The sequence below is a fragment of the Leopardus geoffroyi genome, chromosome A3 (genome assembly GCF_018350155.1).
Source record: "Leopardus geoffroyi isolate Oge1 chromosome A3, O.geoffroyi_Oge1_pat1.0, whole genome shotgun sequence".
NCBI classification, from domain to species: Eukaryota; Metazoa; Chordata; class Mammalia; order Carnivora; family Felidae; genus Leopardus; species Leopardus geoffroyi.
Window position 1 is genome coordinate 109327526 of NC_059336.1, and position 136907 is coordinate 109464432.

General features: G+C 43.1%; 1 long non-coding RNA gene and 1 pseudogene across 2 annotated transcripts; one reads left to right on the top strand and one right to left on the bottom strand.

Moving 5' to 3' along the window:
- Positions 1–31377: 31377 nt before the first annotated feature.
- On the bottom strand, positions 31378–65823 carry LOC123581427 (annotated as a pseudogene).
- Positions 65824–69988: 4165 nt separating this feature from the next.
- Positions 69989–121666, top strand: LOC123581225. 2 transcript variants are annotated; one of them, XR_006703680.1, is made up of 4 exons: positions 69989–70561; positions 98883–99123; positions 120034–120309; positions 120667–121666. It is a non-coding gene; the product is annotated as an uncharacterized LOC123581225 (long non-coding RNA). The 2 variants fall into 2 exon arrangements; XR_006703679.1 differs by lacking the exons at positions 69989–70561; positions 98883–99123 and adding an exon at positions 111626–114883.
- Positions 121667–136907: the final 15241 nt, after the last annotated feature.

Below are 136907 nucleotides of genomic sequence, written 5' to 3' on the forward strand. Positions count from 1 at the left end.
GTGTTGAGACTTCTTATTTGCTCATCCACTGGGTGAAAAGTAATGGTGTCTGAATGTCTCCTTGATTACTGATGAGGTTGAGTGTCCCTTCATGTGTTTGGGGGCCTGTCATGTTTCCTGCTTTGTCCTAGTTCTATCTTTTGCTCATTTTTCTATTGGGATTTATTCATTTATTTATTGGACTTAGAAGATAAAAAAAGTAAACCGTCTTTATATACATTTTATTGGTCATACATGTTGCAAATTATCTTCTCCTGATTTGTGGGGTTTCTGACCACTTTCATCATCATGGGATGTATTGTTAAACAGATGTTCTTAATTTGAATGCAGCTGAATTTATTATTTTTTCTTTTGTAGTTTGTACTGTTTATTATTTTTTAAATATTTATTTATTTTTGAGAGAGAGAGTGAGAGCAAGAGATTGCAGGAGAGGGGCAGAGAGAGAGAGAGAGAGAGAGAGACAGTGACAGAGACAGAGGTTCCAAAGTGGGCTCTGTGCTGACAGCAGTGAGCCCGATGTGGGGCTCGAACTCACAAACCATGAGATCGTGACCTGAGCTGAAGTTGGACTTTTAACCAACTTAACACTTAACTGAGCCACCCAGGTGTCCTGCAGTTTGTACTATTTATTTATTCATTCATTCATTCATTCATTCATTCATTTAATGTTTATTTATTTTTGACAGAGAGAGAGAGAGAGAGACAGAGCATGAGCGGGGGAGGGGCAGAGAGAGAGGGAGACACAGAATCTGAAACAGGCTCCAGGCTCTGAGCTCCGAGCATCAACACAGAGCCTGACGCGGGGCTCAAACTCACAGACCGTGAGATTATGACATGAGCCGAAGTCGGATGTTCGACCGACTGAGCCACCCAGGCGCCCCATGCAGTTTGTACTTTTTAAAGTAACCTTCACTACTTTCAGGTTCTAGAGATATTCTCCTGCATTGTCTTCCAAATTTTAAGTGTTTTGCCTTTTACATCTAAGTCTTAAATCCTCTAGGATTTGACATTTCTGCATGGTGTGAAGCAAGATCTAATTACAGGGTTTCTTTTCCATATAGAAAACCAATTGGTCTTGCACTGTTTATTAATGAATTTGCTGTTTCCTTGCCGATTTGCAATGCCTTCTCTGCCGTATGTCAAGGATCCACCCTCCTCTCCTCTCTCTCTCTCTATGTTTCTGGGCCTTTTCATCTATTTCATTGGGCAATTTGTATATAACTGTGCCACTACACTACTGTCTTTATTATATAGACAACTTTATACAACTTTGTAATGAATCTTGATAGTCCCCTTCAGGAATGCCTTGTTTGTTCTTAGGTCTTTGCTCCTGCATATAAATTTGAGAATTATCAGTCAAGTTCTTCAACAATTCTATTTGGCTTTACTGGAATTGCATCCAGTCTTTAGATCAGTTTGGGAAGAAGTGACATATATATGATATTTCCAAAAGATTATATTATGGCCCTTGAGTAGCAGAAGCTCTAGTGGGGAAGACAGACATAGATTCACCATTATAATACCATGTGGTAAATATTACATAAACATGAAATACCAGGGAGGAGTTAGGGAAAATGTTACAGAGAAGGTAACGTGTATAGATTCTCAGTGAACAAAGATTTTGTGTTCTGGCTTCAGATATAAAATGTCTATTCCATTTTGTCAGACTCCTTCAAGAAATAACCACCAAGGCTACCCTTATTGAAACCCAAGGGTTGGGCTAAAATTGCTGGGATGGTTGCACAGCTAGCTCAGTTTGCCCTGGGCCTAAATCCAAACCAGTGTGCCTCATTCATTCTTTCTTTGTATCCAAACTTGGACATCAGCACATGGCATCTCTTCTTGGATTCTTTACCCCATATCCTAAGTGTTTTGGTTACTTTAGTATGTCTTACTTGTCTTTCCCAGACACATCTGCTTAGGATCTACTCATATTCTTTATGAAGCCAATTTGTACCAGCTTTACAAGTTCAGCTTGCAATAGCTTAGCCTCTAAGGTTTTATTCAATTCTGGACCAAGTTTTCCTAGTCATATTTCAACAATCAATTAGTACAAACCATGGAGTTTGGTTTGTACTAAACCTAAAAGGTTTTTAGGAGCTACAGAGTCAAGGGATTTGGAATCAGGTAGACTGAGTCTCAACTCTACCTTATTAGCTGGGTGGCATTGGGCCAACCATTTAACATTTCTGATTATGTGGTTCTTCATGTATAACATGGGATGATAATTCCGGGTTGCAGATAATATATATAAAAGGTCTTGCACATTTAATCCTTTAATCAAAGGAGGAACAAAAAAAAAGTTAGTTTCAAAAATTAGAACATCAAAGGTAACTAGATACAAGAAGACAACTAGGACAGGAAGATAACTTGATTCTGACATCAGTTTTTCCTTGGCAAAGTATGTGAAATGGTGGGAGCTTAGGCACTCACGGAGGATGTGCTGAGAGAACAATGCATGCTAATATAGTCCACAGATTCACATGGACACTCCACTTTAGTCCAGAGATGATTTAAGATATCATGTGAAAATAGAGAAGCTAGAATAAGGTAACACTTTAGAAGGGATGAAAAAGGCAAATCCAATCAAGGGTGGGGACACACAGCATAAAGTGAAGGAAGGAAAGAGGAAGTATAGAAAATACACACGAGGGAGTCTATTCTACACTCTTGCTTTAAGGGGGCCATGGATGTGATGCCAGACTTTCCAGTGGCCGCTACCAATAGTCACGATGACAAGTATAGATAACTACAGGGAATGACAAATACAGGGGAATGATGAGCCTGGAGAGGGACTGGAGACGGGAGGCTTCTTGACCGTGATGAGGTTTGAGCCAGGTTCTGAAGGATGTTAGAGCCGTGGGTTCCAGACAGAGACAGCCACCCAAGCAAAAATACATAGGAAGAGAGTAAAGAGGTTGTCCTGGGGGTATGGCGCACCCTTCGGATAGCCTAAAGGTAGGGCAGGCTGATGACTGAGGTCTTTGATACTGTTCTTCAGATTTCACACAAAAGGGAGCCTCTACTGTCCCTGAGGAGAAAATACCCTGAGAAGAGTAGTATTTGGAAGAAGTGATCCTGGCACCACACAGCTGCAATTTTCCCCTTTGCAAATTATAATTCATCATGAGCATTTAGGAAAACGCTGTCACGCATGTCTCTCCTGATGTGGTTCACATCTGGCTCTGCCATTGGCAATCCAGAATATTTAGAAAATCTGTGCAGCATTAGTGTCTAATAACCTTTGCTTTAAACACAGTGAAGCAAACCACAAACTTAGAAATGGCACATATCCCTCTGCAGTAATTGAGTCCAGGTTTCCTGTGTAACTTAGGAAATCCCTCATTGTTGCCGCATCTAGTAGTCTGAACCATGGCAGGAGTGCAGAAAACTGGGGAGGTTGAAATTAATCTCAGAAATAAGAGGAAACTTACTGACTTTCGCTTTCAGTTTGCTTTCCTTGCATATGTAAAGTTTTGAGAATTTAAAATGGCTCTAGACTTGAAAGGCATTCTGCTTAGAATACTTACAGTACAATCAGCAGGGTTTTAAAAAGAGGAAGTTATAATTTTGTAGCATGTGGACATCAGTGATCAGTTCAAATATTTAGATTTAAAATTTAGGCTTGAACTTTTGGCCGAATGGAGTTTTCCTTTGTTGTATTTAGAGGGGCTAACGAGTTTCTTCAGCCCTTAAAAATAAAAAAATGAGGGCAATAGCTCCTTTGTTGTTCAAGGACAGAAGCCTGCAGAAGACAGAAGCATCAAGTACCACAACGGCTGAGCATTTGGGGTCAGTGAAATATCTGGAGCAACACACACATTTTCAGCTCTTTTTTAAAAATTCTTTTTAATGTTAATCTATTTTTGAGAGAGAGAGACAAAGCGCAAGCAGGGAAGGGGCAGAGAGAGAGAGGGAGACACAGAATCCGAAGCAGGGTCCAAGCTCCGAGCTGTCAGTACAGAGCCAGATATGGGGCTCGAACTCATGAACCATGAGACCATGACCTGAGCTGAAGTTGGATGCTTAACCAACTGAGCCACCCAGGCGCCCCGGGGGAACTCTTTTTTATGAGACTGTGGGTGACCTCTTCTTGACTCCAGTTGGTTGTAATCCATGTATAAGTCATCCTCCAGCACAGCTGTTATCAGGCTACATGGGGAAAGCATGTCCCCCCCCCGCCCCCAGTCTCTTGATGGAGAAGTGGAAAAGACAAGTCTTCATTGCTTCGACAGTCATGCATTCACCTCATATAATCCAAGTGGCTGTTTTGTTTAGAGGTCTTTCCCAATTGACTCTTATGAAGTAAGTTGAATTTGTTGAAAGTGTTTGGTAAGATGAACCACAGACCTGTCTGCGTTGGTTTGTCCCTAACTCTCGGCTAGGGAGAGCATTTCGTTCACAAGTGGCAGAACCTTTGGGAGAAAGACAGTCCCGGTGAGCAGATCTGATTTTGACTACTTCCATGCCTACATGGACTGTCCAGATTGGGCAGTTCATTGTGATCCTGGGTGATTTATTTTCTTTGTAGGGAAGTGAAAGTACAAGCCAGAAGAAATACAGCAAGTGTAGAGCTTTGTGGGAAGTCAGTTTTTCTTTCCCCCCATGCCTCCAACCCTTTTATAAAAAAAGTAAGCTCTATGCCTAACATGGGGCTTGAGCTCATGAACCTGAGGTCAGGATTTGCCTGCCCAGCTGACTGAACCAACCAGGCGCCCCAAGTCAGTTTTTCATAATGAAATTCATTTATTCACATATTTACCAATTCTTACGTAGAGCCCTCTATGTGTTAGCTGCTGGAGATATGTGGGAATACTGATGAACGAGATAAATTGTGGTCCATGAACCATTAATGTGACATATGGCAGAATGACAGTTTTCAAAATGTGTACCAAATGATGTTATCTAGTCCATGAAATTATCTTGCCTCTGCTGAAACAAATAAAGTAGAAAGTGGGTGGTGGTAGTGAATTCTTTTCTCAAACAAATTTGGGAAACACCATTTCTGTTCTGGAGACACACATTGTACCATCAAGTAATAAAGGCTTTGATATATTCTGCTGTATTTGTGCTATTCATTAATTCAATCCAGTATTTATCAAAAGCATTTAACCACAGAAGCCCACCTACTAATATCTTGGGGACTAGTTTTCTATAAAGCACCCTTTGGAGAACACTGTGGTGGAGACAGCTTAGTGGAAATGAACGAGTGTCAAAAACGATCAGGATCGCAGATTTCGCTGTGGTTACTGGTGGTCAAATGTTGCTGCCACTGAATGAAATGCACCTTGGAAGCCACCGGGATCTGTCCTCTGGGCGACCAAAAACACTTCCGTTCAGGACATGGGGTTCTCTTGCTGTGTACTTCTCCTGTGAGACAGGCCCTTGTCCCAGCCACCCTGCCCCATTTCATTTGCTTTCACACTCCTGGCCCCAACTTCACCTTCACCTGGGAGCACTCTCCAAGGGGGCCTCCTTAGAATAAAAGGAAAATGACTTTTATTATTTTATTTTCTTGTGACAGCAGCAAAGCAAGCTTGAAATAAACACTATGAAATAATGTGAACCAGTGAGAGGAAACACAAGCCCATCAAGAAATAACTACTGTTAATACCTTAGTGACCGTCCTCTCAGAGTTCTGTACCCCACCCCCACCCCCAGACACACATACTTATCAAAAAATGGGATCGTTTGGCATTTTTCACTTATTGTGCGGGGCTGTCTTGTTTTCATCATCCACGGGGTGCCTCACACAGAGAGTGATACTTTGTAAGTGGTCAGCAAATACTGGAGGAACAAATGACCAGTTCTAAGGTCTCTTCTGGCTTTAAACTTATTTGATCTTTTTCATTCTTCTACCCTGCGAATGTTCCATGTGGCCTCAATTTACCTGTATTGGTTATTTAAAAAACACAGTAGGCTTTATTTTTTAGAACAGTTTTAGATTTACAGAAAAATTGAGCAAATACTTGACAGTTCTCATACATGATTCCTCCCCACAATCAGGTTCCCTGTTAGAAACATCTTGCATTCATGTGGAGCATTTGGTACTGTCAGGTCCCCCCCCCCCATTTTATTTTATTTAAAGTTTACTTATTTATTTGAAGAGAAAGAGAGAACGAGCGAGCAAGCAAGTGGGGAAGGAGCAGAGCAGGAGAGCGATCACTCCAAGAAGGCTCCATGCCTAGCACAGAGCCCAACCCAGGGCTCGATCTCACAATTGTGAGATCATGACCTGATCCAAAATCAAGAGTCGGACTCTTAACTGACTGAGCCACCCAGGCGCCCTTTCCCCCTATATTTTAATCATTCTAATAGGGGTACAGTGGTATCTTACTGTTGTTTTTAAAATTTTTTAATTTAAATTGAAGTTAGGTAACAATTAGTGTAATAATGATTTCAGGGATAGAATTTGGTGATTCATCACTTACATAGAACACCCAGTGCTCATCCCAACAAGTTCCCTCCTTAATACCTATTGCCCATTTAGTCCATTCCCCTCACCCAGCACCCCACCAGCAACCCTCAGTTTGTTTTCTGTATTTAAGAGTCTCTATGGTTTGTCTCCCTCTCTGTTCTTATCTTATTTTTTGCTTCCCTTCCCCTAAGTTCATCTGTTTTGTTTCTTAAATTCCACATATGAGTTTCACTGTTGTTTTAATTTGCCATTCCCTAGTGACAGTTCTCAAAGTGTGTACCAAATGATGGTATCTAGTCCATGAAATTCTCTTTTCTACACCAAAATGGATAAATAGAGCAGGAGGTGGGTGGTGGGAGTGAATATTTTTCTCAAACAAATTTGGGAAACACTATACTCTGTTCGGGAGATATACATTGTACCGTCAAGTAATAAAGGCTTTGTTGTGTTCAATAAATATCTGTATATTACTTATATATTTATTTAAAGTTTGTTTATCTTATTTAGTGAGGTGTCTGTTCAGATCTTTTGCCTATTTGTTAACTGGGTTGTTCATTCCTTATTGCTGAGTTTTGGGAGGTTTTGTTGTTTTTTTTTATATCTGGTGACAGTTTTATTGGGTACAGAATTCTAGGTTGATGGTTTTTCCTTCAACACCGAATATTTCACTTCACTGTCTTCTTGCTTGCGTGGTTTGTGAAGAGAAGCCCAGTGTAATTCTTCTACAGTCAAGTGTTCTGTTCTTTTGTAATTTTCCCTGGGTGTTTGATTTACTGTGGTTTGATACGTCTGGGTATAGATTTTTACATATTTATCTTGTTTGGTATTCACTAAGCTTTCTGGCTCTGTGGTTTGGTGTCTGTCATTAATTTTGAGAATTTCTCAGCCATTATTACTTCAAATATATCTTCAGTTCCTTTCTTTGTTCTCCTTCTCGTATTTCTGTTTCACATATATTCTACCTTATGTGGTTGTTCTGCAGTACTTTGATATTCTGTTCCATTTTAAAAAATCATTCTTTCTCTTTTCATGTCTGTTTGGGAGGTTTCTATAGACATATTTTCAAGCTCACTGATTTTTTAGAGTTTGCATCTCTCTGTTTACATTATCCATCGGTTCTTGCATATTGTCTAATTTTCTGTTAGAGCCCTTAACATACATATATATATATATATATATATATATATATTTTTTTTTTTTTTTTTACATTTTATTTTTGAGAGAGAGAGAGAGAGACAGAGCACAGTGGGGGAGGGGCAGACAGAGAGAGAAAGAGGGAGACACAGAATCTGAAGCAGGCTCCAGGCTCCGAGCCATCAGTACAAAGCCCAATGCGGGGCTCAAACTCACAAACCATGAGATCATGACCTGAGCCGGAGTCAGACGCTCAACCAACTGAGCCACCCAGGTGTCCCATAGAGCCCTTAACATATTAATCATAGTTATTTTAAACTCCTTATATGATAATTCTAAAATCGATGTCCTACCTGAGTCTGGTTGTTATATATTCTGTGTGTCTTCAGACTATGTTTTTTCTTGCTTTTTAGTATGTTTTTGAATTTTTTGTTGAAAGCTGGACACGATGTATTGGGTAAAGATCGAGGCTTTTAGTGTGAGGTTTTATGGTAATCTGGCTTGAAGCTGTGCTATGTTTAGTGTCTTCTGTAGCTGTAGGTGCCAGAGGCTTCATTTTCCCCTATTTTTTCGTATATCCCTCCCTCTCCTGTTGCCTTCATGTCTCCCTAAGAACTCCTTCTTAAATAGGTCTTTGTTTTACAGTTCTTTCATTTGTATGCCCCAGTCACTACCAGAGTCCTAGTGATGTGGCAGTTGGGTGTGGGAGAGGGGAGGTGTTCTACCATCTTATGATTAAAAAACTTCAGTGTTTTAGTGGGGCCTGTGTCCCTAGACTGTGACCTTTAAGAGCATTTCTTGGCCTTTTTCCTCCTCTTATGTGGGACAAGGCTAGAGGGAGTTGGAATTGGCTATTTTCTCTTCCCCTAAGTCAGATAAGTTTCCAGTGATTTCCCTTTGAGCACAGGCCTTTGTTACAGGGAATACTCTCAGCATATTTCAAAATGGTATTTTCCTCTTAGTCTATTTTGAAATGGTTACTTTTCCTTTGGTGTGTTTTAAAAAATGGTTATTTTCCCCCCTCCCTCTGCTGGAAACAGGTGTTTTCACACTATAGTCTTCACTGTGAGAACATGGTAGGAATTCTTGAGATAAAAACCATGAAAGTGTAGGGTTATCCCCTAAACACAAAAACTAGATTCCCAAGTGTTTTTAAATATCAAGAAGTGCATACTCAGTTTCCATCAAGTCTTTAAAATCACCATTTAGGTTACTGGTTTTGGTGGCTTCTGCTTCAGGTGAACTGATCTCAGCTTTGATTTTCCATATTCACCCATCTCCTCAAATTTCAGGATGGTGGTTTGCCCTGCGATTTCAACTCTCTGATGTTTCCAAGAAAAGTTGTTGGTTTTCAATTTGTTCAGCTACGTTTTCTTTTTCTTTTCAATTTTATTTATGTATTTTGAGAGAGAGAGAGAGAGAGTGCAAGAGAACACATAGGAGGGGCAGAGAGAATCCCAAGCAGACCCTGCACTGTCAGCATGGAGCCAGATGCGGGGCTTGAACTCACAAACTGTGAGATCATGACCTGAGCCAAAGTCGGCTGCCTAACCGATTGAACCACCCAGGCCCCCCTCGGCTGCTTTTTCTTATTTTGAGGACAGTGGTGATGACGTCCAAGCACTTCCGATGTCCGTGCTTAAACCAGAAATCCTCTATTGATTTTGACTTGATTCATGAAATGGTCACGTATTGAGCATTATCCTTTGCTAAGATTTTACTAGACCTAATAGAGAACATGGTAGTCAGTCCAAGCCTCTATTCTCAGAGACCAGCTGAGGTCATTTTTATGGTGTATACATTGTCTTTCAAACGGGGCCATGGTTCTGCACTCCTGGTCTGTGTGCTTATATTCTGGCTTCCTTAGGCAAGCTTTTCTCAAACAAGTCCATAGACTTCTCAAGAGTCCAAGAGTTCTGTAAGATGATTTTTAAACCGTATGTTTGCATTTTAATTATAACATAAAATTTAGCAGAATTTGGGGAAGGAAAAGAAAAAAGAAAAAGGTTAGAGAGGGAGGGAGCCAAAACATAAGAGACTCTTAAAAACTGAGAACAAACTGAGGGCTGATGGGGGGTGGGAGGGAGGGGAGGGTGGGTGATGGGTATTGAGGAGGGCACCTTTTGGGATGAGCACTGGGTGTTGTATGGAAACCAATTTGACAATAAATTTCATATTAAAAAAATAGTGTTTAAAAAAAGTTTAGCAGAATTTAAGGATATTCTAGAACAGGTGTTGGCAAATGATGGCCCATGGACTAAATCTGGGCTGACACCTGTTTATTTATAAAACAAGTTTTACTGGAACACAGCTATGATTAATGTTATAGCTCCTCCACCACATGGCCTTCCCCCTGCACTGTTTAGAGAACACAGACCATAACTTAATTCCAATTTTCACTTCCACTTTGCACAGAGGAGGTGCTCAGTATGGATTTGTTGAATAAATAAACTAAGGAGCAAAGAATTCCTCATTTTGCTTCCTGTGCCATTGCAAGAGGAACAGCAGTAACATCCTTTTCAATGTTTATTTATTTTTGACAGAGTGAGAGACCAAGCATGAGCAGGGGAGGGGCAGAGAGAGAGAGGGAGACACAGAATCCGAAGCAGGCTCCAGGCTCTGAGCTGTCAGCACAGAGCCGGACGTGGGGCTTGAACTCACGGACCGTGAGATCATGACCAGAGCCGAAGTCGGACGCTCAACCGACTGAGCCACCCAGACGCCCCAGCAGCATCCTTTTCGGTTTATGAACAACCAAGTTGCACAAAGCAGGTGCTGGCTCATGGCAGCCGTGCTGCTAAAACATGTGCTACTTCTGGAGTTGCTCATTTTGACACAAACGTGAGTCCAGGAATGACCCGGGCAGTGTATGCAACGGTGTTCTGGACAGAGGAGACGGTCAAGGTAAAGAGCCAGAAGCAAGAAACCTCTGCACGTTAATGGGCTATTGGTTAAAGAAATAACTGTAATGACAGCTTTGGTTGTGGACATACTATGTCCTGAGCACTCTGTGAAATGTGGATTAAACGGTATTTTGTTCGTTGCCACAACTCTTTGAACAAGTTATTGACGGTTGTACAGGTGAGGAAACAGACTCAGAGTGGTGAAGAGGTCTTTGTAACATGACAGTGCTGGCAGGTGGTGGGAGATATTTGGATGAAGACTCCTGGGGTACCAGAGGCAGCTCTTACTCCTACCTGCTGTTCGGGGCTGCCTTTACCAATCAGCTGTGACTGAGGAAGAGCTTTCCGTAGATGTTGGGGTGACCATTGCTCTAGGCAAGCCCGTGAAATCAACATTTAGCTGGACAGAACAGATCCAGATGGCTACTCTCACTCTGTTCTTCACCTGACTCAGCCACCTTGCAGATGCCCCTTAGGTCAGTGCAAATCACTGCCATGATTGGCTAAACAACAACTCTCAAAGACACTTCCCATTAAAGGTGTGTTGCAGGGTGGGGTGGGTGAGGGAAGGGAGAGCTGCCTCACAGGGTGACAGCACTGTACAGCTCCAGGGGGCTCCAGGCACACGGAGGACTGCGTGAATGGCGCCTGCCAGGGTTGGACTGAGTGGCAGCCTGGTCAAATTCAGATGACCTGGTATGCTGGGATTTTTTGAAAAAGTGAGTTATTGGCTTGATTTTAGAGCTCATCTGTTTTTCAGAGAATTTTGTAGAGAAACTTTCTTGTAAGAGTTTGGTCAATTTAAGGCATAGTAATGGCGTAAGAGGAATATGGGGTAAGAAGGATGCTGGGAGAGATAGGTCGATGTCATAATTTAAGTAAAAATATTTCAAGTCTTCAAATAAAAAGTACACTTGACAGACATAGAAAACAACTGACGCTTGCAGAGTTCCATCTGTCCGGACATCTTCCATTGTTAGATTGCCTGCCATTATCCTGGGCGGTGTATAGGATGGCATTCTACAGAGGAAACAATAAATGTAAAGACCCATTATGAGCACACAAAAAGATACCCAGCATCACTAGTCATTAGGGAAATGCAGATCAAAATCACAATGAGATACTACTTTATCTAATCTTTACAGGATGGCTATAATCAGAAAGGCAAGTACATACTAACAGGTGTAGCAGAGATATGGGGAGACTGAACCCTCACACGCTGCTGGGGGGAATGTGAGATGGTACGCTATTTTGGAAGACAGTCTGGCAGCTCCTCAAAAGGTTAAACATGGACTTACCATGTAACCCTGCAGGTCTACTCCTAGGGATACAGTCAGAGAAATGAAAAACTAAATGCAAAAATGCAAAAACCAAAACCTTGTTGATGTTTTTAATGTTCACAGCAGCATTATTCATCATAGCTCAAACATGGAAACCATTCAGACGTCCTTCAGCGAAACAGCGTACATCCACACAACAGACTATCCGGCAATAAAAAGACATGAAGTAGTGATGAACCTTGAAAGTAACCCTAAATGATAAAAGTTAGTTGCTAAGGATCATATAGTGTATGATTCCATTTATAGGAAATCTCCAAATTGGCAGATCTCTGCAGACAGAAAGTCTGAGGCACCGTGGGGGAGTGGGGAGAAATGAGGAGTGACGCCAGTGAGTGCAGGGTTTCTTTCTGGAGTGAGGAAGACGTTCTGATGGGGACTGTGGTGACGGTGAGAACACTGTGAATGTACTGACGCCATTGAGTTGTTCACTTTCAGCGGGAGAGTTATGTGTGCATTATGTCTCAAGTTAGTCTATAAAACAACCATTAGGAGCAGCAACCCCCACACCTTAGGGGGAGGGTGCCAGGGATTTAGGAGCACATTGTCCTTTCTGTTCAACACTGATCACAGTCCCATTAGACAGTGGAATAAGGAAGCCATGTTTACTGGATGAGAAAGCGAAGACACAGTGAGACCATGGGGCTTCTCCCAGCTCGAGAAACTTCGTGGAAGATCCATTAGGCACCCAGGTCTTCTGACAACTAGTTCCAGACATGGTTGGTAGAGCTGTGGTTGTTCAGCTGTGTTCCGCAGAGCCTCTTTAGGGGATACCGTGGGTGGGGGCAGTGGAGTTGGGGTGGCACCAGAAGTAGGGTTGCAGGTCAGGGGAGCTCTGGTCTCCTACTTGGTGTAAATCAAAGCACTTCTTGGGGGGCGCCTGGGTGGCTCAGTAAGTTAAGCATCTGACTTCAGCTCAGGTCATGATCTTGCGGTTCATGAGTTCAAGCCCTGCGTCGGGCTCTGTGCTGACGGCTCAGAGCTTGGAGCCTGCTTTGGATTCTGTGTCTCCCCTTCTCTCTGCCCCTCCCCCACTTGTGCTCTGTGTCTCTCTCTCTCAAACATAAATGAAAACATTAAAAAAACTTTTTTTTAAAAAAGTACTTTTGGGTTTAAATTGACATACTGGGTTTGTGCATCTGCTTTTTCCGGAAAAATAAAAAGTGTTTCTCTGCCAAAATGTATTGTCCCTAGATCTATGGTTCTCAAATTGCAAAGACAGTGAATGGAACCCTTCCCTCGACCTCAGCACCCAAAGCCCCGACGGATCTTTAGAAAAATGTCTACGTTTCAAACAAAAAGTGATAACTCGGGCTGCCAAGATCATGTTGCTGTGGTGTTGATTCTTTGCTGAGGAATGTGCCCACGAGGTATCTGTTTACAACACTAATTGCCAATGAACAAGTGAGAAATAGTGCTCTTGGCCAAAATATATTCTGTTGCTAGAAAACAATACAGTAAAGTATTTATGAAATTATCAGAACACAGTCACTTATTCATAATATTGTACAAGATGTCCTTGTCCCCAGAAATGCTCCTATCCTCATCCAAGACTGTCTTTAGAAGCAAACGTTTCCCAACAAAATCGAGTTTTGTTCTCAATTTGTCTTAACAAGGAATGACATAAGTTTACCAGACAAAGGAGTTCCATTTTTTGTTCCCTGTGTTTAATCTGTGCAGACAGAAGGCTGTAAATATCATAAGTGGTTGTTGCCGGCTGGCCGTGGAGGGGCCCAGTTCGTTAAGGACCATGGTTCGCTGGTTTCTTGTATGGCCTCCAAGGGCCAAGAGAGTGCTTCCCCATCATCACTATGAGGCCTGGTGAACAAAAGCTGGGGCCCAGGAGCCTGTGTGGATGGATGGTGTGACCTCTGACCTCCACTAGCGGGGCCTGGAGGGAAAGAGGCAAAGTCAGGCTCCAGTAACGTTTAATGACAGATCTTGTTAGGGTTAAAAAAACAGCTCCGGCATCCAGCTGGGACTTCATCGGGGGAGGTGCTCAGAGGGCCTTCAGCCGCTGACAGGCACGGGGCCCCATGCACAGTTGCAACAGGTGCTGGCTAAGCAGTCTTTTTGATCCTGCCCTTGTCAAGGACCCCCACCTCGTCAGTCTGACTCCACAGGAAGATTCGTTCTTTTTTTCCCCCTATTGTCTCCAGAGTCTCTCACCCCTCTGGGTGCTACCGTGAGGTTCTGACAGTGGCGAGGCTCTGATCCTGGTTTTTCTTTTATAAAAATAATGATCAGGATTTTTATTAAGGAGACCCAAGAGAGTGTTCCAGTCCCTTCCGCCACTTGAAGTTACAGGGAGAGGGCAGCTGTCTATAACCCAGGAAGTGAGCCCTCACTGGAACTCGGCCACGTGGGCACTTCAGTCTCCAGAACTGTGAGAAATTCACGTCTGCTGTGTATAAGCCACCCTGCGTCTGGTATTTTTGTTTCAGCAGCCTGGGCTAAGAGGACACGTTAGGTAGATGTAAGGAGCTGGTAGTGAGGTGTGACTGGTGTTTACCTTGTAAGTCAGATGGAATCAGATGAAGGTCTTGGCTGTAACTCTCCACTGAAAGATTCAATCAAACTTCAGATTGAGAGTACACCACAAATGGAAGACCTTCATTTGCTTCACTTCTGAATAATTTCTACCTGGTGTCATTTCTACCTGGTTGGCACATCTGAACAGACACCAATGATCCATTTCATTCACACACACACACAAAAACCAAAACCAACCAACCAAACAAAAAACAATGAGGACGTGGCGTGCCCTTGGTTCCTCTGCATTTAGCACCACGGTGCTCACTAATCTTTCCAGCGATTTGGCGTTTTACTGAGGTATGGAGTTGAGCAGCCCAGGACCGGGCATCTGTTGCTTCCTGAAGCAGCACCAGGGCTCCCAATTTGTTCGTGGGTGCAATGACTCGGGTCACAAGGATCGTGCTGTGGAAATGGACGTAAAGGGAGGGGTGAGCTCCAGCACAAGTTGAGTGGGGAGGATCGAGGATGCGTGGGGATGGGTGATTCTGTGGGAAAGGTGATGCGGGAGAAAGCCTGCACAAGCATGTCCGTTTCCTGGTATTTGGGGATTTCTGAAGGTTTGGATCTGTTATTCTGAAATACCAAGGGTCTCCTATAAAAAAGAGTGTGACACGTAAAAAAACACTTTTTATGTTGAGACCATTAGAGATTCACATGCACTTGTAAGAAATAATACCGAGAGATCCTGTGTGCTGCTTACTTAGTTTCTCGCAAAGGAAACATCTGGAGCACTTACAAGGCAATCCTACAACCAGGATACAGACAGAAATACAGTCAAGATCCAGAACATTCCATCAGTACAAAGGTCTCTCCTGATGCCCTTTTAGGGCCATGCCCACCTCTTCCTCACCCTCATCCCCTCTTTAAATCCTTGGTAACCACTCATTTGTTTTCCAGTTCTGTCATTTTGTCATTTTGGAATGGCATATAGATGGAATCATACAGTATGTGGCCTTTTGGGACTGACTCCTCCCTTTTAGCATAATTCAGAGATTCATCCAGGCTGTTGTATGTACCAATGGTTTGTTTCTTTTTATTGCTGAGTAATATTCCACGGTATGGGTTTACCACAGTTTGTTCTTCTTTTTTCTTTTTTCTTTTCTTTTCTTTTCTTTCCTTTCCTTTTCTTTTCTTCTTCTTTTTTTAACCAGTTATCCATTGAAAGACATCTGAGTTTTTCCCAGTTTTGGAGCTATTATGAATGAAGCTGTTATAAACAGTTATATGCAGGTTTTTGTATAAATGTAAGTCTTTGATTCTCTGGGATAAATGCCCAAGAGTACAATTGCTAAGTTTTGCGATAGTTTAGTTTTAAAAGAAAACTAAGTGCTTAGTTTTATAAGAAAATTAAATGCTTAGTTTCCTCAGAAACTGTCAAATTGTCTCCAAACTGGCTGTAGCATTTTACACTCCCACCAGTAATGGCTGAGTGACTCAGTTTCTCCACATGTGTGTCAGCATTTGGCATCATTGCTGTTTTTTTATTTAGCTCTTCTGATAGGTATTTAGTGACATCTCATATGTCGTTTACTTTCAACTTGCCAATGTAATGTTTGAAATGAGTTTCTTGTTTACAGAACATAGTTGGATCATGCTTGGAAATCTCCTCTGCTAGTCTCTGTCTTTTCATTGGTATAGTTAGACCTTGTACATTTCACGTAATTATTGATATATTAGGGCTTAAGTCTGCCATTTTATTTTCTGGTTTCTCTTTGTTCTGTTTTTCATTTTTCTGCCCTCCTATGGGTTACTCAAACATTTTAAAGAATTCTGTAGTGATTTATCTATAGTGTTTGAAAGTGTATCTCTTGTATAGCTTTTCAGTGGCTGCTCTGGGCATTACATATGGCTGCTTTTAAATCTTTGTCCAATAATTTTAATAGTTTTCTCATCATGGTGGCATCCTTGATGGTTTTTTTTCATCTAGTCAGAGACATTCCTGGTACTTGGTAGTATGGGTGATTATAATTAAAATGTGGACTTTTTTTTAAAGTTTATTTATTTATTTTTGAGAGAGAGAGAGAGAGAGAGAGAGAGAGAGACAGAAAACACACAAGTGGGGAGGGGCAGAGAGCTAGGACAGAAGTGAGAATCCCAAGCAGGCTCTGCACTGGCAGCTCAGAGCTTGATTCGGGACTCGAATTCATGAACCATGAGATCATGACCTGAGCTGAAGTCGGATGCTTAACCGACTGAGCCACACAGGTGCCCCCAGACGTGGACATTTCCTAATTATGAGACCCTGGATTTTATTGAAATGATCCGTTGTAGCTGGCTTTTTCTGACATCACTCTGGCACAGGAAGGTAGGGGAGAGTACTGCTTTGTTACTTCCAATGGAGGTAGAAGTCCAGAGTCCCCACTTAGCCTTCATTGACACTTGCCAGGGTGGCTCCTCATGGCTGCTGGGCAGGAGAGGGAGCTCCAGCTCTCCCTTTCACTAAAGGTAGTCTTTAGTGATGCTACAGTAAGGGTGCGGCCCTCCCCCATTACCCCTGGGGGATAAATAAGGTCCTGACTGTCCACCTGACTCTGACACTACCCTGTGGGGTAGACGGTGCGGCCATGTTATTGCCAGGTGGGAGTGGAAAACCAGGCTTCCCACAATGGTTGGGGGGGGGGGGAGGGGATGTATACTATTGGCCAGTAGGAATGAAAGTAGTGGTTTCCTAAAGTACTGGTCTTCTCTAATACCACCCTGTCAGGAGTTTGGGGAGCCTCGATACAACCTGGCAAGAGTGGATAACCCAGCTCTCATTCAGCCTTTGCACGTGTGGGTGAGGGTGGGCCCATAGGTCTTTCTGTGGTGTTTGGCTGGAGTAGAGTGATAATTATCTAAATTGTCTAAAGCTTTTCTGGCTTTCTAGGCCACCCTTTCTTAGCCCTTTGGCTTAAGACAGCAGTCTTTGGTTGTTTTTTTGTTTTGTTTTTGTCTGCGCTTGTTGCTGTTTCTGGGCTGCCGGCTTCTTCAGTTCCAAGTCTGGGGTGTATGGAGAAGAGAAAGCCCATGGAACTCACCATCATGTTGTTCTGTGGGTCTTAACATCCCTAGCTGGCCTGCCTTCTTCTCTCCTCCTTTCAGAGTTTTCTTATGTTTGCTTTATATACAATGTGCAGGATTTTTAGTTGTAGCTCGTGGGAAGAACGGAAAATTACACGTATTCTATCTTCCTGGAAGCAGAAGTCGACACATCTTTGAGACAAGAAAAAAATCTATTCATAATCTCATCTTAACATAACTTTTCATTTTTACATATTACTTTCCACTTCTTGCCGACATTCATATAATCTTTTATGGATTAGTAATCAGTGTATGCACATTTTTATGTCCTGGTTTTTTTTTTCCTTATCATATTTTAAAATATGGAAAATATTTCCCTGTGTGTTTGTAGACTTCATAATTACCATTTGAAAAGTCACTAATACTTGTTCTGTTAACATCCTATTTTACAAAACTTTGTCCATTGTCTGTTACTCTCACTTTTTTTTTTCCTATTAGAAATAGCACTACAAAATTATCTTACCATATATAGCTTTCTGTTTGGCCTCTCTTGAACTTCTTCCTTAAAATAAATTCTTAGGAGGGAGATTTTTAGGTTAAAGGGTATTTTAAAATAAGTTTTATGATTTGTGGCCCTGACACTTTCTGGAAAAAATATAGGAATTTATACTCCGTGTTCAGAGTTGCAATTTCTTCATAACATCATCTCTTCTGGCTTCTACTTTAGTTCTCTGTGGTCCAGTCTTATTCTTACTTGAAACCCTGATGAACTTAACTTGTCCAAAGTCACGGGGATAACCTGCTTACCCTAACTCTTGCAACAGCAAGATATCTAAAGATACAACAGTACCTTTCAGAGAAGGCAAATATCTATTATTCAGTATGTGTTTTTGGATTCTTTGGATCCCTCTGTGAGCATACAGGATGAAGATACTCATTCTAAATTTCACATATTTTTTCTGTCACTATCAGCATTGAAACAAAAGCCCCCTGAATGATGTAGGGATTTCAATGAATCTAATAAATTCTAAAGAATTCAGTGCCATAAAAAAGACATTTTTGATTGCTCACAGAAAACGTAGAAGCACAGAGAAATTCAGTGTATCTCATTCAAAGATGTATTTTTGAAGGGCGTGATGTAAGTGGTTGAGATGTCCCTTGGATATAGCAGGAAAGTTAGGACAAGAGCAATACTTAGTTACGTCAATACTTAACATCAGTACCTCAATATGTTAATACAGCTAAACTTAGGTCGCCATGGGGGCTGCCCATCAAGGGCACCATTGGAAAAGAAGCTTTGGAGAGAACCGTTAAGTCAGTCTTTATGAACAATTGTCTAGGATTTCTCCTCTTCTCTCCTTCCTGGGATGGGTTTCTAATGGGGAAGCTTCTTAATCTGAGAAACAGAAACTATACCCTGGCATTATTTCTAGAAGACAAGTATAGCTGCATTCAGACTCCTCAGCCAACTGAGAAAACCACTGTTTCTTCCTGGGCCACTTGCTTGGAGGTCCCTGTCAAATGGGGACCCTGGCTGACCTATAGCCTCACTCTCATATCTGGAATACAAGGGAGTACTTAGGAACTGGAGAGGTTGAAGGTGACCAGACCCTTTTGTCATGTTAGAAAGATTCACCTGTGGTCTTAGGGATACTGGCTGTTCATCACTGGTTCACTCTCTTAGTATTTATTTTCTTACCAAACTTCTGCCCCCTTCCCCCAGTGCTCTCCAAAAATGGCTCCAGTTCAAGTCCTAACTACTGAATCCATCAGTCTTCCTTACACTTCTCATCTTCTTGGGGCTGTCTATATAAGCAGGTGTTAGCAGTGCTCAGATGAACTAACCTAATGTGGTAGTGTCCATTTGTAGCCCCATTTGGCAGATGAGGAAATGGAGATTCGAACCCAGAAGCTCTGGCTCCAAAGTCCATGCTCTTAACCACTGCGGTGCATTTGCTGTTGCTATTAGCTGCTCCTCTCCTCTTTGAAGCATTGTTCTGCTTTGGCTCATGTGCATGCATTTCTTGACCCTTTCCTACTTCTTTGTTCTTTCTCTGTTTTTCTTCTTCCAACACCTACGGGTAAGCATTCCCCAAGATTCTTTCCTTAGCTTTCTCACTCCATTCCCTTTATCATTATCTATGACTGTTTTAATGAATGACACACGTATGTTTATATCCGGTAACCTCCTGTCAACTACTAACATAGACCCTCATCTCCTGCTTGTTGAACATTCACCAGGTGGGAGTGGAAAGCCTGGTAGCTGAGGCACAAAGAAACTCTGGACATAATAGCATGAAGAGAGAAAGCAGGAGTGTGGGAAGAACAGCAAATAGCACAGTATTAGTGGAGCACAAGTTGTGTGAAAATAAATGGGAGCAATGAGGTCAGATCTTGGAAGGCCTGAATAGTAGGCAAGGAGTTGGGGCTTTAGCAGCTTTTGCTGGTGTGGTGCCGCCATACAGCTTAAGCACTAGTTCCTCTATGGGAATTCCCATGATCCTCTCTCACAGCACCATATTTGTTTCTTTTTTTTAAAGTTTATTTATTTATTTTGAGATAGCGCACACATGTGCATGCGAGTAGGGGAGGAACAGAGAGAGAGGGAGAGAGAGAATCCCAAGCAGGCTTCGTGCTGTCAGCGCAAAGCCCAGTGTGGGACTTGATCTCATGAATGGTGAGATGATGACCTGAGCTGAAACCAAGGGTTGGATGCTTAACCGACTGAGCCACCTAGACACCCCAATATTTGCTTCTTTTAATGCTACTCATGTTACAGTTACCTGTGTATATGTTTTTATTTCAGTCGTAGATTGTTAGTCTTTGGAGGGTAGGGATGCAATCTTATTATCTTTGTATCTCTCCTTAGGGCCTTAACATAGTTGGGTCTCAACATATATTTATTTAATATTAACAAGAAACCAGTAAGAAAGTAAAATGATAACTATAATTTGTTGAGTCATGTGGTAAGTACTAAACATGCATTATCTCAAATATCACGGAGTTGTGAGGATTCAAGGGGATATTGCAAGTAAAGACCTTGAAACATATTAAGTACTCAATAAGTGGTATTATTATTATAATTAATCATTATCGGTATTATTATTCCTATTTAGCAGGTGGGAAAACTAAAGCAAGTAGAGTGAGTCACAGCTCAATGTTGCATAGCCAGATGAAATTGAAACCTGAGCCCATCTGTCTGCCTTTTTTTTGGCCTGTTTTTTTTTCATTTAGTCCAATGATTTTGAGATTCAGTCATGTTGTGTATATCAATGAATCGTCCCTTTACTTGATGAATGGTATTCCCTTGTATGGATATACTACAACTTATTAATCCATTTACCTGTTGGACAGTTGGATTGTTTCTAATTCTTTGCTATTACAAATAAAGCTGCTAAGGATTTTCATGTATAGGGGCGCCTGGGTGCCTCAGTCAGTTAAGCGTCTGACTTCAGCTCGGGTCATGATCTCACAGCTCGTGAGTTCAAGCCCTGTGTCAGGCTCTGTGCTGACAGCTCAGAGCCTGGAGCCTGCTTCAGATTCTGTGTCTCCCTCTCTCTCTGCCCCTCCCCTGCTCACACTCTGTCTCTTTCTCCTACAAAAATAAATAAACATTAAAAAAATTAACAACAAAAACCGAAAATTCATGTACAGTATTTGTGTGGACATACATTTTTTGCTTCATTGGTTAAATACCCAGGAGTGAAATGATTGGGCATTGCATGGTGGGTGTATATTTAACTTTTAAGAAACCGCCAAATTGTTTTGGCAGTGATTGTGCCATTTTATATTCCTGTCACCAGTGTGTAAGAGTTTCTCCACATAATTGCAAAGACTTAATGTGCTCAGTGTTTTTAATCTTAGCCAATGTGTGTGGAGTGGTACCTTATTATGGTTGTAATTTGCATTATTATACATTTGCCACAATGAGTTTTAATGATGTTGGACATCTCTTCATGTATTTATTGACCATTTATATCTCTTCTTTGGTGAAGAGTCTGTTCATATCATTTTGAAGTCTAAGAGTTCTCTATATTTTTTGGATGGAAGTTCTTTAGCAGATGTGAATGTGTTGTGAATGTTTTCTACCAGTATTTTATTTGTTTTTTATTTTCTTACTGGTATCTGATCAAAGAGCAAAAGTTTTAGATTTTGATAAAGTTTAATTGTCAACATTTCATCTTTTACAGGTAATGCTTTTGGTGTCATATTTAAGAAATCTTTGCTGGCCCAAGGGCTAAGATATTTTTCTTGTGTTTTCTGGAAGTTTCATAGTTTCAGGTTTCACATTAGGCTACAGGTTTCATTTTGAGTTGATTTTTGTGTATTATAGTCAGTATGGATTGACATTTTAAAAATATGGATACTTAGTTCACTGAACATTTATTGGAAAGACTTCCATCTCCCCAGTGAATTGCCTTGGCATATTTTTCAAAAATCACTTTGTCTATTTCTGACTCCATTCTTTTCCATTAATCTATATATCTATCCCTAAACAATACCCAACAGTGTGAATCACCATAGTTTTATCGTAAGTATTAAAATCAAGTAGACTAGGTTCTTAAACTTGGTACGTTGTTTAAGTTGTTCTGGCTATTCTAGATTCTTTGAAGTTCCATATAAGTCTTAGAATTAGCTTATCAAGTTCTACAAAAATGCCTATAGGAATTTGGTGGGGATTGTGTTGAATCTTGGAGGAAATTTGGGCAATGTTACCATTTTAATAATACAGAGTTTTCTAATCTCTGAACATGCTACATCTCTCCATTTATTTAGGTCAGAGAAGTTAGGGTGGGAGTCAGAAAGAAAAGAGGTTTAAGAAAGTTGTAATTCTTTTTCAGAAAATAGGAATTTGATATAAATTAAAGCATGGAATATCTAATTTTGTGATCATACTGAAGTAGGTGAACAAGTCTATAATATTCTATAGAGAAACAAGAAGAGTTAATTCATTAAAGTGGTTCAAGTAAATTAGAATTTCTTTTATGAGATGAAATATTGATGAATTTTATAAACCAGTTTAGTTCTAATATACATAGAACATGTATAAACCTTTGTCACATCCATACTCACAGGGACTCCTCAGTAGGTTTATCAAGTCCATTCCCCCAAAGAGGGTGTCTCTCCCTAAAATGGATTAGCCAATTTTGATTTTCTCCATCTTGTTCCTCTTGAATTCTCTGTGCTTGGCACATTGGTAAATGATTGCAAACCACTCCATGGATATGTACTTCAAAAGGGAGACTGTGAAATTTTCTAGATGCTTTAGGTAAAAAATCCTGCTCTTGAGGCCAAAAGAATTGTTCCAAAAAACTTTTTAAAAAAGAAATCTATAAAGATTAACTTCTCTTATATAATCTCTTTTTTAGAAAAATGTTTATTTTTTTTTGAGAGAGAGAGAGAGTAATGGAAGAGAGAGAGAGAGGGAGAGAGAGAATCCCAAGCAGGCTACACACTGTCAGTGCAGAGCCCAAGGCGGGGCTCAGTTTCATGAACCGTGAGATCGTGACCTGAGCCAAAATCAAGAGTTGGACGCCCAACTGAGCCACCCAGGTGCCCCCTTGTATAATTTCTTAATTCATCTCTTCACTTTGGCCTTAAAGGCACAAAGTATAGATATACATGAGTAGAAAAATCTTTTTAGTTGAATGGAGTATATTTTCTCAGAAATTTTACCATGGACTTTTTGTTTTTTGGTTTTGTCTCCTTTGAAGAATTCTGGTTGACTGGATCAACAGTCACATTCCTTACATTTTTTTTAACCATATGTTTTTAGTATTTTAAAAAGTGGTGTGGTATTCAGTCTCCAAGATGGCTCCCAAAGATTCTTGCCTCCTCATATTCACACCCATGGTAGTCCCTTCCTGCATCAAATATTGGCTGAGTCGTGTAATCACTAAGATATTATGGATATGATGGTGCGTGATTTCTGAGGCTAGATCAGTAAAGAAGTTGTGGCTTCCATCTTTCTCTCTCTTGAATTATCACTTTGGGAGAAGCTAGTGGCCATGTTGTAAGGATACTCAAGTAGCTGTATAGAGAGGATGTGGCAGGAACTGAGGCCTCCTGAATACAATCAGCACTAATTTGCCAGACATGTGAGTGAGCTACCTTGGAAGCAAATCTTCCAGCCCCAGACAAGCCTTCACACAGTATCACAGCTCTGGTCAACATCTTAATGCAACCCTATGAGATTGTCCACAGAAACTATGTTGGATAATAAAAGTTCATTGTTGGGGCACCTGGGTGGCTCAGTTGGTTAAGCGTCCAGCTCTTGATTTCAGCTCAGGTCATGATTCCATGGTTCATGAGATTGAACCCCTCATCAAGCTCTGTGCCGACAGCATGGAGCCCGCTTGGGATTCTCATTCTCCCTCTCTCTCTGCCCCTCCCCCCACAAAAAATAAATAAACTTAAAAAAATTAATTGTTGTTTAAGTCACTATGTTTTGTGATAATTTGTTATAAAGCAATCTGTGACTAGTACAACCAGTTAGAAATGCTTCAATAAAAGTTTCCTAAATCGCATTATAAAAACCCTTGTATGACCTTATTGAATATAGTGATAAGCTCTTTTTCTGAGATCTGACTATTTTTTTGCAAGACATGAATGATTCTTGCAATTTTAAGTGAAGTGGTAAATGGGCAGGCATTACTTACAGCTTTTCTAGAGAAGGCATTAAGAAAAGCAGTATGAGATCCACTCTCATCCTTATCCGTAGAATGAGAGAGAGGCAGAACATCAGTAATGGTGATCTCTCTTCAGAGTCTCAGGCTCTAAATGAAGGTCAAGAGAGCTCCAGGGTTTCTTCTTCGAACGTCTCTGTCTCAGAAAACGTCTGGCAAAGCAAACAAAAATCTGGTTTCATTTCCCTATTGTTTCATGGATGTATTTTGATGTGGCAAAGTCCGTTCTTTGTGCCACATATCAGCATTGAATGACCGAGGTATAGACTCTTGTGAAACTTTCTTTTAATTACACATGAAGCTCCATAGAATTTCACCCCCAGAACAGTAGAGTTGTTTTGTCAAGTGTTCAAGACCTAAATTTGCCGTTGGCTCACCCCCAGCGCAGTCATGCGATTAGTCACGCAAGTAGTCACAAACCCCCTTTGCCATAAAGGAATCATAGCTAACAGCCCGACCAGGGCTCTTTTCCCAAAATATGTCCCTGAAAACGAAACTCAAACATGCATGTCGGTTTAGACTTATTTTTCATGTTTGTTTTGCCCAAAGCATGGACCATGTCAGGGAAGATGGAGACACCTTCACGGCCGGTTAGTCACATCTCACCAAAGCTTCTCAATGGGCTGTCAGACAAGAAAGGAGCCTCATGTAGCCACCTTAATCAGCATCCCCCATCTGTGAGGTCATCGGGATGTTTCAAACAATTTCCAGCTCTCATTAGTTCAGCGTGTTCCACAGGCAAGTCCTTATCTTTTGTAACTTTTGCTGCCACATCCTGAGAGAGCCTCTCCTCGGAATGACACTTTCCCCATGGGTCAACCCGCGGTAATGAGCCACCAATTGACGTGCCCTTTGCACTCACTGGCAGTATATGTTGATATTAACCTTTCGTGTTGTGAGATGTCGCTTTTACCCTTGGCTTCTGCCATGTAAGTCTCATTATTTCTAATAGGCTGTGGCAATTAGGGTCTTGGGGCTGTTGATCGCAGCCATTTGGAGCAGGGAAGGGGCACTCAGGGAGAACAGCCGCTTTTTCTTTACATGAACAATGTGAGGCATAGCTCAGCCGAAATCTGCAAACAGCGAGGCAGTGGTGGACCTCTGGCCACCGATGGGAAACTCCTCACCAGGTCTTTTCACATGTGCTTTCCTCACACTAGCTACTGGCTGTTTTCAAACCCCTTTTGTGCAGAATGCCATGCTCCGCCCATATTTCAGTGCATTGGATTTGGCCTAATAAGGGATTCATTAAACACAATTATTTGGGAAAGAAATGGGTACGTTCAAAGAGACCTTTCGTTTTTCTTTCTTTCAAAGATGGTGGGCTGGGAGAGAAAAAGGATGACGCAGCCAGCTAGCCATCTTGGGTGGCCCATGGGCCCTCTGAGGAGGCAGTGTTGAGCCCAATGGCCCCAGGAAGGCCCCTCAGCCTTGTGATTGGGAAATCTTGACTCCTGATGGAATTCTGTGGTTGTTGAAATCTGGTAGGCCTCTCATGGCTGTGAATAAGTTAAGAATACGTTCCCTTAAGGTTAGAAAAATAAACTCGTACAATCCTAAGGGCCTGAGGGGTAAGGAAATGAAGGGGGGAAAGTCTACAGTAGAGAAAGTACACAGGAAACCACAAATAACCAAAAACATATAGAGTCAGCACTCACATTCTCTCAGTTTCTTGACCTGAACTGCTTTCTATATTAGGAGGGCAACAAAGCAAAATTAAGCATGCTTGTTGCTTCAGATGGGGTGAGATGGAAGGCTAAGGGACAACTGAGAGGAAAGGCTGGAGTTTATTTGTAAGCGGTGAGGCTTGAATGTTCTACATCAGGATGAAGTGTTTCCAAACAAATGCAAGAAAAATCCCCTATATTAATCTGATTGTTTATGACAATAGCATTTGGGAAAGCCCCTCCAATGACTGCCTCATATATTAAGGGCATGCAGTGTCAGAGACTGCTGAAATGATCACTCTTGGTGATATAATGGTATGGTCTATTTCTGAGAGCCCCTTGCTGATTTATTCTTTGCTCTGCAAAATGTCACATTAAAATGTAAGTTCATTTCAGTTGGGTTGGTCCACAGTATGAACAGATGGCAGTTGTGATGTGGAGACTTCAAAAGGTATAACTGATCATTAAAAGTTAATTCTTCCTTGAGTAAGTAAGAAGTCTCCCGAAGCAAGCCATAAGAAGTTTCCCTCCTCCCTCCCCCTTTTCCTTCCTTCCTTCCTTCCTTCCTTCCTTCCTTCCTTCCTTCCTTCCTTCCACAAACATTTAACCAACTTGCATGTGAGTAGGTGTTGGGTGGGAGCTATTGACAGCCCAGCAGTGTGTGAAGCAGGGCCTTGTTTCCAGAGGGCTTCAAAGGGGACTAGATGTACAGAGGATGCCAACCTCAGACAACACAAAAAGAATGATTCACATAAGGGACAGCTGGAATCCAGAAAAGAGGTAATATAGTTAATTATTGCCAGGCTCTGAGGTGCCACACTTCATTCTTACCCTCTGTACCAGGGCTGGAATGTAAGCTCCAGTGGGATGAGCACCTAGAACAGTGCCTGGCATCGAGATGCACTGAATATTTGTTCATGAAAAACACAGACATCTTGGTAATGAAACCTCTTGGTAATGACCTCTTATTTGCATTCACAAAGTGCTTTTATCAGGTCACTCTCTGGGTTTTCCACCCCACCTCCACAGCTCTATGGTTGGAGAAAAGGAGTGTGATCAGTATCAAGGGGGAGGATATTACTGGGGGAGTTTAGGGGAGTTTAAAGGCATTTACTTATTTATGCCATTGAGCCTGGCTTTTCTTTCTTGAATCCTTTCCCTCACATTTAAAATCTTGCTACCCAGGCCTCTGGAGGGGTATGAAGGGCTTGGGGCTACATTGCGTGTGGGAGCATCCTGTTCTGGGAAGGCCAAGCAATAACAGGGTAGGGCACAGCGAGGGATGACTCAGGCCAGCTGCTCTCAGCCCCAGGGAGGAAAGCTTTTGTTCCTCTTGTTTTTTGGGCTCATTCTTCCTGACTCTTTCAAGCTGTTAGACCTTAGGCCACCAGGTGAAAGTGTGAGCCTTAGGGAAGGGGCCAAGTTGGCCACTGTACTGCTTTTGGTCTGGGTTGCTCAAGGCTTCTGGGCAACAGAAGTCCTTTCTGTTTTCATGTCCAGCCCAGATCAGCAGATCAGCCAAGATCAGCTGAGGCTCAGGCCCAAGGTCCAGTTGGCAATGAGGAGTTTACATCACTCTGGAGTCTCCTAGTTTCATAGTTTTCTTAGGAGCTTGTAGAAAGAGTTGGTGGCTTGGAAAAGTGGGGATGTGGGGTTCTCAGGTATTGTCTTATATTTTGAAAAGTGCAACCAAAATCTTTGTAATACAGAACACATCTACACAGAAACTGTTGACTCTGCCAGAATAGCATTACAAGGGATGCTCCTTATTTGGTTTGCTAACTTTGAACTCCAGAATCTTAGTAACAACAGGTCTTTCTGGTCCACATTATCTATCTATCTATCTATCTATCTATCTATCCATCCACCTACCCATCCATCCATCCATCCATCCATCCATCCATATACCTATGCTAGTTTTCTAGGTCGACCATAACAAAGTACCATAGACTGAGTGGCTTAAACAATAGAAATTTATTTTCTCACAGCTCTGGAAGCCAGAAGTCTGAGATCAAGATATCAACAGGGTTGATTTTTTTTTTTTTTTTTTTTTTGTCCTTGGCTTAGACATAGCCATCTTTGGTGTGTGTGTGTGTGTGTGTGTGTGTGTGTGTGTGTGTGTCCTAATTTCCTTTCCTTTTCTTTTGTTTTAAATGTTTTAAAATATTTATTTATTTTTGAGAGAGAGAAACAGAGCATGAGTGGGGGAGGGGCAGAGAGAGAGAGAGAGGAGACAAAGAATCTGAAGCAGGCTCCAAGTTCTGCACTGTCAGCACAGAGCCCGACATAGGGCTCGAACCCATGAACTGTGAGATCATGACCTGAGCCAAAGTCGGATGTTTAACCGACTGAGTCACCCAGGCGGCTTTTCTTATAATTTCTTTTTCTTATAAGGACACTAGTCCTATTAGATTAGGACTCACCCATATGACTTCCTTGTATCTTAATTACCTTGTTAAAGACCCAAACAAAGCTACATTCTGAGCTCCTGGGGGTTAAGACATCAACAAATGGATTTTAAGAAGACATAGTTCAGCCCATAACATACCCACCCACCCATCATCTGCCTATCTATCTGTCTGTCAGTCCATCCATCCATCCATCTATCCATCTCTCACAATACCTAAAGGGGATTTTAGAAAATAATAAAAAGGATTGCAAATTACTGAACCCATTGAACAGTTGACAGATGAGAAAACTAAAGCTCAGAGAGGGCAAGCAGCTTTCCCAGGGCAGCACATCTAGTTTCTGGTGGAAACTGCACTCAGTGCTAAGTTTTTAATCTTAAAATCCAGCATTTGTTTTCTACAATGTCATGACTCCTGGAAAAGCTATTAAACTTCCTCCCTCTTGCATCCCCAGTTAGGATCCCATAAGTGACCCTTATTAAGAAGAGTCTTCTAAATGTAATAATAAAGACCTCATGGGAGAGGGTGAATTATGAAGCTGGATCTGGAAAGAATTCTGTGGCGTGACTAGGCTGTTCATGCTGTTGTCAGCTATAATTCAACAAGAGCTCTTACAGAAGACTTTTTAAATTTATGAGACACAGAATTTCAAGTCCCCCCCCCCCCCCCCCACCAAGTACCGTGTCTATAAATGGCCAAATGACTCGGGACCCTTTTCTTTTGTATGTTTATAGTTATCTCGTGCCAAAATACAACATTGAGGTACTTCTTTCAGAAAATACAATTAAGTATGCTATGGTAAACTAGTATTTGGAAGTAAAGTTGGTGGTGAATAGGTACTTCCCAGCCACGAGGGGACCACGTGGGGACCACGTGGGGGAGCAAGATCGGCCCTCTGACCTTCCCTTCAGAGGGAAGAATTCTAAGGAAGAGTGCACACACCTTACACAAGGTCATCATTTTCTCCATAGCCTTTTCAATATTGGGTGACAAACCACAGCTAGCGTCTGTTCCTAAGAGACTGTAAGGCATTTTTTTTGGTTTAATTTTAAACTACTTCTCAGAATTGAGAGAATTTCACGATTTTACAACCTGACCAGTGGTTTGGGCTTTCAATTATTTGATGCATGGAAAAATCTCATGAAGAAGTGTTTTCTTTATGTATTTATATATGTATGTATGTATGTATGTATGTATGTATGTATGTATGTATGTATTTGAGAGAGAGAGAGTGAGTGGGGGCAAGAGTCAGAAGGGGAGAGAGAGAGAGAGAGAGAGAGAGAGAGAGAATCTCAAGCAGGCTGCACACTCAGTGCAGAGCCCAGTGCAGGGCTGGATCCCATGACTCTGGGATCATGACTTGAGCCAAAATCAGGAGTCAGAGGCTCAACCAACTGAGCCACCCATGCGCCCCAAGACGTATTTTAGATAGAAGGTTCATGTTCATTTGTATTTCAAGTGGATGGCTGCACACCAAAATCCAGTGGTGTGGTATCTTGCAATGAGCATATTCAGTTTGACATTGTATAAAATAATATTCCCTGGGTTTCAAGTTTTCACGTTTCGAAGTGAAAAATAAGCCTTGTATTGAAATGGCTGACTCTAGAATCCAAAGGACCTTGAGATCCCACAAAGGTGAGAGATGGGGGGTGTTTTGGGTAAGGAGAGAGGGTGTTTGTGGGTAATAAAGACAGCGTCCGGGGGCTTTACTCCCTGTACCTCTCCCTCCGGGAGAATCTCCTATCCTGCATTGGTTTTGCAGACCTACCTTCTAGAGGGTCCTCTGATGAAGGGAAGGGGAAACCAGGCTTTGCAGCTAGAAGACCAGAGCTTCTTGAATGAGAAAATTGTTCACAGCTGTGTGTTTTCTAGGTTAAACAGCTCAACCTCTTCCAGCTTTGCATGTAATTATCTTGGCTGGATGAGCTAGAGACTTTGTCTACACTGCAGCATGACTCTTAAATTCACATGAGTGATTGCCTTACATGGAAATCCCAAGCATATTTTTATTCTGTCCTCCAGTATTCTACTGAGCAGAGTGCAGACGTGATGAACTCCTTCAGCTGTCCTGCTATTAGGTCACTGGCAATGGGGTGACCAGTTCATCCCAGTTGGCCTGGGACTATCTTGGTTTGAAAACAGAAAATCCTGCGTCCTAGAAACCCCTGCAGTCCTGAGCACCTTACAAGCAGCACTAAGGCTGCTGGGTGGCAAAGAAAGGTGGAGTAAAGCAGCAAAGTGGAGATGAAGAGTTAATCCTGATAGAAATGCAGCTCTGGGAGGACACCAGGCAGCCAGGCGGTGCCATCAAGGAAGCTGTAAGCCCTGCTGTTCTCTCTCCAGGGTCCGGGCCAAGCTGTGTGCCCCTATCTTGAGGAGGGGGTATCTCTGGGGGCTTCTGCCTCACTGCTTAGCTGGAAAACTACCTACCTTTAGACTATCTAGGAACTGTCACTCTATTTTTCTTACGAGACCTTGGCTGACTAAAACCTATAGCAACCTAATATGCTCTACAAGGAAAATCAGTATGAATTCCTACCCTACAAAAACATCTTTCCTGGCTGTGTCACAAAATAGGCCCCAAGCCACAGTCGTTAAAGGCTGGGCACTTCTCTGCAACACACAGGCGAGAAGTTTGGACTGTCATTTCTAATATTATTCTGTTCTCAAAGCAATCAGGATTTCTTGGAAGTTGGTTGAGTCCGGTTGTAGGATAGGAAGAAAAAACACACAAAAAACAGCATCTTGTTGCTGTGGCCTGAAAACAAAGGGATTTCAAGAGTATCAGTATGGTGCTGGATGGAGTTTCTACTTGCCCGGCTGTGGACATGTGAACATCAAATAATGAATACAATGACGGCAAATTGGTACAGGGTGAGCCAGTGAAAGGCGATGCGTTCATAATAACACGCTAGAGCAATAAGCATGTAAAAACCATAGTTTTAATATAAAAGAGAGGCGAATGTAATCGAACAGTTTATTAGTATATGTAAGTGTTGTTTTAAAAAATATTGAGTACATGTGTGTTTCAGAGTATTGATTTGTGGGGCACCTGGCTGTCAGAGTTGGTTGAGCTTCTGACTTTGACTCAGGTCATGATCGCTAAGGTCACGATCTCACATTTTGGGGGTTCGAGCCCCATGACAGGCTCTGTGCTGACAGCTGAGAGCCTGGAGCCTGCTTTGATTCTATCTCCCTCTCTCTCTGCCTCTCCCCTGCTTGTTCTCTCTCTCTCTCTCTCTCTCTCTCTCTCTCTCTCTCTCTGTCTCAAAAGTAAATAAACATTAAAACAATTATTGATTTGTATTTGTTTTATCACAAGCAAGAGAGAAGCAGCACAGGGGGCTGTGAGTCAGCCACCCCATCCCTGGAAAAGTAGGATCTGTTCCAAGAACAGAAGGAACCCAGTGGCATCTGCAGTCATATTTAGTAATCAGGTGGGAAGGAGGGTTTAGTGAATACAAGAGAGCTGGCTCTGGAACGTGTTTCACACTGATGAATTATCTAGCATTCTTGAGAGGGAGAGGTAATCTTTCACTTCTTAAGAGAAAAAAAAATCTCAGGATGGCCCCACCAATGGAAACAAACAACTGCTAAAGGAGGCAATGCTTTTTCTGGCGGGGGGTAGGGGTGGTGGTGGGGGGAGAAGGCAGAGCTCTTTCATTGGGCAGCTCGTGCTGTGGGCAGGCCAGCTGGGTGCGCGGCGTCAGCGGTAGAGGTAGTTGGCCTGGATGTGGCCATGATCACAGCTTCCCACCTGTCCCTGTTGTCGAGCATCTTCTTGTTGAACAGCAGCTCCTTGTGCGTCCCCGCAGAGAACTCGAAGTTGGGGCTCTTGACGATGGTGTCCGCAGAGCAGGCCTCCTGGCAGAAGCCGCAGTAGATGCACTTGGCCGGGTGGATTATCATAGCGGGTGGTCTGAGGCTGGACCTCTCTGGTGATGACCTGGGCGGGGCAGACAGCCTCGCAAAGCTTGCAGGTGATGCTGCGCTCCGGTCTGGATGGATAGTGGCACAGTATACGCTCCCTGCAGATGCATGGGCTCAGCGGGCCCTTCTCAAGTGGGTAGTTACTTTTACAAAGGAAGTAGTCCTTTTACAAAGGAAGAAACAGAGACGAGAAAGGTATAGTAAATCAGACTATCTTAAACAAAGCTTCTTTCTTCCACCATTTCAAACGGGATCAACTAAGACCTCAAAGAGAAAAAAAAAAAAAAAAAGAGTATGAAAGATAATGCAGATAAAAGAGCTAGTTAGGTAGATTTAAACCTGAGCTCTAAGTAGACTGAAAAAGATGAAGCTCTATTGATGATATGACCGGATTGCCTGCAGCCTGTCATGAGATTTGGCTACAAAAAATAGCACATGCTGGGCTGCAGATAGCAGGGTGTGGGGAAGGGGTTCAACCAGAGGCAGTAGTGACTGGTGCAGGACAAAGGAGGAGGAATGATCTGGTTCCCAAAGCTGGGGATGGAAATGTGGAGCTCTCTCCCCTTCTGTGCCCTGTGGTGGCAGTGCAGAGGAACCGAGCCACACAAAGTGAATGGCAAGATGGGAGCTGTGGGAACATGGTGCCTTGGCTCTGGTTAGTTCCTACTGGGTATTGAGTAACTTTGCGTGACAGGAGCAGAGAGGCTGGGAAGACAGATGAGGCCGGGGAGTAAGGGTCAGGGCATGTAGATTTCAGAGACGGGGGAGGCCAGGGATGATTCTTTGGAGCATCACAGATGCCTCTCTGGGGAGCAAACAGGCCATTTCAAGATGGGGAGAACTGCGTGTCTGGTGGCTTAGGGTTGCTGTTGTCAGCAGTTACTAGAAAATGTTTTTAAGCAAATATGCTCATGCAAACACACCCATGCACACTCATTCATTCCTAAATACAAGCTGGACTTTTTCCTGCAGAGGCAAAATGCCTACAGAAGGGTTTCTGCACTTTATTGACTAGGAGAGTAACACCTTAGGATTCCCTTCCCGCAAGAGCTGAGTGTTCGTTCTCCTTGGAATGCAGATTGGGTGGTCAAGCTAGACCCGTGCTGCCTTTTCCTTTTCTGAATGTTTGGCATCATCAAGTTTTACTTACAGGCAATCGTGTGGCTTCAAGACAATGTCCCTTGGGCCATTTCTTTACTCTGGTAATTCACAAGGTGGCTTGTGCTACCCTGGGAAATGATGGGAGAAGGACCACTGGTGGCTGAAGAATGGTTGAGGTCAGGAGCCAAGACAAACTTGGAAGGATGGCCAGCGTGCTAGGTACCAAATGAAAATAAACAAAAGAAAACCAGCCACAGAATCAACCTCACATGACCTGCATGGTGCCTCAGAGGCCATAGAGTAGTGGCTCTGGCTTCCCCAAACAGAAACCCTTGGCCAAGCAAGAATTGTCCATGTCAGGGGCTGCAAGGTGCTCTTCCCAATCACAAAACAAGAGAATATGAGGTCATTGTCAGAAGTCTGAGCCTGAGGCCAGAGTAAGCCCCTGCCTCTCTGATACTGAGCTTGAGAGCTAAGCATGCTCCAACACCCAGGGGAACCTCCTTGGCTACACCTTGTTACCTCCCATCACTGAAGCTGTTCCCAAGCACCATAGGCCCCTTAGGGAAATTAATGGTAATTGGAGATGAACCTAGATCTGCAGTTAAGTTAGAGGCATTCTAGGAGCCAAACGGGAGGAAATAGGGGAGGGTATAAATTAAAGAGACAAAAAGGGTTTTTGTTTTGTTTTGTTTTTTGGTTCTGATGTCTGAAGCAGTACTGGGACCCAGATTGAAACTCTGTGGAGCCATGACCTATAGGGGATGGAGAACTCTGCCAATCTGAAAGCTTAACAGCCAACACTGAATATGGCTCTGAATCAGCCACCTAGTGCTTCTCTTCCGTGTACATTGTCATGGGATCTATTTGGGAGAGAGAGACCATGGGGGTATCATACGGGCCAGGGAGCAAATGACCAATCAAGCAGCAGAGAGGTTGAATCACAGGAAACTGTCATTTTGTAGGTTAGGAGTTATTAAAAAGCCATTGAAAATGGCTGCTATTTTGACCATTTTTGGGGGGGGGGTGCTGTAAAATGGCTGTTCCAGGAGGTTCTAATATTTTCTAGTTTTCTGTGCCTGTGTCATGCTGGGCACTGTGGAGGTACCAGAAATTTCAGAACCACCCTCGTCCGTGGGAGTCAGCAAACTATGATCCACAGGCCAAATCCAGCCCAATGCCTGTTTCTGTGGTTTCACTGGAACACAGCCACTCCCATTTGCTTACTTATTGTCTGGGACTGCTTTCCAGCTACTGGAGTTGTGAGTTGAACAAAGACTGTACCATCCACAAAGCTTAATTATTCATTGTCTACCCCTTTACAGAAAAAGTTTGCTGACCCCTGCATTATATGGTATGAGCAACAATGATCACTCGGAAACATTACCATTTTTCATCACGATTTAGCTCCTCTCTTTTTCTGCTTTACCTTTCATCATCATTCTTTTTCTTCCTCTACTTGGCTGAATTTTCAGCCTCCCCTTTCCTTGGACTTCTTCACTGTTCTTCCTTATTCCCTGTCTGCTCCTCTATGTCCGTGTCCCTTCCTGCTCTCCTCTCTGTTCATTTCTTCTCCCTCTGTTTCCCCGCTTCTGCTTCATCATTGTCCATCTCTGCCACCTCTTATGTCTGCTTCAACTTCTTTCCCTCCTTCTTTTCATCAGTGTCTTCTCCTCGGAATAGTTTGAATTAGGAGGGATGGGCTGGCTTCCCATTCCCCCATTTAGAGCAGCCTTCTCTTGCTCTAATACAGCCTTGTGTTTGTTTCCTTCTTAGGTCTGCCCAGTCCACGGGTGAGGAAAGGTAGCATGTAAGATCAGTGACCATTGAGGTTGGTTGGCTGTCTGCCCTGATTGGTCAGCGTCAGATATTTTGAAAACCATTCCTTCTGTGAGATCATCTGCCTCAGCCAGCCAGCCAGCTCAAAATTTAGAAATGCTGTCCATATACCTTTCTCTTAGGAACTCCGTTAGTCACTGTTCGTGGGCTCAGCCTCCGGAGTTTTAATGAGACTCTTTTATTGTTTTTAATAGCATTGTGAGGCAGTGTCTAGAATCCAGAAATTAAGTCCATTCAAAATTAGGATGGGTCTGTGTGTTGGGTGGTGCCTTTCTTTCCACAAAGTACTATGTGTTTTGAATCTGAGACACTTGTGGTCAATGCTTCTCAGAAGCACGTACCACTGGTTGCTAAAGACTTTCTTATGCAATAGTGTAGGGAGAAAAATCAAAACCGGGAGTCATTTTTAAGTAATTTTCAAAGATACACCAAACCTTGTCACACCCCTCATCACTGATTCCAGAGTGACAAGTAGCCTCATATTGTAGAGCCATCAACCACCAGCCCAGCCCACAACTGAATCAGGGGGGAAAGTATGCAGAACACGGCAGCCTCAGAATTCACCTGGCTTTAGAGGATGCTCCTAAAATCTGTTTCAGGGGCAAAGACTGGGTTGCATTTGTCTAGAATTTGAATCTATTCACTCTAGTCACTCTTCTTACCCTTTCAAAAGTTTTTGTTAAACACTTGCTCTCTTTTCTCAACACTATGGTGAGTACAGCGGTTCTGATTTCTGTATAATACATTTTTGAAACTTTTGGGCAAACCACTTAATCGTTGTATCTAACAGAAAAGTCATAAACTGAAACAAAGAGAAAAGGATTCAGCCAAACAATATGTAATAGATATTTGGCTTAATCCTGCAGCTTCTATTTAGTTTTTGCCCATTAGCCCTCGTTTCAGTTTGGGGATCCATTTGTCTCTACAGAACCTGATTCTGCGGGTGGAGCATGTGACCCCAATCAGCATATTTGACTCCACGGTCATTGTGTCATTGTGATTGGTTCTGGGTGGGCATGTGACTAAGCAGATCCAGTTAGGGTGAATTTCAAGATTCTTGCTTGGAATTCTGCTCAGTATCAGGGTCTATCAATTCTTTTTTATTTAAAAAAAATTTTTTAATGTTTATATTTGAGTGAGAAAGAGACAGAGCATGAGCAGGGGAGGGGCAAAGAGAGGGGGAGACACAGAATCAGAAGCAGGCTCCAGGCTCTGAGCTGTCAGCACAGAGCCCGATACTGGGCTTGAACTCATGAACTGTGAGATCATGACCTGAACCGAAGTCGGATGCTTAACTGACTGAGCCACCCGGGTGCCCCTATCACTTCTTCTTTTGAAGTGTCTCTTATTTTCTTCCTTCCTTCCTGTTCTTCCCAGCATTATTCACTTCAAGGCCTTGAATTGCTCCCTACATCTCCCTACATTGTCTACTCCCTTGAATTCATCTTCCTCTCTCTTGCTGGACTCGTGTACCCAAAGAAACTTTTAAAACTTTACTGGATTCCGCATTAATGGAAAAACAAAGTGTACATAGCTCAGCATGGCATTCTGTGTGGTCCATTCATTGCAGCCATCTAGCTCTTTAAACTGGATTTCCTACAGTTTCAACTGAAACACAGGAATAGAATGACTGTCTTTTTGAGGGCAAAAACTTTATCATGAGCTGTGTTCATAGTCCTTCCCAGGGACTTTTCTCAGGAAACACTGAAATCTGAGCCTAAGTCTGCAGCTAGATCCACACTGTAGGCATCTATGCTGGGGAGTACCAGTGCTAGCAGAGTCAGAGCTAACAACCCTGGGCTCTGTGAGCACCGCATCCTTTATAAACTCCTCAGAACGGTGTGTCCCAGCAAAATGTGTATCCCTTCCAGATGTTAAATAAACTTATTAAAGCAATATGTATCTTGCATGCGGTCAACTCTGAAATGATGGCCGTTTTAAACATTTGTGACTTTAACATAACTGAAACAGATATTGGCTAATGTCTAATTGTTCTGCCTTTTAGAACAGATATCAGTCCATCAAGGATGTACTTTGTTGGGACACTCTGTAACAGGAAGCCATGACAAAAGTGTCTGTTGACTTATTGTAACCTGGGAATTAGTGCTGTGTTGAGAGAAGTCTCTATTTGCTTTTTTAATAACAGAAACCCTGGCCCACGGTGGCCTGTGTGCTCTGAGAGAATGTGCCGAGCCCCAGCCTTGTTTTTCTCTTGCTTTCTGTGACAGGGTGCTCCTCCCCACAAGCCTTTGCCAAGCCTTTATGCAATTTGAGTCAAAACATTCTGCATCTGAGCTCATCACATGTGAAGAAAGGGTTTCAACAACAGCTCAACATGTAAAAGTACTGGGGGCTTTTTCAGTCAGTGTTTTAATTCGAATTTACTGAAGCTTGGAAAACTGCATGCAGTTTGTTCAGTGTCTTAGCATTCCCCACTCTGGGCCGAAGTGAAGCAGTTGGCTTCCTGCTGTGGACTAAACAAATGAATAAAGATTCATTTGAAGGAGGTATGTAGACAGTGTATCCATGGCTCTAAGTATTGTCCATTTCACTGGGTGACTTGGGGGTGTTTTTACATATCAAATGGCCCATTCTGTGCTGATTCTGTGCTCAAAGTAAGAATTAACATTCGTGAAGACCATCTCATCTGGCCAATGTGGATTTCAGCTAGAAATCCCTCTAACTTCTAAAAGGAGAAGTAGATCCAGTTTGTATTGATTCTTTACTTTCATGGAGGGAGATCTAGAAGTGAAATTAGGCTTCTTTTAGGACTCAGGGTCAGGAAGAACCAGGTGAGAATATATGAAGAAGACAAGAATGGCTTGAGAAGGGAGAATGGGGGATGAATGGATGAAAGTCACATCTACTCGTCACTGCTTTGTCAAGTCATGTAGGGACACCAGCACCTACCTGGTGCTCCCTTATTCTTCTCTCTGAGGTTTTCTTAGCCCAGGACCTAATGACCACCTCCATCAGAAGGTCATCATATAGTCATGTATTTGTGCTCCAATAACTGAATTTGATTTTTTAAAGCTGCCCTAACCTGCATCCCTGACTTACTGATGGTGAGACTGTATGACCCATACTCCCAAGAATGGTGAAGAGGATGGATGAAAATCAGAGGAGATGATTCATTGACCAAAGATATATAAACCATATTAAGTTTAATCATAGATTAAATCGTAGATTTAATCGTAGATACAGAGAGGAAAATTTCTCCCTTGGAATCATGCATGTTTATCAGTTTTATGTAGATATTGACTGCCTTTGCCATATGTAAAATTTTATGCTTTTATGGGACTTGTCTTAAAAATGTCTCTTGGTCAAAGTTGAACAAGTTACTGACTTGAATTTGGGGTAGAGTGGTAAGCCCATCAGAAGGTAGACATGAGCTCAGTGGAAAGTAGATTCACAGATGAAAAGGCTCTAAAAATGTGGGATTCCTGGAATATTGTATATGTCTTTCTTTTTCTCTTTGCTGCCTGTCAAGTTTTCAAAGGAAAAAAAAAAGCCTGTCTTCTTTTGATGACTCTGAAGAAATGCTTGCCATCAATGGTGGAGGCAAGAAATGTATCTCTCCTATGTAACCTGGGGTTCTCTCAAAACACCCAAGGTGCAGGGCTCTTTGGGAGCCCAATGTGGCAAAATGGTGCCTTTCCAGATGCATGCTGGTGAGTAGAGCTTCTCCCCAGGTCATGGGCTACAGCCTGAAAGGGACTTTAAATTTCCTGCTGGTTATACCCAGCTTGTATGGAACTGGAAGAGAATTGGGATCCATGTTCTAAGAGAAGAGGCTTCCCACATTGAGCCGGGCTTTCCAACTTCTTGGATCTCTTCTCCTCTTCCAAATCAATTTGCAATCCTCACTGACCTCAGAGACCCTTGCCTTTTTATCTTTCATCCAGCCCTAAGTCATCTCGCAGGACAGAATTTTGATTTTGGGGAAGTGGGGTGGGGAGGGTCCTTTCCAGATTAAACAAGGAGAAAGAAACAGTCAGTATTAGAGGAACACACTGCTCCCTGCCTTGTTGCATAGTTTTGTAGGTAATGATAAAACCTTGCTTGGAATGACTGAAGGGCAGACCAGGTTAGCGAATGATCTGAAATATTGAGAACTATGGAAAGGATGCATGGTTATAACTAACATGTATATGTAATGTACATGAACTAGTGGCTAAGAAAGGGTCCTCAGCACTCCCAGGGTGAGGCCCCGCTGGTTTGCTTTAATGAATTGAGAAATGCTATTGGTATTTAGCATGTTTCTCACTGGCAAGCAACTACATATGGAAATATTTGAAAACAGCTTATGCTCCTGAGTAGCTTAGACTTTCTCTTATTTACCTTGTTGTTGACATAAAATCTTTCACTGGTGCACACTTTAGACTACTTTGTGTCCCACTGGCGATTAGCGCATCATGGACAGCAGACTGAATCAGACTTTAGCACGTGTTCTGTACTAGGAACTTGATAAACTCCGCTGAGGAAGGTTAAAGAAGAGGGAGCAAAGCAGACTCATGCCATTCAACAAATGTTTGTTGAGTCTTTCTCTTTCCTGCCCAAACAGTTCTTGATGTGGTAAACTGGGGCAATATGAGTAGAGCAGCTAAACACAAAAATAAACAAACAGCACCCACACAGTCTAGGAACCACACTCTGGCCACAGACACCTCTTTCCCCCTCACATCTCTCAGCCAAAAGGCCAAGAACAGAGGCCAAACACAGATTTGAATTTCACTTCCTCTCCCTTCTTCTACCCAAACTCTGGGGATTAGGGACTAGACAGTAGGAGGTGGAAAGAAGAGAAACAAAATCTGAATAACCACAAAAGCAAATGGCCTTGGGGTAGATTCTAAAGCTGACCACAGGAAAAGGAAATCACTAAATATTTTGGTTTTATCTGTGTGTGTGTGGACTTTTATTTGAGTCCCACTGCTTAGAATACCGTCTGGTCTCTCTTTGCGTGTATCTCTCTGCTCCTAATTTCCTCCACATCTTTAATGCGCCCTATGTTCATCTCTGAACATTATTTTCACTTGAAGTTCATGCTTTTTCCTCACTTTAGCTAAAATAGAGACCATTTATGAATTTCTTTACATTCTCTACTCTGGCTTCAAGTGTTCTGCCAGCTTTTGAGAAGTCAGTCATAACTTACAACTTCTGAGTTCCATTTTCTTCTTACTTCTCCAATTGCTTTTTCTCATAGTTCAATATTTGGCCTATCGCTCTGACCCATTCCTTTCCTCTGTGCACACAGAGGCTTTATTTATTTTTGGTCATCCCTTTCTGAAAAGTCCTCTGACCCAGAGGCTACGCTGCATTTATATGAAACCAATGAAGTTAAGAGGCAGAGGGCAAAGCGCCATTCCACGTGGTGTCATTTTGGGGTGAGGACTAGAGATCCTGACTCATGCACAGCACATCAACATCCAACCCAAATCCAGAGTCTGTCTGGCATCAGCAGTTTTCAGCATAAAGAGCTTGAGGATAGGGAAAGTCAGGGAGGTAAGACCTTCCCACCAGCCTCCCTCTACCTCACCCTTGCTCCCCTCCCCCACATCTCAGGGTCTCTGAGGGTTCTGATGGACACAGCTGTTATTTCTGTTTTGAGAATGCAGCACATCCCCTTGTTAAGCTTGGTATCAGAGTCAAGGGTATTGCCCGAAAGGATTCCTGCTTTCCTAGGAACTACTTTCTCCAGAGGAGGAACTACCTCCTAGGAACTACTGCCACCGCCACCATAGTGGTGGTGCCAACAGGTGGCTCGGTGGGGGTACAAGGGCCCGCATCTCTAACAGCTTTTCTTCAAACCACTAGCAGTCAGCATGCGGCAGAGCATGTGGCCAAAACTATCATATGAACGAGTATATAAAGCCGTTGAGAAAGCATGTGGTTAAAATTATTATGTGCAACAACATTTGAAAAACAATTGGCAAAGCCTGTGTTGAAAATGTATCCCATCATGATTTGTAGAAGGAAGACACCAAGAAAGTGCTGTACTTTGCCACTGGAAAAATGGATAGTTTAAAGGGGAAAATAGCCTAGATTTTGATCCTGTCAAGTCCATTTTAGAAACCCTGTAGGCGGATTGGGAGCTGCTGGTGGCGGCTGGCGAGTGGGGCAGCTAGCAAGCACGTCCCCCACGTAAGCTCAGCTCCAACTCATTCTCCCAGCGGCTGGCCCGGTCTCCATCATCTCCCAGCCCCTCCTATTGAACAGTTCTAGAGCTTCTGCTGGCTGCGGGTGAGGAGCAGGGATCAGGACTGTGGGACCAGGTAGGGCAGAGAAAGACTCTGTGATGGGTGGAGTTTGAAAACTCAGGAGTCCACTTTCATTTCTCCTCACGGTGCTGCCGTTCACTGACATTTATTTGTTATTTTGCATGTGCCAGGAACTTCATCTGTTTTATCTGTAGTCCTTCCAACAACCTTGAACGGGAGATTTTTTTCTCTCCGTTTTCTTGAATGAAACCCATTGGTTTGATAAGTTAGAACACACACAGCTACAAAAGGCAAAGATCCCACAAAGATGTCTGACCGTAAACCTGACCCCCTTCCTGCACCCATGTCTCTGCAAGGATCATGGACTAACCTACAGAATACAGAAACCCCTGCAGTTGAGAAATGGCTTATGGCAAATTTTAGCCTGATTTTATAGACAATTCCATTTTATCATTCAGAGATAAATTTCCCTTTGCAGGCACAAAAGGCCATCTGTGCAGCCTAAAACAACATTCTAAACTCCTATCCAATTTCCTGTCTGCATATCTTTTTAGAGTAATTATGGCTCATCTCTCTAGGTTTTCCATTGATATCTATGTTTTGTTGATTTTTCTCCAGATGCATTGGGGGGCACATGTCCAAATTAAATATCATTGATTTCCTGCCTCTTATTTTTAAGTTTCCTCTGTCCTTTACTCTCTGTGAGGTTTGTGTTATATTCCCATTAGTATCTTACAAACCTGGGCTGTAGGCTGTTAACTACACATCCGTGACACGAGACAACGAGCTCAAGGCATTCACGTCTACCTGTTATTTAATCTTGAACTCCTCAAGATTAGACCTTGGTCATAGGTAATGCTTGGCATCAACCACTAAAGAACACATCTGACTTTCAGCTTAAACACTCAATTTGCCCTCCTCATCCTCACCTGCCCCCCAAGCCATTAGGCAGGGTGTAATTGTCTATAGCTCATAAATAAAAGTCAAGGCCAGCAGGATTGCAAGGCTTTCCCAGGCTTATGCAACGATAGAACCGTGAACAGGACTAAAAGCTTTTATTGTCATGACTATAAAAGATTAAAACCATTCATGCTTTACATGCGTTTTATAAAAAAATAATTGATAAGTATTTATTAAATTGCTCTTTATTTGTTGGCGTGAAAAACAACTTTCAGGTTTTTATTTCAAGTGAGCTATGCTCACCTTGGAGCGGCTTTGGGCGAAATGCTGACATCAGTGGAGCATGTTTTCAGCCTTGGGGGCTTCCACTTTTAGTTCCTCATCTCAGGTTTGGTTCCCACCACCTCATTCCTCTGGTGCGCCTAGAGCCTCCTAATCCAACTTCATCTTCCTGGTCTCAACTTTGAAGCTCTGGCCTCTTGGTGCTTCTCAAATCACAGCCTGATGAGGTCCTTTGCCCTTCGAGTCAAAGGTCCAGCTTTTGATGGACTCTCAGTCTGGGACATCTAAGCTCAAAGTTCCTTTAACAGAGAGCTTTTTATTCCTCAGTCTTTAAGAGACACACATGTGCTTAAGAGAGGCGATACTTTGGGGCACCTGGGTGGCTCAGTCGGCTGAGCGTCCGACTTCGGCTCGGGTCATGATCTCGCAGTTGAGTTCGAGCCCCGCGTCGGGCTCTGTGCTGACAGCTCAGAGCCTGGAGCCTTCTGATTCTGTGTCTCCCTCTCTCTCTGCCTCTCCCCCGCTCATGCTCTGTCTCTCTCTGTCTCAAAAATAAAGATAAACTGGGGCGCCTGGGTGGCGCAGTCGGTTAAGCGTCCGACTTCAGCCAGGTCACGATCTCGCGGTCCGTGAGTTCGAGCCCCGCGTCGGGCTCTGGGCTGATGGCTCAGAGCCTGGAGCCTGTTTCCGATTCTGTGTCTCCCTCTCTCTCTGCCCCTCCCCCATTCATGCTCTGTCTCTCTCTGTCCCCAAAATAAATAAACGTTGAAAAAAAAAAAAATTAAAAAAAAAAAAAATAAAGATAAACTAAAAAAAAATTAAAAAAAAAAAAAAGAGAGGCAATACTTTGATTTAGAGCCACATGAAGAGGTAAGGGACTGATGTCATAGGTGCCCCTGTGCTGGCTTTAACGAGCATGAGAAGGGAGGGTGAGGGCATGAGAACCCGACCCAGCTGTCGCAGAAGAGAAGCCCTGAGAGAGTGGATGAGGCATGTGGGAAGCAGCCTGGGAACATACGTTTCAGAACCAGTAGCAATGAGTGTGTTTCACAAGGGCACTTACTCCTCTGTGGGCCATTGCTTCTCACACTGATTGCTCCTCTCAAGAATTCTTGGTTTGGGGCACCTGGGTGGCTCAGTCAGTTGAACCTCTGACTCTTGATTTCAGCTCTGGTCATGATCTCATGGTTGTGAAATGAAGCCCTGCATCAGGCTCTGCACTGGGCATGGAACCTGCTTGGGATTCTCTCTCTCCCTCTCCCTCTGCCCCTCTCCCCGCTCTTCTCCCCACCCTCTCAAAAAAAAAAAAAAAAAAAAGAATTCTTGGTTTTGACCACAAAAAAAAAAAATCCATTTAATTATTCATTTCTGGAGAGGGTGTGGAGAAATAGAAAGTGGATGTTAGTGCATCCCTTTGAAAAAAATTGTACTTTTGGCCAAGAGTCATAAAAATGTTCATGTCCTTTGAATCAGTAATCCTTTTTCCGGGAATATAGCCTCAGGGAAGAATCCTGCATGTAGCATGCAAGCCTGAGCCACAGTGTGAAGGTGCAAATATCCATTTTCTAGTTAGGGGCTTAAACTTCCAATGCTCTATTAGCAGGAAGTCGAATGTTCACTTTTTGACGCTTCCTACAGTCTGCTTTATTGGTCAGGAATACTAGGCACGTTCGTCAATCCAAAGAGGGTCAGAAAAGAAGAGAAATGGACGAGACCACAGCAGAGCCTCCAGCTTCAGTTACTCTGGCTTCTGTCATTACCACCTGCTCTCCTATTGAAAGTGGTCCAGGGCATCCACGTCCAAGGTCAGACTGAGGTCCCTGTTAGCCTCAGCACTTGCCACAGGAGCTGTCTTTGAAATGTAATCCCACGCCCCAACGCTGAGCTTTTTAATAGTCTCAACATTTTGGCGCCCAAGGTTCCAGCTCAAATGCTTGTGTTGTCATTGTTCATTCATCCTTCCCAGAATGACAACATCTTTCCAGAACAGGGTGGCTGGGCCCAGAGGTGCTTCAGTCTCAGCTACATGAGGAACCCAAGCATCCATCATGTTACAGCTGGACCACTAGCCTGAGCCTCCCTTTCCCCACGGCCTGTGCCTCAGTGGTCTCCTTGCCTTTCTTGGCCACAGGACCTTGGGAGGTCACACCGGTTCCTCCACTCTTGGTTTCTCTAATTTTGAATTGTGAGGGATAGGGTTTAGATATTAGTTCCTTCTCTGCTAAGGCAACCACTCAGTGATCTTATATTGAACTAAAATATCAGCTTCTCTATTTTAAAAACAAAAACACAACACCTGTATGTGCATGCAGGTATTTGCTGCACAATTGTTCATTAAAGTCAAATATGAGAAGAAGTGAAGATGTGACATCAGAGGCCTGTGAAGGAAATCAGGATGCGTCCACTCAGTGAGACATCACACAGCTATTAAAATGGTGATTATGAAGAATATGAGAAAACATGGGTGTTTCCCTCCATCTTCCCAACTTTCTTTTAATTGGTCAAACGAAAAGCAATACAAGACTCATAATTAACTGTTGATATGAAGCTGTTGCCAACAGAACTTGCTGGTGATTTACTTGGGAAAATGAGGGACAGATAACTTAAAGATAATTTTTAAATGTTTGCCTTGAACAAGAGGGTGCGTATTCCTGCTGTTTATTGAGAGTGGGAGGCAAAGCTGGGGTTGGGGAAACCAAGAGCTTTGTTTGTCTACACCAGATTTGAAATGCTTCCTAGACATTGGGAATCCAGAGCAGACAGTAGGATGTAGGGGCTTGAGCTCAGGGGAAGGGTCATTGGTATCAAGATGGGGTATTTAAAAACATGAGATCAGAGGTGCCTGGGTGGCTAGGTAGGTTAAGCATCCGACTCTTGATTTCGGCTCAGGTCATGATCTCATGGTTTGTGAGATTGAGCCCCATGTCCATCTCTGAGCTGACAGTGCAGAGCCTGCTTGGGGATCTCTTTCTCTTCCTCTTTCTCTGCCTCTCTCACTCTCTCAAAATAAGTAAATAAACTTAAAACAACCAAAAAAAAAATCCCCATGAGATAGAATTAGCTCACTTAGGAAAAGGGTATATAGATGGACAGGATAAGAAGATCCAGACCAAGTCTTTCGTCATTCCAACACATAGTGATTAGACAGAGAAAGGGAAATCAGCAAAAAGTCAGAGGTGGTGCAGCAGGTTAGGAAGGAGGAGAAGAGAAATGGCATCATGGAAACTGGGAGCGAAGATTTTAAGGAGGGAGTGGTCAAGTGATCAAGCGCTGCTGAGAAGTTAGTAAGATGAAGACAGAGGTGATGATGTCCTTTGGATGGCCAAAGGAGGTCGTTCATGACCTTGAAGTCAGCAGATTCAGTGGCAGGGAGAGGAGGAAAGTCTGCTGGAGTTGGCTGAGCTAAAACTGGGAGATGAGGAAGCAAGGCTATGACCATAGATAATTCTTTCAGGAAGTTGTGTTGTGAAAGAGCTAAGGAATGGAAGTGTGCCCGGAGGGAGAAATGGCTGCTCGTGGAAATGATCCAGGGGAGAGGGAGTGACTGCTTATGTAGAGAAGAGAGAGGTTCATGTTCACTGCAGGAGGAGAGGCCTCGGGAAGGATGAAAAGATGGTATCCAGAGCACAGATAGAGAAGTTGGCCTTTAATGAAGAAGGTATGCACGTGGAGTCCCTGGCACAGTACCCAGTACAGACAGTAAGTGCTCAGTGAGTACTTGCCATGGTGATTACAAGCGTCTGGGCTGAATAACCAAAGGGAACAATTACTGGCTGGCCCAACTCATTGCTCGAAAATCAGGCCGTGAATGATGGCCTCCACAATTGATATGGCCTGGCCAGAGAGGAAAATGAGGAAAAGGCAGAGTGGGCCATTCTTTTCTCCTACAGCCCTGCTCGGACAGGGTGGACTCCCACATTGAGGGGCATTCTTGTGTGCGTGGAAAATGAGAAGATCCCACTGATGGATGAATAACTGGTAATGACTGTCCTTTCATTGAGTCTGTCATTTTCTTCTTCACTGGATTGTGTTACCCTATTAATAATGCTCTTCAGAGTTCCCAAGAGCAGCTGCTGGGGCCAGGGGGGATGTGAAGAAAACCAAAACCACAATCTCAGAACCTCTCCTATTGCACAATCAAGATGGAAGCCACTATAACTGCTGAGGCACATACCCAGAAGTGGCCATTTCAATGGCCCCTGCAAAGACAGCCTTCTAACCAATTTGTGTGGCAACCAAAGAGACCCCAAGTTATAGCTACTATTCCAGAAATTACTGTATTTAAGCCAGGAACTCAGTTTTAACTATGAAGAATGTTACTGTTGATCCCTTGACCTCACTGTTGAGACAGAGTGGGCTGTGTTCCTTGCCAAGTAGCTGAGGAAGAAGAAGTCCATGTCTTCATAGCATTGTTAAAAAGAAAGAATTTCTACAGAAATTCTACAGAAAATCTTCAGTCACTTTCCCACTCAATAACAATCTACAATTAAAACAAAAATGTGTCAGTCAGGATTCATAGCTGCAAACATTAGAAACTAGCTCTAACAGCTTTAAACAGAAAAAGAATTTATCAGGAGAATAGGGGGCACCTGGGTGGCTCAGTTGGTTGAGCATCCAACTCTAGATTTCGGCTCAGGTTGTGATTTCATTTGTGAGTTCAAGCCCTACGTCGGGCTCCAAGCTGACAGTGCAGAGCCTGCTTGGGATTCTCTCTCTCCCTCTCTCTCTGTCCTTTCCCTGTGCTCTCTCTCTCTAAAAATAAATAAATAAACTTACAAAAAAAGAATAATGGAAATGACCTGTCCATTTAAATGGAACGGATAAATGTATCATAATATACTCAAACAATGAAATATACCATGAAGAAAGAAAAGAACCAACTACTGATACGTACAACAATATGAATGTATTACATGGACATAATATTGAGTGAAAGAAGCCAGACAGTATGTATTTCCATTTATATTAAGTTCAGAAACAGGCTAAACAAATCTATGGTGTTAGCATCAGTATGTAGTTAACCTGTGGTGGACAAAGAGCTGAAAGGGAGCATGAGAGGGGTTCAGGGTGCTGGTTAGACAGGTATGCTCAGTTTGGAAAATTTATCGAGCTGCGTACTCTTGATATGTATTCCTTTCTCTGTGTGTGTCTTCATGAAATTCACACAGAAGGAAATCAACAGAAGGGCTATTAGTAGGTCAAAATATCACCAGGAAACGCTGGAGACCCAGGTTTGGGGCTGTAGGTCCGAGCATGCCTCCGAAATCTGCCACAAAACTCGAATGGGCACATCTTGCTGTGGCCACTAAGCACCAGCCACTGTCATTTGCTCTGCAGATCCTCCACCTGGGACACACAAATCACTACCTGACATTTGGTTATAGGTGCATTTGTTTATTTTCTGTCTCCTCCAATAGAATGTGAGCTCACTGCTGGCCCCTAGTCGGTACTCAGGAAAATTTACCAAGTGCAATTGCCTTGTTCATAGCTGAGCAGGGTTCTCCTTCTCACGGATGCCTTTTTTCTTCAGATATCTTATCAGTCAGAATCCAGTCAAATCTTGCTGTTCCAGGAACACATTTGTTCTTTCAGGCGGTCTCCCTCCCGTATTTCTTCCCTGATTCATCAGCATTGACTTTCAAGTTTTGGTCTTATCCAGCAATCTGATTTCCTGTCATTTCAAGTTCATGGTGGGAGAGTTGTCCTACCGTGACCCCTGTGTGCTCACAACGGAAACATGTGACATCCTGAGGCAAGTGGCAAGGGAGAGGGTGGATGGAGATGAGAACGTGTCCATCAGTGAAAGAGTGACGAGGCGATAGCCCTGGTCCCTGACCGAAAGAGACTGCACAAACTCCTTCCATGCTTATTTCACTTTCACGCCCACTGACACTCTGTCATTCATTTGTGGAACCTGCTGGGGAATCCAACAGTGGACTCTTGCCCTTCCACCACACTCTCTGTCATTTAGGATATTTTCAGAAAAAATCTCAGGGGTGCTATGCATTGCCTACAAGCTTTGAGCCTCACCTTTCCCCCACCCCCAAACAGGGCACATGTCCTCCCTGACCTGTGTTAGCCCCTCAACGCCTGTGCTGGGCAGCGTGCATGGTGGCTCTTGGGGACGGTGACCAGGACTTGAGGTCTAAAGACAGATGCCCTTGGCTTATCTTGGTGGAGGGCAAGGTAGAGAGAGTGGGTTGCCCCTTATCATTTTACTTAGAATTCTCACACTTCTACTGAAGCCACCTCAACTCTACCCAACAACAGAAGGTCAGAGAATTATTCCGTGTGTCCACGTGTAAAATTTTGTCCTACGTTTCTGCATTTCATTCCTGAATTGGGGTAGATGGTTTGGGGGTGGTGGTGGCTGACAAAGCTCAAAAGGCATCTGTACCCTTGAGTTGAGAGAAAAGAAACAGAAAACCTGGCTGGTTTCCTTCCACTGCTTTACAAGTTGCCCACAATGCCTCAGATTTTCTTTCTACCTCCATCTCCTCCCTTCAGCAGACAAACTGTTTCTCACTGCCTGATGGACATTTTCACTGGAAGTTTCTAATGGTATCTCAAACTCAGCATAGCTAAAAGCAGATTAATAATGTTTTGTCCCACACCAGGTTTTTCTCCTGGTATCTTTATTTAGCTTAGCCACAGTACCATTTCTCCTTCTACCCAGGCTCCACATCAAGGCCCTCCATAGGCAATTGTTTGCTAAGTCTTTCAGTTCTTCTTCTCAAGAGTTTGAGCTCTTTGGGTTCCTGGGTGGCTCAGTCGGTAAAGCATCCTACTTCAGCACAGGTCACGATCTCATGTTCGTGGGTTCAAGCCCCTCATCAGGCTCTCTGCTGTCAGCACAGAGTCTGCTTTGGATCTTCTGTCCGCATCCCCCCCTCCCTGCCCCCACCCCTCCTCTGCTCTCTCTCTCAAAAAAATAAACATTTAAAAAAAAAAGAATTTGATCTCCCTTTTTCATCATTGTTGCCGCCTTCCTAGTTCGGACCCTCATCATTTCCTACCCCTTCTGGCCTCCTTAAGAAGGAGTCCAGGGATTTAGAGGAAGTAAGCATATTGCCTCCACTGCTTATCAATTGCATGACTTTGGGCAAGTTGCTTAATTTCCTCATCTATAAATTGGGATAATACCTCTTGCTGTGAGAATTCAATCAGATTATATATACAAAGTAGCACCAGAGAAAAACTCAGTAACAGGGGTGATTATTACCATTTGTCTTCTGATGACTCCAATTCATTTTCCTCACCACGGCTGGATTTACCTTCAAGGCAGCTCCCATCATGTCTAACAAACACCCAGTGCCCCACCCAGGAGCTACCTAACACCTAATATTCCCATCCCTGCATTCCAGATTTTCCATAAAGTACTTGTCTAAACTTCTGATCTCTTTCTCCCTTCGATTTACCCTGTGTATAGTCAGATGGACCTCTGCACTCTTCCCCACAGCCTCTCTGTCTATACTATGGCCTGTGTGAGCTGGCTTACGCCATAACTACTGTTTGATTCACCCTCCCTGTCCTTCAAGGTCTAACTCAGATAGTTTCTTTTTCTCTCCTTCTTAAGTCTCAGCCCATAACCACACCTTTCTGCAGGATGCCTCCCTTTCTTCTGGGTCCTAAAGCTGCCTGTGTGTTCATCTTACCTCTGCAGCTGGAAGAATCCTCATTCGCCCAAGTTCACATCTCCATGTCAGGGTGAAAACTGAAACATTCAAGTGTTCCTTTTCCCCTTCAGCTAACAAGATGCAAAATAACCAATTTGAGCTAACTCTCCACTAAATCAGTTGGCTAGATCAAGATATCGGTCTTGCTCAAATAAGAGCCTAAGCTGGAAAAATATCTGTGACCCTGAGAAACAGAAAAAAAATCTGAGTGTTCTGGCTCAAGCAGCATTCTGCTCACCCAGCCTGTTTCCCGGTGGCCTCCCTGCTTCTGAGCTGTCTGCTTCCAAGGGACAAGGGACGCAAGACTGTACACTGGCCTTGTCTCGTACAAGATGGGGTAGTTGATTCCAACTGATTGAATGTTCTCAAATGAAACTTGGTCTTTTAAGCAGCAGTTAGATGTAAATGTCAGCTGTCTTTAAACTATTTGAGGACCCCAAAAAAGTCCTCCCCCCCCCCAATGGCTGCTTCTTCCAGAATCCATGCCAGTTTCTTAAAACCCCACTTATGAGTAGCAATGCTTTCCTCCAGACGCTAGCCACAGCCCAGAGGGCTTGGGAGGAAAACAATGAATCTTGCCAGAAAGCTACGCTTTAAATATATGAGGTTAAATTCCGTTTTGAAAAGTTTTAACTCAATTTCCCTTCTCTTCAGAGCCCTACCTCACTTCATACTGTTTTTGACTTGATTTGAATGTTTTTGAAAAGTCTTTCTTTAAAAATTTAAGTAAAGAATTCAATAGTATATTGCTAATTTTAAAAGGAATATGCATTTAGTAAATATTTTATGAGTGAGGCTAGGCCAGTCAGACTGAAAAAGAATGGTAAAGGCTTAAGATGTTTGTGCACATGATCCTGTTTTTATAATTTTGGGGTTTTGTATTGAAATATATCACACAGTGCCCTGTTGACCCATGATTTCATAAATGGTCCTCAAATACATCAGGTTTGTTTGATGAACTTATCTATCTGTAAAATATCTCTTTTTATTGTTTGAATATAGATTTATCTGACTTATTTAAAAAAATTTTTTTTTACTGTTTATTTTTGAGAGAGAGAGACAGAGTGTGAGCATGGGAGGGGCAGAGAGAGGGGGAGGCCCATAATCCCAAGCAGGCTCCAGGGTCTGAGCTGTCAGCACAGAGCCAATGAGGGGCTCAAACTCATGAAACATGAGATCATGCCCGGAGCCAAAGTTGGACACTTAACGGACTGAGCCACCCAAGCGCCCCTTATCTGACTTATTTTTGCCTATGCTTATCATGTTCTGGGAATATTTGTATTTGCTTTCTTCTTTCTCTTTTTGTAAAAGAATTGTCTTGGGAAAAATTTCAAGCATATTAGAGAAATTAGAGAAAATAGTATAATGAACTTCAAATATCAGTTACCCAAATTCTACAATTGTCAGTATGTTCCCTCTTTGGCATCATTTTTACTTTTTTCCTTCCATCCCATTTCTTTTGGCTGAAGTGTATTAAAGCAAATCTCATAATTGTGTCATTTCACCTATGTATTTAAGTGTGCATTACTACAGAGGCTCCTGGAAGGCTCAGTCAGTTAAGCGTCCTACTCTTGGTTTCGGCTGAGGTCATATCTCACAGTTTCATGAGTTCAAGTCCCGCCCACCCTGCCCCTGTAGGGTTTGTGCTGGCAGTGTGGAGCCTGTGTGATAGTCTCTCTCTCTCTCTCTCTCTCCCTTAATCTCTGCCCCTCCCCCACTCACACTGTTTCTGTCTCTCTCCAAATAAATAAATAAACTTAAAAAAAGACGTGCATTACTACAAATATGGGTATTTTCTGACATAACCACCATATCTACCAAAACTAAAAATAGTTTATTGGTATCATATTGTACACCATCCAAATGAAACTTGCCCTCATTGTCTTTCTACTGTTGCATTAAGTTGGTTTGCTCAAATCAGGATATAAGCAAGGGCCGCACATGTTACTGAGTGTTTGGGGCTGGAAAAGAGTTTTAAGGTTTGGTAATGGAGAGCATGTGAAGCACTGTGAGCTAGAGGAGAGGCTCTGGACAAGCGTTACTGAATAATGTGTTTTCAAGACTGGAATGGTTTAGCTGCAAGGCCATACTTCCTTCTGTGTAACTTCCTGTATGGATGGAAATTTGAGGGACTCCAGGATTTGTTCCGTTTGTAGATGTGACTTCCAGAGGAACTATTCCACCTCCTCCATCCCTTCTTATTCCAGTAAATATCACAGAATACCCTTCCCAGGCAGAAAAGAAAGGTAGAGACTTCTATAGTAGCCATTGTCACAGCTTTTGCTGGAAATGCCTTACAAAATTAGCTGTCTCTATCTGCAGAGATGAATTGCATGCAATCTCAGTCTGTCCCTTTATCTACTACTCCATTTTTGGTAAAGTAGACATTGTGTTCAATAGTCCTGAACTTGCTCTGTGCTGATATCAATGACTTCTGGGTCTGCTAACTATACTGGAATATATGTCAGCCAGCACCTCTGGTGTTAATAACTTAGTCTGTAAAAACCGATCTAAAATAGTCTGGAAGTATTGCGCAACCCACCTGTTCATTAGTATTTTACCATCTGTGGATCCTAGTGAAAAATGGGTCTAATTCAAAGAGTTCACTTCAAATATATTTTCTTTGGCTCTGGAGACCAAATGAATTGGCAATAAGCAGTGGTGGGGCAGCTTCTGTCAATGCACAGTGGGAGTCAGGGAAGAACCCCCCAACTCCCTCCTACAGCTCTTCCCAGCAGACTTCAAACACATTTTCTCATCGAAAAGAGAGCCCTCCAGGCTCCTAATCACCAACCCAGTGGGATCCTATGTGGCTGGGAATTTCATAAAGCAAAATTCCCCAGGGAGTTTCAACAGAGGTGCTCACGAAGCCAAAACCCCATTAGCTCTTTGGCCCAGCACAAAAGCTGAGCTGCAGACTAGCTTCCCACACTCTATGCTCCCAGTCATTCTCTTCAGCAGCTTATTGTTCTTCTCAGTGTCAGTTCTTGTCCATTGCGGGGTAACTCCTGGAAGTCTTGAGAAAGTGACTCCTGGAAGTCTTGAGTAGTTGGAGGTGGGGGTGGGGAGAAAACATCATTACCACACCCATCATCATCATCATGCCATGCATTTCTCTAGCACTCCATGGTTGCCAGTTACGGTCATGAACATGGTACTCTTGATCCTAGTGACCCTGTAAGGTAGGGAATGTAAGCTATCTTTAAACCTGTTTTATGTGTAAGCAGAGTAAGTTTCACTGAGACTAAGGGCCTTGTCCAATGTCCTGCACTTGGCAAAGCTAGAACCAAAGTGCCAGTCTTTGCCCTCTACTTCAGTGCCTTGTCCTCTTCTCCATGTGACCTCAGTGTGGGCTTACCCCTGCACAGAGTCTTTGACTCACTTTCCTAACTGGTGGACCCAGCTTGCTTGTGTGGAAAAGAGGTATTCCTGTCTTTGGGATATGGGTGGACCTGGGGTGGCCCAGGATAGCAATCTCTTCCTCAAATGACTGAGTCCTTTTACATTATGCCATAAAATTATTGTCATTTTCTGTGTGCACAATGACATGAAAAATGTGGCAGACTACCTTCCTTAAAGGAAGGCTTAAATGTTTCATCTTCCCACTGACCTTAATATCTGAATGCCATTTGATAGGCGCTGGTCCTGAAAAGTCAGGTGCATCAATCATAAAAAGAAAATAAAAAATTTAATTGACTGTTTTTCAGTGAATTTTAAAAATCAACAACATTTTGCCCAATAAGCTTCTCATAGCTTGCATTATGGGTTGAAATGCTATTTGAATACTTCTTTTTAAAAGTTTTATGGTCGTTTGCCATGGAAGAACTTCTTGTTCCTTTTCCCTGTCTCCTCTAGCAGAGTAATTAATCTCCATCTCTCCCATCCTCTAGTGTATTTAGGCCAGGTTCCCTGACCTACAGTCTACTTCATGGTATTTAGTTCTGAAACAAAATGAAGCAGTCCCATTGCATGGAGTAATTTCTTTGTTTAAACTTCAAGTTGGATTAGCTCATGTCATTACTTTCACTTGGGCTATTATGAAAAATTTTCTCTCCATGGGTTTTGTTTTTATTAAGTTTTCAATTCTGCTACTCTTGATTCAGGTCCAAAAGCCAGTTAATGGAAACATGGCCTCAGGCAAAATTAAGATGTTCATTTTTAATACATATTGATTCTTTCTATCTTTTCCAAATCTAGCCTCTTCCCTTAACACCCCATTCTAGCATACCCTGGGAATCAGTACCCAGAGCCTTATATGTTTTCTATGCTTCCTCAGTTAACTCTCATACTGAGAAATTCAAATGCACACTATAGTATATGAATATTATACTTCATCAGTACTTGGTTTACTATTTACAAAGCCATTTCTCATGTGTCTACAAGGTTCTGGACATAAGGGTGTATATTATCAGAGAGATGTTTTTGTACTAGTCTATCCCAGAACAGCATCTGGATTATTCTTTTGCATGAGGAATCATTCAATGACCCATGAGAAGAATATTGTATTGTGAACCTTTTCACTTAGGTAACAGAGAACCAACCCAACCAGCTTAAACAAAAAGATAATTTATTTTCTTATGTAGCTGAATAGTCTATGGGTATGCTTGAGTCATGGCTGGGTTCAAAGCCTCAGACAATGTCATAGGGACCCAGTCACTCTCCAATTCTTGGCTCTGCTTTCTTCTTTTTTCACATAGACGGTCTACTCTTTGTGGACCAGTGGCTGCCAGCAACTTCAGCTTATATCCTCATGACTACAAGTCAAGAAGTAAAGAGTTGGAATCTCTTCCAGTTGCTTGAAGACTAGTTTAGATTTAATTCTTATTGGCTTTATTTGTCTACATCATTGAGCCAATCCTTTGGCCAATGAGAGATCATATTCTGAGTGGGAAGGTCTGGATCATATGTCCACCCCAAGGTCATAGATTGAGTGTATATACACTAAAAGTCAGGCAAGGATGATTCCCTAAATCACAGTCAGGGTACTGGGAAGGTACAAAACACTATAGTGCACAATTGTGCAATGCAATTGGTAGTGAAAACATTTAGATGGTTAGTCTAAGAAGAGTATGGACAGACAAGTAACTCACCTTGAAGTGGGAGAGAATAAAGGTGTTTGGCAGACCTGCTACTTCCTAATGTTCTTGGTGCCAAAAAAGTGCTTCTGACCCAACCTCTGGAGAACTGGTTCTAAGTTTGTGGTTGGGAAAACAAGTGCAGGGAAGCAGAGGGGAGAGAAAAGGGGGTACCTGTAACAAACCTGGAATATTAGCTTCTAGATGTTTATAGTACCAGGGCACTGGTAAAAGGAATAGAACACAAGGATGCCATGGCTGGGATCTAGTTAAAGAACCATGAGACTGGTTGATAAAGACCTCTCCCATCTCAGCGAGAACTAAACCAAGACTGTAAGAGTGAGGAGGTCAACAAATGTGATGACAGAAACTATGATAAAAGCACAGAAAAATGGCAAGACCATGCCACACATCCAGCTGTATGGAAGTTGAGAGATAGATGAGTGTTTAAAGAGGGTCACGGGAAGAAAGCAAAGGGCATGTGACACATACTGGAATGATAGGCAGAAAGCAAGGTTGGCCAGTACTGGCAGTCAGAGTAGCAGGCTGAGCCAATGCATAAAGCACAGCAGTTAATGGTGTGTATTTCCAGATCCAGGCACACCTTGACTCAGATTCTCACACTTCCTGGCTGAGTAAACTTGGGCACATTTCATCCTCTTAAGTGGGGATAGTGATGTCATGCCTCCCTCCTTGGGTCATGTGAAGATTAAGATCTCATATGTAAAGGGCTTAGTACAATGCTCAATAAATAGTAAGTGGTGGGAACCACGTGTTAAGTTGTAACCACCATGTTAAGTTGTAAGAGGTCATTTGGGGTAGAAAATGCCTGGAATTCTGGGAAGAATCACTTGAGTGATCCCTTTTGGGGTTTGCAGTTTTCAGGCAAGTATTGACCTGTTGGAGGACATTTTTGATTTAGATTTAGATCCTGTTGTTATGTGTTGTCACCCTGTGCTCTTCCCTCCCTACCCTCATCTTTGTTTGCTGATGTAAGTTTACGCAAGGAGAAGGGTTTCTCCTGGAGGAGGAAGGATTTGCAGTTCAGATTTGCTAAACTATCTGATGATCAGAGTTGGTCCTAAGTGAGACCATGTAGCAGGGAAGGGCTACTGAGTAAGAGGAAAGAAGCGTGTAGACCAGTGATTCCCAACTCAACACCAGGATCCACCAGCCCAATGCAAATGATATGTCTTAGAGAGAACATGTGTGTGTGTGTGTGTGTGTGTGTGTGTGCGTGCGCGTGCACTGCGTGTGCATGCACACACATGCATGTGTATGTGTATTGAAAGAACCTAACCCTGGGAGCCAGAACACTCCAGACTTAGTTTTATTCTGAGCACTTGGGGCCTAGCCTAGCATAGAAAGAACAATCTTCCCTTACATCTCAAGGCAGCAGCAGCAACAAATTGGGCTGGAGTTGGCAAAATGAGGGGTACAGGCAGCCCCTGTTTTTTTTTTTTAATTTTTTTTTCAACGTTTATTTTTGGGACAGAGAGAGACAGAGCATGAACGGGGGAGGGGCAGAGAGAGAGAGGGAGACACAGAATCGGAAACAGGCTCCAGGCTCTGAGCCATCAGCCCAGAGCCTGACGCGGGGCTCGAACTCACGGACCGCGAGATCGTGACCTGGCTGAAGTCGGACGCTTAACCGACTGCGCCACCCAGGCGCCCCAGCCCCTGTTTTGACATGACTATAAAACATGTCAAAGAGGAGGCATCTCTGTCTCTATGTTCATGTTACTCTTCTGCCTTTAGCAATGAGGTCAGATTTAGCATTTCTTTAAAGAGTGGAGGGCACACGGGACCTTCCAGTCCACTCAGAGGCAGATTTGGGGGTCATTACCCAAGTAGACATAGGATGGAATTCTTTTATGAGTCCTAACTGCAGCGGTGACATATTAATAATCCTTCTTAGTTATGAAAGCAGTCATGTTACCAGTGACAGTAGTTAACATTCCAGGTGCTTGTGCTGGCTCTGTTACTGCTAAAGTAATTTCAGCCATTATGGCTTCTGCTAATTAGAAGAGAATGGCTTCCAACTTTCCATTGCTTCTTTGACCTGTTTGTGCCACGTAAATGAAATGTTGGGGAGGAATAAAGGCTGAAATCTTTATCCTACAATGATATTTAGAAACCTCTGGGAAGAACAGAGATTAAAATGAAAAAAAAAAAAAACAAGCTTGGTGCTTGTTCAAGAATCTTCCTCTTGGAAATATATAACAGTAAATCTGGAGGGTTCTCCACTGTCCTTTACTCCCAGAGTGCTAGATAAGTGATAGCCAGAAATTCAGTGGAAAGAAGAATGGGCCAAATCTTGCCCTTTATCCCCTCACCAGTCTCATCTAACCCCCACTCCACAAGTTCTCTCAGACGTTGGAAGCCCGGAGGTTGGAGGAGAGATAGAAGAAGCCAAGAGCAGAAGATTATGGGAGAATACGGGCAAATATTCTGAGTCAGTGGTTCTCAAACTTGGCTGCACATTGGAGGCACCTGCCGACCCTTAAACATACTGGTGCCTGAATCCTATCCCCCAAAATTCCTATTTCAATGGTATGTGGTATGGTTCGGACATTAGGATTTTATAAAGCTTCTTGGGGGATGCAACCAAGGTTGAGAAGTTGTTGAGTCTTAAGTTATTTGTATCTAATTCAGAAGAAAGAAGGGGAAAATGAATTTGTGGTCACATCTTATTTTGCAACACTCCTTAGTAATAGTGTTTCTTAATCCTAGATGAATATCAGAATCATCTTGGGAGCTTTTAAAACATCTCATGCCAGGGCCCCAATGTAGTCAAATTAACTCAGGATCCCTAAGAGTGGCATATAAGCAGTGGTGTTTTTAAACATTGATTCTTCTTGGAGGCAAGGTTCAGAGCTAGTGCTAAGACATGCTTCTCAAACCTTTTAGTGTACATAGGAATCACCTGGTGAAACTGCTCAAAATATATATTCTTGCATTATATCCCCTGAGGTGGGAATCTTATTTTTAGCAGACTCCACAGGTCATTTTGATGAAGATGGTTATTAAGACCACTCTAGTCTACTATTCTGATTGCTTTCTTGTCCCAACCAAGATGTACTTTGCTCAATAAAAATGCGACTCTGCCATCTGGTCACTGATGGTTCCTGATTGAAAGGTCAGGGAGGAGAAGCAGTACCATATTCCTAGGGGGTATTTGGAAATGTTTAGGCTTCTTTTCTAATGATCATGGTTGGAGATACAACAGACATTTGGGGATCCCAAACAGTCCTGAAACAAAGAATTCTCCTGCCCAGAATATCAATGCTGCTTCCAATGAGAGACACTGGCAGGTGGAAAGGTTTGGATCGTGTGTGACCTGAAGTGTCAAGGTATAGACTTTGGCACCAGGCTGACATCAAATTCAGTAGCATGAGTTTTGAGGAAAGGTCTGGAAGTTCAGAAAACCAAGATATATTATAAAGTTTCTTTCCCAGCTCTCTATATTTTTCTCTTGTCCTTATCTCTCCAAGGGGGCAAATCTAACCCCCCCCCCCACCTACCCTTTCCACCTCCTCACCCTGGTCCCAGTCTCTATTAGAGACTCATAGATGGGCCCTACAGTCTTATATTTATTTTTGGTGAAGTCACAACACAGGCCATTCTTCCACTGGCTCCCAGACTCCCATCATTCCTAGCAAGGTGACCTTGAGTGAGTCACTTTATCAAGTAGGACCTAGAATCCCCATCTATAAAATTGGTAGGTTGAACTGGGTGGTTTCTACAACCCCTTTTATTTCTGACATTCTATGATTCTATTCCAGGTTAAGAATTCTTAGTAGAGAACTGTCCCAAGATACCATTCTTGTTTGTTCAGTTGAGTCCTGAAATATCTTTCCTGGAGCCAAACTTTCAGAACACAATGGGAGATCAGGCTTAAACTTTCCATCATGAAAGAAGGAGTACATTCATTTGAATTCCTTCTCTCAACCTAATAACTATCACATGGACCTTGCTTGAGAGCAGAGTTTGATTCAGTGACATATATTCACATTTTTTTCCCCATTAAGCAGCATTAGGTATGTACGCTTTGTTCTAGATCAAGGTTTCTATGGACATTTTGAGGCCTGATAACTTCTTGTTGTGGGAGACTGTCCTGTGCATTGGTAGGTGTTTAGCAGTACCCCTGGCCACTACTCACTAGGTATTAGTAGCACCACCCACCCAGTTATGACAACCAAAAATGTCTCCAGACATTGCCAAATATCCCCTGGGGAGAAAAAAATACCTCTCAGTTGAGAAGCACTGGCCTAGATGTTGGGGTTGCAATGAATGAGATCCATTCGCTGCTGTCAAGAAATGAGGAGAGACTCATTGAACAGTTCGTAATGATACCTCATGGGGGTGTTGTGATGAAAGCATACAAGGTATTTAGGGAGGAGAAGGGGCCTCGGCCGAGGGACAGTCTCCTGGGCGGAGTCTTCATTGACCCATAGCGGTTGGCCAAGGGAGGCACAGAAGTGGCCCTGGAGCACAGGTGACAGCAGTAGCAGAGTCAGAGAAATAGCTTGGTGTCAGTAAGGGACATCTTGCTCGTCTGAAGGGCAGCAGGAGGGTGACAGGTGGCACTGAAGAGTCAGGCAGGGGTTTGCAGGCCTCATCAGATGTTCTTTTCTAGGAAACATGGGGGCAGAAGGAGGCCTGAGGTGGGAGAGAAACGTGGTCAGATAGATTTGCATTGTAAATAAAATTGCAGATTTGCACCACCTTGAAATGATGGGATTGTAGCAGACAAATCTGGAGGCTGTTGAGTAGGTAATCCAAAAAGAGAAAAAGGGGTCCAGAACCCAGGTGGGGGTTGGGGGTGGTGGTGAGGAACTGGAGAGGAGGGAGGAGCAGGGCACTGAGGGGCTCCCATCCCGGGAGCAGCAATTAACCTATTTTTGTAACGAACCTAATTAACCAGGCAAGCTTTGGACCAGTTTATAATACGTCAAGAAAAGCCCGCCTTCCTCAGTTTACAGGTCTACAACAAATAAGTGGTGTTTTCTGAAAGCAGACTGTTCTCAGTAAGAGAGCATAGCATGCCTTTACATTTCCACATCCTCAGCACATCCGAATTGTAGCAGCCCCCCCCCCCCCCGGGGAATTTCTGGAACCAGAAGGCCCTCAACCATGCTGCCATATGTTTAGACCAGTGGAAGTTGAAAGATAGAGGCACGTATAAAGAAGATCACCGGAAGAAAGCAAAGGGCACGTGACCCATACGGGAATGATAAGCGGTTTGGCACAAAGGTGTGGAAGCTGTTGGGAAGTAGAGTGTTTTCCCAGAGCCCCCCTAAATCATTCCATGTTGGTAACTAGATTGTGCCACAAGTTAGTTTCAAGTTCAAGGCAGCACAAACTTTTCCTCAGCTTGAGTAATGCTCCCAGGAGGGAAGCAGGAGTGACGAAAGAAATGTCTCCAGGTGGAGACAAGCCAAGCCTCAGAAACTGGCTGACGAGAGGGTATTTTGACATGCAGGGCTGACCCAAGAATTAGACAGGCTCTCTCTCTACTTCTGTTCTCACGCCATCCCCACGCTTCCCAGGGCTCTTCACTTAGGCTGTTAGGTTGGACCATGCCACATGGCACTCTGGTTCTAGACCTTTCCTTCACCCTCCACCCCATGCAAACTCAGCTCCTCTGTGACTTATGCTAGTGGGGTCTGCTTTCTGATCATGAGGAGAGTAGTTCATGAGATATTAAATAACAGAGGCCCTCTGCATTCTGTGTCTGAAAGGTTTTCTTCTGCTTGGCTAACCCATACCGTCCCTATAAGGGTACGGATTTCCTGTTGTGAAATTGGGTTCGTGAGAAGAGGATGGATGGGGTTTGAACAGGTCACGCTGATTTCCAATGATGGGCAAGAAGCAAGTTTGCTATCTCATCAAATGTGTCCTCAGACACATTTAAATCAATTTTAATTGATTTAAAACAACAGGGGAACTGTTCAGTGAATGCTTTTGACTCTACCACATCCTCTTTGTGTCCACAAGAGAATACTTTGGGTTCAAAACCATGGACTAACAAGGAATCTTATTTACCTTTCACCTCATCCCTCTGGCCAACTTAATTTTAGTACAAATAGCTGGGAGGTGATGGGCGGTTCCAGGTTAGGCTTAGGGCGTGGTGACCTTCTGCCCAAAGAAGGTTAATTTTTTTTTAAATTTTAAATTTAGTATTTTAAAATATATTTTTTACTGTTTATTTATTTGGAGAGAGAGAGAGAGAGAGAGAGAGAGAGAGAGAGAGAGAGTGAGCACATGCAAACAGAGGAGGGGCAGAGAGAGAGGGAGAGAGAGAATCCTAAGCAGGCTCCAAACTGTCAGTGCAGAGCCTGATGTGAGGCTCAAACTCATGAACTGCGAGATCATGACCTGAGCTGAAAATGAGTGGGATGCTTAACCAACTGAGACACCCAGGCGCCCCTGCCCAAAGAATATTCAACAACAACAATAACAACAACAACAACAACAACAACAACAACAACAACGTCGTACTATACCTTCTCCCCTCATCTGTTTCGTTTTCTTTTTCTTTTTAAAAAGTTTTTAATGTTTTTATTTACTTTTGAGAGAGAGAGTGAAGGGGAGAAGGGCAGAGACAGAGAGGGAGACACAGAATCGGAAGCAGGCTCCAGGCTCCGAGCTGTCAGCACAGAGCCCGACATGGGGCTCGAACTCATGAGCCATGAGATCATGACCCTGAGCCAAAGTTAGAAGCTCAACCGACTAAGCCACCCAGGCCCCCTGGTCTGTTTCATTTTCTGCATCAAGTGGAATGTTTGGGACCCAGCCCCGTCCTGAATTGCATGACTACCTGACTTGGCCAAAGTCACAGCTAGAGTTTCTCTTACTCACAGGGTTCTTCAGAGACAGACCACTTAGCAAAACACAGGATTTTTTTTTTTTCCAACAAGGGTCACTTCTAAGAAAGGGCTAGCAATTATTTCACTTACTTTCACTGCCAACAAAACAGATCAGAGTGAGCAGCATTTGGCAGCCTCTCCATGGTCCAATTAGCTTTATTAGAAAAGTCTCTCTTCATTTGCAGCCTTCCTGAAATATTTATTTGTTTGGCTTCCTCTCCAGAATGATTTTTTGGTCTGCCCACCATCCTCTGAGAAGAGTTACCAAAAGTAAACAAAGTTGGAGTGACCACCAACTCCAATCCCCGTTCTCAGCCTCTGCTCCACACACTAGACTTCTCCAGGGTCTGGTCTGCCCCTTTAGACCATGAAGCTCCAATATCACAGCAGTCATGTTTGTCCCGGGGCCTTCTAACCCCTCGCTGGAGTTGATACAATAGAAAGCTTTGCTGGCTTTTATTGCTTGCATTTGGCTTGGTCAGTGCAATCATTCTCTGCCAAGGGAAATATCAGCAGGGGATAGAGACGAGTAAGAAAACCAAAGGAGCTGAAGTTTACTCCTCGCTAAACCTGAAAGCAAAACTGCCATCTGTGTCCACATATCCACTTCCAGGAGGCTCGGAAGCCAGTTCCCTTGACTTTGACTTGGAAATTCCATATGCTTGGCAGAGATCCCTGCAGCTTCCTTTGTAAGAAGTGCTCTGAAACCTTGCAGCGTTCGAAGTTACCCTTTGAATAACCTATGCGCGGCCTCCAACTCTCAGTGTTTTAGGAGGAATTCGTTGTAATTAATTCCCTGTTCCCTTTTTTCTTCCTGCAAAACTTTGCTATGTGACTGGCTCAGCTCCACTCACTAATATCCCCTTCAGTTCTGTCATTCGTTCCTGGGGCCAGCTGTTGTCGCTGAGGCTTTTATGTCAACTTTCCTCCCACTCCTGAACTTTGCTCCACTTGGCGTCATTTTCTTAATACATATTTATTTGGGACGGAATGCAAGAGCTCAGAGGGTAAAAACTGGTCTCCCAAAGCTGTGCCCACTCCTGAAAGATGAACTGGGAAACCGGCCGATTAGCTGAGTCCCTTAGGCCTAAAAACAACTTTTATCCCCAAACCATGAAAAGCTGAGCAAAATATAGGACTCCAAGGGGACTGAACTAAACAAATAATTATCCCGTTTGCCATTTTCTTCCTGCCTATAATGACAAAGACTCTTCCAGTGGGTTCTCCACCTGAACTCCTTCACATAGAACTTTTGTTCAGAATATGGGTAGGAGGGTAAGGAGACCTAAGGGAAGATCTCTGAGCTGCCAGATTCCCGTGAAGGCTTTAGTCTGCTATGGTGTCCGTGACCTCCATCTGGAGAAGGAAGAGCTCCACGGAGCTCTCAATGTTAAAAACTCTGCTCTCTTTCAGGAGCATCATTACCCAGAAGCTGAGGGGTGTGGTAACCTTTTTCTTCCCTCTGCTCACTCATGACAATACATGTTCCCTTCCTCTGAGAGTCAGCCTTCTTTCCTGAAGATGGATCTATTAGATGGATCTATTCATCTTTGCAGCTCTGCTAGCCGCCTGATGGAGTGTATTGCTCTTAGCAGGTCCTTAGTAAGTGGCTTTAAATGGGATTCATCAAATGGCCACTTTTGGTCCCTGAACAGCCAACACAAAAATATAAGGACACGAGCATGATTTATTCTTATTCTTTGTCACCTCCATTGTAGTCCTCTCTCCATTTCTTGCTAATATTCCCAAGCACCCAGGACTCCCAGGTAGTTTCTTGTTGGGTCTTTCTCTCCTCTCTCACTCTACATTAAATCACCAGAGAACTGCTTCCCACAGAACTGATGTGTTAATGGCTCATGATGGTATAATTCTGTTAAAGCAGTGAATTTTGTCTGATGCCTACATGTGAAGACAGAACTAGGGGGAAGGGGTAGGCACCACCAGGGGCCACTGGTGAGGTTACTTTACAGCTTTGAAGCAAACAGCATAGTCCATGATGAGCAGGTCAGGATCAGAACTTGTTACGGGCAGCAGGGCAGGGATCATTCCTTCTTCCTGGGAATGCTGTTTTCACTCGGCTTCAGGGACCATACTTCTTAATCTTCTTTTTTTCTTCTCCTTTTCTCTCATGTTTCTGTGAGAAATGCTGTCATCCTAACAATCTGTATTCATTTCCTAGGGCTGTCATAACAAATTACCGCAGCTTACATCAACAAAATTTCTGGAGACCAGAAGTACAAAATCAAGGGCCTGGCAGGGTTGGTTCCTTTTGGAGGTTCTGAGAAAGAATCTATTCCACACCTCTCTCCTGGCTTCTGGTGGCTGCCGGCAGTCCTTGGCGTTCCTTGTCTTGGGGCTGTGTAACTCCACTCTGCACTTTTTGTGGGCTTAGGGGATGTGCCTTACACTTTTTCATTGTTGGAATGCTCTCTCTTTTAAAGGTTAGCATGAGTCTAGGCTTCAGGGACCATGATATCCTGCTCTGGGTCCTAGTACCTCCAGTGAGGTCCTTTAGCTGTCCTCAATAAATGATCGTTGATTGATAAGATAAATGTTGGCTGGCTCTGTCTAGGTGATGCAGTTCAGCCATGCCAAGTACACTTGACCGGGCAGTTCCCCTTTGGAAGCCAAAGCCAAAGCCTTCGGAGGCAGTGAATACCATTAGCATTCAGAGGTGTGCCAGTGCCAGCTGGTACTGCCTCTTTAGAGTCAATTGTGCACATCTCTTCTAAAAGCTGCGTTCAGTGACCTCACATTAATAGCTTGAAATCAGCCATGGTAGGAGTATTTTCAGTATGGAAACTGACAAACTACAGATTAGGGATTTCTGTCCCTCCCAAGAGCCTGTTGTGAAGCATTTAACCAGCATATCACTGTTATGTTGCTGGTCTAATGGTCATTTCTCAGTCCTCATTCTATCTGACTTCTGGACGTGATGGCACCATTTATCACTCTCTGTTTTGGGTAGCACTGTCTTCAGTCAGCTTCTAGGAGACCTTGCTTCTCAAACTTCTCTGCTCATTCCTTGTCACTTTGATCTCTTAAAATGGAGTGACCTGGGATTTCAATCGAGGACCCTTTCTTTCTTCCCATCCTGCACTCATTCTTTGGTGGTCTCATTTGTTTCATGTCTCTAAATCCCATCCATACACTGAGGACTTCAAAAGGTATATTACCAGTGTGGGTTTCTCTGATTCTAGCCCTGAACACCCAATTATCTATGCTATATCTCTTCTTGGAAATCTAATTGGACACCTCAACTTAAAATGGGTACACTCGAAACCCTGATATTCTCTCTCACACCTGTTTCATCTACAGTTTTGTTTTTTTCCATCTCAGTTAATAGCAACATCATCCTTGCAACTTCTCAGGCCAAAAACCTTGGAGTTATGTTTGATTTCACTATTTCTTTCCCAACCTCACATCTAATGCAGCGGCAAATCTTGTTGGCTCTGCCTTCAGAATATATCTGGATTCTGATCACTTTTCATAACTGACCGTAACCATCCTTCAAGTCTAGATCTTTGCAACATTCTTCTGATCATGCTGTTATTTCAACCAAGGCTACTGACAGTTTCTCACTCAGATTGAAAACTCCAATCATTACAATGGGCTAGGAGGCCCCATTGAGCTGAGCTTTCTTACCTGTGTGACCTCATCTCCTACTTGCTCCATTCCAGGCACATGAGCCCCATTCTGGTTTGGACATGTCAGGTATATTACCACCCTGTGTACTCTCTGTTCCTTCTACTTTCCTCCCAGAGGTTGCTTAACCTGCTTCCTCATACCTCTTTCGTGTGCTCAAATGTCATCTGAATCTTCTTCAGGTCTACCTTCATCATTCTGTTTTGAAAAAACAAAACAAAATGAAACAGAAAACAACAGTATCAACAACAAAAAAAAAACAAGTCCACCCTGGAAGCTCCCCATCTCCCATCCCTTGCTTTATTTTTTCCTTAATGGTTATCACCTTCTAACATACTGTATCATTTTTTCCTTTATGTCTTCTTCTCTCCTCTAGAATGTAAATTCCATAAGTGCAGGGATTTTTGTGGTTTTTTTGTTCACTATTTCATCTCTAGGGCTTACAACAGTCCTGATATATATTACAGTTGATTCTCATTACTCATTGTAGTTATGGTCCATAAAGTCTCTGCAAACACTGAATTAGCAGATACAAAACAATTGCTCTTAGGAGAAACACAAAATTAGGTTCCTAAGAGCCTCTGGTCTCAACATTTTTGTCAAATGACCTTGTTTTATGTGTGTACATAACCTTGTTTTACGTCTGTACATAACCTTGTTTTACGTGTGTAAAAGACACATATTAAAGACACCTTAATTAGCATATATCATGGATTCATCAGCATTGAGCTCACAGCCAGCAGCATTCTAACTCATGCCTGAATAAAGCTGCCTGACACATGTATTTTCAATGTAAGGCACGTTACAGCCTTATTGTGCTTAGGACCAATTAACCATGCGTCAGCACTACACTCCCAGTGTGAAAGACATGGTATTACACTGACCACAAAAGGTCACTTGTGTACAGTGTGGGAGAATGCAACACTGAAGGAGGCAAAGCAGTGTCTTGTGTGACCCAGCTGTTAATGAGCCCATGGGGCAACTCAAATTTCTTGTTGCTCTGCACATGTCTGTAGGTGACTGTGAAAGTATTGTGAATATAAATTTAGGGGTTACAAATAAATTTTAGTGAGTAGGCAAATTTGCAAAGGTAGAACCCATGAGTAATGAGGATCAGGTGTATATGCTCAACATGTATGTGTGAAGAATATAAACTTGACCCTTTGATATCAGCAGACATGTGGCCTCTGGAAATCTTGGAGTTCAATATCTGTAGGGCCTCTACCTGGTGTAAGGGTAAGATCTAAGGGCATCTACCTTAGAGCTACAAGTCTTTTCCCTTATTTCCTCTAGCGTGGTTTGAAAAGCTCACCAGGGGATTCACTCTTTTGGGATGCAAAATGTTCTCGTTATGTTGACCACGTGTTATAAATAATTAGGACTAGGAACGCAGGAAGGTAGGGTGAGCTAAGGAAGGGAGTAGAGCAGACAGCACTTCTTCATCTGTACTTTAACATGTGACAGGTGGTAGATGGTATTTGCCAAAGATGGCCAATGTCTCCCATCTCACATTCTCTTCCAAAGGGTGCCCTTGTCCCTTACTCCTCAAGAGAGTCTACTTTCCTTTCCTTTGGATTTGAGTGAGCTTGTGATTGTTTAAACAGCAGAGTAGGGTGAAAGTGACACTACACTATTTGACCTAGGAAGCTGGATCATAAAAAGTGATAAGCCCTCCTTTCTTTGTTTGCTGGAACATTAGCTCTTGGACCTCTGAGGCCATGATGCTGTGAGCAAGCCAAGCCATGTAGACAGGCCATGAGAAGGTATTTAGTCACCAGTCTGATCTTTGAGTTCTTTCAGCTTAGCAACCAGACATGTGAGCGAAGGAGCTACCTGATGGTTTAAATTCCCAGCTATCAGGTAGCTGTCAGCCTCTGAATCTTTCCAGCTGAAGTTCCAGCATTGTGCAGCAGAGATAAGGCACCGCTACTGTGTCCTGATTAAATATACCTGACCCACAAGATATCTGAACATAATAACATGGATGATTGTCATCTTAAGCCATTATGTTGAGAGGGTAGTTTGTTTCATAGTAAGTGACCAGAACAAATAGTTATTAAATTCACCGGTATTGCTAAGTCAGACCTTGAGAGAAAGGAAAACAGGACAAGCAAATTTTTTTAAAAGTTTATTTATTTTTGAGAGAGAGACAGACAGAGTGTGAGCAGGGGAGGGGCAGAGAGAGAGGGAGACACAGAACTCAAAGGGGGCTCCAGGCTCCGTGCTGTCAGCACAGAGCCCAATGTGGGGCTCAAATTCACGATTCATGCGATCATGACCTGAGCCAAAGTTGGAGGCTTAACTGACTGAACCACCCAGGCACCCCAGGAAAAGCATATTTTGATTGAGGAGATAGTTTGGCATACTTCCTTCTTCAAAAGTCAAACAACTACTGGAACCATTCAAGTTGATGCAAAGTGGCTCTTTTCTCTGACTTCCAGCATCCATCAACATTTGTTTAATACATTTTTATTGCATACCTACTGCAGGACACTTTTAAGGGACAGGACTTAGAGTAATGACAAAATGAATAACGGTTTTATGGAAAAAGAATATTATAAACAAGTGAGCTAAAAAACAAACAGACCTTGTCATGTTTAAGACCATTGAAACTGGCAGAAGGGCATGTGGGCATGAGACAAGGCAAAAGATAAACAAAAGCAACATCTTGGAGTCTTTAGGCCACAGGAAGAAGACTAGACTTTCCTGAATTCAGTGGGAATATACTGAAAGAGAATGACACAATCATCCATCTTTTGATGGATGAAGTAATTCTGGACAAATTTGAAGGAGCAAGAGTGGATATAAGGAGACTGGTTATTAGTTTAGGCAAAAGATTATGGTGACTTGTACTAGGAAAGTGCCAGCGAGGATGGGATGAAATGGATAATTTTGAGACCTATTTTGGAAGTAGAATTGACCGAACTTGGGTTGAATATGATCCCATTTCTGGGTTGAGAAATGGATGAGTGGGCATGCCATTTATTGAGCTGGGCATATAGGAAGAGGACAAAGATATTTTAGAAGGAAGCAAGTGAAAGATTTGTGCATTTCATGTTAACAGTGTCCATGGGACATCCAAGTGGTGATGGATAATGGATACTGGAAACAATGATTCTGGAGCTCAGACCTGAGGCTTGAGATTTGAGATGCTATTTAAAGCCATCAGAATGATCTAGGTAGGAAGGATAGAAAGAGAAGAGATAAAAAGAGAAGCCAAACCCAAGAATTCTAATACTTAGGAGGAGTCTGCCAAGGGTACTATAAATGACAGCTCTACCAAACAAATCATGTCTATACAGCAGATTGTACAGAAGGAGGGCTGAGGGAACCAGCCCCCATACTTGGATCAGAATTATAACTTTGCTGTATCACTAGTTCAGACCTGCCTATCTATGTTAGGATGTCATTGATGTGTTTGGTCTGACAGTCACTGCCCACCATTCTTTCCTGATTTGTCTGTGTCTTATGATATCAACTCATCTTTTTGTTTAGAATTTTGTACCTGTCTGTTACCTTCAGTTTTGCTGGATTCTTTAGAATCCAATGGTTAAGAAGGCCTTTTTCCGGCCAGGTCATACATTTGTCCCCAAAGCAGTAGTTTTTTAAAAAAGATTTTTAATGTTTATTTTATTTTTGAGAGAGTGAGAGAGAGAGAAAGAGAGAGAGAGAGAGAGTGATCAGGGGAGGGGCAGAGAGAGAGAGAGAGCGCGTGCACAAGGGAGACACAGAATCCAAAACAGGCTCCAGGCTTCGAGCTGTCAATACAGAGCCTGACGTAAGGCTCTAACTCATGAACTGGGAGATCATGACCTGAGCTGAAGTTGGTGCTTAACCAACGGAGCCACCCAGGCACCCCAGAAAGCAGTTGTTTTTTTTTTTTAAACTACATCTTTTTGTCTTTAGTATGTCTTGAGAACTGCTGAACTTCCTGACTAGTTCAACTCCTCGGTCTCTCCTAGGTGGGCCATAGAAAAGGAAAGTGAAAAATTGAGGGCAACCATTTGCTCACCTGAAGCCTTTCTTGGAAGTGAGACTGGGTGTCTAATCTATAACAAAGTAGACAATATTCTATCGTATTTAATAATCACCCAGGAAACTATGAAAATATGGCTTCTCTCAGTTGTTCAATCTGCTTATCCAGTTTTTAATAATTCGGAATTTGGGTAGTTTGTTTCCACTTGCTCTGCATACTGTGGTTAGGAAACCACAGATCAGGAGCAAGAATGGGAGATGAAGCTCAAACAACTATTTCAACAACTATTTATTGTTCAGTTTGCTACTTTGCAACTTAAAAGCCAATTTTTGTTGTTGTCTTCTTGAACAAGAAGACCCAATTCAGGGACTTTTGGATGATTGGACCTTTCATTCATCAATTCCATTGCTAACAAGGATGACAAACTATCTGTGTTCCATTTTATTTCCTGAATTTCAGTTCGCATGATTATAGTACTGTGTGGGCAGCCTTCAAGAAAAACAGCCTGGCTGCAGCTTGTGACATCACCCTTCATCCATCAACTTTCTCCCACAAACAATCTCACTGCACTGAGAGATGGCTGTGGAAGGACAAGGACTTTCTGGGAAACTCCCAGGATAGTGAGTCTAGCTGAGAAAAACTCCAAGCCGAAGCCACCTGGCACTGGTTCTAAGTCAATGTTGGGGGTTTGTGTCAGGGACAAGGGCCTGCACAGATCAGGGAGGACTTGCTGGTCATGGAGGACCTCCAAAAAGCCAAGGCCAGCCATGGCTTACCTAGGGGAGCCCAGGTTTTTTTTGGCATGTCAGAGGGAATCACCATTTGCTGCCTCAGCTTAGACCTGTATACTGATCCACTGGGTCAACTCTGGATTTGACAGGCCCTTCTAATTAAAGGGCAGGAAGTAATTGGAACCCCATCCAGGCCCATATCTCCGCAGATGAGTCCACTTCAGGGAGGTAAGTCGGGAAATTTTACTTTTTTGGTCATTTGCCTTGATGTGATATGTTATTAGGCCAAAGGCCTTCTGATATATGCATATATGTATCATATATATATATATATATATATATATATATATATACATATATATATATGATACATATATGTACATATCCACATATGCCATCTCACTTTTTAATTGTTTTCTTTTTAAATTCTCTTTTCTATAACTTTTAATGATGTCTTGGGTACAGAGAAAGATGGTCTACTCTGCAGTACCAAAGGTGGGCAAGAGAAGAGGTTTGGAATCCAGCACAAGACTGAAAATCACTGTGGCAGCTGGGGTTGGCTCTATTTGTGTAGCAGACAGGAGTCAGTGGGGTTCCCATCAACTGACATTGGGAAAGTGTTTCAGGTAGCACAGGCTGCTGCTAGGCTGGGATGGGGACAACGGAGGAGGGCAGACTTCTGTAAGGCAAGGCAGAAGGGTCTCCAGCCATCAGACTGAGGATCAGGGCAGGGCTACCTTTCTGAAAGGGCTTGGGACTAGTTAGGGTTAACATGGCAGAACAAAAGAAGAGGCACTAACGCAGAGGCTAACATGGTTTGGGGGATGGAAGACAATAACATGACCAATAGTTCATTTAACATGAAGTCAAGATATTTCTTTACCACTCAGAATGGATTATCCCAGGCACAGGGAATGGATGAAGTAGGAATGTTTCTTTGGGTGCCTCCCATGTCTACTTTCAGAGACCCCATTTAGCTCTCTGTTCACCTCTCATCTCATCCCCTTCTTCCTCCTCTCTCCCAACTCCCTCCATTCTTCTGTATTCCCCCTCCCATCCCTCCCTACAATCCTCCCTCCCTCCCTCCCTCCTTCCCTCCCTCCCTCCCTTCCTTATTTCTTTCTTTCCTTCCTTCCTTCCTTCCTTCCTTCCTTCCTTCCTTCCTTCCTCAAATATTTACTGAGCACCCACTGTGTGCTGTGGGTATAGCAGATAGGTCTCTTCTCTATGGATCTTAGTCAAGTGAGCTGTATTACAAACATGACCATAAAATGCATCAAGTGGTAAAAAATAGTGCTATGAAAGAAAATAAAATAGAATAAGGGTATGAGCAGGATGGCCAGGAAAGATGTGTCTGCCAGAATGACATTTGAGCAGAGTCCTGGATGAAGTGAGAGAGCAGGCCATACAGATCTGTGGGAGCAAGACCAGGGTGGGCAGAGGCCATGAGTGAGGAGCATGTTTAGCTGTTTGAGAATCAGCAAGGAGGCCTGAGTGGCTGCAGCCCAGTCCAGCACAGAGGGGAGTGGGAAGACACAAAGTCAGAGGTAACTAAATGCCAGATCATGTGGTAACAGCTATCTGTGTCTAACTCAGCTTCAGGAATTTTTCTTCCCAGGGTAAATTTTCTTAGTGGCTTCTTACATACTGAGAAAGATCAGAACTAAGATGAGTGACTCTGAAGTGTCCTTTCAAGTCTAGAGGAGAAATCCTTGAACAAGGGGCCTCTCTCTTCAGACTCCACCAGGGATATTTGCCTTTTTCAGCTTTGCTCCCCTTCTCCTCTCTAAAAGTTGTTTCCAGGCTGAGGATGTGGGGGTGGCAGGGGAAGGGGGACTTCCTGGATCAGGAACGGAAAACATCAGACTGTGTTCTCTGGCAACAGACTTCCCACCCAGTGGATATCTCTGGGGAGAGCTGCAAGGCAGGAGGGAGGTGGGATGTGGGTAACATGCCAACTGTGGCCTGGGCTCCGCTGACCCTGCCCTCCTCATGATGGGCCATATCTTCTAGTGGCCTGAAACTTCTCCAGTAGTTATTCTTCCTAAAACAAGGGCAAGCCTTGGGATTTTTCAAGCCTTAAAAAGAATGTGTTCACAGATTTTGGTAAACTCATGACTCCCACTCGCTCTCTGGAACCTTTTACCTACATCTGTGGGGTTGAATCACCAAAAGCTTTTCAGCTAAATGTAGATGTTGAAATGAGCTATTGACCATTTTGTTTTTCTATCAAGAACTCAGGAAATGGGGCGCCTGGGTGGCGCAGTCGGTTGGGCGTCCGACTTCAGCCAGGTCACGATCTCGCGGTCCGTGAGTTCGAGCCCCGCGTCGGGCTCTGGGCTGATGGCTCGGAGCCTGGAGCCTGTTTCCGACTCTGTGTCTCCCTCTCTCTCTGCCCCTCCCCCGTTCGTGCTCTGTCTCTCTCTGTCCCAAAAATAAATAAACGTTGAAAAAAAAAAAAAATTAAAAAAAAAAAAAAAAAAAAAGAACTCAGGAATCAAGGGGCCAAATGGCTTTTTTTTTTTTTAAGAAAAAATATGCATTTAACATGTATAAAGAGAGAAAGTTTCTACTTAGAAATAGACAAGTTGGTTCTCAGTATTTAGTCAAAAAAGGGACGGAGTTCATGCTTTCTTTTCTTTTCTTTTCTTTTCTTTTCTTTTCTTTCTTTTAAGGACCAACTACTTGACTGAAAGTTCTATTTTATTGAGGGATGAATGTCTTTGTGAAAGGAAGGATCAATTTGTCCCAGTACTAATAAGCCACCTAAGAGCTTCTGTCTTGCTCCTGGTGTGTTTCTGAGATAACAAAAGTGATGCAAGAATCAGGGGAAGAAAATATCACATGAAGAGCAAGAACAGATAAAAATGCCTCAAATCCATCTAGTTTACTAGTCAACAAAACCAACTTAACCAATAATATTTTGTCTTGTGTTCCAGACCAGCACATCCATGGCCTTACTTGTCCCATGATACCTTTCTGCCCCTGACATGCACCCTATCTACTCTAATTTCTGGATCATTCCTTGTATTTTCTCTCATGTTTAGTTTGTTTCTTTTTTTATCCCCAGACCATGTATTACATTCCCACTTCAGAAGCTATAACTCTCTCTCTAGAAATTTTTGATATGAACTCACTTTTGGCTACCAGGCATTGTTTCATACTTGGTCTTAATAATTGCCTTCACTTCCCCAGGATTACCCTTTTCAATACCATCCCAAACTATATCTTACCCTTAAAAACACTGGCCCTCTTACCTCAAGGCAACTATAGCCCAGCCTAGTCAGAGGCTTGACAATGTAGCAGGAGATCTCTTGAAAAGGTAGCTTCCCATGTTAGAAGTGAAGCATTTAAAAAGTGGGTAAAGACCTGGGCTTTGTGATCCTGTTGATGACACAATCATTTGGGTGGCTCCTTGAGGCTTACAGGTAAGAAGGACAAAGTGTACCACCAGTCTCAACAGTAGACATGTTTTAATTATGGTTTTTAAGTTTATCATTCTGGGACCAAAATATCAATTTTAATATTCCCGTTTCATCTTTAAGGAAGAAACAAAGAATTCTTCTGAGAAGCCTAATTGCAAGGGACCAACTTATTTTGTTTCCATGTTACTTGATTTTCCTGCTGTTTGACCAGTCCCTCAGCATCCTCCCCTGCTTAGAACATTTCTTAAAAAGGCAGAGACAGATCTAAGCATGATTCTAAGAAAAGAACAATGGAAGAGCATTTTGATTCATTTATTCGCTTGTCCCATAAATATTTATTGAACATCTATACTATGCTTGATGCTTAACATATAAGAGTGAGTAAACACAGACAGCTTTCAATTTCATGGGGTCCAAAATTCAGTAGAGGTGTCACACATGAATGAAATAGTCATGAACACCAGTATAAAATTACAACTGTTATAAGCAATACACAATGCATGAGCATACACAATATATGAGAAGTACATTTTGCCAATGTGAACTTAGAAGAGTGGGTTGGATTTCGTCAAGGGGGGTCAGGCAAGGTTTCCTCCAGAAAAGGACAGTTGAGTTCTAATCTGGTGTAGGAGAGGGTATTAACCATATGATGAAGAGAGGAAAGCATTTCATACAGAAGGAAGAGTATAGACAAAGACCAGAGGCAGGATGAAAGCTAACAGGCAAACACAGGACTAGGATGACAGAGAGGCATAGGGAGAAGAAGCCGTATTAAGAGGAGTCAAACGGGAGCCAGTCCATCTTAATAATTTTTATTTTTATCCTAAAAAAGAAATGAAAAACAAAGCCTTCTTTTATTTTTTAATTTTTTATTTTTTTATGAATATAATTTATCGTCAAATTGGCTTGCATACAACACCCGGTGCTCATCCCAGCAAGTGCCTTCCTCAATGCCCATCACCCATTTTCCCTCTCCCCCAGCCTCCCATCCACCCTTAGTTTGTTCTCTGTATTTAATAGTCTCTTGTGGTTTGCTTCCCTCTCTCTCTTTTTGTATCTATTTTTTCCCCTTTCCCTTCCCCCATGGTCTTCTGTTCAATTTCTCAAGATCCACATATGAGTGAAAACATATGATATCTGCCCTTCTCTGACTGACTTGTTCCACTCAGCATAATACCTTCCAGTTCCATCCACGTTACTACAAATGGCATGATTTCATTCTTCCTCATTGCCAAGTAGTATTCCATTAAGTATATAAACTACATCTTCTTTATCCATTTATCAGTTGATGGACATTTAGGCCCTTTCCGTAACTTGGCTATTGTTGAGAGTGCTGCTGTAAACATTAGGGTACAGTGCCCCTACGCATCAGCACTCCTGTATCCCTTGGGTAAATTCCTAGTACTGCTATTGCTGGGTCATAGGGTAGCTCTATTTTTAATTTTCTTGAGGAACCTCCACACTGTTTTCCAGAGTGGCTGCACCAGTTTGCATTCCCACCAACAGTGCAAGAGGGTTCCCATTTCTCAACATCCTCATCAGCATCTGTAGTTTCCTGATTTGTTCATTTTAGCCACTCTGACCAGTGTGAGGTGGTATCTCAGTCTGGCTTTGATTTGTATTTCCCTGATGATGAGTGACATTGAGCATATTTTCATGTGTCTGTTGGCCATCTGGATGTCTTCTTTGGAAAAGTGTCTATTCATGTCTTCCACCCATTTCTTTACTGGATTATTGGTTTTTCAGGTGTTGAGTTTGGTAAGTTCTTTATAGATTTTGGATACTAGCCTTTTATCCGATATGCCATTTGCAAATATCTTTTCCCATTCCATCCGTTGCCTTTTAGTTTTGCTGAGTGTTTCCTTTGCAGTGCAGAAGTTCTTATCTTGATGAGGTCCCAGTAGTTCATTTTTGCTTTTGATTCCCTTGCCTTTGGAGATGTGTTGAGTTGAGTAAGAAATTGCTGCAACTGAGGTCAAAGAGATTGTTGCCTGCTTTCTCCTCTAGAGTTTTGATGGTTTCCTTTCTCACATTTAGGTCTTTCATCCATTTTGAGTTTATTTTTGCGTATGGTGTAAGAAGGTGGTCTAGTTTCATTCTTCTGCATGTTGCTGTCCAGTTCTCCCAGCACCATTTTCTCAACGTTTATTTATTTTTGGGACAGAGAGAGACAGAGCATGAACGGGGGAGGGGCAGAGAGAGAGGGAGACACAGAATCGGAAACAGGCTCCAGGCTCTGAGCCATCAGCCCAGAGCCTGACGCGGGGCTCGAACTCACGGACCGCGAGATCGTGACCTGGCTGAAGTCGGACGCTCAACCGACTGCGCCACCCAGGCGCCCCTCCCAGCACCATTTTCTAAAGAGACTGTCTTTTTTTTCCATTGGATGCTCTTTCCTGCTTTGTCAAAGATTGGTTGGCCATACATTTGTGGGTCCAATTCTGGGTTCTCTATTCTATTCCATTGGTCTATGTGTCTGTTTTTTGTGCCAATACTATATGTCTTGATGATTACAGTGAAGTCTTCTTTTAAACTCTGTGTGTGTGTGTGTGTGTGTGTGTGTGTGTACAGGCAGGCTAGAGAGATCATGAGATTGGTTCTGGACATACTGAGTTTTTTTTAAAATGTCTATTTATTTTTGAGAGGGAGGGAGATAGAGTGTTAGTGGGGAAGGGGCAGAGAGAGAGACACACACACAGAATCCAAAGCAGGCTCCAGAGTCTGAGCTGTCAGCACAGAGCTGGACACAGCGCTTGAACCCACAAACTGCAGGATCATGACCTAAGCCAAGGTTCAATGCTTAACTGACTGAGCCACCTGGGCTCCCCTGCACATATTGAGTTTGATGTACCATTAAGACAAGTAGCAGTTAGCTTGGAGCTCAGAGGAGAGGTCTCAACTGAATTTATAGGCTTTTGAATCATCAGTGTATAGGTGGTAATTACAGCAGAAGATGCAGATGAGATTGCCTAGGGAGAAAATGTAGTGTGATAAAAGACAATATATAAGATTCAGACATGAGGATTTCTAACATTAAAAGGTCAGGAAGAGGACAGACTTAAAGAAGATGGACAGAATACCAGAGAAGTAGGAGAAAAACCCTAAGATTATTGTGTCACAGAGGCTAAGAGAAGAAAATTTCAAGTATCTACAATGATTAGCACACAATAAAAAATTACTAGATACATAAAGCAGTAAGAAAATGTGGCCTATACATAGGAAAAAAATAACAGAAAATAGGACAGATTCAGAGATGTTGGAATTAACAAAGACTTTAAAACAGCCATTATATGTTTATAGGTTTAAAGGAAAAGGTAGACATAATAAGTTGACAGATTGGAGACTGCTATAGAGAAATAGAAATTATTTTAAAAAGAACTTAATGAATTGAAAAATAAAGTATCTGAAATGAAAATTTTCACTGAATGGACTTAACAGAAGAATGAATACTGCAAAAGATAGGGCCAGTGAATTTAAAGACAGAGCAATAGAAAGCATCTGACCTAAAAAGAAGAGGATACAAAGGCTGGAGAAAATGAAAAGAACATAGACTCTGTTATTTGTAAAACACTATTAAATGCTCAGGAATAAATGTAGTTGGAGTTCAGGAAAAAGAGAAGAGAGATTGAAATTTAAAAAAATCTTAAAGAAATAATAGTCCGTTTTTTTCCAAATTTGATGAAAAATATCACCTCAGTGATTTAAGAAGTTCATTGAATGAACAACAGACTGGAAAAACAACAACAACAAAGAAAGCCACATCTAGGAAATCATAATCGAATAGTTGTACAGCAAATATTTTTAAATATCTTAAAAGAAGTCAGAGAATAAAAGACATATGAAACATAGAGTGATATTTCTTCTCTAATTGCCTGGTTGACCCATTCATTCTTTAGTAGGGTGTTCTTTAACCTCCATGCTTTTGGAGGTTTTCCAGACTTTTTTCTCTGGTTGATTTCAAGTTTCAAAGCATTGTGGTCTGAAAGTGTACATGGTATGATCTCAGTTCTCTTATTTTTATTTTTATTTATTTTTTTTTAACGTTTATTTATTTTTGAGACAGAGAGAGACACAGCATGAATGGGGGAGGGTCAGAGAGAGAGAGGGAGACACAGAATCTGAAACAGGCTCCAGGCTCTGAGATGTCAGCACAGAGCCTGACGCGGGGCTCAAACTCACAGACTGTGAGATCATGACCTGAGCCGAAGTCGGATGCCCAACCAACTGAGCCACCCAGGGGCCCCTGATCTCAATTCTTTTATACTTATTAAGGGCTGTTTTGTGACTCAGTATGTGATCTATCTTGGAGAATGTTCCATGTGCACTTGAGAAGAAAGTATATTCTGTTGCTTTGGGATGCAGAGTTCTAAATTATCTGTCAAGTCCATCTGATCCAATGTATCATTCAGGGCCCTTGTTTCTTTATTGATCCTGTGTCTAGATGATCTATCCATTTCTATCCATTGTTGTAAGTGGGGTATTAAAGTCCCCTGCAATTACCACATTCTTATCAATAAGGATGCTTATGTTTGTGATTGTTTCATATATTTGGGGGCTCCCATATTTAGCACATAGACGTTTATAATTGTTAGCTCTTCCTGATGGATAGACCCTGTAATTATTATATAATGCCCTCTTCATCTCTTGTTACAGCCTTTAATGTAAAGTCTAGTTTGTCTGATATAAGTATGGCTACTCCAGCTTTCTTTTGACTTCCAGTAGCATGATAGATGGCTCTCCATCCCCTCACTTTCAATTTGAAGGTGTCCTCAGGTCTAAAATGAGTCTCTGGTAGACAGCCAATAGATGGGTCTTGGTTTTTTTTTAATCCATTCTGATACCCTATGTCTTTTGGTTGAAGCATTTAGTCCATTTACATTCAGTGTTATTATTGAAAGATACAGGTTTAGAGTTATTGTGATGTCTGTAGGTTTTGTGCTTGTAGTGATGTCTCTGGTACTTTGTAGTCCTTGCAACATTTCACTCACAGAATCCCCCTTAGGATCTCTTGTAGGGCTGGTTTAGTGGTGATGAATTCCTTCAGTTTTTGTTTGTTTGGGAAAACCTTTATCTCTCCTTCTATTCTGAATGACAGACTTGCTGGATAAAGGATTCTCAGCTGCATATTTTTTCTGCTCATCACATTGGAAATTTCCTGCCATTCCTTTCTGGCCTGCCAAGTTTCAGTAGATAGGTCTGCCACTAGTCTTATGGGTCTCCATTGGTAAGTTAGAGCCTGTTTATCCCTAGCTGCTTTCAGAATTTTCTCTTTTTCCTTGTATTTTGCCAGTTTCACTATGATATGTCATGCAGAAGATTGATTCAAGTTACGTCTGAAGGGAGTTCTCTGTGCCTCTTGGATTTCAGTGCCTTTTTCCTTCCCCAGATCAGGGAAGTTCTCAGCTATGATTTGTTCAAGTACACCTTCAGCCCCTCTCTCTCTGTCTTCTTCTGCAATTCCTATGATATGGATATTGTTTCATTTGACTGCATCACTTAGTTCTCTAATTCTCCTCTCATACTCCTGGATTTTTTTTATCTCTCTTTTTCTCAGCTTCCTCTTTTTCCATAATTTTATCTTCTAATTCACCTATTCTCTCCTCTGCCTCTTCAATCTGTGCTATGGCCGCCTCCATTTTATTTTGCACCTCATTTATAGCATTTTTTAGCTCCTCACGACTATTTCTTAGTCCCTTGATCTCTGTAGCAGTAGATTCTCTGCTGTCCTCTATGCTTGTTTCAAGCCCAGTGATTAATTTTATGACTATTATTCTAAATCCTTGTTCCTTTTTGTTGCTTGAATCGTTTGTGATCAATTCATTAGCTGTTGCTACTTCCTGGAGTTTCTTTTGAGGAGAATTCTTCCGTTTTCATCATTTTGGGCAGTCCCTGTGGTGGCTCCAAACTGCAGGGCACTTCCCTTGTGCTGTCCGGAGAAACTCATGTTGGTGGGCCGGGCTGCAGTCAGACTGGTGTCTGCCCCCAGCCCACCGCTGGGGCCACAGTCAGACTAGTGTGTACCTTATCTTCGCCTCTCCCAGGGGCAGGGCTCACTGTGGAGTGATGTGGCCCCTGTCTGGGATACTTGCACACTGCCAGGCTTGTGGTGCTGCTTCAGTGGGGTCTGGCATATTAGCCGGGGTGGATCCACAAGGTGCACAGGGGCGGGAGGGGCAGGCTTAGCTCGCTTTGCCATTGGTGGTCCCCTCGGGAGGGGCCCTGCAGCACTGGGAGGGAGGCAGACCCATTGGAGGGATGGATCCACAGAAGCACAGCGTTGGGTGTTTGCGTGGTGCAAGAAAGTTTGGTGATGGGAATTGGTTCCCTTTGAAATTTCGGCTGGGGGATGGGAGAGGGAGATGGTGCTTACCCTCACCTTTGATCCCCCATGGAGCTGAGCTCTGTCTTCCCGGGCTCAACAACTCTCCTTCCTGGCGTCCTTTCACTCTCCCCGCTCTCTGAGAGCAGAGCTGTTGACTTCTAACTGAAAATTTGTATTATATCTTTAAAGTGCTAAAAGAAAAACTCTCAACTCTGAATTTTACACCCAGGAAAAAAATTTTTTGGAGTGCCTGAGTGGCTCAGTCAGTTGAGTGTCTGATTCTTGATTTTGGCTCAGGTCATGATCCTAGGGTTGTGGATTGAGCCCCACCTTGGGCTCTGTGCTAAGCATGCAACCTGTTAAGATTCTCCCTCTCTCTCTCTCTCTCTTTCCCCCCACCCTCTCTCTCTCTCTCTCTCTCTCTCTCCCTCTCCCCCTGCTCTCTCTCTCCTTCCCCTGCTTTTCCCCTGTGCCTCTCTCCCCACCTCTCTCTGTCTAAAATAAAAAAAAAAAAATGTAATCATTAAAAAAGAAGGGTGAGGGGCGCCTGGGTGGCGCAGTCGGTTGAGCGTCCGACTTCAGCCAGGTCACGATCTCGTGGCCCGTGAGTTCGAGCCCCGCGTCGGGCTCTGGGCTGATGGCTCAGAGCCTGGAGCCTGTTTCCGATTCTGTGTCTCCCTCTCTCTCTGCCCCTCCCCCGTTCATGCTCTGTCTCTCTCTGTCCCAAAAATAAATAAACGTTGAAAAAAAATAAAAAAAAAAAAAAAAGAAGGGTGAAATAATGACTTTTCAGGCAAACCAAACCTGAGAGATTTCTTTACCCATAGATATACACTAAAAGAAATGTTTACACAAAAAAGTTCTTGAAGCTGAAGAAAAATTATGTCAAATATAAACTCATGTTTACACAAATTTAAAAAACACTAGAAAAGGAAATATACCTGTAAATACAGAAGTTTTTAATTTCTTGCTTCTTAACTTCAAACTTACAGACTTCCAGGTATGAAAAACAATGGTGGCTGCCTCACTTTGAATCTCCCCACACAACTTCAAAAACAAAACAAACAAAATCAAAACCCACGAAATAAATAAGGAGAGAAAATTAAAAATAACACACAATGCCTTCAGCATTACTAAGGAATCCGAGAATATTATAAGCTTCAAATCATCAGCAAGTACAAAAATGAGCCAAATGCCAACAGAGTTCTCTTATGTCCATTGCTTCAAGCCTGTGGCCATGAAGAGTTGAGTAGTGGGGATTAAAGGGCAGAGAGACATCAAGGACTTTCCTGAAGCACAGACAATCTCAGACCCAGAAAGAGAAAATACAACTAAGTTAAAAAATACTGGACGTGATTTGGAACTTGGTAGTTCACAACACCAGCTCCAGGGAAAGGAAATGACCATGAGTGAGACCAGAAGCATCAGCATTGGAGGGGCATTGCTTCTTGGGGGGGGGGGGGGGGGAATAAGAGATGAGAGGCTGTGGGTATCTTTGAGGGACAAGCAGTAAAAGGAAAGAAGGAAATAAGATAAAATGAATGATCCTGAAGGGAAAAAAAGACACATTAAACCCTTTTCTTCTTCCCATCCTCACCATCAACACCCTGCATTAAAGAGCCTAAACAGAAAAGGGCAGAACCCATAAGAGATGCTGCCTTCACTCTAGAAACCCCCTCCACAAAATGACCAGAAATAGGAAAAAGGAGATGATATCCAAACTGTTGTTTTTTTAAAAAAAATGCAAACCAAAGTAATTCAGCTGAAGAAAATATCACTCCAAAGCCTCCATGAAACCGAGGAAAACTTTAGCAGAACAGTCTAGTAAAAATTAATTATCTTTAAAGAGGAGTTATTAGGGGCGCCTGGGTGGCGCAGTCGGTTGGGCGTCCGGCTTCAGCCGGGTCACGATCTCGCGGTCCGTGAGTTCGAGCCCCGCGTCGGTCTCTGGGCTGATGGCTCAGAGCCTGGAGCCTGTTGCCGATTCTGTGTTTCCCTCTCTCTCTGCCCCTCCCCCGTTCATGCTCTGTCTCTCTCTGTCCCAAAAATGAATAAACGTTGAAAAAAAATTTAAAAAAAAAAAAAAAAAGAGGAGTTATTAAATCTTTTTGAATAAAAAATATAAAACCTAACAACACAAATGGACCAAAAAAGAAAAGCAGAAGAAATGAAATTACAGTTGTTGAAATAGGAAAGATATAAAAGAAAAAGAAAAAACAAATCTTACCAGAATTGAAAACTAAACCATAAAGCCTAAGGAAGAGTACATTTAAAGAGATTTAATAAAAGACATTACTGAGAAGCACGAAAACAACCAAGAGAGTAAAAGTGAGATAAAGAAATAAGTAAAAAGGGTCAGAGGAAAACAAATGAAATGAAAGACAGGCAAGGCATGTCCAATTGGAGTTCCTGAACAAGAATATCAAAGCAATGGAACAGAACTAATACTTAAAATTATAGTCCAAGAAAACTTTCCAGAAATAAGTCACACACTGAACCTAACCAGTGAAAAAGTCCACTTGGTAAAATTGACCTGAAAGGATCAGCCCAGAGATGTATTCTAGCAAAGCTTCTTAGGTTTAAGGAGACAGAAAATAATCCATAGAGGGTCCTGACAAGCACAGAAATAGCTGGAAGGGGGAATTAGACTGGTCAAAAACAACATATCAAGCAACACAAAAATGGCGTAGCATTTCCAAGAAACTTGATAACCAGCCACGCTGTTCTTCAAGTATCAAGGATGTAGACAAATGGGTCGAACATGCCAGAACTCAGGAAAACTGAACACAGTGCCCCTCCTGAGGAGTCCACAAGAGAGTGAGCTGCCTTTAGCCAAGAGATTACTGGGGACATTTCAGCAAAAGGACTGAGGGTGAGCTGTTCACATGTTGTAGAGTGAGGACTAATACAAGATTGAAGACATAGGTATAAAAATGTTATATAAACACTGTATCTTTGGGTAGAATAGAAAGAATGTATTTTTTTTTAAAGATTCTATTTTTAAGTAATCTTCACACTCCTGATGGTAGGCTCAAACTCACAACCCCAAGATCAAGAGTCTCAGGCTCTTCAGACTGAGCCAGCCGGTGCCCCAAGAATATAATTAAAAAAAAATTTTTTTTGATGTTTATTCATTTTTTAGAGAGAGACAGAGTGCAAGTGGGGGAGGGGCAGAGAGAGAGGGAAACACAGAATCCAAAGCAGGCTCCAGGCTCTGAGCCATCAGCACAGAGCCCGACGCGGGGCTCGAACTCACAGACTGTGAGATCATGACCTGAGCCGAAGTCGGACGCTCAACTGACTGAGCCACCCAGGTGCCCTGAGAATGTAATTTTTAAAAATGAGAGAAGGGAGTGAGAAAAGAAAGTAGAATAAGATTATTGACTTTACACCTAAAAGTAATAGGTGGGAGTCAGAAGACACCATTTAAAATTGACAGGCTAGATAGTAAAAGTTTTTTAATTTTTAAAAATTGCTTTCATTTTTTAATAAAATAAAACTTTTTAACATTTAAAAATAGAATACATTTAAAATAAAAGCAATTAACACTACAGAGGTAATCATTAGAGAAAAAATTAAAAATTTTTCTTAATCGCAAAAGAAATTTTCCAAAAAGTAAGTAAGTACACCAAATAGAATAATGAACTCAGTAAATATGACACAATCTCATAGCAATGACAATGTAAGATGATATGACAAAATTGGGTCCAAAAATACCGGTCACATCAATAAATATGAAAATGCTTAATTTACCAGTTAAGGGAAAAACAGAGATGTTCACTCCCAGCCTTTAGTTATTAGAATATGGGAGGAGTATACAAAATACATGAAACAAAGTTCAAACATTGGACAGAAAGCACAATTTGCAGTGATTAATTTTTTTTAATGTTTGTTTATTTTTGAGAGAGAGACAGAGCAAGGGAGGGGCAGAGAAGGAGGGAGACACAGAATCTGAAGCAGGCTCCAGGCTCTGAGCTGTCAGCACAGAGCCTGACGCGGGGCTTGAACCCACGAACCATGCTATCATGACCTGAGCTGAAGTCGGACGCTTAACCAACTGAGCCACACATCAGGTGCCCCATGATTTGTAGTGATTAAGAGGAGGAGAACAAACAAAGTGAACCCTGATTGCCCCCGCTAACTGTCTGGAGGCAGTCTGCAGTTTGCAGTAAAGGGAGGGACAGCTCAAACAGAGCTCTGCCATCTTACTGAGATGAGGTTTGGTAAAACCAAGGAGTATTATCAGATTGTGTTAAAGAGCATTTTATATTGACAAAAGAACCAATTAATCAAGAAGATATAACAACTCTATAGGTACATGCTTCTGATAGCAGAGCTTCAAAATACATGAAGCTGATCTGTTAGAACTTAAATAAGAAATAGGCCAGATGCAAGGGTAGTGACCAAATAGCCAGGAAGATGGGAGATCCGGGGAGGACAAAAGAATCGTGCAGGCTCCAGGGCCCAGGAGGGCCTGCAATGAGGCAGTTGCAGACGCCCTAGTCTTTTGTCTCTGATTGCTCTCTCTGCTGTGGAGATGGTGAATTGGCCACTGCCTAGAGCCAAGTGGCAGTAAATTTGGAGAACTTAAAAATGCATATCATCACCTTCCATAAGAGTAAACTGATGGAGTCTAAAGGCTTGTCACCCAGATGAGCATGCCCTGTGACATAGGGGTCCCCATGTCCAAGGACCTCATGCTTCTTTTGGCCGAAAGCACCATAAACATAGATAGGTCTTGTGGGAAAAGACCACACTTTCCCCACAGTCCTCAAAGCCCCGTATAGAAGAAGAGGAATTAAAGATAGCAATTATAGACAATAGGAGTGTTATGGGCTGAATGTCTGTTTCTCCCTGAAATGCATATGTGGAAACCCTATCCCCCACCCACATGATGGTATTAGGAAGTGGGGCCCTTAGGAGGTTAGGATTAGATGAGGCCAATGAGGGTTAAGCCTTGATGAATAGGACCAGAGCCCTTAGGAGTCGGGACAGAGCTTGCTTCTTCTCCCTGCTCTCTGCCATGCGAGGTCAGAAGTCAACAGTTAGTTACAGCCTACCTGAGAGAGCGCCCTCACCAGAACCTGACGGGGCTGGCATCCTGGCTTCAGACTTTCAGCCTCCAGAATTGTGAGAAATAAATGTCCGTTGTCGATAAGCCACCCAGTTTATGGAATTTTTTATTACAGCCCAAGCTAAGACAGAGAGTTTTGCTGTAAAGAGGGGTAGAGATAGGGGACAAAACCCACTTTCTCTCATAATGTGTGTTTAGTGTGCAAGAAAAGGTCAGATAAGCTGGTATCTATGGCCATAATTTTGTAAAAAGAAAGCAAGAAAGGAAAGAGGAAGGGGAGAGGAGGGGGGTGAGGAGAAGGGAGGGGAGAGGATGGAAAAGGAAGGGAAGGGAAGGGAAGGAAGGGAAGGGAAGGGAGGAAAGAAAGAAGAAGGAAGGGAGGGAGGGAAAGAAGGAAGGAAGGGAGAGAGGGAGGAAGGGACTCCAGAATCCTAGTAAAGAATAATTTAGGATGACTCCCTCCTGTGAATCACAGAAGCTAAGAAGAGATAAGTCAGTGAGTTACTGAGCCACCAACATGCCGGGAACCACCAGGGGACAAATAGATTTTCACTGAGCCCTTTCTTTCCCTTCCTTTCTCCCACCCTAAAGCCACATTTCTGAAAAAATAACTTACATTCCCCAAAGTTCCAGTGTGATTCGTCTCAAACCCAGAAGGGGGTTTTTATTTTTTATTCATTTTTAAAGAAAAAAAAAAAAAAAACAAGGAAAACTATTTAGCCATCTCTGTTACAAAGAGCATTTTAAAAACAAATTTGGAAATGAAATTCTGCCACAAACAAAGGGAGCTGATTTTTTAGTTTTTAGCTTCGTCCCAAACAAGAAAATTAAACCCAAGTGGTAGGCTCCCACACACCAAGTGTTTCATTTAGAAAATTAAACTATCCTGAAAAACAACTTATCTTTTGCTCACAGAACAGCTGAATAGACCCGCTAATGTGCTTAAATCGAATGAAAACTTAAGAAAATGGACAGCAGCTGCCTTGCACTGATCACCTCCTATGTCAGTGCCTGCTGGGCCACATTATAATAAGATGTCATGCTTCACTTCAGAAGGAGGCGTTATTTGTATCCATGAGCAAACTGAGAAGCAGAGATGTTCATTAGTACTAGTTGACTTCCAAAGAAACGGTACCAAGCTTGAAGTATAAATGTGTTTGACCCCAAGGCAGAGTATCTTTGCTACTTTATGGTAGGTAGTCCATTGTTGGTCTTTATCACCTCTGTCCTTCAACAGCCTATAGCCCAGAGGAGTGGCTACTTTTGCGCTACTTGCCTGTACAGGCATTCACAACAGTGAGTGCCATGGTGAATTTGCCTGTAACTAACTCCATGGGGGAGTTGAGTCCATCACCTCTGAAGAAATGAAGATTCCCGAAAGAAGACACCTGCTTCTCAGACCCACCAAGTAAGGGATCTCGTTGGAGAATCGGAAAGGCCAGCAGAAGAGCTCTCTGGAATCCCTGCCAGTAGCAACAGTCTGCAAAAGTCTGCAGCATGATGAGAGAGAAGCATATCCTGGGCTTCTGATAGCCCCACTGCCATGTCATCGCACTGTGGCTAATCGCAAATTACATTAGGACCGGGGCAATGCAGGGGGGACTCTTGTACCACAACTTGGGGAGTAGAAGGAGGAAAGGCTATAGGACTTCTAGTAAGAAGACCGCATAGCCTGAGCTATGGAATCTAGATCCCTTCTGCCTCCCAATGTTTCTTGGGTGTGAGATCTGTGGCAGCTTTAAGGGCATATTCTGAACCACCACCACCACCCTCATCCCCATCCCCATCCAGTAATCTCTGATTTCTACTAGCTTCTTGATGATATTACACTAAGAGAATATGAACATTCCCTTGCATAAATGCTGTGCTTCTAAACAAGTTCACCTATAAACCTATGCTGCCTTGAAAACAAAGAGAGTGGGGCACTTGGGTGGCTCAGTCGGTTAAGTGTCTGACTTCGGCTCAGGTCATGATCTCGCAGTTCATGGGTTCGAGACCTGCATGGGGCTCTGTGCTGACACCTGAGAGCCTGGAGCCTGCTTCTGATTCTGTGTCTCCCTCTCTCCCTGCCCCTCCCCTGCTTGTGCTCTCTGTCTCTCAAAAATAAATAAATGTTAAAAAAAAAAAAAAAAAAAAACGAAGAGAATGGAACGGAGAATGCATGAAAAGGCAGATCTTTGGGACACTTGGGTGGCTCAGTCAGTTAAGCGTCAGACTTCAGCTCAGGTCATAATGTCACAGTTTGCGAGTTTAAGCCCCACATCGTGCTCTGTGCTGACAGTGTGGAGCCTGTTTGGGATTCTCTCTCTCTGTCTCTCTCTGCCCCTCCTCTACTTCTGTTTTCTCTCTCTCTCAAAAATAAAAAGGTAACTTAAAAAAAAAAAAAAAAAGGCAGGTCTTCACAAGAGGCCTGTCAACTGCACTCTTTTGAAGGACCTCAGGGAAATCTCACGTTGGTCCTGGAACAAGGCACCTGAACTCAGTGCTGTCTTGAACTGCATTTCCTTTAGCCCCACTGCCTGAAACCTTGAGATCTTTGGCCTATGAGAACCTGTTAAGTTTTGTAGGCAGGTTGGCCTTCCTGGCCCCTTTGCTGACATCATCCTGCTTCTTTGGGGATCCTAGGACCTCAGCTGGAGAGGACTCTGGGCAGACACATTTCTCAAACACACAACTCTGCATCCTGAACTCTGAGGCATCCATTCAGTTTTGTCTTGTTCTCCCCAACCCCAGCCACTGAGTTCTCCCTGGCCTCTGCCCAGCCCTAATGGAGACCCCAACATGTGTGCCACAAATGAGACAGGGCCCCAGAGTTTGGCAAGGAGTCCCACACACCCTGACTTTTGCGTCAGTGGCGCTCGCCCACGCCCAGCATCTGCGATGTCTTGGAGTCTGCTAATGAACCATTGCATCTTACATATTCATGATCCTGGCGAAGTCAGAGGCTTGAAGAAGCTTGTTTTTTGTACTTTCCAATTTGTGCTTCCACTGGGCGGTTTAGCACTACCCTGCTGCTGGGGTTTATATTTACGGTCATCAGGAAGGCAGCCAGCCAGAGGAAGGATGGCTCAGTGCGTTCCTGTCCTTGGGTTCTGCGCAAACAGTACTTGCAAAGTAAATAATGAGCTTTTAAAACATGAACTTAGAGGGTAATTCCCAACCTCTTTAATCTCTCCACTAATACTATAGATATTCACTCTTTTTATTGCATCTCCGGGCATCATTCATGTGATGCCTTCCTGGATTCTGTTCCTTCAGCCTGTTGAGAAAAGGAAACACATTGAGAGAAGCCTCTAAGTTCCTTGTAACCCTAGGCTTAGTTTTAGGGGCTTCCCTGTGGCAATAATGTAAAAGATTCAGTGAAACGTTTCTGAAAATGTTTTGAAAAGTGGAAGCTCCCAGGACATTCTTTGAGAGGATATATGTGAAGCCGGCCCATACACTTGCTACTTTGTTGCTTTTCTGAACTGAGTGGGAATGTGAGCCCTAGGAGAGAGGTCCCAAATAGGAGAGAGGTCCCCCAACCCATGTAGGAACAAAGACAGGCAGCCTGGATCCTTGGTGGGGCCAGGCGGGCAGATGATATGCTTCCATACAAGTGGTCAGGAGAGCATAGGTCCCTGCAGGACAGAGCCGGAGGCAGGCAGTTTGAAGGAGAGACACAAAAGCGGAAAGCTGCTGGCCTGTGGTCGTGTCAAGATCCTACTCTGAAGACTGCTGTCTGATACAGTCTGAGCTGGCAGGAAGAGGCTCGTATTGTTTCTCTTTTTAAAAAGGATGATGATACACATCCGGTAACACAATTAAGAGACGTGATACTTGAAAGTTGTTGACTGAGTGCCGCTCAGCACTCTTTCCCCTGTACTAGACCCAAGCTAAGCATCCACAGTGCGTGCCCAACTCTCACTGCTGCTGTCAGCCCCACCCCAGAGCCGGGGGCCCCCGCCTGGCAGGGGTTTCCTATACTTCTGTGTTTCCTACACTTCAAGTCAGAGAACTTAGGAGACTGTAGTCTATTGTGCCAGTCTGGAGAGTGAGGCTCTGGGCGGGGTGGGGAGACAAGGTACTCATCCTCTGACTCCTACTCCAATAGCCCTTTCTTCCCAAGGCCAACACGTGGCTGGTGCCCAAGACCTTCCTGGGGACCAACAGTGACACAGGTTATTTAGGAGGCACATGACATCAGCTGTGTGAAGTTTGCCTTCCCTTATTTTCTGCACCCAATTTTTCACACGTAGAACACTCTAGTTCCTAAAGAGCTCATCTCTTGTAGGGGCTGGCAAACTACAGGCTGTGGGTCACAGGCCAGCTCTGATCATGCTCATTCATATAAATATTTTGTCTAATAACTGCTTGCAAATGGCAAGGTTGAGTAACAGAGACTGGAAGGCTCACACAGGCAAAACTATTTAGTATCTGGCCCTTTACAGAGACCGTTTGGTGGCCCCTGCTTCAGAGAAAGACCAGTTTTTTTCTGGGGGTCCGGGATTCTCTTTGCTTTCAGCCAATGCTCCTGGTAGGGGTGGGAAAGGTAGGCCATCTCTCCAGTGGATTCTGGTGAGCACAACCAGGGTGGTCGACTGAGATGTCACAAGCCTTTACTGATTTGGGCTCTTCATCTTGCTCATTCCATGCAGTTAGAACAGAAGGTTCTCACTGAAAACTATAGAAAGCTGATGAAAGAAATTGAATAAGACACAAAGAGATAGAAAAAGGTTCTATGCTCCTGGATAGGAAGAACAAATATTGTTAAAATGTCGATACTACCCAAAGCAATCTACATATTCAACACGATCCCTATCAAAGTAACACCAGCATTCTTCACAGAGCTAGAACAAATAATCCTAACATTTGTATGGAACCAGAAAAGACCCCGAGTAGCCAAAACAATCTTGAAAAAGAAAACCAAAGCAGGAGGCATCACAATCCCAGACTTCAAGCTACACTACAAAACTGTAATCATCAAGACAGTATGGTACTGGCACAAGAACAGACACTCAGATCAATGGAATAGAATAGAGAACCCAGAAATGGACCCACAAATGTATGGGCAACTAATCTTTGACAAAGCAGGAAAGAATATCCAATGAAATAAAGACAGTCTCTTCAGCAAGTGGTGCTGGGAAAACTGGACAGAGACATGCAGAAGAATGAACCTGGACCACCTTCTTACACTATACACAAAAATAAACTCAAAGTGGATGAAATACCTCAATGTAATACAGGAAGCCATCAAAATCCTCGAGAAAGCAGGCAAAAACCTCTTTAATCTTGGCTGTAGCAACTTCTTACTCAACACGTCTCCAGAGGCAAGGGAAACAAAAGCAAAAATGAACTACTGGGACCTCATCAAAATAAAATGCTTCTGCACAGCGAAGGAAACAATCAGCAAAACTAAAAGGCAACCGACAGAATGGGAGAAGATATTTGCAAATGACATATTAGATAAAGGGTTAGTATCCAAAATCTATAAAGAACTTATCAAATTCAACACCCAAAAAACAAATAATCCAGTGAAGAAATGGGCTAAAGACATGAATAGACACTTCTCCAAAGAAGACATCCAGGTGGCCAACCAACACATAAAAAAATGCTCAACATCACTCATCATCTGGGAAATACAAATCAAAACACAATGAGATACCACCTTACACCTGTCAGAATGGCTAACATTAACAACTCAGGCAACAACAGATGTTGGCGAGGATGCGGAGAAAGAGGATCTCTTTTGCATTGCTGGTGGCAATGCAAGCTAGGGCAGCCACTCTGGTAAACAGTATGGAAGTTCCTCAAAAAACTAAAATTAGGGGCGCCTGGGTGGCTCAGTCGGTTAAGCGGCCGACTTCGGCTCAGGTCATGATCTTGCGGTCCGTGAGTTCGAGCCCCGCATCGGGCTCTGTGCTGACAGCTCGGAGCCTGGAGCCTGCTTCCGATTCTGTGTCTCCCTCTCTCTGACCCTCCCCCGTTCATGCTCTGTCTCTCTCTGTCTCAAAAATAAATAAACGTTAAAAAAATTTTTTTAAAAACTAAAAATAGAACTACCCTACAACCCAGCAATTGCACTACTAGGCATTTATCCAAGGGATACAGGTGTGCTGTTTCGAAGGGACACATTCACCCTCATGTTTATAGCAGCACTATCAATAATAGCCAAAGTATGGAAAGAGCCCAGATATCCATCGATGGATGAATGGATAAAGAAGATGTGGTATATATATTGAATGGAGTATTACTCGGCAATCAAAAAGAATGAAATCTTGCCATTTGCAACTACATGGATGGAACTGGAGGGTATTATGCTAAGTGAAAGTCAGAGAAAGACAAATATTGTATGACTTCACTCATATGAGGACTTTAAGAGACAAAACAGATGAACCTAATGGAAGGGAAGCAAAACTAATATAAAAACAGGGAGGGGGACAAAACAAACAGACTCATAAATATGGAGAACAAACTGAAGGTTACTGGAGGGGTTGTGGGAAGGGGGATGGGTTAAATGGTAAGGGGCATTAAGGAATCTACTGAAATCATTGCTTCACTATATACTAACTAATTTGGATGTAAAGTTTAAAAAATAAAAAATAAAGTTAAATTTAAAAAAAAAGAACAAAAGGTTCTCAGAGTAGGGAATCTTGACTCTTTGGGGCCCACTCACATAAAAAGAAAAAGAATAAGCATTTCATGATTGTTTTTCACATGCCATGAATCCACTTAAGCCTATTACAATCACTTTGACGTGGAGGCGTCTGGGATTACATTTGGGCATATGTGATTCAGAACTTCCACAAACCAGGCCTGTGCCTTCAGTCAGAGGTAGCCCAAACGACAGAACTGTAAACCCTTTCCACCTACCTTGGCTCAGAAGATACCAGATAACCTTACACCCTGCTGAGCTCCTGAATATTCACCACGCTCACACCTTGAGGTTCTAAATCCAAATCCAAATGCAGGTAACTGCCATTGTCGTATCAGAGTTTCCCAAAAGAATCATGTGTTAACAGAGGATGATTGATTTTTCCAAAGTCATCTGCCAATTCCTGTGTAAGCAACAGAATCTGGGTCAATGCTTAAAACTGGTGTGCGAAGAGGTTTTCAAACCCAACTGTGCCTTTGTGGTGATTATGTAACAGCCTCCATATGGAGAATCACTACAAACGTTTGCTTTTCTCTCATGCTGATGAAGCATTTTATACTCTGGAGGAATGTTCTGGAGGAAGGTGGTTGGTTAAAAACAGGCAAACTGGAGACACACATTTTAACAAAGTTTCCATATGTATTTCGTCTCAACATGTAGCCCTCAGATTTTTTTCCAAAGAGCATCTCAGCAGTGAATATTTTTTGGGGCACTAAAAAGTGGCATATTGATTCAATCATTTTTATGTTATAAATAATACTAATACAACAATGTTACTTTGAAGTTAGTGGTATCTCAAAAGAGCCTCTATCACCAGGCTTTTATAGATAAGGAAACAGAGCATTATGGAAGCTGTGTGCCTGATTAAGGGTCCACCATATCCTCCCCTTCCTTTTGGATTTGCAACCAGATCCTCAGTCTGGTTGCAAAAAATGGAAAAGGTTTTTCAGAGGAAAATTTATTTAGGCTATATTGACTGTATGAAGAGAATTCTGGAAGCAACTCTTAGTTCATCTTTTTGTGCTCATTGCCACCACCATACTCCACCAGCCATGTGACAGGAGTAGCATGCAGAAGAAAGAAAAAACAGAAATGGACTAAAACAGCCGTTCTTCCTACACCCACCCCCATTGGTGGCCGGCATGGTGGTGAGACAGTCACCAGAGGTGCCCAGGGCCAGAACCGCTGGAATTACTCATCTTCCTCCATCTATATCCCAGGAGTTTCCCCCTCTCCCTAACTTTCAGGAGGATGTAATGGTAGGTCAGAGTGTCCCGGGTCAATGGGACTAAAATCTGGCCTGAAAAGGTCCTGGATCTAGTATAAATCCTATCATGGGTGGAAAGGAAATCCAATCAGAGACAACATCAAAGGCAAACTTGAAGGGAACAGAAGTCACAGAGTAATATGGATGTGGGATCTGGACTAGTTACACCAGTCATTTCCTCGCTGCCATATTCCCTTCTTCTAGAAGCTTACCTCGCTTACCTAGGCTTACCTAAGGGACAACCACATGGCTGACGCCCCTGGCCATCAGTGATTGAACCAGATGTGGACATCTGACCCACCTTGAGCCTATCAGATCTCTCGATGTAGAACTTGGAGTTGGGACACCAAGAGCCTTGAAACTGTTAGTTGTCTGTAGGTGCTGAACCCATGAGACACTGGCTCCCCGTGTGAGGCAGGCAGCCATCTTCACTCATGCATAAATGAAGGAAGCTGGACTCGAGGGAAGAACAGAACAGATGTTCAGAGACAAAGAAAATTGAGAGGAAGGGAGAAGGAAGAGTAGCTACCTGGGAATGCTATCTCTTCAGTGCCACAGGAAGAATTCTCAAAATCAGGTTGCATAATATTCCCTTATAAATGTATAAGAAATTCCCATTTACTTATGTTAGTCTCAGTGGGTTTCTGGTCACAGCAACTGAATGCTCCCCTACCCTAAGATGAAATGGTTGGGATGGGGGTTCAGGGCAGGGAGTGAGTGAAGGAGCCACGAGGAAAGACAACTCGGGGCACATTTTGAAGAGACTAAATCTTAGAGTGCAAGTACATGCACAATATCCACACAAGCAAATGTTATGAGATAGCCCTGTTTCCAGTGTGTCAGTTTGCCCAAATTTCTGTTGGGAGAAATAGGATATATCTATTTAAATACATAATCTTAGTATTGACAAGGTCTTCCTAAGAAAGACACAGACCTGGAAACAATAAAGAAAAGATTGACTGATTAGACTTTTCCACCCTTAAATTTTAAATGTTCTTTGGCAAAAGACATTGTGAGCCAAGTTAGAATGAAGGATCTACATGACAGCTGGGGGCCCTCCCTCCCATCCCCTCCCCCACACTCTTCCAGACAGACACTCCTTCAAGGCTGCTAGGCAGGGTCCAACCCAGGCTTCATGGCTGCCATGACTCCTGAGAGTGTCGCAACTGTTGACAGCAAGACTGTGACTTCTAACTGTCCCCAAATGAGGAAATGAAAGGGAAGAAAGAGGAAATGGGATGGAGTGAAAAATGGATGAGAACAACATAGAGGGAGGAAAAAACACTGAGAAAGATGGAAGAAATGAGCTATTTTTCTGTCCTCTGCCTCTGGACCTCTCCTTTGTGACACCCTAGTCACGCGTTAACTCACTGAGCTGTTACTGTGGAAAGGAGGTTGTAAGAAGTAACATTAACTGAGGGTCATAATGGTGACTTGGGAATTCGACCAACTCCACCTGACCCCACACCCATGCTTGGCTAAATTAAATCTGTGGACCATCCGGTAGGATTCTAAACAAAACTTTCAGGTCTAACATTTCCTCCCAATGCTTAGCATTTCCTCTTCCCTAAATTCCCTTTATTGCTACCACCCACCAGAATGGAGAATCGAAATTAGGTTCTTTTACTTAGTAGCTTGCCAAACTATAAACAACTCTCTCCAACTAATCCGTATCTCATCTAGGGAGAGGGCAATAAAAGTCATGATCTATGTGGTCAAGAGTCTGGTGAGACATTTTTACAGCATTGCAGACGGTTTTCCAAACGTGGCCGCTTTATCCCTTTCTGTAGATCTCAGTTTCTCAGTCCATAATGCAAAAATAATACTACCTGTCTGTTGCCTATTTCTCAGGTGATTTGGTCAGATCATGAAGGCTTATATGTAAAAACATTCTGAATCTTAGAGAAACGGTGGAGAAATCATATGGGAACCTCATATGATGAGAAGGCTAGGCATATTGCAATGTTTGGGGGGAAGTGATTTGGCCCAGAGAACACTTGACTTCATGCAGTATCAAGCTGCTTAAGGAGACTCGAGTCTAAACAGTGCACCATTATTTCAGATACGTCTTGGATAGCACGCTGTTTGGTATAATAAATGGCGACTCTAATGTTTAAGTTTTTTTAATGATTGATTTTTTTAAGTTTATTTATTCTGGGGGAGAAAGAGAGAGCACAAGTGAGGGAGGGGCAGAGTGAGAGAGAGGGGGAGCGAGAATCCCAAGCTGCACTGACAGTGCAGAGCCCAACATGGGGCTCCATCTCACCAACCCTGAGATCATGACCTGAGCTGAAATCAAGAGTCAGGTGCTTAACCAACTGAGCCACCCAGGCATCCCTCTAATTTTTCATGAGCGTGTTGTGAAAACATGGTGAAAATGGACAGGGTAATAGTAATTGGATTGGCTGCTGTAGAAAACGTTATGGTAGCTCCTCAAAAAGTTAAAAATAGAATTACCATGCGATCCAGCAATTTCCCCTTCTGGGTACATACTCAAAAGAGTTGGAAGTAGAGTCTTGAAGAGATATTTGTACACCCATGTTCATAGCTGCATGGGAAGCAACCCAAGTGTCCACCGATGGACGAGTGAGTAAGCAAAATGTAGTATATACACATAATGGAATACTACTCAGCCTTACAAAGGAAAGAAATTCTGATGCATGCTACAACATGGCTGAAACTTTAGGACATTGAATGAAATAAGCCAATCACAAGAACACAAATAGTGTCTAATTCCACATATATGAGGTACTAAAATTAGTCAAAATCACAGAGAAAGAACTTAGGATGGTGGTTGCCAGGGGCTGGTGGGGGAAGGGTTATAGGGGGTTATTATTTAATGGGCATAGAGTTTCAGTTTTGTAAGATGAAGAGTTCTGGAGATGGATGGTGATGATGGTTGTGTGACAATAGGGATGTACTTAATCCCACTGAACTGTATGCTTAAACGGTTAAGATGGTAACTTTTACGTTATTATATATTTTACCCCAATGAAAAAGTTTTGAAAAAAATTGGATCAGTGGTTCTTCCATAGATGTCATTCAATGTTGGGTTGGTTTTTTTGTTTTTTGTTTTGTTTTGTTTTGTTTGCTTTTATTTACTTCCTCTTACAGGAAATTTCCTCTCTTAAATTGTGGCCAAATAAAATTATTACTTGTGATTTTACAATGTGCCTGACTAAATGAATATACTTTTGATAGTGCTATCATGTTCCTGATTGTTACAAAAAAATTTTTTTTTTGTCTTCCAGGATTCCAGTGGAAAGTAGGTATTAAATGGATATAAAGTAGGGGTCATGGCATATATCCTTTAAAACCCATCTCCTCCACAATCTTACATTTACATTTACCCAAATCCTTGAGCTTGGGACCAATCATAAAAGCCTATATCTCAGGGTTCCGAGAAAAAAAAAACCTAGTAATTAACTATGTATTGAACATTATTGGTGTGTATTGGGCTAATGCTTTTCATGTACCATCTCATTCAATCTTCAGCCCTTTAAGACAAGTATTATTATTAGCCTCACTTTACAGATGTAGAAACGGAGTCTTAAAAAAGTAAGTCATTGCCGTAGTCACACGTCTAGGAAATGATGGAGTAAAACTCTGAGCCAAGGACATCTGGATCCAGAGCTCATGTTTTAGCCACTTGTTGTAGTTTTAATGCATCACAGTGTGGCAGCTGCAGGCCTGCCTGGACTCGTCTTAGACTCTGAGTTGCTAGGCTATTCCACAACGGTTGACAAACTACCAGGTGTCAAACTACCAGGTGTAGTATCTGCTCTGAGTCCGAAGCTGGCAGGAAAAGCAATGGTACGTGGAAGAGAAGAAGAAAGATGATGTCAGATGGATTGTGTGTGTCCAGAATATATCCATATATTTTAAAACGTGCAATGCCTAATTTTTAAACAAATTCCACATGCAGAGAAAATACACATGCATTTCTTTTTTTTTTAAATTTTTTTTTTTCAACGTTTTATTTATTTTTGGGACAGAGACAGACAGAGCATGAACGGGGGAGGGGCAGAGAGAGAGGGAGACACAGAATCGGAAACAGGCTCCAGGCTCTGAGCCATCAGCCCAGAGCCCGACGCGGGGCTCGAACTCATGGACCGCGAGATCGTGACCTGGCTGAAGTCGGACGCTTAACCGACTGCGCCACCCAGGCGCCCCAATACACATGCATTTCTAAGTGGAACATAAGTTAGCTTAATTCATTCCTTCTTCTTGATAAAAATGGTTAGAAGTCGCTTAGAAATGCCTTTTATCATAAAACAGAAATTATCAGCATCAACCTCATTCACCACTTATTGTTTCTTGTTCCTTCGATTCTTATCTACCCCTTCGCTTTCTTTGCCTTTCTCTTGCACCACTCCTTCATAAGAATTAAAGTAACTCATTCAAATGTCAAGTCAAACGTTCTTCCTTTTGGATGGAGATCACTTCCCTCCCGTCCACGACTGGCTGGGCCTGTTACCTTTGGGTGACAACTTTGCCAGAGATGTTGGAGAAAAGAGGGATGGCATTTCCTCTTAGAAATCCGGCCTGTGTGACCTTTCCCATCTCGCTATGGTTTTATACGGTTGTTCTGTCCCTCCGTAACAGAGGCCTACACAGCTTACCTTCACGCAGTGCTCAGTAGATACCAGGGGAGGAACTTGCTTGCCCACGGTCACTAGTATGTGGCAGATTCAGGATTCAACCCAGGTCTGTCTGACTCCAGAGCCTATGCACTATACTGGCTTTCTAGCCAAGGTCCACCTCAATGTGTTGCTGGGAGGTAACTTGCCTTAGCAGTGCAGACAGTCATGGGAGAGACCCTGGGTGTCACCTGCTATAGCTGTTTCTTAGAAGTGGCACCAGACGGTGCTGGCCTTTCTCTTCCCAGGGCGAAGAGGAATAAGAGTGATATGTACAGGCTGGAGGAGACTGATCCCCAAGATTTAGGAGGAAGGATGTGGTCAAGGTACCAGATATATGGTATCTGATCATAGCATTCTAGATCTGAACTGGGCTTAAAAGATAATCTCCTCAAATTCTTTTATTTGCAGGTGAGGAAGCTGCAGATCTGAGAGACCAAGTGAATTGTCTAAGGACACAGACAGTTAGCTGGATGCCAGCCCATGACCTAATTTTTTTGATTCAGAATAAACTGCTTTTTGCATTCCACTTTCCCTCTGCTTGGGTTTTACTTGTGATTAAGAAGTCACAAAGATCAGAAAATTAAACTGCTTTTAGCAATAGAATTTCATATTATACAGTTCTACTGAAAGTAATTATAATAATAATAATGCAAGCAGACCTCCCAAAGGCAGGGGTTCCAAAACGTTTCTGTCTCTTGCTAAGCACATATATAGAATTCCAAGGCCATCTTTATACCACACAAAATTTCCAAAGAACTGAGCAATTTCCTATAAAAACTCAATTGTGTACTGATTGCCAAGTTGGAAAACTCAGGGTTTCCCGGCAACTCTCACTTTCCTGGTGCTCTTGGGGATGAAATTCCTCAGCCAACAACCTCTCCTGACTTACCTCCTCCACAGTGGCCATGACCCAGGTCCCACTGGCCCTTCCAGATGTTTCTGCCTCCCCTGATTTCTCTCTCCAGAGCCTATGATCTTGTCTCCAACCCTCACCAGCTGAATAACCTTAGATGGAAAATTCTTGGGATGGACGGCCCACATTTCTCTTGCACTGGAAGAAATATTGGACTAGAACTCAGGTGAACTCACTTCAGGTCCTGATTCCAACACTAATCAGTCCTGGTCCTTTGCTTACTTACCTTTCAGGGTTAAGGACAAAAAACCTTTGCTTACTTACCTTTCAGGGTTGTTCTGAAGATTTTGCAAGTTGGAGAGACACAGGATCCTGGGGCCAAACTGGGCCTACTGAGTCTAACCCCTCATGTCAGAGCTGAGGAAAAAGAGACCCAGAGGTTCTGTGACACCTGGCCCCCCGCCAGGTCTTGGTGAATGGCGAAGTCAGCGCGAAGCTTCAGATCCTCCCCAGGTGATCTTCTACAGTTCAGTGCCGCCCATGATGACAAATATGAAAGCTTGTTTAAAAGGGTAAGTCATGAATCTGACAACATATAATTATTTAGTTATTAATTAATACACTGTGTATAGAGTCAGCACTAATCCATTTTTTTTCATGCCTTAAAAGGGCTATAGGTTGTCAGGAATTTCTAAAGGTGGCAAAAATACATCTAAAGACAAATACTTCCCCTTCCAATAAATACAAGTTTGATTAGAGGTTAAGCTCAGTCTCCTACAGTGGCCATCTCTTGTTGCTTTTTAAAAAATCATTATCATTGAGATACAATTCACATGCCATAGAATTCACCAATTTAAGGTATACGCTTCCGTGATTTTTAGTACATTCCCAAGACTGTGTAACCATCACCAGGATCTAATTCCAGAACATTTTCATTGCTCTGCTGCTTTTCAGATGTCAGTCTGGTCGGGTTGAGTGTAGCTTCCCTTGAAGCATGGCTCTTGGTTTCAGCATATTACATGCAGCCCTGGTGTAGTGATCATCTTGGCTGAGATCAGATATCCCAAGTTCCCTCTCAACTTGGAGAGCTGTGTATCTGCCCGAGGCCTGATTGATTCCCTCTGAGATAGACCAGGAATGAGATAGACATTCAGTCTCAAAATAAGCCTTAGCAATGAGAATCAGAACCTGAAAAGAAAAACTCAGCCATCAGGGCTGAGCTGCGGGATTAACATAGGAGAAGGTTGAAAAGGTTCCCGGAGGCCAAGAGTGAACAGAACTGGAAGGTGGTGAATGTGGTTGGTTTCAAGACTGAGGGTTTAGGTGGTGGAGGGCTCTCCGTGGTGTCCTTTTTCTGGGACCTGCGGCATTTATACATGCTGAATCATCGCCCCTCTGCCCTCCACTCCACTGCGTTATCACCTGATCTAAGCCTGCAGGGTTTCCTGAGCACCCAAGGGCCATCATAGGTGCCTGGACTTCTCCTTCACAGCCCTCCCTCCCTCCCCGCCCCCACCCACCCACCGGAGGGTACTATGATTACCTGTTTATTCATCTGCATTCCTGAATAGACAGCAGGCTTTGAAACGGAAGAAGCCCTGCCTCTTTTTGTTAGCTACATACCTTGCTCTCGGGATCATCTGGCACCAAGCACCCTAAAGGTCTCTTGAATAAATTATTAATTCGTCCACAAGCCCAAATGTCTTCTTCCAAATCTCTATGATACTCACACTAAACTCGAGTACCTGGAACATACCCGAGCACCCCACAGTTGTCCAAGGTAGATACACAAAACACTGACGACTTGGATCAATGCTGTCTACCTGTGGTTTGCACTAAGTAGCCCTTGTTCTGGTCCAAAGAACAAAAGAGAGGAAGTCCCTCCTCTGTACTCTATGAGAACCCTTCAAGTATTTGAAATGAGCTGTCACATCCTCTGTATCTTTTATTTTCCAGCTTAAATATATGTGCTTCTTGACAGTTATGCTTAAAATATGGATTCATTACTTACACATCACTCAACCAATATTTATTTATTTATTTATTTATTTATTTATTTATTTATTTATTTATAAGTAAGCTCTACGCCCAACGTGGGCCTTGAACTCACAACCCTGAGATCGAGAGTCGCATGCTCCACCAGCTGAGCCAGCCAGGTGTCCCTCAACAAACATTTTTGATCATGTTCTATGTATAAGGCACTATGACAGTGGCCCTGGGTACCAGACGGGACATGACACAGACCCTGCCCTAAAGAAGTCTGAAGTCCGTACTGGTTGTGCTGTTTATTCGAATTTCTGGGGTTTCTTGAATGGGCCAAGTGTGGTTTCTAGAACTTGACAGTATATTCCCAAGTGGTTTGAGCAGGGCAGAGTTCAGAAGAACTATCGCTTCGTGATATGGACCCTGTGCTTCCAAGAGCTTTTGATTGTTCATTTTATTTTTAGGAAGTGCTCAGGGTATACTCAGGTGTGTGTGTGTGTGTCTGTGTGATAGAAGACATTTGGTTAAAATTTTTGTAAGACTGCTCTTTGTGACTGAACCAAATATGTGATAGTATTTCTGGTGACAAAAGTTCAAGTCAAACACATGCTCATCATAAAACTCAAAAAACAAAACCCAACTCACAGGAATAAGCAGGTTGCAATTTTCCTATCGGACTTAACTCACAAGGATGAACAGATTTTTTTTTTTTTTTTAAGGGCATTTCACACTGTCATTAATGGATCTTTATGATGCTTCTGAAAATAATTGGAAAGGACGCATGGACATCTGGCATGTAATTAAGGCTGTTTCTAATTATGGGGGGCTGTTTGTCTTCAAAGCAGAGCGGACACTGGGGTACCCTTGGATGGGCTCTTTTTTAAAGATACTTGCTCAGGATTTGGCAGACTTTAGTCTTTACCTATTTGAAGAATGTGGGGTGGGCCAGTTCATTTTAGCTTCTGACCTGAGTAACTTTGGACCTGAAATTCCTTCAGGCTTTTGTTGTTGTTGTTGTTGTTGTTTTTCCTATGGGGTTCTGCTTTCAGGCTGAAAATGTGAATTTTTTGGTGATGCTGTTTCCTGGGTACTTTCCATAATCAGGAGACAGAATCACCAGGGACTAGAAGGTCAACAGAAAAGAAAGTGCTTCTCATCTGTGACAACTGGGATAAATGTGGGAGAACTCTGCATACTTGGGTGGTCAGGAGGCCCAGGAATGAGGCCAGAAAAAGCAGAGTGCATGAGACTCATTCTGTCCTCTACTAGATTTAATTGGAAGAAGGGATTGTGCTGAGTATTTAGCAATTAGTGATTTCACTGCTTAATATTTTCAAATAATTTTTCCTGGCCTAGCATCTCTTCATATTTACGCAATATTTATTAGGCATTCAACGTGTGCCAAGAACTGCAGAAATAATTATTATCATAAGTGTTGTCTTAAGGAGAATCTGTACCTTTTTGTTCTCCTTATGGTCCCCAAAGCACATATTATGCTTTGCTCATCAGCCATGGATACAGTGATTTTGAAGGCAGTTGAGGGCAAGAGATTTTAGAATCCTCCCGAATGATGTTTCTTAGCCTAAGATTTCATTGGCACTGAGGAGAGGTCTGTGGGAATTGTTGCATGGGCCACTGTGAGGGCTCTTGTCATTAGTCCCCACCTTAATTTCCAGAAATCCCTTGTGGAACCCTCTGATACCTGGTAGCAATGAGTGAAAATCAGTGTTCTAGTGAAAAGAAAATTATTTCACTTAAAAAAATTTTAAACTTAACAGACATTTTTTTCTAATTATAATATTCCCACGGAAGAAATCCTTTGTTATAGATCCTTACCAAAGAAATTTGGAAAACAGAGGTAAGCACAAAGCAGGAAATTAATGATCTATTATTATTCACTGTGCAAAGATAAGTATGGATAAAATGTTGGCAATTACAGAGGTGCCTGGGTGGCTCAGCTGGTTAAGGCTTGGGTCATGACCCCCTGGTTCATGGGTTTGAGCCCCACATTGGGCTCCATGCTGATGGTGCAGAGCCTGCTTGGGATTCTCGCTTGCTCCCCCTCTCTCTGCCCCTCCTCTGCTCCTTCTCTTTCTCAAAATAAATAAATAATCTTTAAAAAATGTTGGCGATTACATCTCTTCACTTTTCTAGACACGATTTTCTTTTACAACAGTTCTGTAGCCTGCTTTTTAAGTAATAATATATTGTGAATGTTTCCCCAGGTCATTGCGACTGCTTTTTCTCCTACAATTTAATTGTAACAGCCAGCATGATATTCTTTTGTTATGTATGCACTGTCATTGATTTATCTAATTGCATATTATCGGACTCTCAGGTTTCCACTTTTTCACAAATATAGATAGATAGATATTCTTTATCTCTTAACTCTTTATTCCCATTCATCATATGGTAAATTATAATAATTTCCTTATAATAATCTCCAGAAGTACAGTTTCTGGGTGAAAGGATACACCAAAAATTTAAACCTTTTTGGAATGTACATAAAGGAGCTCTGGTTTCTGAGTAGGGATGTTTTTGTCCCGAGCTCTAACCAACTGCGTGACCTTGAGTTTAATTGCTCCATCTGTAAAATGGGGAACATGGTCACACCCCCACTGTATTTCAAAAAGTGATTCTGCAGAGGAGAATACAGTAAGACTTTTGAAATACAGCATGTGGCAGGCACAACCTGATGTTTGCCTGCTCAGCGTTGTTCTGTGTCATTCCAACAAATCTTGTTTTTTTTGTCAGGTATTCACCCCTCACCCACTGTAGTCCTTGTTCCTTTAGGGGATGCCTAAATTGTCTGAGTGTAATCTCCTCAACCCTGCCAGCGATAGGTTCAGGAATGGCATGTGAACCAGTGTGGTTTCATGAGATTCAAGGAGAAGTTGGCTGGGGCTTCTGGCAAATCCCCCACTCTTGAGAGAGTCATAGGAAGGAAGAATCTCTCTCTCTGGACACTGAAATATGCAAACATCAAGCTCGGTCATACTGCTGCAACAGCCATATGACCCCATCCACAGAGCTGTGCATCATGTGGAGGAGGGACTGGAGCCACTGGATCAGTCACCCTGGAAGCTTGTCCCACCTCTGTCATCCAGTGAGACCCACGCCTGGTGGCGTATTCTCTTGGAATCCATCAACGTGATATAACTCCAGTTCTGACCATCATCAGTTTTACTTTCTCTCTTAGTTACAGGAAATGTTTTTTAGTCTCTTATAGGTTTCCTTCCAGCCTCTTATATCCTCCCTTTCCCAAATATCCAAGAAATTATGCCTCAAGGGAATATTTGAGCGAAGAGGCTAGTGCTCACGTAAACAATTCAGAAATGACTCACTTAGATCTGCTGAACTGAAACAGCCCAACCCTGGCCTTCCAATTCTGATTCCAATAGAATCAGAAGATTTTCCACATTGGAAGGAAACTTGGTGTTCACCAAGTCCCGATCCTGCTTTGTAGAGGAGGAAACTGAGCTTCAGAAAGATTTATGGTAATATGCTACAAAGTCCCTGCCAGCTGAGCGCTCACCTGGGAGCCATTGTGACTCCTGCCACATTTCAGCAGGGAACTTAAGCCAAAATGGATCATCATTGGCTCTTTCCCCACCATGTATTTCCTGGTAAATCAAAGCATCCCATTTGTAGCAAGAACCCAAGATGTAACATTCCTACCGCCTCATTGGAAGTCCAGTCTTCTTCCAGTTCTTCCTAGTGATTTTTTTTTTTTTTTTTTTTTTTGTAGAAGTCCCTGGGGAGAGGTCTGGCAAGTAATCCAGACTTCTTCCTGCAGTTCTGTGGAGCATCTGCTCTGCTCTTGGTCTGCACCTCTTGGTACCCTTCTGCCACTTTAACTGTTATTTGTCCCCTATTCCTGTATTTTGATTGTCTTCACAGTCCATGCTGCTGCCAAATTCCCCCACATGTCATCTCTGTTCAGCCCATGGGTCATTCACTGTTCATGCTCCATGTAACCGTCCTGGATGGCCACCTACTCCTGTCCCTCTTCCTCTTCAGTCAATAAGACAACGTTTGTTTTTCCTGGCTGTGGAATCTGAATGGGTTCCCCCATTTGGACTTCACCCTCTTAGCCTGCTGTTCTACAGAAGACATGTGCCCTCCTGGAATGGAATGGGTTTTACCAGGACTGGCTCTGACACAGCACCACTCTGTGTGGGGCCACATCTCCATTGCAGAATGCCGCTCTGCAAGGCTGCTTCTTCACATGTAGTGTTTCTCAGAAAACCCACTTCCAAATGATGGGGTAGCACTACAGCAGGAATTCTCAATCTGTCATGAACTTGGGGTGGAGGTTGGGCATCCACAAACACTTTAAAGTTATATTCAAAGTTCTGTGTAAAATAGCCTGTCATGGGACAAAAGCCTCTCATTTTGTATCAGAGTGTCAAAGGGGTCTGTGACACTAAAATGGTTGAGAATCACTGGTCTCTAGAGGGTCTCTAACCCAGCTGGTCTCTAAAGCTGTTTAAGGTCTAAAAGTCTGTGACCCTGGGATTCCATAATACAATACTGGCTTGTAGCAAATTTACCAAACACAAAATCATTTGGCCATTCTCCCAAACTACTTTGTTTCATTCCTAAGTAGGTTCAAGAATTTACGCAGGAACTTTTAGCTTTATTTGCACTGGAGATGTTGTATTGTTTTAAGAGAATAACAAAGCATTAGGAGCTGAAGCTTTTATTAGCAAGATATTAGTACTCTATCCATAAAAGATTATTTATTCTAACCTCAAGTACTGTAAATATTGGGAGATCTTCTTTTTCATAGCAGCAAGATCTTGGAAACTGTACTGACTGGAAGGAGGATGGGGAAAGGATGGCACTTAGGTCTGGCTCCTTTTCCAGGTACTTCCAGGAGTGGAGTCTGGTGGGGTGGGGAGATGTAGGCAGGCCTTACTCCTCTTCTGCCTGGTTGCCTGTAGTTCCACAACCGACCCCTAGATGGTGTCCTGTTAGCAAGGGGCATGGTAACCATTTACCTAGGAGGTGGTGACTGATCACTGAAACTGTCAGGGGGTCAAATGGTAAGTATGTCACTTCAATTAGAAGACAGTATTGGGAAAATGACCCGAAAATTTTCTTATACTACTTATAGTAAAATCTGGAAACATTTAGCATTGGCCCAGTCATTGAAAGTATGATTTAAGTGATATTCTGAGGATGCGGTCAAATTTTTCTTTTAATGGTGAAGTGCACGTGACATAACATTTACCATCTTGGCCATGTCTAAGCATACAGTTCAGTAGTTTGAAGTACATTCACATTGTTGTGCAACCAGTCTCCAGAGCTCTTTTCATCTTGCAGAACCAAAACTCTATACCCGTTAAACAGGTCCCCATTCTCCCCTCCCCCAGCACCCCTCCACAACCACCTTCTGCTTTCTGTATCTATGAATTTAACTACTCTATGTACTTCATATAAGTGGAACCTTACAGTATTAGTCTTTTGTGATTGGCTTCTTTCATTTAGTGTAATGTCCTGAAGAGGAATGTATCAATGTTTACAAAAGTATTATATTTTTTTCCCAATATTTACTTATTTATTTTGAGAGATGGGGCTTGGGGGGGAAGCAGAGAGAGAGAGGGAGAGCTGTCAGCGCAGAGCCCATCACAGGGCTTGAGCTCACAAACCATGAGATCATGACCTGAGCCCAAACGAAGAGTCGGATACTTACCCAACTGAGCCACTCAGGTGCCCCATCAATATTACCTTTTAATTTGTAAAGAAAAATTGGCAATTGTTAAAAAAAAAAAACAAACAGATGACTTGGCTATTGATTCGTGCAGACAGCTTCACAAGCAAATGCTCTCGTTCAAACCCGTGAAAGTCAAGACCTCCCCTGTAATGCCCACCAGGAGGTCTTCTAAGTCTCCACTAAACACGCAGACTTACGAAACTGCCTTGCCACACAGACACCAGTAGACTCAGAAGGAGGCACAGGCCAGAATGCAGGGCACCAACTCTGCTCACCGAGGTCTTTGGCCCCCAGGCATGACTCAGGTGTGAAGAAATGAGACTTATGTCAGAAAGGTGTGGAAGTCACCCTGGATTAGAAGCCCCATACTCCATGGGCATAGCTCCTGTAGTCCCTGTGAGATCTTGCCAGTTACACCCCACTAAGGGACACCCAAAGGTATGGCTTCCAATCTGTATTTACAGTTGTCCCAGTCTGGATACAGTTTACCGATCAGGGCCATTTTTACTTTCTTTTATCAGGTTTTCAGGTAAGTAGAGTGAGAAAGTTAATCAAAAGGCAAATGTTCATGCCAAAGGGTTTTGCTAATCCTTTATTCTTAGCCCTTCAAATGGTTAAGTTGCAGTTTCTGACAAAGCATCTGGTTAAATAGGAAGGAGTCAGAATGACGAAGTGATATGAAGAACTAAATTACAGAGCGAAAGTTGTCATCTCTTACTGACTAGAGTTCTGTTCCCCAACACGCACAGACTGATGGAGCTATAATTAGAACTCCCATGCCTGACAACGTGCCATCACATATCACATTCTTTCCTAAGAGAAGGAAGGGAGAGCATGTGGAAAGGGAAGACGGGGGCTGATCTATGAAGAAAGCGGTGGAGTGAGAAAAGGGAAGGTGTTTTTCCTGGCAGTGGCTGCCCCACTGGCAGCAGATTAGCCGCCCTTAGAGATGCTGAGATGGGTCCATTTGGGGAAAAAGGGGAATTGGGGCAGGAATTTGTGAACACTCTGATCTTGCTAAAGAGGAGTCTCTTTCTGTCTTCAAAAGAGGAAAGTAATTCACTGTCATCATTTTGCAGGAGCTTTGAATTGCAAACAGAAAAACTATGGACCCCCTAAGAGGTAGTGGGTGTGGGCTGGGATCTTCCCCCCCCCCCCCAATCCCTACTCCCCAGTAAGGTCAGCATTTGTAGTCAAAATGGACTAGATACATCGTCCCTATAGCTTTTCATTTTTGTTGAGAAGAAAGGAGTCCCTCTCTATATGTTACATATTTAATACACATGAAGACATTTCTGGATCTTCATTTATGATAAGGAGGGTATGATGGGAGAAACTTGAAAGATGGATGCAAAGCCAATATCACACCAGGACAAGTAGAAGATGAGTTTCTCAAGAAGCAGCCAGCCCATGAGTGTGTGAAGAGCCAGGTTGAGGGATGGAAAAGGAAAATTTGGCCTGACCCAAAGAAGTTCCTATGTAAACAGTGAGGATAGGAGAGATATCCTGTTGGACTGAACTCAAGACTACAGTCTGGAAAAAGCCAACAAAAGGACCTCCTTTCTCTGACTGAAGCAAGAACTCTAGTCCCTACTGGGTAAGAGTTAGGAAAAAGATATTTTTCTTTGTGCCAGGAAGGGCTTGAACAGGGGAGCCATCTGCCACAGCTGAGCAAGGTCAAACATCTTGTACGGACCAGAGTGGAGTTCCTGTTCAGGGCACCCTCACACACAAGCAAAGCCCTAGGAAGACAGGAGTTTTCTTGTAACCCCAGTCCCTGGAAATACTTAGCATTGAGTAAGCTCTTCAATATGGCTGAACAAATATGGCCTGTTGGGAATGCTACTTGATGCTTCACTATTGAACAACCAATTCTCCCCAACTTTCCTAGGGCATTCTTAATTTCTGACTTATGGCCAACCAGTGAACCCTGACAGGAGAATGTACTTGCTCTAGGGATGTGAAGAGCTGCGGAGAGTCATTATCAATGAGATGGACCCACGGGTCTCAGGAAATGACAATAGGGGTGGCATTTGGGAAAAGCAGGAATCTCTTGTGCATGTATGCACACACACACGCAACCTCCAAGGTCCTCTCTTAGGACCCAGTTGTATCTGTGTGTGTGTGTGTTGTTTTGTTTTTTAGCTTGGTGACATCTGGCAGTGTTTAGTCCCTCCTCCAAGCTAATGGATAAAAAACTAAGGTGACTCGGTGTCACTAAATCATCACCAGCTGTGTCTAGCTTTTCAAATCTGCTATTAATATCAGAGCCAAATGTTACTTATTAACCAAACACTGCTGATTAATCATTTACAGGTATGTGATGGTGGTAGAGTTAAACCCCCAAAGACAATGCCCTGGCTGCTAAGGATTTATGGGCTTTGACAAGAGAACAATAGGATGGGAGAAGGGCCAACGGGGCACAAAAGGAAGAGGACACAGGAGAATATGAACCTTCACCTAATACCTTGTTCGGTTTAAACTGCCTTTTAAGATGCTTAGAAGAGGCGGCACTAGCCTGTGAGGACGGGAAGCAGTCACTGTCAGAAGAAATCCAGAACATGTGAAAGTGAGGATGGGAACATAAAGCTGGAGCATCAGGCAGTTTGTCTCTTTCCTCCTTCAGCTGAGCCAACAGCCTGTGGGTACTACTCGTCTGGCAGAGTCTCCCTCAGATCCTTGGAGCTCGGCTATTTGAGGGTTCTGCTCCCTGGAGGTGTTTTCTCTAATCCTACAGAATGCAGCACCACCTGTGAGCCCTCCTGCTAAAGGGCATAGGAGCAAACTTGCGGGCTAGCGAAACGTGGTCCTCTCCTCTTCCTCCTTCCCCCATCCCAGAGTGTGATGGTGGAGACCAAAGGCAGGGTCCCTGGTGGCCCCACGACCGTTCAACTAGGAATGGCCACCTGCCAGGAACCGTTGGTAGAAGGCTGGGGGTTCAGTTGTAGGAGATCATCTTTCCAGAAGTGTGGTCTGAGGTTACGTGGGGTTTGAGAGTTCACCAGAGACAAAAAGGATTGTGGTTGAGATGGAAGGGAGTAGCCCAGAGCTTTGGGGCACCCGTGTGTGTGCCTTGCACACATGTGCATGCCCACACCCCACATATTATACTGTGTGTGCATGTGAATGTATGTTTGGGAAGTGTTCACAATCACGGAATCTCCCCAAACTATACTCGTGCTCTCTTTCTCGGGTGACAGTAAAAACATGATCATTGGAGGAAAAAAAATCCAAAAACCCAGAAAAGCACAGAGAAGAAAACAATCCCATCACCAAGAGAAACATTTAAACATTTTGTATCTGGCACTCTCGTCTTTTCACGTGGCAGATGGAGAGTTCTTCATTTAGTTTTCCGAAATTGGGATCTTACTCAACGTACTGGTTTGTTTATGTTAACGATGTACTATTAAACCATTTTAAGTTAAGGGTGTATTGTGAATGTTCCCCCATGTTCCCATAATTTATTTTTTTAAGTGTTTATTTATTTATTTTGAGAGAGAGAGAGAGAGAGAGAGAGAGCGCGAGTAGGGAAGAGACAGAGAGAGAGAGGGAGAGAGAAAATCCCAAGTGGGCTCCATGCTCAGTGCAGAGCCCAAGATCGGGTTCAGTCTCATAGCTGTGAGATCACGACCTGAGCGGAAAACAAGAATTAGACATTTAACCAACTGAGTCTCCCAGGTGCCCCATCCCATGATATGTTCAATGCTGGTCTAGTAGTCCACGCCTGGATGCAACCCAGCCAGATACTTTAACTACAATCGGGATAAGCACATTTACTCATAACCTTGGCCCAAGGCATAAGTAAATATGATTAGTTCTGCGCTTGGCTCTATGACCCCCAAAGTCCCATGACACCAGCATTTCACTGGCAGCTGTGTTCTCTTTCGTGTGTGTGTATCTGAGGAGAGAGACCTTTTTCTTCCCTCCTGTGACCGGATGGGATTTTTCTCTCTCTCTGCTCACTTGTTGTCTATTGTTTTCCATGAATCCCCATGTCTGTGTGTTAGCATTTCAGACTGGCTGGGGGTAGTGGGGTGGGGAGCACTTTGGGAAACACAAACCTCTGATTCTTGAATGCCTGCAGGCTGACCGACAGGGTCTAACAAGCAGTGCTCACCCTTCTAGAGCTGGACCAGGACAGTAGGCCTGTGGTGTGGGTGGGGAGCCTTAACCGCTCCTCCTCCTCCTCTCTGCTACCATTTAAAACCATCTGGAGGCAGGGAGGAAATTCGTTCAGCCCTTCAACTTGTGTGACCACACACATTCTTTTAAGAGATATTTACTAGCTTCGCAGGAAAACAAAATTCGCCATAAAAAAAAATTTGAAGAAAATATTCTCCATTTTCTCCACTTTCCCCTTGTATGACTCTCCACACGAGAGGTATTTGTAGCCTCTCTTCAAGCGTGCTTCAGATTTTCACTTCAGCTTTGGTTTTCCCTCACAACTTCCTCTTGCTACTGTGAAATGTGGTTGGCTCAAGTGACTTTTCCTTTCTTTCCCATCTTTGCAAGATAATCCACGGGCCGTGTCTCCGGAGGCGAAGTAAGAAGACCTTCACAGGGTTATTCTCCTGACCCTACTCAGTCCCGCCCTGGAAGAGGGGGTCTGCCTCTGGACAAGCGGGAAGGCCCAGGCTCCTGACAGGACCACTAAGAACTGTACATAAACTGGGGAGAAAAGCACAGGACCTTTTCTTTTTCAGAATTATACCCTGTTTCTTCTTCTTGTTTTTCCTCTGTGTCAGTGACCCAAGAATAAAACTAAGGAGAAAGGGAAAATGTGATTGGTCAGGCCTAGGGAAGGTGAGGAAAGGCAGGCTAGAGCCACAGATAATAATGAATAACTAAACATCACGGGGGCAGCTGGGTGGCTCAGTCGGTTAAGCATCTGACTTCGGCTCAGGTCATGATCTCATAGTTCGTGAGTTTGAGCCTTGCATCACGCTTGTTGTGTCAGCACAGAGCCCGCTTTGGATCCTCTGTCACCCTCCCTCTCTGCCCCTCTCCCACTCGCGTGCACTCTCTCTCTCAAAATAAATAAACTTAAAAAAAAGAACACATCACAGTCGATAGTTTCACAGTTTAAAGATCAATTCCATATCCATTATCTCATTAGCTCCTCACAATAGTCCGAAGAGGAATACACCACAGACATTACCATTATCTCCACAACTATAGACTTAGAATTGCAGGTCTCTAATGGATGCTATGGTGTCCTACCCAGATGTTACCTCAGGACAGAGAAACTCATCCCCCTAGCTGTAGGAGTGTCCACTGCTGAGCCCCCCTACCCCCAAACTGGGAACTGCTCTCCATTGAAGGGCTCTGCCTCAACCAACGTTTCACTCCTTCTCTGGGCCCTTGCTTTGATTCCAGACATGTGGAAAGGGCCATCCCAGCTCCTGTACACCCTGTAGGATCAACTGAAACACTGTAGCAACTGCATCAGAGTTCAACAAATAGGGTTTTTACTCTATGTGCCTCTTTGAAAACCACAATTTTTTTCTCAGTATCTCATATCTTGGCTCTCCATCCATATTATCCCTACGAGTGTAGACATATAGTCTTCAACAGCTGCAAAACATCCCATGGATATCTCATAATTCACTTATCCCATTCCTTATTGTTGAATATTTAGGTACTTTCCAACTATTTTCTATCAATTATACTTTGTTGAACATCTTTGTATATACATCTTCATAAATTTGTCCAACTGTCTTTAGGATGAATTCCTAGAGGCTGATTGATGGGTCAAAAGATACTGCTCTCCATAAGAGTGCTAACAATTTCTATTCCCACCACAAGTACTGGGAAAATCCCCAAATCTGTCTGTCTCCATTCAGATTCGTGACGATGAAACTCAAATGGACCCTCAGCACTGCAATCCTACACACATTCCTCCATAGTTTGCTTTCCTACTTTTCAAGATAATCCTTTAAATTGGTTTCATTTCTTCTTAACCCTACTGCATCCCTTCCCCTCCCACATGCCCAGCTGATATCCTGGTTTCATACCTGTCCCCCCTGCAAAAAAATTGAAGGCATAGAGGGCAACAATCTTACCTGTCCACCCTCAAATCGATACACCCCCAACCCTGCCACATGGACTATGTACCAGAACCCCATTGTCTCTGCCTTCCTCTTTCACTATAGCAGTGTCCACGTGGCTAGCCATGGTTAACACCTCACTTGAACCACATTTGTCCAACTGCTCAAGGACTTCTGTCCTGCGATATCCCCTTTCCTTCTTACATCATCATCACCATCCACCACCACCATCATCATCATCATCATCCTCATCATCTCTGTCTTCTCTCTCCTGGATGATTGCCAATGGCATAAAATGAACTCTCTCATCCCCCATCTCAAAATACAGACAAATCAAAAATCAAAAATAACAAAATAAGACAACACTCCTTTCATGGCCCCTCTAGTCTTCACCCCATTTCTCTTCAGTTCCCTTCCCAGCAAAACCTCTGGAACAAGTTGTCTACACTCTTTGCCACAAATTCCTCACTGTCCATCCACTCTCCACACTCTCCCAGTGAGCCCTACCACTCACCCCACCTGTTCTTATCCAACTGATTCCTTTTATGTTGCCACATCTAAGGGACATATTTTGGTCCTTGTCTTGACTGATTCCCAGTGGCAGAGGCAGTGTCTAGAGCGAACCACTCTCCTGAAAAACCCAACCACCCCAACTTCTAGGATAATACAGGATCCGCTGGTTCCTCTTCTAACTTACACATTTCTCCTGCTTAGATTGTTTTGCTGGCATCTCCCCCTCCACATGAACTCTGAAGATTGGAGTACCTCAGGGCTCAGTCCTTGGCCCTGGAGACCCTTCCTCTTGTATCCCCACCCCCTTCTCTGTCTCAATAATCATCACATAAAATCAATACCAAAAATTGACAAAGGCAGCTCAAAAAGAAAGAAATACAGATCAATGGCATATCATATATTCACTCATTCAATACATATTTATTGAACACCTACTTTGTGCTAAGCATTGAGGGAAGACTATGGTGAAAGAGATAGGAAGTCTCTGTTCCAAAGTTACATACCATAACGTGCAAAATCTCACACTCAAAGCAGAAGTGATCCTTAAATGGTATAATTGCATGTGAAGGCTTTTTTTTTTTTTTTTAATATTTGGCTTTATTAAAGGTTTTGATTTTTTTTTTTTTTGTCCTTGTTTTTTTTTTTTTTTCTTTTAAGGAAAAGGGAAAGCCAGGTTTGTACCTCTGAAAAAAATGTTGGCATAGTTTTTAAACAAACACTCTAAAGATTCTCTAATCTTCTTAGAGTCAGAAGTGAACTATTTCCTTACTTAACTACAATTAGAAATGGCTTATTTTCTCAATTTTAAATGAGTTTCTGAAACATATCACATGACACCAAAGATGAGTGGAAATTAGAAGCTGTTGCTGCTCTTTCTAGGTCATGAATCATAGCCTTTTCTCTACAATTTGCTGCAACTAATGTCTGAAATCTAAGGCCCCCATCCTGAATTAAATTATAATTCAGAGTTAAGAGGACATTACCCAAATCAGCACTGTAGGGGTTTATTTACATCATGCATGTAGTGATAAATTGGGAAATCCTTGTGTATTGAAGATCTTCCTCTCTGAACATTCGGATATCCCATAACACTGCCTTTAGGATAAAAATAAGGTGGGGCAGGGGTTGGCCTGGATTTGTTTTCAGACATCTTAACCAACATTTGGACCAAATACATAGAAAGCATAATACATTTATATATGTATCAATTATTATATTCCCTAAATAGCCATAGTGATGAAAGTCTCTGCAGTACACACACTTAGTCTACTAGCTTTCTGGCTTTATCTTTCCATCCTCTTCAGACTTTGTGGGGTCCACTGTGTGGATATCTTGACTCATGAATTTTTTAGACTAATTATCCCAGCAGATTTAAGCCTGTTGGACACTGGGGCACTGGTTGGTGCTGTTGTGACTGTTAATGGGCATATACTGGGTAAGATTTTTCCTTTCGTCTTGTTTTATGTCCCAAGAGTTTGGCTAGGGGTCAAGGAGAGGGTACCCCAAGATGGGCCACTTTGGCATTAAGACTATTTTGAGCTGAAAGTAATCAAGATCCTGTGAACTCCAAAGAAACGTTTTGCCCTTCCCTTAACTACATGGAAGAACCTAAATTAGAGGAGGTCTTTCCCAGAATAATGGTTATTACCAGAGTTAAAGTTTATTTGAGTGACCCATCTGTATACCAGGGCAAAAATCTAACTACCAAACATCTGCTTTTTTTCTTACTGCCCTGTCAATGGCATTTTTTCCCTTTGAAGTCCCAGATCCCTATTCCATTCCCCCGAGTTCAGGATGACATATATACCTCCTTTTGCCTGACTGTTTTTGGAATTTCTGTGACTACGTGGATTCCCCATTTGTACACTATTAAATTTGATTTTCTTCCTTTAATCTGTCTCATGTCGATTTGATTCTTAGTCCAGCTAGAAGGGCCTTTGAGGGGACAGGAATTCTGGCTCCTTGACAGTTGGCATAGTCAAAAGGATGTTTTAAGTCACTGGACACCAGTCGCTCTGACGCTGCTGGAGCTGAAATCTCCTGGGACATCTGACACACAGCTGGCAGAAGGTAAGATTTCTTACCACGTCAGCCTGCCGGAATCTCTATCTGCGGAGTCTGATGAAGTGAGAATGACAAGATGAGAGTCCTTTTTCTCTCTTTGTAAATATAGATTAACAGGAGAAAATGTTTGCAAAACTAGTTCCTTAGGCTAAGTGACTCTTTGGTTAAAGTTGATAGAATACTCTTTGGTTGCTGATCCATTCCCTCCCAGACATGGTCTTTGTTTTCCTGTCCCTGTGTCTTTTACATTATTTGTCATACAAACTTTGCTGTGAGACATCTCAGCCAAAGCCACAAAGCCACAAAATAGCGGGCAGGGGTCGAGCATGGAAACACTGTTAGAGCAATCACCACCTGAAGAAGACTCCTGTGTTAGGATAAGTTGACCCTGGAACAGGTTAGCTTAACAAACATTTGGACTAAATACGTAGAAAAAATAATACACTTATATATGTATAAATTATTTTATTCCCTAAATAGCCACAGTGCTGAACCTCAAGAAAACTTCCATGCAGTGAGGTACACTGTGAAATGTCACAAAACCCCCAACCCTGTGGCACATCCCTCCTTAAGTATTAGTTTGGCTCCAGGGCTCAGAAGAAGCTGTTAATGGGCACATACTGGATAAGACTTTTCCTTTCGTCTTGTTTTATGTCCCAAGAGTTTGGCTTTGTGGCGAGAACATTCTCTTTGGTCTTCGCCATCCAGAGAATGGTGGAGGGGCACCTTGGCGGCCTGTCAAATAGACTGGGGATCTAAGTCTCTCTCTCTCTCTCTTTGTCCAGCCATTCCAGCTCTCAGGGGACTTTGTCATGAGCAGCCCCAGCCTGTAGGAACCTTTGTCACCTCAACCTTCATTGCTTGTTCTTGCTGGAAAGCCCAATTCCAGTAGCGCCTGGAATCATCAGTGTCACAGATGAGCAGGTCGATGGCTGGGGGCATCCAGACTTTGTGGGAGACTGGAGACACTGTTATTACTACACCATCCTTCCCGCCTATGCAATGAAAGCTTTTGCTTTCCTAGACTAATTGCAGGAGTAAACTTTTTGAATCATGGGGGCTGCACCATCTATGCCCTCTGCGGACACTTCCTGCATCTTCGGTGAAGCCATTAGAAGGCTTATTGGTTTGAGTAACTTTTAATAGATCCTACTCATCAATGGCCAGACAATGGATCCTTTAAATTGGCTAGATTTAAATTATATATATACCTATATGTGTGTGTGTGTGTGTGTGTGTGTATACATATATATATATATATATATATATATATATATATATAATGAAGGTCTCGCAATTGTCTTATTAGTACAATAACTAGTCTGAAGGACTCCTTTGACAAAATAAAAAGGTAGAAATTAGAATAAGACTTAAAAAGAAATGTCCATATCCAACATATATTTCTCTTCTTAAAATCCAGGTTGATCTGCCTATTTTAATTTCCCTTTCCCTATAAGATCTACAGAGAACACTCCGCCCTCGCCTCTAGGTTCTAAAAACACAGGTTGCTCGTGTAAATGTTGAAAGCTAGAAAAACAAATTTAGCAAAAGCCCGTGAGACTGGCAGTGAGGCTCCCTACCTTCCAGGACTCTGGAGTCAGGCTTTACCTGCTTTGGGCATTCCTATACAATGTCCTTTGCTGTTGTATCTGAGAGGGCCTACTGCAAAAGAATTCATGTCCCCTGAACAGCGGGGGATTTTTTAAACTGTAAAGCCCTTTCCCTCTACTTTCCAAAGACACAACCAAATTTAGAGGGAAATCACAAAGACTATTTGACTATGTTCACAACCTTCTCTTCACAGAGGAAACAGAGGACCAAAATTTCTCACAAGCCCTTCTAGAAATAATCTGCAAAAAGTCACTAATCAAGGGCTAATAGAAGCCAGAAAAAAGGCTTACCCAGAAAAAAGGCCTTTGTTAAAATGCTTTATACAGACTTTACAAAGGCATAAATCTTTTGGTTCCCATTTTGGTTAAAAATCTCGCTGATAGAAACAAATTTAGTTTAAAAGGTGGGTCAGTCCTTTGATATTCAGGCTGTGATCTAGGTCTTTGGGGAATTAGGGACAACTGTTTTTATTTTACAAATCTCTACGAAACCAGAAATGAAATTTAGAAACAAGTCAAAGTCCACCTATCTTTACCCATCTCCAAAACTCACCTATTCCTCTCAGAGTGTTTGTGAATATTATAAAAGACCAAGATACTGAAACAAAATGGTCCTGTATTTTAAGGGGAATAAATGTAATTTTTAAATAGAAATCACCCTGAAACTCAAGGGAAAAACATTTTTTTTACATTCTTTCTCTATCCCTTGAAATGATAAATCTTATCATACCTTTGAAATATAAATACAGCCCACAGTCTCCTGAGATTGAAGGAGAAAAGGCAGGGTGGGGGCAGGGAAGAGGCCCTTTTAAAATCCAAACTGCTAAAAGGATCCTAATGTCCCAACTATCACATCTGAGAACAGGCAGATAGGTTCTAAATATCCACCTTGGAAAAAAATTTGGGTGTTTTCTCTGTGTCTTTGTGATGTAAACTCCCTCCCTTCTACCCCTTCTTCTCTAGAACCTAAGAGCCTTTCCTTGAAATGCAAACTTCAAGAAGTTTCTCATGGGAGGGAGGGGAGAAGTATTTAGAAATTGAGTCTATAATGTCGGCTACACAAATATTAGTAAAAAAAAAAAACAACAAAACAAAAGCTGGGAAAGATTTTGCTTGTACCTTGTCTTTGTATTTTTGCATCCACATATGTTGTAAAGGTGAAATATTTTCTCTATCTCCGGGTGGTATTGCTAAAATTAATTTGTAAAAGAGGTGTATTTTAGCTGGTTTGAAGGCACGTACTTGTAAGGATTGGGCATTCTAAAACTCAGAAAGTTAGAAACTAACCTAAATGTTTTTCAGGTTCATAGGATTTGGGAAAATATCCGAAAAGAAAGCAGGTTGAAGGTTGTTGGTTTAATTAAAATAGATCTTTAGAGTTATCAGCATTAAATAGAAAACTTGTATTCTGCGTGTGTTGACTAAAAGTCAGAGACGTTCAGGTTATCTCTCTCTTGCCAAATTTGTCAGGGGAAAAAAACAAAACAAAACAAAACCTTAGAATAATGGCTGACTTTGTCTAATGCTTCATGAAGTTTTGTGGGTAGTCTAGCCATAATCCTTAGGAGCAAGTAAATTAAATAGATGTCAGTAAGATAAACAAAAAAGTTTGTAGATAAACTTTTAAATAGCTTCCAAAATCTTTGGTAACCTAAAACTTTAAAATTTTGCTAGGTTGAACCGTAAGTTTAAATTCATTGATTATCTAGATCATCTCCAAATAAGATAACACAGTGAACATTTTATACTGAATATAACTTATCTGCTTTTGTTTTATTACAGAAAAACTAATAATAAATTTGGATCTGTTAATAAACATGCTTTATGCTTTATTGAAAGATAATACTATGGAAAAAACATGTTTTTTTAGAAATTATGAAATATATTCATACATTTGCCAATCTAAAGAATTATGGTACAGCAGACAATTTGCAACTTCTTATTATTTAGTTTTCACTAAAAATTAAGGTTTATAAGCATGAAGAATTCTAATGAATGTAATTAAGATGACTGGAATTAAGGGAAACAACCCTGTATGCAAGGAAAATAAGATATGTGTTTTTGGTAAGAAAAAGTCTGAGGAAAAAGAACACATCTTTGTTGAGGGAAAACAAAATAATTTTGTCCTAAAGTGAGACTTAGTTATTTAAAGCTGGAAAGCTTGGGGCAACAGCTGAATGCAAAAAAGAAAGTTGCAGAAGGTTTTTGGACAAAGAATCTTTGGAAAGAAATTTTATGTGTGGTCAGTCCTGGCTAAGATCAAGATAAATTAAGTAAGTAAATTTATTTTAATATCAAAAACACACTGAGGCAAAATTAAAATTTTGTTTTCTCTTTGTGAAAAAGGACTAAATTTCCTTAAACTATTGGTCTGCCCTTAATGAGAAACTGTAAACAAAGTTTTTCTTTAGCTTTTAAGTTATCTGCCTAAAAAACAATAATTCTCTTTTGCCAAAATAATTTCCTATGTTTATCAGGCCTTTGATTAGTTAAGAAAACTGAGTCTTTATTAAAAGAGCTATGTTTTGCTTACCACTGTGTAACCTTGCCTGTGAAATCTTATATTGTCATTTTGGCTATTTGTATCATTAGGTATTCTTTCGTAATGATTTGTGATCCTATTTAATCAATTTTTATATACTTCCCAAAATCAAATTCTAAAATCAAGTTTTTGACCACAGTCTAACTGAACAGGGGGCCCTTAGAACATTTCCAAAAAAGGTTTGCAAGAAATTAAACTGATTAGGCTTATATGGTGTGCTAAATTACATGGGTAGCATTGTCCAATCAGTGATATTAAAGCCTCTTAGATGATATTTATGCGGGTAAACTATGAAAATCAGTGTTCTTTTTATCATTATTATTAAATCTGTGTTCTAAAAAGTTTAGGACTTTTATGAAAGTCCTAAAAATCTGACATCCTGGCATGTTATTATCTTGACGTGTTGTGGGTCCCAAAGCTAACCAAATTTCCATGTCAACTGCATTGTAATGAGTCTAATCAAATCGTTAACTGTGCCATTTTTAAGTCTTCTATTATTTACTGGCAATTATACTTTTACTCAGGTGATTTTATAAAAGCTTCCTGCAAACATGCTTCATCTTCAGGGAGATTCATGGAAAGAACTCTGAGTACAGGTTCCTGATATGCTCAAGATCATCAAACTGAACTAAGTAAAAAAAAAAAAAAAAAAAAAAAAAAATCCAGAACTAGTGAAAAAACTGGATTCAAGCAGAATAAGAATTAATAATAACATGGGAACTGCATAAACTAAGGAGGTTAATTATAATTTTTATGACTTTTTGTTTGAAACCTTGCTGAGTTTTTAAAAATACATTTTTTTCTAGATTAAAGAAAACTTCTCTCAGGCTAACTAGTTGATAGCAATGTGATAAAATATACCTTTGTGAATAAATTGTAACATTTATCTTGTCTCCCTACCTGAACGCCCCAGAATTCAGAAATTCTCAGTGAGTATTCTTATATTTTTATGGCAATATATTTATTTGCCTAAGTTCAACAAGAACCTGTTCTCTTTATGACAGGACATGATTGGAAGCCTTAGTTATATTACAAAGGCTTTGGCTGGAATGTCGTATTTGAGAGAGGCGTGCATAGACTCAGATATGAACAGACAGCTTTAAGGAACTAAGCCTGACTTTATGGAGCCAATAAAACCCCTTGGAAAATATCAGCCTGGTGCATTGCTCACAAAGGTCCCAGCAGCCTCACCAGGTGAATAAAGAAGGTCACTCCCTGGCAGGTGCAGGAAGCTCAGGATGTTCTGGGGACCTCGAGAAGAGAGGAATTCACCCAAGTCTGTAAGTATTGCAGATTAAGTCAGATGGCAAGTATTTGGCTTGACTTCTGGCCTTAAGAGGCTATTAAAAGTTCATTCTAGAGATTCCTTATGAAAAGTTCCGGCAAAGCAGAGTTTTAAAAGCCTATATGGTCAACCACTACTCTTGCTACACTTATGTAAATAATCAGGCCACTTTTTTTTTTTTTTTTTTTTTTGGAAACTAGACTTATTTTGCAAACAAACTAGTGTTAATCTGGCTACCGTTGGTAAAAATGAGGGTGATTATAGAGAAAATATGTTTCCATAACACACCTTTGTAAATAGTAAATTTTAACACTATTTATTATAAGCTGGCCTAAATCCTGATTTCTTCTAGTGTTCTCCAGTGCCAGGCTACAACTCTCCAAACTAATGTTTTTGAATGTTCTCCCACCTTTCTGACTTGGAATCATTTGAGAACTAAAACTTCCCTCTTCCTTGAAGCCCTGCAAACTTAATATAAATGGCTTGGTGTAAACTTCAGAGAAATTGCCACAATGGCTCATGTCTAGACAATCTTTGTACCTACTGCACTGTGGGCCACTCAACAGATTGCTAGAGACATGTGAGCTACAAACCAGGAGAATCTGTCGCATTGCCACGGCCTGCCTTCACTCTGTCTGAAGATGCTCGGAGCCTGACATCTAGAAGTCTTGTCAGCTGGCTGGCTCAGAACTCAGAGACAGGTTTATAATCTGATCTAATCATTAACCGCTGCTTTTCTTTTATTTCCATAGAAAGGCCTCTTATCTAATACCTGATTACTTGAACCATAGGCCTAGCTTGGAGAAACGCCACCTTCTGAAATGAGTTCAACTAAGCTGACCTATTATCAAGACTCAGGGGAGTGGTTCGGTGAGATGAAACAATCTACCAGCTCAACTTTTAATGTGGGAACCATCAGGAAGTTTCAGGGGACGGAACTGTGAGGGCCAAAGACAGGCTGTCCCAAGATGGGCCACTTTGGTATGAAGACTATTTTGAGCTGAAAGCAGTCGAGACCCTCTAGGTCAAGAGGAACCCCTTGCTCCTCCCTGAGCTGCATAGGAGAATCTAGATTGGCAATCTTTCCCAGAATAACGGTTATTACCACAGATACATTTATCTGCATGACCCATCTGTAGGGCAGGGCAGACATCTAAGTACCAAACACCGGCTCCTTTTCTTACTGCCCTGTCAACTGCACTTTTTCCCTTCAAAGTCCCAGACTCCTACCCCTTCTCCTCACCTCAGGATGGCATACAGACCTCATTTGGCCTGACTGTCTTTGGAATTTCCATGTCTGTGTGGATTCCCTGTATGTATGCTATTAAATTTGATTTTCTCCTATTGATCCATCCATGTCAATTTGATTCTTAGTCCAGCTGGAAGGACCTTTGCGAGGACAGGTATTCTTGCTCCCCGACATTACTCTAAGGTAAACATTCTCTCCCATTTCACCCTTCACAAAATCTCCAAGGAAATGTTCCAAACCCCAGGGCCCTGGGGCCTCAGAGAAGGGCCTGCTTCTCCTTGGGTCACATAGACGTTCCCATGACTGCAAGTTGTCTTGCAGAATTCCACAAACAAAGCCAATCTCACATAGTGCTGATAAAACAGGCATTTATCTAATGGCATTTTTAGAGCAGAGGTGAAGGGACACATGCTCACGGTGTCACAATCTTTGCAGAAATTGTTGCTGGAAGTCAGGTGGATACCACACGCGTTTCCTGGCATTGCTGGTGGCCATCCTGGCCCTCCTGCTCAGCTGTCCTCAGGGTGAAATGCCCTCCTCAGATTCAGAAGGGAGAACCCCTCCCCACTCTGCTGCCTTTCCCCCAGAGTTGTGTTTGTTGCCCTTCCAGATCTCTGCTTGGTCTGTGGACCTCAACACTTAGAGTCCTTCCACCCAAGCTGCCAGATGCTGGTTCAGAAGTCCATTTCCCTCCCCCACCCCCCCACCTCCACCTTTGACACTCCCCACAGGCCACTGTTACCTTTCTCACTCCCCTCCTCATCTTCAAAAGCCAGCTGGGCCGACTTCACTATCATTGCTGAGACATCGGCTTAAGAAATGAAACCCCCGACCCTTCCTTTTCTTCTGAGCCAGCATTCCAGGCCAGCTGGGAGGGGAAAGGTCAGCCTTTAGTTGCCTTTCTCCTCTGGGACCTGAGATTTCATTCATTTCCCCTTCATTTCTGGAATGTTGCTTCCCCATCTGCTCTTGCGGTAGCACACAGGTTTTATCTGCTCTGCTTCCCAAGCTTTTATGGAAGTTGTCTCAGCCTTCTCTGGCTCTCCCACTCTCTGGGAATGTTTTATAAAGTTGCGGCTGTCACGTTTCTCCCAATTATTAAAGCACAAGGACACTAACCTGACATCCATTGAAGCCCCAACCCAGTGCTCTCCCGGTCACCACAAATGACCTCTGTTCCTCCTCTGGCTTTTCTTGAGCCTGGGGGAAATGAAATTCCAACTTTCTTTGCTGTTAGCTACTTACATGCAACAGCCACACGGATTCTGCTTCATGAGATAATCCATATATTTTAAGAAAAAGGTAACTCCAAGGACACAGTTATCTTAGCTCTTAATTATTTCACTACTTACAATATTTTTACCAAGATATTCAGTTTTTCAAGTAGAGTGCTCCTTCTCTGAAGAAACTGTTCAAAGTTTGCAGCACCCATGACTCCTTCCACAAGAGGGCAACAATTAAGGGTGGACGGCAGAACCTTTTTGGGGGGTGGTTGCTACTCTTCGTTACAAAATTTTTGTTTGTTCATTTTCATTGGAAAAAGGCTTTGCTGAATGTAATTAGCCTTTCCAATAACTCTTCCTTATCTCTCTACACTGTGTTTAAAAGCACCTTGTCTAAACTCGTCTTAACTAGGCTGACCTCAAATCCTTGTTCATTTTATTTTTTTATTTTTATTTTTTGTAATGTTTATTTTTATTTTTAAAAGAGAGAGAGAGAGAGAGAGAGACAGAGCACCAGGCAGGGGCAGAGAGAGAGAGAGAGACACAGAATCTGAAGCAGGCTCCAGGCTCTGAGCGGTCAGCACAGAGCCCCATGTGGGGCTCGAACCCACAAACCACAAGATCATGACCTGAGCCAAAATCGGATGCTTAACTGACTGAGCCACCCAGGTGCCACTCTTGTTCATTTTAAAATGAGAATCAGATTTCCTGCAAAATCTCTGCCTAGTCAAAATCAAAAAAATTGTTTTAAATTAGAATTTACATTCAGCAAGAAAAAGAGAAGCCCACACAGGGCTTTATGCCTCCAAACATGTCTTTACACCAAAGGCAAGGAAGGCATCAATGCATTCAAGGGTCCACCTTGGACAAAGAGTAGGGCAAATGGAAATGTGCATAAGAGAGTTACCATATACTACAAGAAGGAAGGGCCTGGGGCAAGTAAAACTGAATAGCAATTGTTCTTTAAATTTCAGAAAAGCTCCCCTGTAATCTGAGTTGGGTGCTATTTACAAAGCATTCTGAACAGGAGGGCCGACCAGCTGGTTCTAACCTGGCTATGGAGAAGGGAATATGTAGCCCCTCTTATCACGTGAGGCTAAGCCAACCTTTGCTCACCCCCAGAAAGCCAGTTTTCTCCTGCACCCCACAATACATGCTCCTCGGATCCCAACCACCCACTCACTCCCAAGCCCACAGCCTCCTTCTGATCACCAGCCTAATCAGTGATCCTTGAGGGGGTGGGGATCAGTGCGGCTCAGCCCAGGCTGTGAACTTCTAACCCTCAGAGCATTCTTATCCCATTGTGATAAAATCCACGGGGGCTCAACAGTTTAATTCTTCCACGAACACTGAATGTATACCAGGTCCTGGGGGAGGGAGGGAGAGGGAAGGAAGGCAGCGAGGCTGGGTTGTACAGAGGACAAAGTCCCTGCTCCCCAGGTCTAGTTGAGCAGCGATCTATTGGATATGAAACCAAAAATAACACCAGATCGAATGAAGTCAATGAAATAATAGTGCAAAGTGCTCAAGGGATCAAGAGGAGAAAACAATTCGTTCCATAATGGGGAAAGGAGCCAAAGGGAATGAGGCTTTCCACAGCAGAGAAAGGGAGGGGGCAATTTTGGCTGAGGGAACAGCCTTGAAATGTAGGCTGTATTTACAGACCCTTTTTAGCCTCCTGGCGAGGCTACAGGGGAAATTCAATAATTTGATGGGAATGAGTTGGACACCGAACTTTCACATCAAATCCCACCATGGAGGGCTTAGGGGGGCTAGTATCCTCCTTGTTTCATGGAAGTTAGGCATATAAAAGTATTTTTTGAAAAGAACTTCAAAAGAAGATTTGTCTGGCTAGTGACTTCTTTGGAATTATAGAAGGGAATCACAGATAATAATAATAATATAGTAATAATAGCTACTGATATTTTATCAAACTCGAAGTGATTTAGGGCATATATAGTCTTTTACAGCTGAAGGAACTTTAAAGACCAACTCATCCAACTCACTTATTTTACAGAGGAGGAAATTGACGCCCAGAGAAAATTTCTTGTCTCTGATCCACAGCTAGTAAGGGGGAAAGCAGGGTTGGGGCACAGATCTCTTCCTTCTTAAACCAGCTTACTCGCCACCAAAATGTGTCAATCTGCACCGCTCCCGGCTGTATTTCAGAGAAGAAAAATCAGTGATGGGAGTTTAAGAGGTTTGCCTGAAGTCCCACAGCCCCCGGTGGCTCAGATGGAACCCAAACCTAGGACGTTGAGGACAATGAGTCAACGTGCTCCTATAAACATTCTTACTGAAATTAAACCCATTCACGAGGGACGAAGCATGAGAACGAAGAGTGAGCGTGGCGATTAGAGCCCAAGAATGCATGCTTCTCCAATCATGACCCCGGTAAGAAATGCAGGGGCTGTAAGGGGTTTGCTTTGCCTCAGCCGCCGTGCGGCTTCTCCCCACACACGCCAAGCTGCAGGAAGCTCTCTTTCTTCACCGAAGGCTTAGCTGCAATATGGTTTAAATTAGACATTTCTTGCCTGAGTAAAACAAATCACTTAGGTTATATGCTGACAAAAAAGGAACAGTCTGCATGCCTGGAAAGCTTAGGGGGAATTAAATTATGTGCTGTCACTTCAGAGTTGTTCCTGTCCTCTCCACCACCACCTCTCAATTGCCTGCAGGAGTCCTGGAACCTTGCGTGCAAGCTAAGCCATAACCCAAGGCTTAATATAAACTTGGGCTCTCAGGTCATTGGGAAATAACAGGTATATCCGGTTGGGTCTTTTGTGCTTGTCTGCACGCAAATTAAAAGTATTAAAAGTTCGTGCAAAGCAGAACTCCTCGGAGCCTCTGATTAGGGAGAAGGGAGGATGCCTTGGAAGAGAATTCTCATACAATCTTCCTGTTTATTTTTGCAGGGAATAGGAGATAGAGCTTGTTTATGAGAAGTTCACACCTCTGGGAGGCTGAGCTCAGAAGGGGCGGGCTGTGGAGGTGGCCTCGTGCCAGATGTCTGCTGGGGAGCAGGGCTCTGAAGGACTGCAAGGCAGAGCTTTGAAGGGGTTTAGTTTTCATAGACCTTCTGGAGGAGGGTTCGGGTGGGAGTGCCAATTCCCACACTTGTCCCACTGGTGGCAACAATGGCAAGATGGCTTATGGGGGCGGGGGGCAGAGTTGGGTTGGAGGAGGGTCATTGGAAGGCCCTGAAAGCAAGGGGCCATATGCCCAGAGCTGTCACCTTGGCTCGTCACCTTCCTTAGTCTTTGATGACCCCAATACAGTTCGGCTCTGGGGCCTCCGAGAGGGTGGTTAGAGCTGGAAAGGGTGTCTATCCTGTCCCCATGCATCATCCACTGAAAAGCAGTAACGTTCATGTTTCCTGCCCTCAAACTTTGATTGTTCTCCATCAAGAGGTTGCCCACTTAGTGTGGCTGGGAGCTGGGAGAGAGTTTCTGGTCTGGTAGACCTGAATTCAAATTTTGGCTCAGCTACCGCAGGAGCTGTGTGACCTTTGGCTGATAACTCTAACTCCTCGGGCCTTGCTTCCTCAGTCTGTCGAAAAGGGATTATGGTTAATAGTTACCTGAAAGGGTTGGTTGTGAGGGATTAATGAAATGATTTCTGTCAAGTCCTTGGCATACTGCCTGGCTGAAAGTGCTCAATAAATGGTAGCTCTACATTATTAGTAGTATATTATTATTGTTGCCATTGTTATGATTGGCAGATCCACTATCCAAATAGCTGCTGCATTTCAGGTTGTGGCTCTGAGGCCCTCGCGGTCCCACAACTGAACAGGATCTGCCCCCCGCCCCCCCACTTCTGCCATGATCTCCTAGTGCCTCATTCAGGCATCACCTGGGCTCTGGCAGCAGAGATTGGGGGATCACTCTATCTCTTCTTCCTAGCCCCACTTGGTGGTTAAGGTGCATCGTCCCATCCAGACCCCTGGGGATGGATGGTACTTCCAGCCAGGTACAGCCTGGCTGAACACGGTTGTCTCCAAGATTTTCCTCCTCAAACCAGTAGCTGGGTCATTGCTGCCTCTGAAATTGACCCCTATTCCCACCAACTTCCTCTATCAAGGCCATAGTCGCTTCGATATTGCTTGGGTGGGGAGACACTCAAAAGAAGAATCACATTTTTGGGGCACCTGGGTGGCTCAGTCAGTTAAGCATCCGACTTCAGCTCAGGTCATGATCTCACAGTCCGTGAGTTCGAGCCCCGCGTCGGGCTCTGTGCTGATGGCTCAGAGCCTGGAGCCTGCTTTGGATTCTGTTCTCCCTCTCTCTCTGTCCCTCCCCCACTCATGCTCTGTCTCTCTCTCTCTCAAAAATAAATAAACATTAAAAAATTTAAAGAACAAAGAAAAGAAAAATCACACTTTTAAGCTTAGACAGTGGTTCTCAGAGTGTGGTCCTGGGACTCCTTGGGAGGGTGGGTGGTCCCTGAGACCCCGTCTGAGGATCCACAAGTTTACAACTATGGTCATAGGATACTCTTTGCCTTTTTTTTCCCTCTCCTTCTGTCACGGTCCTTTCAGGGGCTGCATCACATTTGGGATCACAACAGACTGAAGGCAGGATCAGATATGAGTATTCATCTATCTTCTGTTAAGTCAGAAATAAAGGAAATTTTTAAAAATGTAAAGCAATGCCACCCTTGCTAATCTTTTTGGTTTTGGAAAATAAAGTTATTTTCCCTAAAAATGTGATTTATGTTAACATAAATGTATTGGGTTTATTCTTTTCCAGTGAATAAATATTTTAAGTTTTGTTGCATTTTCATTTCTAACATTGTAAATATTGGTAGAGGTAACTTAGATCGAACAATAGCTCTTTGGTTTCTACAGTAATTTTTTAGAGTATGAAGAGGTCCTGAAGGCAAAACATTTGAGAAGCACTGAGCTCAGATTTTGGCACTGGGATCTATGAAATCATCCCTTTGCTCACTGACTTCTAAATAAAACCATCATTTCTGGGGATTTGGAATAGTGTGAATTTTATAGTAATTTCAATATAATGGATTCGAGTGTAGTAGATCTAGTCATGAAACCCATGTGGAATCTTCATTCCAGCTCTCTGCATGTTCCAGCCACTGTTTTAAAGGAAAAGTTTCTAAGCTCTCCCAAGACCAGACTGTAAATTACAGAGGTTAAATTGTGCAGGGCAGACACCAGGGGTAGTCTCCACTGGGAGGGGAGGGACAGGGTTTGAATCGCATCCCTCACTAGAACCAAGATAGTTTGCTTGCTGGGGGTCTGGCCCCCCTGAAGGGAGTCAGCTCTCCTGGCAGGATGGGGGTGGGTGGAGAGGCTTGGCGTCACCCAGGCCCTCAGCAGCCATAATAGGGCAGAAAAGTCTGTACTCAGCATACAGTTAGGAGGGAGGGGCTTCTATAAGATTCCGGACGATAGGCGGAAGTTAGTGCATCTTTATTGCTGGGGTACGGATGAGCTTTGCAGCCTGCGGCCCTGAGTTCAAATCTCCGCCCCCTCTCTTGCAATCTGTGTGACGGTGGGCAAACAGTTCACTGCCTCTGAACCTTAATCACCTGATATGTAATGTAAGCTAAAAGCAGCAATACTTTCAGAAGGATGAGGAGAAGTGAATGAAACAGTAGATGTAAAGCACAGAAAAAAGTTCCTGGCACCGGCGGGGGGAAAGATTAGCTCCCTTTCTTTCTCTGTCCCGACTCGCTCTGTGGTGTTAGGCACCCTGAGAGAATAGAGGGGCATAAACCACAGGCTCTCACTTTATGACTGAAACAGAGAGGAGGATCATCCTCCTGAGCCGGACACAGTGGCACTCCCAGTTGGTGTGTTTATTCCTTGTTCGACTAAATGATATGTGTAATTGGGTTTCTACCTCTCTGCTCTGCCTCCCGTATGGTGCTCCGGGCCCAGCAGTGAAAGAGGACAGAAATGAGGGCTCCTGGTAGTCTGGATGCCTCATGTGTCCTGGCTGGGGAGGTAGATTTCTATCTTACTCCATAGCCCCAGGTATTCCTTTGGTGGGGGGGAGCCTGGAAACTCAGGGCTCGGTCACATTCTTACGGCGTCAAGTCCCTGAAATAATGAACAGACAGCAAGGACCCAGACAGCACAGTCAGTGAGGAGAAGCCCCGGCCACACCTGAACAAACTAGAATGCCATGCTTTCAAAGCCCAGAAATGGATGGGCCCCTCCTTCCTTCTGCATCCAAACCCTTAAAGTGAACAGGTCGCCAGGGACTGACTCAGAGCAATGGGAAGAGGAAAATTGGAGGTTAGTCACCACTAAAGTACACACTATTGACTTTAACTTTGCAATCTGGATGGGGGAGCATTCTGGACAATTTCCCACCCCCTGGCCTTTAAAGAGGGGGATGCTGAGAGCCTCCCCGCCCTGCCTTCTGGTTCTGGCTCCTGGGGTGGCCTCAGCCTCTTCAGTGTAGTTGTTAGCTGTGCCCGGGGCTGCAGATCTGGGGCCACGGGCCCACTTTGAGCCACACCTGTAACGTCGGAAAAGAGGGCCAGAGCTTCTGGGAAGCTAGATGGCATGGTCTCATTTGCACAAATCGCTGGGAGGTCCCTGGAGTTCTCTCCCACTTGTACCACGTGGACTGGTGCTTTCTCAACTTCCCTTGGCAGGGAATTGCGTGAGTGTCGTCCCGGAGCCTCATCACCGCAGGGCTGCAAAATATTCACAGAAGCCATGGTGGGACTGGCCCAAAGCCGAGCTTAGAGGAAAAAAAAAACAAAACAAAAAAACCTAGCATGGCCTTGCCCAGAATCTTTTGGGAACGTGGCCTCTGCCTGCGTAAAGACCTGCCTCTGCACTGGGGTCCTGAAGTGGAGCACGTCCAAGGAGGGGTGACACGAGGTGAGGGAGAGACTACTGCTCCACTGCCACCCGCGAGCTGGAGGAAAATGCCAACTGGCTACTGGTGCTGAGCCTTTCTGCCAAAAGCAGATGGCTCTGAGGTCAGCCTTCTAAAGGCCTTCTAGAGGCCGCAGCGAATGGCCTCCGACAGAAAGAGGACACCTGAGCCCCTGCAGGGGCTCGGACGGTGTCAGCTCCTTGAGTCCTCGCCACAACTCTGTGAACGAGGTACTGGCATCATTTCCAGTTTTCCTGAGCGTCACCTGGGCCCAGAGCAGTGATCTGCAGCAACCGGAGCCAGATGCTGACCCCGGCCGGTTCTGGGAAGGTGCTGGTAGCCACTCAACGAGCTGCCTCAGAAACACGAGGAGCAGGTCACCCTAGGCTTTCAGAAGCTTGCCGGTAGGTAAGGGTGTGTCGCCCTGGGAGCCATCACACTGAACCAAGAAGACCACGTCTTGGGGCGCCTGGGTGGCTCAGTCGGTTGAGCGTCCAACTTCGGCTCAGGTCATTTTGTGGGTTCGAGCCCCGTGCCGGGCTCTGTGCTGACAGCTCAGAGCCTGGAGCCTGCTTTGGATTCTGTGTCTCCTTCTTTCTCTGCCCCTCCCCCACTTGTGCTCTGTCTCTCTCTGTCTCTCAAAAATAAATAAAATGTAAAAAAAAAAAAAGACCACATCTTTATCCCTGCGAGCTCCAAGTCCTTGCGTGACTCAGATTTTACTGGAAAGGAGTAACAGCTTGCTAGGACTAGGAGTAAACGACAACAGCAGCAGTAATAGTAATGGCTCTTGACGGTTCACTGTACCATCAGCCATGCTGACTGGTGTCCTCACAATATCTCCTTGACTCTTCACAAGTACCCTCTGTGGCTGGGATAGTGTTCTCTCTCTTGCGCAAACGTGGAGATGTGGGCTCCGAAGAGTTAAATAACCTGGCCGAGGTCACTGCTTATAGATAAGAAAGCCTGGCCTCACACCCAAGAGTGCCTGGCCCCAGGAGCCGAACTCCTAATAGTGGTGGCATGCAGGCTTTACTGCTTATATATATATATATATATATATATATATATATATTATATATTATATATAAATAATATATAAAATATAATAAATATAATAATATGTGTAAATAAATATATAATATATATTTTTTTAATGTTTATTAATTTCTGAGAGAGACAGAGACAGAGCATGAGCAGGGAAGGGGCAGAGAGAGGGGGAGACACAGACTCCAAAGCAGGCTCCAGGCTCTGAGTTGTCAGCACAGGGCCCCATGCGGGGCCGGAACCCATGAATCATGAGATCATGACCTGAGCCAAAGTCGGACACCCAACCGACTGAGCCACCCAGGCGCCCCAGGCTTTACTGCTTTTAATCTCCTTGGGAGGATTAGACAAACCCGGAAGGCATTTGGGCCTGTGCCCAGGGGCCTGTGAAGAATTGTCATCACCTCAGAGGGGACATCAAGGCACACCGAGGTCACTCTCCCACCCTGGGTTCTGTGATGTCTTCCGTAGGGATGTGGAGATCCAGAATGTTCCCCACCTCTGACGTTTCACGGACTTTAATCTGGGGATCTCCCTCATCGGTCAAGAAGAGGTGACATCTGCATGCAAGCATGTGTATGCTTTAAAATCAGGAATAGGGCTGAAAGACAAGTATAGTAGTTTTGTTTTTTTTTGTTCTCTTCCTACATTTGCAAAGCTAAATTAAAACAATAGCTCTTTATATTTTTATTTTACTTAACATTGATTTATTTTTGAGAGAGAGAGAGACAGAGACACAGCATGAGTGGGGGAGGGGCAGAGAGAGAGGGAGACACAGAATCCGAAGCAGGCTCTGGGCTCCGAGCTGTCAGCACAGAGCCCGACACGGGGCTCGCACCCACGAACTGGTGCTCAAACCCACGAACCGTGAGATCATGACCTGAGCCGAAGTCAGATGCTTAACCGACTGAGCCACCCAGGGGCCCCAATACTATACAATAATTTAAAAGCATCAGGTAGATCTAGACTGTCTGTTGTGGCCACCAAGACAATATTAGGTGGGGAAAAAAAGCCACAGAACAGTAATTCTATGATCTCCTTTGTATTCAAATTCACACATAGGTACAAACACATGCACATACAGAAACAGAAGGCACACGGTCCCCGTGGTTCCATCTGAGAAGGGGTGGGAGTGTGGGCTTTCCCATCTTCCTGCATGTTCTTATATTCTGATTAAATCATCTGCAGCAAGAATGTATTTATGTACTACGTGTGTGTGTTTTAAGAACTTCTATCTGACCAAAACAGAAAATATACTTTACATATATATACATATCAAATAAAAATATAGCATATAGATCCCTATATCTGCTCCTAGTCTCTGGCCCCCAGGGTCAGTGAGAGTTCAGCATGGCCTCCATGAACTGGAACACTGTCTGAAAGCCCTAAGATGCATTTAATAGGAATGAATGCAAATCTCACTTTTAGTTTTTTAAAAAATCAATTGCATAAATGCAATTAAAGACTCAGAATAGAATCAAATCTTAAAATAAAAGATGAAGACTTTGCTTGATCATAAGTCTTAGTATGGGCATAACAGTGGGATGCAGATTTTTAAAATAGTCCCCAAACCTTAGTTTGTATTGAAAGAAACACTGTGTGTCTGGTGGGAAGTAACTGCGTCCCCTTGTGCTAGACAGGCTGTCACCTTTGGCAGTATCGTGTTCAGCTGCAGGGACATACTTAGGCATATTGAAAAACTGCATTGTCTAGAAGGCAGAGATAAGCTGGATAAAGTTCTAGAAACCGAGTTATTCCAAGGGTGATGGAGGCGACTGGGGTGTTTCATAGTTGGTGGAGGGATGTTTCAGTGGCAGCACAATAGCCATCTTCAAACATGTGAAGGGCTGTCGTGTGAAAGGGAAATTAGTTTTGGTTTATGTCTCTCCAAAGGGTAGCTCTAAGTTCAGCAGAAGACAACAACGTTCACTCCACATTCTTTCGTAACACTGGGAAGAAACTTTCAACATCGAGAGCTTTCTAACCAGAGCAGTCCAACCACAGGAACAGGCGACAGCTGAGAAATGACCACTTCCTTGGTAGAATGGGAAAATCCTGTTGGGGGTCAATGGTCAACAAGCCAACATATAATTATCCAACCCCCGTGTTCCCTTTTGGCAATGTGTAGGGGAGGAATAACCACTTGAGTTATTTATCTACCAATTATTTTCTTCAGCCTGGATGTGACTACAGTTCTTGACCTGAATTTTTCTTCCTTTGTGGAAAGAGAAGAGAACATGTGAGGGAATACAGATCTAACCCTAAAAACTAAGAGGTGAATGGAGTAAAAGAAGACTGGGATCTGGATCCTCAACCGAGAATCTATTCCAGATTGGGAAGCTGTACCAGTCAGCATGCCTATGGCTAGATGTTGTCAGCTGAACCCCACTGCACATTTCTGTTTGCCTGTTTGTTTGTTGTACTTTACTTGCTGTTGCCTTATGCATTTTCTTGGTAACCTGGTAAATATTCGTTTTTTAGGAAACAAAGATGAAAAACCATATCCTTCATCTGCCTAATGATTTTCTCTGCCCGATCAAAGGTTTAGGAAATTTTAAGTTGTTTTCTGTTGACCAAGGAAGGTAGTGGAGAGCAGGCTTAGTTCTACTGTCAAAAGGGTGAGTTTCAGGAACTGGATGGGGTGATAGTCAAAACTCAGGGTACAAATGTACAGAAGCAACCCCAGACCTTGGCGTCCCTTCCCTTCCTCTGAAGTCATCACTGTCCTGAGTTAGAGGCTGCTTCACCCCACAAACACCGAGCAGGAAAGTCCCGTTGGGTGGGAGCCCATACTAACTGATCGCCGAGGTTATCTGTTAGCCCCGGCATTGGATATTTTGCTCCTTTGTCTTTTCTTAGTTGTTCTATCTCTCTGACCCCTTTTCTTGCTCTCTTCACTCCTCTTCTCTCCTCTGCTTCTCACCCTTTATTGTCCCGTGAGAAAGAAAAGAGCAGTAGGAGGTGGGGAGAGAGGGGGACGAAGGAGATGGTGGTAGCTTGAGGGAAGAATGGAGGTCTCAGAGGGAATGCAGGAGAAGTGGGATAAGAGTGGGGCCAAGGAAAGGGGGAAGGAAGGAGAACGGGAGAGAATAAAGAAGGAAAAATGAAGAGCAAGGAGAACAAAGATGGCGGAGAAGGAAGGAAACCATAGGAAGCATGAAGAAGCAATCTGAGAACTGCACCCCTGGCTACTTTTATGCAGTGCAGGAAATCTTAAGTGGATTGTCTCCTGAAAACAAGAACACAGTGAAACTAAGGGCAGGAGCTGTTTACATATTATGTTCCTTTTATCTTCAAAAAGAATTGGAGGAGATCATAGGCCCAGATGCACTTAGAGCATTCAAAGAGTGAGGGCAGCAAAGAAGGGAAGGGTCAAATCAGATAGCGCTGAGGAAAACCATTCCCGTGGAGCACAGATTTTTTCTTAGCCCCTGGACTCCAAGAAAACCGTATCAGATGAAGGACTCTGCAGGACTCATCAGTCCCGGGTTATTTTCACTGTCCTTTCTTATAAGAGACTCTCAATAAAAACTGAGAAGACATGTAAGATCGTAAGGTTACAAAGATATTTCTTTCCCATGCTCCTAGTTTTTATTCTTAGTAACTTTTAACTTTTTCTTGAGTGTCTTTTAATTTTGATACTATGTCAAATTTACAGACATGTGGCAAGAACATCACAAGGAACTCTCATTTACCCAAATTCTCCAATTAGGGACATTTTACCATGTTTGCTTTATCATTTTCCATTCTCTCTCTCTCTCTCTCTCTCTCTCTCTTCCCCCCCACACCATCCGCCGCCCATCTTTTTGCCTTGAATTGTTTGAGACTAAGTTGCAAACACTGATGCCCATTTACTTCTAAACACACATGAAAGTATTTGGGTGGGAACCCAGAACAATACAGGGTAGCTTTGTGGCTGTCACTGATACCAGACTATAGGGAAAGAGCTTAGTGGCGCACTCCATTTGGAAGGGGAGGAGGGCTAAGAAACTTGCCTTAAGCTGCACTGTTTTCTTCGGTTTGTTTAGGCCAATAAAATCAGCAAAATCTTCCAAAGCAGTTTCTTCCCACGCTTGACATGGAATTGAGAAAACATTAGTTGTTCACATCAAATTTTTAAAAAATGAAAGGGGAGATGGTTTTGGTAGGTAACACTCCTGGCCCCACCTGTCTCATTCTAAGAGCTCCAGGACCACTACTACTTAATACAAAGGCAGAGGATCCAATCATTGCCAGCATGCACAGGGCTTTGTTGATCCTAAAACACACTTAATTTTTTTTTTTTCAACGTTTTATTTATTTTTGGGACAGAGAGAGACAGAGCATGAACAGGGGAGGGGCAGAGAGAGAGGGAGACACAGAATCGGAAACAGGCTCCAGGCTCTGAGCCATCAGCCCAGAGCCCGACGTGGGGCTCGAACTCACGGACCGCGAGATCGTGACCTGGCTGAAGTCGGACGCTTAACCGACTGCGCCACCCAGGCGCCCCAAAACACACTTAATTTTTTCTAACGTCTGTGAAATTAGAATATGTCTTATTAATCAGTGGCATCATTACAAATGGCAGCCCCCACCCCCGCCTTTATATTAATGCATAAAATAACAGTGCATCCCACCAATGATAGCTTCTGAGGTTCGATGAAATGAGATAGATTTTTTTTCTTTTTTTAGCTCTATGCTTCTTAGCCTGTGTATTACCAGGAAGAAGGGAATAGAAGGAAGTCAGGTGGGGCACAGGATTTGGGTGTGAACTCCTAAGAATCCTCTCAATTCCCAGCACGTGGTGTCAGCTTCCTACTGCTGCTCCCTCTGCCTTATTCTCAGTTGCCTCGGACACCTGGCACATCTCCCGATCTCTGTTTCTCTGCCTACTAGCACGGGTCTGACTACTGATTCTTGCGCATCCCCCATGTCAAAGGCTTGCCAGAGACCGTTTCTTCTACTCCACTCTCCTCTCAGGGCCTGTGTATATGTGTGCTTGGAGGGGCTTGGAAGAGCACAGGCTTCAGCCACGAAATTGACACGGGGATTCTGCTAAAGGGAAAAAAGCCCATCAAGAAAACCAACCTCTGGGGCGCCTGGGTGGCTCAGTCGGTTGAGCGTCCGACTTCGGCTCAGGTCATGATCTCGGGGTTTGTGAGTTCAAGCCCCGCACTGGGCTCTGTGCTGACAGCTCAGAGCCTGGAGCCTGCTTCGGGTTCTGTGTCTCCCTCTCTCTCTCTGCCCCTTCCCCCCACCCCCCGTCTACCAATAAACATTTTAAAAAAATTAAAAAAAAAAAAAAAGAAAACCAACTTCTAGCCTGATGACATAAGGGTCATCATTTCCTGGCTATTCGCTCCAGGTGTAGCGCATCTATCTGATTTGCTGATTTAAAATGATGATGATGATGATGGTGGTAGTGGTGGTAATAGGTTTGGGGTATCCCTCAACCCATAAGGGAGTAATGGATGGAAGCGAGACACATGAGGACTGAGGGGGGCTTTTATCTCTGGCTTCCTAGCATGTTCCCTCTTCCCCCATCCCTCTTCTCCTGATACCAGACCCAGACAATTGACCACAAGGGTGGGCATGTTGGAGTCCTTCCAGGACTGCTCATGGCCAGCTTTCCTAGCACATAAAGAGTCTCCAGAACAAAAGCCAACTGGACACCAGCAAAATAGAGATTGGGGAGAGCAGCCCCACGTCCTTCCATCCTGTAAGGTACCACGGTTACCCTTCCCTGCGCATGAGACAGTACATTCCTGTTCTGTTTAAACAAGCTTAAGCGGGATTTCTGTTCTTTGGAATCAATACAATACAATCTGCTTTAAACTCTCTCTCTAGCTGAGCTGTTCTTTTTGAAAGTTATTTGCACCAAAACAATTCAAGTTTGAGATTTGGGCAGGGGCTATTCCCATAACCTGGTTGTTGACTGAAAGGAGATACCAGGCCTTAAATCCTACCGGCTTTGGTTGAGAAGTTGTGTGGATAACTAAAGGGCCTGCTGGGGATTCTCACTAGAGGGTGGGCCCTACCTTGGGCTGGCCACTTTGGATTTACCCTAGGTCTCTGTCAGGTACCAGCTGGGTCCTCTAACAGAGGTCTCTATACCACAAAGCCAGAGAGAAACTGAGGCCTGCAAATTCGGAAGGTGTTAGTATAGCCAGTCATTCTGGTTTGTCATGATCGATAAGGACCTGTCTTTTTGACAGCATTGGCTCAGCTGGTTCCTCTGTTA